The sequence below is a fragment of the Desmodus rotundus genome, chromosome 8 (assembly GCF_022682495.2).
Source record: "Desmodus rotundus isolate HL8 chromosome 8, HLdesRot8A.1, whole genome shotgun sequence".
Classification (NCBI taxonomy): Eukaryota; Metazoa; Chordata; class Mammalia; order Chiroptera; family Phyllostomidae; genus Desmodus; species Desmodus rotundus.
The window spans coordinates 68,949,783-69,086,568 of NC_071394.1; the positions used below are offsets into that span (position 1 = coordinate 68,949,783).

Below are 136,786 nucleotides of genomic sequence, written 5' to 3' on the forward strand. Positions count from 1 at the left end.
TGGGTTATCATTTCCCTTGCTGTGTTTGAGTGCAGCGATGTACAGAATCACTTTCTCGGCATCAACGGACTCAATGAAAGCACAGGCCTATGACAGCTAGGAAATGCACTATCTTCTATGACACACTTTCCTCTACCTGCGACCCTCATCTAGCTTTAGCCCTAGCATAAACCTACCTGTAACATGAACCGAAAACCTAACCCTATCCCTACCCCTACCCCTACCCCTACCCCTACCCCTAACCCTATCCCTAACCCTAACCCTAACCCTAACCCTATCCCTAACCCTAACCCTAACCCTAACCCTAACCCTATCCCTAAGCCAAACCCTAACCCTAACCCTATCCCTATCTCTGACGCTAACCCTAACCCTAACTCTAATAATAAAGCTAATGCCTACCATAATCCTAATGCTAGCCCTAACCCTATCTTTAAACAGAAGCCGTCTGATATATCAGATTTGTGGATTGTGTCCTCACCAAAATGCTACTGCAATCATTTTCATCAGTAGCGAATGAACAGGAGCATAGCAGTATCTGAACTTTGCAGGACAATGAGCTGCAAGTGTGGGCTTTTCGCCACTCTATTGTTTCCAGCAAAATCGCAGAGTCCGAAGATCTCCTGCAGCTACTGACTACTAAGTCTTGTGGACAAAACTGTTTCTCGAAGGTACATATGCACATGAAGCTCACAGGCCACTGACTCTATTCCATCGAATTTCCTTCTGACAGAACAGCAAGGAATTCATGGAAAGCTTCCAAACAACGGGGGAATCAGTTTGTTTCATACAAGTGCCTTCTTAGGAAATTTCATCTCCAGCAGGTTACACTATGTCAATGGACTCGTTTCAGAAGAGTGCGAAATGTATGGGGTGCCGAATAAACCCACCGATTTAGAACGTCATTTCGATGGGTTTTCTGTATGATCACCTTGGCGGTAACTTTGCTAGCCAAAGAGTTCCGGAATCACGTTCCCCAAAACAAACGAGTGAACGGAAGCACAGGACTATGCCAACTCTGAAGTAGAGTAAGCTTGGCTAGCACTGTTTTCGCCAAATTATGCGTTCTGCGAGGAAAGCGTATCCGGACGTTGGAAGGCCGCTAGGCCAAGCTACGTGACTTGGACTCCAAGTCTCTGAAGATCTAAGGGCATATGAATCTCAGAGTAGCCTGTGGGGCTCCCAGTGGAAGGTAATACATTCGTGAAGATTTGTTTGCTCCTCAACCTCACTCGGGAATCAACCTATTTCGTAGGAAGCGGGTTTTTACCCAAAGCCGTCTCAGTGTTCCACGTCTTCTCCATGTTCTCGTTCCGTAGTAGATGTGATGGGAGAAGAAGTCTGGAGCCTAAGAAACCATGGAGACTATACTACGTCCCTCGGACTTCACCCGTTCGTGAAGCATTAAAAGAGGAGGAAGCTAAAGGCACCTCATGGGCCTACCAGGGCATTCATTCCACACTGAGAATACAGCAGTGAAGAGTGTGCGCTCCCCTGCATCTTTCAGGAATTATATCAGGTCGTGCGAAAAGTGTTCTCAACCAAAGCCATCCGCACTGTTTGACGTGTGATCAATGTTCTCATTTCAGTAGGAGATGAAAGCACTGGTGTCTCACATAGTACGTAGTCTTGTCAGCATCCTGTCCAAGTACCTTCCTGCAGTAGAGCATAACGGGCTCATGTCATAGCCCAAGAGCTACTGAAATGATTTCCCGTCAGCAAAGGAGGGAATGCTAGCATAGCACTTTGTGATCCTTGAAGGGGAATGAGCTTCCACAGTAGAGTTTTCTCCTAGGTACTTTTTCCATCAGAAAGGCGTAGCCGCTGGGAACAAAGGAGGCAACAGCCTATTAACTCCCTTTGACCATACAGTGTTTTCAACGTAGAAATGCATGTGCAGCTAGCAGTCCCCTTACTCTATTCGAGTGACTTTCTCTCACACAGCACAGGAGTGAACGGTCTGAAAGCTGCCAAGTTACTCGGGAATGAACATGTTCCTGACAAGTGGCTTCAAGCATGAACGCAGCACTGCATCAAAGTGCTCGTAGCAGTTGAATTGCAAAGGAGCGCCTTGTACCATACCACATACTCTCTTCAGAACTTATGATCAGCTATTTGGCTGGGTTATCATTTCCCTTGCTGTGTTTGAGTGCAGCGATGTACAGAATCACTTTCTCGGCATCAACGGTCTCAATGAAAGCACAGGCCTATGACAGCTAGGAAATGCACTATCTTCTATGACACACTTTCCTCTACCTGCGGCCCTCATCTAGCTTTAGCCCTAGCATAAACCTACCTGTAACACGAACCGAAAACCTAACCCTATCCCTACCCCTACCCCTACCCCTACCCCTACCCCTAACCCTATCCCTAACCTTAACCCTAACCCTATCCCTAACCCTAACCCTAACCCTAACCCTAACCCTAACCCTAACCCTAACCCTATCCCTAAGCCAAACCCTAACCCTAACCCTATCCCTATCTCTGACGCTAACCCTAACCCTCACTCTAATAATAAAGCTAATGCTTACCATAATCCTAATGCTAGCCCTAACCCTATCTTTAAACAGAAGCCGTCTGATATATCAGATTTGTGGATTGTGTCCTAACCAAAATGCTACTGCAATCATTTTCATCAGTAGCGAATGAACAGGAGCATAGCAGTATCTGAACTTTGCAGGACAATGAGCTGCAAGTGTGGGCTTTTCGCCACTCTATTGTTTCCAGCAAAATCGCAGAGTCCGAAGATCTCCTGCAGCTACTGACTACTAAGTCTTGTGGACAAAACTGTTTCTCGAAGGTACATATGCACATGAAGCTCACAGGTCACTGACTCTATTCCATCGAATTTCCTTCTGACAGAACAGCAAGGAATTCATGGAAAGCTTCCAAACAACGGGGGAATCAGTTTGTTTCATACAAGTGCCTTCTTAGGAAATTTCATCTCCAGCAGGTTACACTATGTCAATGGACTCGTTTCAGAAGAGTGCGAAATGTGTGGGGTGCCGAATAAACCCACCGATTTAGAACGTCATTTCGATGGGTTTTCTGTATGATCACCTTGGCGGTAACTTTGCTAGCCAAAGAGTTCCGGAATCACGTTCCCCAAAACAAACGAGTGAACGGAAGCACAGGACTATGCCAACTCTGAAGTAGAGTAAGCTTGGCTAGCACTGTTTTCGCCAAATTATGCGTTCTGCGAGGAAAGCGTATCCGGACGTTGGAAGGCCGCTAGGCCAAGCTACGTGACTTGGACTCCAAGTCTCTGAAGATCTAAGGGCATATGAATCTCAGAGTAGCCTGTGGGGCTCCCTGTGGAAGGTAATACATTCGTGAAGATTTGTTTGCTCCTCAACCTCACTCGGGAATCAACCTATTTCGTAGGAAGCGGGTTTTTACCCAAAGCCGTCTCAGTGTTCCACGTCTTCTCCATGTTCTCGTTTCCGTAGTAGATGTGATGGGAGAAGAAGTCTGGAGCCTAAGAAACCATGGAGACTATACTACGTCCCTCGGACTTCACCCGTTCGTGAAGCATTAAAAGAGGAGGAAGCTAAAGGCACCTCATGGGCCTACCAGGGCATTCATTCCACACTGAGAATACAGCAGTGAAGAGTGTGCGCTCCCCTGCATCTTTCAGGAATTATATCAGGTCGTGCGAAAAGTGTTCTCAACCAAAGCCATCCGCACTGTTTGACGTGTGATCAATGTTCTCATTTCAGTAGGAGATGAAAGCACTGGTGTCTCACATAGTACGTAGTCTTGTCAGCATCCTGTCCAAGTACCTTCCTGCAGTAGAGCATAACAGGCTCGTGTCATAGCCCAAGAGCTACTGAAATGATTTCCCGTCAGCAAAGGAGGGAATGCTAGCATAGCACTTTGTGATCCTTGAAGGGGAATGAGCTTCCACAGTAGAGTTTTCTCCTAGGTACTTTTTCCATCAGAAAGGCGTAGCCGCTGGGAACAAAGGAGGCAACAGCCTATTAACTCCCTTTGACCATACAGTGTTTTCAACGTAGAAATGCATGTGCAGCTAGCAGTCCCCTTACTCTATTCGAGTGACTTTCTCTCACACAGCACAGGAGTGAACGGTCTGAAAGCTGCCAAGTTACTCGGGAATGAACATGTTCCTGACAAGTGGCTTCAAGCATGAACGCAGCACTGCATCAAAGTGCTCGTAGCAGTTGAATTGCAAAGGAGCGCCTTGTACCATACCACATACTCTCTTCAGAACTTATGATCAGCTATTAGGCTGGGTTATCATTTCCCTTGCTGTGTTTGAGTGCAGCGATGTACAGAAACACTTTCTCGTCATCAATGGACTCAATGAAAGCACAGGCCTATGACAGCTATGAAATGCACTATCTTCTATGACACACTTTCCTCTACCTGCGGACCTCATCTAGCTTTAGCCCTAGCATAAACCTACCTGTAACATGAACCGAAAACCTAACCCTATCCCTACCCCTACCCCTACCCCTACCCCTACCCCTAACCCTATCCCTAACCCTAACCCTAACCCTAACCCTATCCCTAACCCTAACCCTAACCCTAACCCTAACCCTATCCCTAAGCCAAACCCTAACCCTAACCCTATCCCTATCTCTGACGCTAACCCTAACCCTAACTCTAATAATAAAGCTAATGCTTACCATAATCCTAATGCTAGCCCTAACCCTATCTTTAAACAGAAGCCATCTGATATATCAGATTTGTGGATTGTGTCCTAACCAAAATGCTACTGCAATCATTTTCATCAGTAGCGAATGAACAGGAGCATAGCAGTATCTGAACTTTGCAGGACAATGAGCTGCAAGTGTGGGCTTTTCGCCACTCTATTGTTTCCAGCAAAATCGCAGAGTCCGAAGATCTCCTGCAGCTACTGACTACTAAGTCTTGTGGACAAAACTGTTTCTCGAAGGTACATATGCACATGAAGCTCACAGGCCACTGACTCTATTCCATCGAATTTCCTTCTGACAGAACAGCAAGGAATTCATGGAAAGCTTCCAAACAACGGGGGAATCAGTTTGTTTCATACAAGTGCCTTCTTAGGATATTTCATCTCCAGCAGGTTACACTATGTCAATGGACTCGTTTCAGAAGAGTGCGAAATGTATGGGGTGCCGAATAAACCCACCGATTTAGAACGTCATTTCGATGGGTTTTCTGTATGATCACCTTGGCGGTAACTTTGCTAGCCAAAGAGTTCCGGAATCACGTTCCCCAAAACAAACGAGTGAACGGAAGCACAGGACTATGCCAACTCTGAAGTAGAGTAAGCTTGGCTAGCACTGTTTTCGCCAAATTATGCGTTCTGCGAGGAAAGCGTATCCGGACGTTGGAAGGCCGCTAGGCCAAGCTACGTGACTTGGACTCCAAGTCTCTGAAGATCTAAGGGCATATGAATCTCAGAGTAGCCTGTGGGGCTCCCTGTGGAAGGTAATACATTCGTGAAGATTTGTTTGCTCCTCAACCTCACTCGGGAATCAACCTATTTCGTAGGAAGCGGGTTTTTACCCAAAGCCATCTCAGTGTTCCACGTCTTCTCCATGTTCTCGTTTCCGTAGTAGATGTGATGGGAGAAGTCTGGAGCCTAAGAAACCATGGAGACTATACTACGTCCCTCGGACTTCACCCGTTCGTGAAGCATTAAAAGAGGAGGAAGCTAAAGGCACCTCATGGGCCTACCAGGGCATTCATTCCACACTGAGAATACAGCAGTGAAGAGTGTGCGCTCCCCTGCATCTTTCAGGAATTATATCAGGTCGTGCGAAAAGTGTTCTCAACCAAAGCCATCCGCACTGTTTGACGTGTGATCAATGTTCTCATTTCAGTAGGAGATGAAAGCACTGGTGTCTCACATAGTACGTAGTCTTGTCAGCATCCTGTCCAAGTACCTTCCTGCAGTAGAGCATAACGGGCTCGTGTCATAGCCCAAGAGCTACTGAAATGATTTCCCGTCAGCAAAGGAGGGAATGCTAGCATAGCACTTTGTGATCCTTGAAGGGGAATGAGCTTCCACAGTAGAGTTTTCTCCTAGGTACTTTTTCCATCAGAAAGGCGTAGCCGCTGGGAACAAAGGAGGCAACAGCCTATTAACTCCCTTTGACCATACAGTGTTTTCAACGTAGAAATGCATGTGCAGCTAGCAGTCCCCTTACTCTATTCGAGTGACTTTCTCTCACACAGCACAGGAGTGAACGGTCTGAAAGCTGCCAAGTTACTCGGGAATGAACATGTTCCTGACAAGTGGCTTCAAGCATGAACGCAGCACTGCATCAAAGTGCTCGTAGCAGTTGAATTGCAAAGGAGCGCCTTGTACCATACCACATACTCTCTTCAGAACTTATGATCAGCTATTAGGCTGGGTTATCATTTCCCTTGCTGTGTTTGAGTGCAGCGATGTACAGAAACACTTTCTCGTCATCAATGGACTCAATGAAAGCACAGGCCTATGACAGCTATGAAATGCACTATCTTCTATGACACACTTTCCTCTACCTGCGGCCCTCATCTAGCTTTAGCCCTAGCATAAACCTACCTGTAACATGAACCGAAAACCTAACCCTATCCCTACCCCTACCCCTACCCCTACCCCTACCCCTAACCCTATCCCTAACCCTAACCCTAACCCTAACCCTATCCCTAACCCTAACCCTAACCCTAACCCTAACCCTATCCCTAAGCCAAACCCTAACCCTAACCCTATCCCTATCTCTGACGCTAACCCTAACCCTAACTCTAATAATAAAGCTAATGCCTACCATAATCCTAATGCTAGCCCTAACCCTATCTTTAAACAGAAGCCGTCTGATATATCAGATTTGTGGATTGTGTCCTCACCAAAATGCTACTGCAATCATTTTCATCAGTAGCGAATGAACAGGAGCATAGCAGTATCTGAACTTTGCAGGACAATGAGCTGCAAGTGTGGGCTTTTCGCCACTCTATTGTTTCCAGCAAAATCGCAGAGTCCGAAGATCTCCTGCAGCTACTGACTACTAAGTCTTGTGGACAAAACTGTTTCTCGAAGGTACATATGCACATGAAGCTCACAGGCCACTGACTCTATTCCATCGAATTTCCTTCTGACAGAACAGCAAGGAATTCATGGAAAGCTTCCAAACAACGGGGGAATCAGTTTGTTTCATACAAGTGCCTTCTTAGGAAATTTCATCTCCAGCAGGTTACACTATGTCAATGGACTCGTTTCAGAAGAGTGCGAAATGTATGGGGTGCCGAATAAACCCACCGATTTAGAACGTCATTTCGATGGCTTTTCTGTATGATCACCTTGGCGGTAACTTTGCTAGCCAAAGAGTTCCGGAATCACGTTCCCCAAAACAAACGAGTGAACGGAAGCACAGGACTATGCCAACTCTGAAGTAGAGTAAGCTTGGCTACCACTGTTTTCGCCAAATAATGCGTTCTGCGAGGAAAGCGTATCCGGACGTTGGAAGGCCGCTAGGCCAAGCTACGTGACTTGGACTCCAAGTCTCTGAAGATCTAAGGGCATATGAATCTCAGAGTAGCCTGTGGGGCTCCCTGTGGAAGGTAATACATTCGTGAAGATTTGTTTGCTCCTCAACCTCACTCGGGAATCAACCTATTTCGTAGGAAGCGGGTTTTTACCCAAAGCCGTCTCAGTGTTCCACGTCTTCTCCATGTTCTCGTTTCCGTAGTAGATGTGATGGGAGAAGAAGTCTGGAGCCTAAGAAACCATGGAGACTATACTACGTCCCTCGGACTTCACCCGTTCGTGAAGCATTAAAAGAGGAGGAAGCTAAAGGCACCTCATGGGCCTACCAGGGCATTCATTCCACACTGAGAATACAGCAGTGAAGAGTGTGCGCTCCCCTGCATCTTTCAGGAATTATATCAGGTCGTGCGAAAAGTGTTCTCAACCAAAGCCATCCTCACTGTTTGACGTGTGATCAATGTTCTCATTTCAGTAGGAGATGAAAGCACTGGTGTCTCACATAGTACGTAGTCTTGTCAGCATCCTGTCCAAGTACCTTCCTGCAGTAGAGCATAACGGGCTCGTGTCATAGCCCAAGAGCTACTGAAATGATTTCCCGTCAGCAAAGGAGGGAATGCTAGCATAGCACTTTGTGATCCTTGAAGGGGAATGAGCTTCCACAGTAGAGTTTTCTCCTAGGTACTTTTTCCATCAGAAAGGCGTAGCCGCCGGGAACAAAGGAGGCAACAGCCTATTAACTCCCTTTGACCATACAGTGTTTTCAACGTAGAAATGCATGTGCAGCTAGCAGTCCCCTTACTCTATTCGAGTGACTTTCTCTCACACAGCACAGGAGTGAACGGTCTGAAAGCTGCCAAGTTACTCGGGAATGAACATGTTCCTGACAAGTGGCTTCAAGCATGAATGCAGCACTGCATCAAAGTGCTCGTAGCAGTTGAATTGCAAAGGAGCGCCATGTACCATACCACATACTCTCTTCAGAACTTATGATCAGCTATTTGGCTGGGTTATCATTTCCCTTGCTGTGTTTGAGTGCAGCCATGTACAGAATCACTTTCTCGTCATCAACGGACTCAATGAAAGCACAGGCCTATGACAGCTATGAAATGCACTATCTTCTATGACACACTTTCCTCTACCTGCGGCCCTCATCTAGCTTTAGCCCTAGCATAAACCTACCTGTAACATGAACCGAAAACCTAACCCTATCCCTACCCCTACCCCTACCCCTACCCCTAACCCTAACCCTATCCCTAACCCTAACCCTAACCCTAAGCCTATCCCTAACCCTAACCCTAACCCTAACCCTATCCCTAAGCCAAACCCTCACCCTAACCCTATCCCTATCTCTGACGCTAACCCTAACCCTAACTCTAATAATAAAGCTAATGCTTACCATAATCCTAATGCTAGCCCTAACCCTATCTTTAAACAGAAGCCGTCTGATATATCAGAGTTGTGGATTGTGTCCTAACCAAAATGCTACTGCAATCATTTTCATCAGTAGCGAATGAACAGGAGCATAGCAGTATCTGAACTTTGCAGGACAATGAGCTGCAAGTGTGGGCTTTTCGCCACTCTATTGTTTCCAGCAAAATCGCAGAGTCCGAAGATCTCCTGCAGCTACTGACTACTAAGTCTTGTGGACAAAACTGTTTCTCGAAGGTACATATGCACATGAAGCTCACAGGCCACTGACTCTATTCCATCGAATTTCCTTCTGACAGAACAGCAAGGAATTCATGGAAAGCTTCCAAACAACGGGGGAATCAGTTTGTTTCATACAAGTGCCTTCTTAGGAAATTTCATCTCCAGCAGGTTACACTATGTCAATGGACTCGTTTCAGAAGAGTGCGAAATGTATGGGGTGCCGAATAAACCCACCGATTTAGAACGTCATTTCGATGGCTTTTCTGTATGATCACCTTGGCGGTAACTTTGCTAGCCAAAGAGTTCCGGAATCACGTTCCCCAAAACAAACGAGTGAACGGAAGCACAGGACTATGCCAACTCTGAAGTAGAGTAAGCTTGGCTACCACAGTTTTCGCCAAATTATGCGTTCTGCGAGGAAAGCGTATCCGGACGTTGGAAGGCCGCTAGGCCAAGCTACGTGACTTGGACTCCAAGTCTCTGAAGATCTAAGGGCATATGAATCTCAGAGTAGCCTGTGGGGCTCCCTGTGGAAGGTAATACATTCGTGAAGATTTGTTTGCTCCTCAACCTCACTCGGGAATCAACCTATTTCGTAGGAAGCGGGTTTTTACCCAAAGCCGTCTCAGTGTTCCACGTCTTCTCCATGTTCTCGTTTCCGTAGTAGATGTGATGGGAGAAGAAGTCTGGAGCCTAAGAAACCATGGAGACTATACTACGTCCCTCGGACTTCACCCGTTCGTGAAGCATTAAAAGAGGAGGAAGCTAAAGGCACCTCATGGGCCTACCAGGGCATTCATTCCACACTGAGAATATAGCAGTGAAGAGTGTGCGCTCCCGTGCATCATTCAGGAATTATATCAGGTCGTGCGAAAAGTGTTCTCAACCAAAGCCATCCGCACTGTTTGACGTGTGATCAATGTTCTCATTTCAGTAGGAGATGAAAGCACTGGTGTCTCACATAGTACGTACTCTTGTCAGCATCCTGTCCAAGTACCTTCCTGCAATAGAGCATAACGGGCTCGTGTCATAGCCCAAGAGCTACTGAAATGATTTCCCGTCAGCAAAGGAGGGAATGCTAGCATAGCACTTTGTGATCCTTGAAGGGGAATGAGCTTCCACAGTAGAGTTTTCTCCTAGGTACTTTTTCCATCAGAAAGGCGTAGCCGCCGGGAACAAAGGAGGCAACAGCCTTAGTACCTCCCTTTGACCATACAGTGTTTTCAACGTAGAAATGCATGTGCAGCTAGCAGTCCCCTTACTCTATTCGAGTGACTTTCTCTCACACAGCACAGGAGTGAACGGTCTGAAAGCTGCCAAGTTACTCGGGAATGAACATGTTCCTGAGAAGTGGCTTTAAGCATGAACGCAGCACTGCATCAAAGTGCTCGTAGCAGTTGAATTGCAAAGGAGCGCCTTGTACCATACCACATACTCTCTTCAGAACTTATGATCAGCTATTAGGCTGGGTTATCATTTCCCTTGCTGTGTTTGAGTGCAGCGATGTACATAATCACTTTCTCGTCATCAACGGTCTCAGTGAAAGCACAGGACTATGACATGTGTGAAATGCACTATCTTCTTTGACACACTTGGCACTATCTGCGGCCGTCATCTAGCTTTAGCCCTAGCCCTAAACCTACCTGTATCATTACCCCAAGCCCTAATCCTAACCCTATTCTTATCTCAAACCCTAACCATACCCCTGGCCTTATACCTAACCCTAACCCTATCCTTAACCCTAATTCTAACCCTAACCCTAACCCTAGCCCTATCCCTATTCCTAACCCTAAACTAATCCCTAACCCTAAATCTAACCCTAACCCTACCTCTAAACTTAACCCCAACCTTAACCCTATGCCTATATCTAAACCTAACCCTAACCCATTCCCTAACTCTAGCCCTAACCCTATCCCTAACTCTAACCCCAACCCTAATCCTAACCCTAGCCATAAACCTAACCCTTTCCCTAGCCCTAACCCTAAACCTTACCCAATTCCTAACCCTATTGCTAACCCTATCCCTATCCCTAAATCTAACTCTAACCCTAATCCTAATCCTAGCCCTAACCCTAATCCTAACCCTAACCCTAAATCTAACACTACACCTAACCCTAACTTAACCCAATCCCTAACCTTAATGCTCAGCCTAGCCATAACCCTAACCCTAACCATAATAGTAAACCGAACTCTAACCCAAACCCTATCATTACCCCTAACCCTAAACCTAGCACTCACCGTGATTCTAACCCTAGCCCTAACCATAATCCTATCTGTAACCGCAACCCTAACGCTTACCCTAGACCTTTCCTAACCCTAACTATAACGTTAACTGTATTCCTAACCCTAACCCTAGTCCTAACCCTGCGCCTATCCCTGACCCTAACCCTTATACTAGCGCTAAACCTATGCCAAACCTGTACCTATCCCTAGCCTTAACCCTAACCCTATCACTAACCCTAACCCTAACTCTAAATCTACCCCTAAATCTAGTCCTAACCCTAGCCCTATCCCTAACCCTATCCCTAACCATAACCCTAACATTAACTGTAACCCTAACACTAACCCTAGCCCCTACCCTAAGTCTAACCCTATCCCTAACCCTAACCGTAACCCTAGTCCTAACCTTATCTCTATTCCTAACCCGAAACATATCCTTATGCCTAACCCTAACCTGAACCCGAACCCGAACCCTATCCTTAACCCTACCCTAACCCTAACGGTAACCCTAACCATAATAGTAAACCTAACCCTAGCCTTAACCCTATGTCTAACCCTAACCCTAATGCTATCCCTAACCCTAACTCTATCCCTAAACATAAATCATCTCAAATATCAGAGCTTTGGGTTGTGTCCTAATCAAAAGGCTAGTGAAATCATTTTCCATCAATAGTGAATCATCAGCAGCAATCCCGTATCTGAACTTTGCAGGAGAATGAGCTGCAACTCTCGGGTTTTTGCCGCTCTATTTTTTCCAGCAAGAAAGCGTAGTCTGAGGAAGATGCGCAAATACTGACTACTACCTCTTGTGGACAAAACTGTTTTTCGAATGTAGATATGCACATGAAGCTCACAGTCCACTGACTCTATTCGACTGATTTTACAATTCAGTTTATTCATTCAGTTTATTAATTCAAGGTTTATTTTATACAACCCAAGTTTCAGAGATGAAAACAGAGTCACATACAGGTGGGGATACTCCCATGACACCAACTAGATGTTGGCAGAGTCACCTTGAGCCAAGGGGATGACCTATTGCCCATGTTCTTGAAAAGCAGTACCAGAAATTGTTCTTTAGTGTTATGCCATATCAGTGAGCCATTATGTAGTCATGTCAAGGATGGCTGTAGATAGGAAGGGTGGTATCATACAACACTTTGTTTTAATAAATTTACTCAGAAATGGGGCTGTGGATAGAAAGGCAGGCAGGTGAAATATTTATATATATTATAGCTATAGCCTGATTCCAAACTGAACAGGCTGTAGCTGTCACATTGTCATTGTCTCTGTCTGATTTTAGCTGCCGCCTGACTGTGAATTTGTCATTCTTTTAAATGGAAACCACCCTTGGGTTCTAGTTCTCAAATATGTTTTTCCATTGTTCATTGATGAAAAGTTGCTTTAATGATACTTTGAAGCACCTGTCAACTGGTTTACCAGCAAATCAGATTTCTTCCATCCTGAGTTATCATATAGATTCTTCGTTGGAATGTATTATTATTTGTCTTCCTGAAATCATTAAGTATTTGCCACTTTTAGAAATTTGGACTCTCCATAATAGGAGAATCAAAATTCAATTTTAAGTAAATTGAAAAGCAATCAGTATCTTCATTTGAGATCAAGAAGGTTCTCACTGTGTGTGTTGTTCCTGCACACTGTCTCCGGATTGGGAAGGAACGGCATTCTGCAGACGTTTCCCTCCTTTTCATGATTGATGAAAATTCAGAACTTAAACCAAATGTGGCTCATCCAGACTTTAGGGGGTTTGTAATTCTGGCCTTTAAGCCTTTGAGGGACAATTTGAAATCTTGAGGCCTTCCTTTTCCATGTTCAATAATCTCTAAGCAATTAGAATATTATTGTTATACTCTTTATTCATTTATTTTTAATATTATTTTATTCATTTCTTTATTGTTGTTCAAATACAGTTGTCTCCTATTCTTATTTCTATAATCAAGTTGTCAGCTTCAGACTCACTGAGCCAATGCACTTAATACAGACTACCCATAAAGGGGTACTAGTTGTTCCTCAGCTAGCAAAATGCCTTGAGAACAATGAATAATTTTCCTCATATTAAACTCAAATTATACATTTATAGCTTAGAGTTTTTTCATCTTGTGCACACCTGTGCTGGCAAAAACATGTATGAAGTGCTGAATGTTCCTTGGTGAACTCCAGAAGTTTATTCTTCTGTTTGTAAATGTAATGTGGCTGACATTATCTCCCTTTTTATCATTTATTGTGAGCATGACATCAATTTGTCTCAGGATGAGGCTTGCACATTGAATAATCTCCAAAAGGCACAGTGCTTGAAGTACCCATAGTATCCATACTACTAAACTTCACATGTAGGACCTTTGTTTATCTACACTTTTTCCTTTCTGATATTCAACGGCACCCAATATCCTGGACCAGTTTTTCACTAGGTGAGCAATGGACAACTCCATGTCACATGGTGACTCCGCCCATTTCTAGATTGTGTCTTGGGGCTAACCCCTCATCTCTCTGAGTCTCAGTTTGCTTCTGTGAAATATGTTAAAATATATATTTTATATAAATTTGTATGGATATATTGGATCAGCTATAGCTAGTGTTTACCTGGAACTTGGTTTTACAGAATAGATTGCTGGACTTGTTGTGCTTGTTGATCTTTATAAATTTCCACTCACTCATAAAAGGCCTCTGCCTCCATCTTCACTTACCTGTGGTCTTCCGAAGTTAGAAACAAACACTTGAAAGGCAAACTGCCAAGGAGTTTCAGATGCTCTTTATCTAGTCCAGATTTTTGGTTTTGGTGTGGCTTGTTCAGGAATTTATGGGGGCAGCAGAAGATCCCCAGTTCCACTCAGATATTTGGTATCATTTTGGATGCAGTTCACTCATTCGACTCTGTATCTTATCCAAAGGTAAGATATCCAAAGGTATACTCATCCAAACAGGTCCACCATGAAACACTTATCATAACCCAGTAAAAAACAAACAAATAAACAGCGCACAACAACAGACACAACAATTGATCTTCAGTTTTATTCAGAGGATCAGGCCGTCAAAAGACACATCACTTGATGTCTCCTCCACATACGTCATATGTGATTTTTTTTTTTGCATTCTTTGTATGTGTAGGCATTTTCCAAATGTGGACTTGAGTGAAAGATTGTGGGGAACCATTCCAAGCATGGGAAATGTGGCTCAGCCCCCACTTGGAAAAGCCAGTGGGGAGCGAGGTTGGCAGGCAGGACCCATGTCCACGGATAAGTTCTCCAGTGCGAAATCAGGCCTGCATTGTACTTAGACTGCTATGAGACTTGCTAAAAAAAAATCTCCCTCACCCTGAGGCAAGCAAATGTTTACTGGGTATTTTTATCTTTACAGAATCTGGGCTAGACCCTCCAGGTATGGGACATAGCCTTTTCGACCATTTCTCCTTTTACATTGCAAATGTCCTCTTTTGATGTATTCAGTGACATCCTCTCTGTTGTCAGCAAAAGATGACCACCCAAGACAAACCTTTGTATAGTAAAAGAGGACCTTCTTTGATGTTAAGGGCCTGAAAAACCTATAAAGGCTGGTCAAGGCAAGGCTCTGGGCACTCCCCTCTTGAGGAAGTGGCTGAGGTGATCAAAGGCACTCTCCTCTTGAGAGAGTGGCGGCGCCGTCCCTTTTTCCCCACAGGACCTCTGTAGTCCGTGTGTATGTGTATTGGAATACTGAAACCTCAACAGCAGATCTTGCAGGCCGAGATCTGCGTCAAAAGATCACAAGAAATAGACATAGGTTAGTGGTTTTTGATCCAGAGAAAGTGCCTCCCATTTTTATAGCATGTCCTGGAGAGGAGAGAATGTCATTATGGGTGAGAAGGGCCTAGAAGTACCCTGGCTTTGGTCCAACCCCTTTCTAAACTTGTTACCACTTTGTTATTATTTACACTTCAACTGCTGGCCTTGTTCTAATGCCTTTGCATGACCAACCATATCATCTTCATCCTGTGCGATAGAGACAACCTGTGGCTAGACTCTGTGAATTTCAGACCCACAGAGTCAGTTGTAAAAATACTGCTAACAGCCCCTTGCTAGAACCACCTAATTCTCTTTTCCATCCATCTTGCTAATCTATTTAAACTTCCTTACTATATTATTACTAGATATGGATGACTGGGGAAACAGACAGTTCCTGGATGAAAAATTTGAAATGCTATTAATGGGGTTGTGAATTTAAATTAGCTAAAAGGCCTTTTACTTTCCTCATCTGTAATGTTGAGGTAAAAAAGCATTTATTTCAGGGGTCCCTTTTGAGAATTAAATGTCATATGAGATGATCAAAGAAGAATAATCTTATTTGAAAACACTGTTTTAAACAATTAAAAACATAAAATGAGGCTAACTGTATAACAGGTTTCCTTGAGAGGTATTTATAGACCATTGCATTTAAAACTGCAGGGTGCACATTTTTTCTCTATTTCACATGGAAAACTTTCCACGACAGATCTTGTACTAGGATAAAAAACAAGCCTCAATAAATTTAAATTTTTAAAGTTATATTAATTATATTTTCCTTTCCTTTTTTTTAAAAAAGAAAGATTGTATTCATTTATTTTTAGAGAGAGTGCAAAGAAAGGAGAAAGTGAGGGAGAGAAACATTAGTGTGTGGTTGCCTTTCATGTGCCCATAACTGGGGACCAGGCCTGCAACCCAGGCATGTGCCCTGACAGGGTATCCAACTGGTGACCCTTTCATTCACAGGCTGGTGCACAATCCACTGAGCCACACCAGCCATGGCTATGTTAACTATATTGTCTGACCACAATGGTAAGAAACTGGAAATCAAATATAGGAAAGAAAACCAAAAAAAGGAAAACATTTGGAAATTAATCAACATACTACAAAACACTAAATAAATCAAAAATTAAAACAGAGGCCCTGGCTGGTGTGCCTCAGTGGATTTACTTCTAGCCTAAAGTGTCGGTGATTCGATTCCCAATCAGGGCACATTCTTGTGTTGCAGGGCAGGTCCCCAGTAGAGGGTATATGAGGCAACCACCCATTGATGTTTCTCTCCCTCCCTTTCTCCCTAACTTCCCCAGTCTAAAATAATAAATAATAAAGTATTTTCAAAAACCAGAAAAACCACCACTACACTGAGAGAAGTATAAATTCAAATATGGTCTTAGAAAATCTGCATTTATGTAAAGCTCTTATAAGACGAGACTATAATTATACAGTTCTCACTAAAGAGCAGAAAAATTTCAATATAATCATTTGAATTTCTAAATACATTAAAAAAGAATTAACAAAAAAGTAAGTTGAGTTAAAAAAAACCCAAAGAATCAAGATGGCGGCGTAGGTAGACACATTGCGCCTCCTCGCACAACCATAACTGACAGAAAATCAAATGGCAAGGAAGTCCGACAACAAGGAAATAAAAAATAAACATTCATCCAGACTGGTAGGAGGGGCGGACATGGACAGCCAGGGCAGAGAGGACTCGCGTTGCCGTGGCGGGACCGAGACTGCCAGAGTGTGGGACAAATGGGGCAGGAAGTCTGACCACTAGCAGACCCTGCGGCCCCACATTCGTGCACAGATAAACCTAGAGGGCCAGACTCAGAGTGGCGGAGAACGGGTCAGGCAGAACGGTGGGTAGCACCCTGCGGTCCCACATTCGTGAACAGATAAACCGGACAAATGGTGGGGAGCAAAGCAGACCTCGCAAACCAGGGCTTGAGCGGGGGAAATAAAGCCTCAAACCTCTGATTGAAAACGCCCGTGGGGGTTGGGGCAGCAGCAGGAGAGACTCCCAGCCTCACAGGAGAGGTCATTGGAGAGACCCACAGGGGCCTAGAGCATGCACAAGCCCACCCACTCGGGAACCAGCACCAGAGGGGCCCAGTTTGATTGTGGGTAGCAGAGTGAAAGATTGAGGTGCTGTGGAGAGTGGAGCGGGCGCCATTGCTCCCTCTCGGGCCCTCCCCCACATACAGCGTCACAGCTCAGCGACCAGCAATACTCCGCCCTGCCCCGGGGAACACCTAAGGCTCTGCCCCTTTAAGTAACAGACCTGCCAAGACAAAAGAAAAAAAAAAAAGGCCCAAATGACAGAACACTTCAAAGCTCCAGAAAAAATACAACTAAGCGAGGAAGAGATAGCCAACCTATCGGGTGCACAGTTCAAACACTGGTTATCAAGATGCTCACAGAATTGGTTGAATCTGTTCGAAAAGTAGATGAAAAAATGAAGCCTATGCTAAGAGAAACAAAGGAAAATGTACAGGGAACCAATAGTGATGCGAAGGAAACTGGGACTCAAATCAACAGTGTGGACCAGAAGGAAGAAAGAAACATCCAACCACAAAAGAATGAAGAAACAAGAATTCGGGAAAATGAGGAGAGGCTTAGGAACCTCCAGGACATCTTGAAACGTTCCAACATGCTAATTATAGGGGTGCCAGAAGGAGAACAGGAAGAACAAAAAATTGAAAACTTATTTGAACAAATAATGAAGGAGAACTTCCACAGTCTGGCAAAGGAAATAGACTTGCAGGAAGTCCAGGAAGCTGAGAGAGTCCCAAAGAAGCTGGACCCAAGGAGGAACACACCAAGGCACATCATAATTACATTACCTAAGATTAAACGGGAGAGAATCTTAGAAGCAGCAAGAGAAAAGAACTCAGTTACCTGCAAAGGACTTCCATAAGACTGTCAGCTGATTTCTCCAAAGAGACCTTACAGGCAAGAAGGGACTGGCAAGAAGTATTCCAAGTCATGAAAGGCAAGGACCTACATCCAAGATTACTGTATCCAGCAAAGCTATCATTTAGAATGGAAGGGAAGATAAAGTGCTTCTCAGATAAGGTCAAGTTAAAGAAGTTCATCATCGCCAAGCCCTTATTATATCAAATGTTAAAGGGAGTTACCTAAGAAAAAGAAGATAAAAAACAGGAACAGTAAAAATGACAGCAAACTCACAGTTATTAACGACCAGACCTAAAACAAAAACAAGAGCAAACTAGGCAAACAACTAGAACAGGAACAGAACCATAGAGATGGAGATCACTTGGAGGGTTGCCAATAGGGGATTGGGAGGGGGAGAGGGGAGGAAAGGTACAGAGAATAAGTAACATAGATGATAGGTGGAAAATAGACAGGGGGAGGGTAAGAATAGTGTCGGAAATGTAGAAGCCAAAGAACTTATAAGTATGACCCATGGGCATGAACTATAGGGGGGGAATGTGGGAGGGAGGTGGTGGGCAGGATGGAGTGGAGTGAGGGGGGCGGCAAATGGGACAACTGTAATAGCATAATCAATAATATATTTTAAAAATTCCTTAAAAAAATAAAACAAAGATCAGTGTCATAATAAAAATATAGAAAAATGTAAAGATAAATAAAACTAATGCCTCCTTCCTTGAAATGATAAATAAATTTTTGTTTTTATTTTCTTGAAATTAAATTTTTTATTCTTTAAAAAAAAATTTATTGTTATTCAATTACAGTTGTGTGCCTTTTCTCCCTATAACTCCACCCCACCCCAGCTGAACCCACCTCCCTTCCCCATCTCCACCCTCCCCCTTTAATTTGTCCATGTGTCCTTTATAATAGTTCCTGTAATCCCCTCTCCTCACAGTCCCCTCCCCACTCCCCCCTTGCTCATTGTTAGATTGTTCTTCACTTCAATGTCTCTGGTTATATATATATATATATTTTTTTTCTTCTGTTGATTATGTTCCAGTTAAAGGTGAGATCATATGGTATTTGTCCCTCACAGTCTGGTTTATTTCACTTAGCATAATGCTCTCCAGTTCCATCCATGGTATTGCAAAGGGTATAAGCTCCTTCTTTCTCTATGCTGCGTAGAATTCCATTGTGTAAATATACCATAGTTTTTGGATCCACTTGTTTGCAGATGGGCACTTAGGTTGCTTTACTTGGCTATTGTAAATTGTGCTGCTATGAACATTGGGGTGCACAGGCTCTTTTGGATTGGTGTTTCAGGGTTCTTAGGGTATAATCCCAGCAGTGGAATTGCTGGGTCAAAGGGCAGTTCCATATTTAGCTTTCTAAGGAAATTCCATACTGTTTTCCACAGTGGCCTCACCAGTCTGCATTCCCACAAACAGTGCACTAGGGTTCCCTTTTCTCCACATCCTCTCCAATATTTGTTTGTGGATTTCTTTATGTTGGCCACTCTGACTGGTGTGAGATGGTACCTCCTTGTGGTTTTAATTTGCATCTCTCTGATGGCTAGTGATGCTGAGCATCTTTCCATATGTCTCTGGGCCCTCTGTATGTCTTCCTTGGAGAAGTGTCTGTTGAAGTCCTTTGCCCACTTTTTAATTGGATGTTTGTGTTCCTGGAATGGAGTCGTGTGAGTTCTTTATATATTTTGGAGATCAGGCCCTTGTCTGAGGTATCATTAGCAAATATGTTTACCCATACTGTTGGCTCTCTTTGTAATTTGTTGCTGTTTTCTTTAGCCATGCAGAAGCTTTTTATTTTGATGAGGTCCCATTTGTTTATTCTTTCCTTTATGTCCCTTGCTTTAGTGGATGTGTCTGTGAGGATGTTGCTGCGTGGAATGTCTGAGATTTTCCCGCCAATGTTTTCCTAGAGGACTTTTATGGTGTTACAACTTATATTTAAGTCTTTTATCCATCTTGAGTTTATTTTCGTGTATGGCATAAGTTGGTTACCGAGTTTCATTTTTTTGCACGTAGCTGTCCAGATCTCCCAACACCATTTGTTGAAGAGGCTGTTTTCGCTCCATTTTATGCTCCTGCCTCCTTTGTCAAATATTAATTGACTGTAAAGACTTGAGTTTATTTCTGGGCTCTCTGTTCTGTTCCATTGGTCTATGTGCCTGTTTTTATGCGAGTACCAGGCTGTTTTGATTACAGTGGCCTTGTAATACAGTTTGATATCGGGTATTGTGATCCCTTCTGCTTTGTTCTTCTTTCTCAAAAGTGCTGCAGCTATTCGGGGTCATTTATAGTTCCATATAAATTTCTGAAATGTTTGGTCTATATCTGTGAAATATATCATTGGTACTCTAATAGGGATTGCAATGAATCTATGAATGGCTTTGGGTAGTATGGCCATTTTGATGAAGTTAATTCTTCCAATCCATGAGCATGGTACATGCTTCCATTTGTTTGCATCTTCCTTCATTTCTTTTTTCAGTGTTGTGTAGTTTTCTGAGTACAGGTCTTTTTCCTCCTCGGTTAGGTTTATTCCTAGGTACATTATTTTTCTTGTTGCTATATCAAATGGGATATTTTTCCTGATTTCTGTTTCTGCAGTTTTGTGGTTGGTATACAGGAATGCCTTTGATTTCTGAGTATTGACTTTGTATCCAGCTGTTTTGCCAAATTCATTTATTAGGTCGAGTATTTTTTTGGTGGAGTCTATAGGATTCTCCATGTACACTATCATGTCATCTGCAACCAGTGACAGTTTCATTTCCTCCTTTCCAATTTGGATGCCTTTTATTGCTTTTTCTTGTCTGATTGCTGTGGCTAGGACTTCCAATACTATGTTGAATAGGAGTGGTGAGAGAGGGCATCCTTGTCTTGTTCCTGATCTTAGTGGGAAAGCTCTACGTTTTTGTCCATTGAGTATGATGTTGGCTGTAGGTCTGTCATATATGGCCTTTATCATGTTCAGGAATGCTCCCTCTATTCCCCCTTTGCTGAGTGTTTTACTCATAAATGGGTGCTGTATCTTATCAAATGCTTTTTCCGCATCTATTGATCACATATGATCATGTGATTTTTGTCTTTGCATTTATTGATGTGATGTATTATGTTTATTGATTTGCGAATATTGTACCATCCTTGCATCCCTGGGATGAATCCCACTTGGTCATGGTGTATGATCTGTTTAATGTATTGCTCTATGCGGTTTGCCAATATTTTGTTGAGAATTTTAGCATCTATGTTCACCAGCGATATTGGCCTGAAGTTTTCTTTCTTCGTTATGTCTTTATCTCGTTTTGGGATTAGGATGGTGCTGGCTTCAGAAAAAGAGTTTGGGAGTCTTCCATCAGTTTGGATTTTTGAATATAGAATTCAAAATAATGGTTATAAAGATACTCAAGAAACTCACAGACAACTACAAGGAACTGAGTGAGAACGACATCAGCATGAACAAGGAAATAGAAACAACAAATAAAAACCAGGAAGAAATGAAAAATAAAATCTCAGAAATAAAAAACACAGTAGAAGGAATTACAAGCAGGCTGGATGAAGCAGAGGAGCAAATCAGTGAGCGGGTTGACAAGGTAGAAAAAAAACACCAACACAGAGCAAGAAAAGGAAAAGAGACTAACAAAGAACAAACAGGTGGTAAGGGAACTCCAAGACAACATGAAACATAATAATATCCGCATAATAGGGATACCAGAAGGTGAAGAAGAGGAACAAGGGATAGAAAACCTGTTTGAAAAAGTAATGATGGAAAACTTCCCTAATTTAATGAAAGAAAAAGTACACAAATCCAGGAAACACAGAGAGTCCCAAGCAAGAAGAACCCAAAGAGGCCCACTTCAAGACACATTATAATTAAAATGGCAAAATTCCAAGACAAAGAGAGAATCTTGAAGGCAGCAAGAGAGAAACAGGAAGTAACATACAAAGGAGCCCAATAAAGGGTAGCAGCTGAAATTTCAATGGAAGCACTCCAAGCCAGAAAAGAATGGCGATAAATATTCCAAGTAATGAGAGCCAGAGGCCCACAACCCAGATTACCCTACCCAGCAAGGCTCTCAATTAAAAGGGAAGGCCAAATAAGGAGCTTCCCAGACAAAAGAAGTCTAAGAGAATACACCTCTTCCAAACCAGATCTGCAAGAGAGGCTAAAGGGTCTGCTTTAAGAAAAGGAAGGAAAAGAGTGAAGACAGAGGAACACAAGTATGAAAAAATGGAGAGGAGAGGGAGCTCCTAAGTTACAATCACTGATCTGGCTCTCCAGTGCTCCTGTGGCATCCATTGTCTCTGGCGCAAGGTTTGGATACCTTTCCCTTGGCCTACAAAATCTCCTTACCATCCATTTTTTTATTTTATTTATTTATTTATTTATTTATTTTTATTCAGTTACAATTGTCTGCATTTTCTCCCCATCCCTCCACCCAACCCCAGCCAGTGCCACCACCCTCCCCCACCTCTACCCTTCCCCTTGAATTTGTCCTTGTGTCCTTTATAGTAGCTCCAATAGACCCCTCTCCCCACTACCCCCCTCCCCACTCCCTTCTGGCTATTGTTACAATGTTCTTAATTTCAATGTCTCTGGTTATATTTTGTATGCTTTTTTCTTTTGTTGATTATATTCCAGCTAAAGGTGAGATCATATGGTATTTGTCCCTCACCGTCTGGCTTATTTCACTTAGCATAATGCTTTCCACTTCCATCCATGCCATTGCAAAGGGTATAAGCTCCTTCTTTCTCTCTGCTGCATAGAATTCCATTGTGTAAAAGTACCATAGTTTTTTCATCCACTCATTTGCTGATGGGCACTTAGGTTGCTTCCAGTACTTGGCTATTGTAAATTGTGCTGCTCTGAACATTGGGGTGCATAGGTTCTTTTGGATTGGTGTTTCAGGGTTCTTAGGGTAAAATCCCAGCAGTGGAATTGCTGGGTCAAAGGGCAGTTCCATTTTTAGTTTTCTGAGGAAATTCCATACTGTTTTCCACAGTGGCCTCACCAGTCTGCATTCCCCCAAACAATGTACTAGGGCTCCCTTTTCTCCACATCCTCTCCAACATTTGTTTATTGATTTGTTTCTGTTGGCCACTCTGACTAGTGTGAGATGGTACCTCATTGTGGCTTTAATTTGCATCTCTCTGATGGCTCGTGATGCTGAGCATCTTTTCATATGTCTCTGGGCCCTCTGTATGTCTTCCTTGGAGAAGTGTCTGTTCAAGTGCTTTGTCCATTTTTTAATTGGGTTGTTTGTCTTCCTGGAGTGGAGTCGTGTGAGTTCTTTATATATTTTGGAGATCAGGCCCTTGTCTGAGGTATTCTTGGCAAATATGTTTTCCCATACTGTTGGTTCTCTTTGTATTTTAATTCTGTTTTCTTTCTTGAAGTCCCCCAAGATTTTCTTTATATATTTGGGTGGTCCTATGTTGGGAGCATATATATTTACAATGTTTATGTCTTCTTGGTGGATTCTTTCTTTGATTATTATGAAGTGACCATCTGGGTCTCTCTTTATGGCCCTTTTTTTGAAGTCTATTTTGTCTGATATGAGTATTGCTCCCCCTGCTTTTTTTTCCTGTCCATTTGCTTGGAATATTTTTTTCTGGCCCTTCACTTTCAGTCTGTGTAGGTCTTCTGTCCTGAGGTGGGTCTCTTGTAGGCAGCATATGTGTGGGTCATGCTTTCTTATCCATGCAGCTACTCTATGTCTTTCAATTGGAGCATTTACTCCATTTACATTTAAGGTTGTTATTGATAGGTATTTATTCATTGCCGATTCTTTGCACCTGTGTTCTTCCCTCTTTCTCTCTTTCCCTTCCTTTCCTTACAGCAGCCCCTTTTGCATCTCTTGCAGAGCTGGTCTGGTGGAGGTATATTCTTTTAGGCTTCTTTTGTCTGGGAAACTCCTTATTTGGCCTTCTATCTTCATTGAGAGCCTTGGTGGGTAAAGTAGCCTTGGTTGCAGGCCTCTGGTTCTCATTACTTGGAATATTTTTTCCATTCTCTTCTGGCTTGGAGCGTTTCCATTGAGAAGTCAGTTGCTAACCTTATTGGGGCTCCCTTGTATGTTACTTCCTTTTTCTCCCTTGCTGCCTTTAACATTCTTTCTTTGTCTTGGAATCTTGCCATTTTAAGTATGATGTATCTTGCAGTGGGCCTCTTTGGGTTCCCCTTGATTAGGACTCTCTGTGAGTCCTGGATTTGTGTGACTTTTTCTCTCATCAAATTAGGGAAATTTCCCATCATTACTTTTTCAAACAGGTTTTCTACCCCTTGCTCTTCCTCTTCTGCTTCTGGTATCCCTATTATATGGATACTATTGCATTTCATGTTGTCTTGCATTTCCCTTAACCCCTCTTCATTCTCTCTGAGCCTCTTTTCCTTTTCTTGCTCTTTCTGGGTGTTTTTTTCTACCTTGTCTTCCAGTTCGCTGATCCGCTCCTCTGCTTCATCAAGTCTGCTTTGATTCCTTCTACTGTGTTCTTCAGTTCAGAAATTGTATTCTTCATTTCCTCTTGGCCCTTGTTGATAGTGTATATTTCCTTTTTCACGTTGATATAGTTTGCAGTGAGTTCATTGTAGTTTCCCTGTAGTTTTTGGTAATTCTGTGTGAGTTCATTAAGCTTCCTCATAACCAATTCTTTGAACTCAGTATCTGATAGTTGACTTGCCTCTTTTTCATTTAGCATTGTTTCTGAGACTTCCCACTTTCCTTTCACTTGGAGATTGTTTCTTTGTCTTCCCATTGTTTGTGAGACTTCCTTTTAGCCTCTGCTTCTTATGTTGCTCTGGTCTGACCCCCTGGGTTTTTGGTGTAAACTTCTGTGGTAGAATACCTGTGAGATGTAGTGGCACAGTCTCCTTAATCTCTTGATCTTACTGATCTTGGGATGCGGTTTATGTTGGCTCTGTATATGTCTTTGGTTTTTGGTTCTTGTTGGGTCTTTCTTTGGTGGGTCTTTCCCACAGGCTGGTTTTCTGAGGGTCAGTCTGTCCCCCACCTCTTGTCTTCTGTTTTGCAGGTGTGGGCAGGTTGTGTTGGAGCTAGTTCTTCCATGTGTACAAGGTTTTGAGGCTTTTCTCTTGCTCTTGTTCAGTTGTTTGTTCTTAGTAATGTCTTCACTATTTATTTGAATTTTCAGATAGGTCTTGGGTTTACTTCGTGTGGTTTCCCCTCCCTCCTTCACCTTCTTCTCTTCTCATCTGTTGGTGTTTCCTTTGTTGGTGGGTTTCCTCTTCCAGGAGGAATCCTGGTGTTCCCAGCTTCTACCCATTCTTTTTTTATGGTAGGCCTTCTCTGGACTATGGGTGTGGTGCAGAGCCTTCCTTGATTCGCACTCTCCCTGGTGCCTGTGGTCTCAGTTCCCTCCGAGATGAGGTGCAGACACTTCCCGGTCAATGGGCACACTTCCGGTCGCTGAGCACCCTCCCCCGGGTGGTGCCTACAGTCTCAGCTTCCTCCGAGTTGAGGTGCAGGCACTTCCCGGTATATGGGCACACTCCCCTGTAGCTGGGCACATTCCTGGTCACTGGGCACCCTCCCCCGGGTGGTGTCTGTAATCTCAGCTCCCTCTGAGATGAGGTGCGCACAGTCCCCTGACAGGTGGCCGGGTGGAGTGGAGACTGGAGCTGTTGCTGCAGGGGAATTCCCTAAAGTGCCCCAGAGGGTCTTTTTCTTTTTGGGAAAAATCCTCCTGCTCACTCCTGTGGCTAGGACCTGTCCTCTCACACAGCCCACCTCTCCAGCTAGTCCGAGGGTTGTCCAGGTCAGGATCGCACAGGGCCCAACTTCCAACTCTCCTCAGCCAGCGCCCGTGGTCTCCCTGGGTTTGCCACTTGTCCTTATTCCCCTCCCTGCGACTTCAGGCAACCAGGTCTCTCACAGTGTTGCTCAGGCCTTGTTTGGCAAGGGAGGGGGCTGTTAACCTGGCTCTCTCCCAGGAGTCCTGCAGCAGGCCCGGCTTGGGCAGGCCTGGGGCTGCAGCCGCCCTGGTCCCTGCACTGGTCCCAGGGACCTTTTTGTTCTGAAGCAATCCCTTGCCTTTTGTTTTCTCAGTGTCCTCTGTACTTTTTGGTCTCCTATCTTCATAAATGCTGGGCTGCTTTTGGCTGTTCACTTTGTTTCTCAGTAGAATGGGTAGGTGTTTCACCCAGGTGCAGGGGGAAGTTAACTCCTCTCCCACCTATCTCGCCGCCATCTTCTCTCTCACAATGAATTTAAATCCTCCTTACCATCCATTTTTAACCATCCTCTGAACCTTTGACTTCCAAACTTCATATGCTCACATTGCATTTTAATTTTCCTTCTTTCACCTTATATTCCAAATGGCTCACTACTCTTGGTCTTTTTTTTTTAATTCTTTTTATTCAGGTTATATATATTTTTATCATATTATTGTTAGTCCAGATCCTATACTGCACCTTTCCCTGGTCTTAATCCACTCTGCCATCTTCCTGAGCTTTATTACTGTTGTTGTAACCTCTATTTTCTATCACACTATGCTGTATTTCTATCCCTTACTCACTATTTCTTCTCCACCTGACCTAGGATAAGTGTTCTTCTTTCTTTTATTCTTTCCCAAAACATATTTATTGAATAGTGACCAAGCTAAGTTCTTTTTTTTTATTGTTGTTCAAGTATAGTTTTCTACATTTCTCCCCCACCACTCCCCACCACCACAGCCTTCCCCACCTCCATCCCATTTCTGCCTCCCACCCCTTGTCATTGTTCATGTGTCCTTTATAATTAATTGTTCCTGTAAACCCTTCACCCCTTTTCCCCATTATTCCCTCCCCTTCCCCTCTAGTCACTGTCACCCTGTACTCAATTACAATGTCTTTGGTTATATTTTGTTGCTTGTTTATTTTGTTGATTAGGTTCCAGATAAAGGTGAGATCATATGGTATTTGTCTCTCACTGCCTGGCTTATTTCACTTAGCAAAATGCTTTCCAGTTCCATCTATGCTGTCTGTCCCAAAGGGTAGGAGCTCCTTTTTTTCTGCTGTGTAGATTTCCATTGTGGACATGTACCATAATTTACCCATGTACCACAAGGGTTTGATCTCCAAAACATATGAAGAACTCACACGACTCCACACAGGTAAGACAAACAACCCAATTAAAAAATGGCCAAAGGACCTGAACAGACACTTCTCCAGGAGGACATACAGAGGGTCCAGAGACATATGAAAGGATGCTCAGCATCACTAGCCATCAGAGAGATGAAAATCAAAACCACAATGAGTTACCACTTCACACCAGTCAGCATGGCCATCATTAATAAATCAAGTGCTGAAGAGTTCAGAATGGCCATCATTAATATAACAACAAGTGCTGATAAGGCTGTGGAGAAAAGGGAACCCTGGTATACTGTTGGGTGGGATGAGGGCAAATGAAGACAACTGTACTTAACAATAAAGAAAACTTAAATAAAATGCAATGTGAAAGGGAGAAGAAAAAAAAACAAAGAAACAAAAAAACTAAACAACTAGTGAAATTTAAAAACACATGCACATTCTGATGAAGAGCAATGTGATATTTGTCTCAGCTGTTGGTGTTCACCTTCTGACTGTTTTCAGCTCCAGGTCTTACTGCCATACTCTTGAAAAAAATAAAAAGCCACCTGCTGATTGTTAATCCTGCCCAGCTGGTTTTGCAGATCTTCCCCATTCCTGCAGGCAGTGGGGGACTGGGCTCCATTTTTCCTTTCCCATGGTTCATCAAGGGTGTAGGCTCAATCTGGGCTATAGTAATCACAGTTGTCCAGTTTCCAACTCACGACCTCCACTCTGGGTAGCTCACTCTCTCCACTCTGCACTATTTGCGTCAGGCTAGTGCTGACAAGCCACTTGCTTTTCACCCCTTTGATCCATCTGTGAGGTGCACTGAGTTGGAGCAAATCACGCCCATGCTCCTCCCTCTTTGGACTGGCAGCTGCACATGAGGTTCCTGCACAGTGTTCCACAGTTCCTCTTTTGAAAATGTCTGTTTGGGCGCCACTGCTGCTCTGAGCCACTGCCCAACTTTCCACACAGTCCAACTCTGTCAAGTCCAGAGTGTATCTGTGTCTTGGCCCACCTCTTCTCCCAGATCCAGGTGAGCCAAGATTCATCCCACTCTCTGGCAGCATCCCCGCCAGTGACTGCTATCCTGGCTTCATTGTGCCACCAGCTGTGCGTGTGCTTGTGTGCCTTCTCCTTTCCCACCAAGGCAACTTTTTGTGTTCAAATCTCTCCTGGAGCGGGCCTGCTATTTGCCTTCCCTGGGAGGGGATGGAGCCACTAGACTGCTATCACTGACCCAGTTCTCCTCAGATGTTCTCCCTGTGGCAACCACGGTTTCTGGTGCCACACCCGTGGACTTTCGCCATTTGCCAATAAAACCTCCTTACCACCTGTTTTGCAGCACCCTCTACACAGCACACTTTGGCTTCTACACTTCATATCAGCTAAGATCTGTTGACTTTGTCTTTTAGAAGATCAGCTAAGTGTCCCAGCTGGGTTCATGAGCAAGTGGGCTCAGCTCCCACCTACTTTGCCATTATCATCTCTCCTCACAAGGCTATGATTTAAAACTAAAGGAGAAATAAAGAGCTTCCCAAACAAGAAAAAGGTAAAGGAATTTTTTACTACCACACCAGTATTACAACAAATGTTAAAGGCTTTGCTTTAAGAGGAAGAAAAAGAAGGCAGAAGAGGAGAAGGAGGAGTGTGGGGGGGGGGGGGAGGAAGAAGAAAAAAGAGCAGGAGGAGGAACGAGGAGCATAGTTAAAAAAATAAAATGGCAATAAATACATATCTATCAATAATTACTTTAAATGTTAATGGCATAAATTCTCCAATCAGTGGATGCTATGACTGGTGTGGCTCAGAGGATTGAGTGCCAGCCTGTGAACCAAAATGTTGTGGTTAGTCTCCCAATCAGGGCACATGCCTGGGTTATGGACCATGTCCCTGGAGGGGGCATGCGAGAGGCAACAGAATGATGTATCTTTCACACATTGATGTTTCTCTCCATTTCTTTCTCCTTTCCTTATAAAATTAAATATTTTTTTAAAAATAAAGAAAAGAAAGACATAGGGTAGTTGAATGAATAAGAAAAAGAGACCTATATATACACTGTCTTCAAGAGACCCACCTCAGAATGAAAGACAGACTAAGAGCAAAGGCATGAAAAAAGATATTTCATGTAAATGAAATGGGGAAAAAAGCCAGTGTAACAATACTTATATTTGACAAAATACACTTTAAAACCAAGACTATATTAAGAGATAAAGAAGAACACTACATGAGGGTAAATGAAAAAATCCATTAAGATGATATAACCTAGTAATCATTCATGTATCCAACACAGCCACACCTAAATATGTAAAGCAAATCTTGATGGACATAATGAGAGATACAAAAATACAGCCATAGCAGGGGATTTTAGCACCCCATTGACAACAATGGATAGATTTTCCAGACAAAAAATTCTGGCCTTAAATGATACACTAGATCAAATGGATTTAATTGACATCTTCAGAGCATTTCACCCCAAAACAGCAGAATATACATACTTTTCAAGTGTACACGGAACATTTTCTAGGGTAGGTCACATGGAGGTCACAAACCAAGTCTCAATAAATTTAAGAAGACTGAAATCATACCGAGCATCTTCTCAGACCATAATGCTATGAAACTAGAAATCAATAACAAGAAAACTGAAAAGCACATGAAGACATAGAAGCTAAATAACATGTTACTAAACAATGAATGGGTTAACAGTAAGATCAAGGTACCAATCAGAAGATACCTTAAAACAAATTAAAATGAGAACACAACAATCTAAAACCTGTTGAGCAAAGGAAAAGGAGTCCTAAGAAGGAAATAGCACTACAAGCCTATTTCAAGAAACAAGAAAAAGCTCAGATAAACAATTTAACTTCACAGTTAAATGAACACGAAAAAGAACTACAAAGTCCAAAGTGAGTAGAAGGAAGGAAATAGTAAATATAAGAGTAGAAATAAACAACATGTCTAAAAGAACAATACAAAAAATCAATGAATCCAACAGCTGGTTCCTTGAATAGATAAACAAGATTGACAAACCTTTAACCAGACTCATAATAAAAGAGAGAGGATTCAAATAAACCAGAAATGAAAGAGAAACAACTGACATCAAAGAAATATAAAACACTGTAAGAAAATATTAGGAACAACTACATGCCAACAAATTGGACAATCTGCATGAAATGCATACATTCTTTGAAATATACAACCTTCCAAAACTAAATCAGGAAGAATAAGAGAATCTTCATAGACAGATTACAATGAGTGAAACTGAAGCAGTAAGTTAAAAAAACTCCAAGAACAAAAAAAAGCCCTTGACCAGAGGGCTTCAGAGGTGAATTTTACCAAAAATTCAGAGAAAAACTAACACTTCTCCCTCTCAAAGTATTCCAATAACTTCAAGAGGAGGGAAGACATATGAGAAGATACTCAATATCACTAATCATCAGAGAAATACCAATTAAAACCACCATGCGATATCATCTCACACCTGTCAAAATGGTTATCGTTAATAAATCAACAAACAAGTGCTGGCAAGGTTGTGGAGAAAGGGGAATCCTTGTGCATTGTTGGTGGGAATGCAGATTGTTGCAGCTGCTGTGGAAAGCAGTATGGAGTTACCTCAAAAAACTAAAAACTGCCTTATGACCCACCAATTCCACTTCTGGGAATTCATGTGAAAAAACCCCAAACATTAATTTAAAAGAATACAGGCACCCCTATGTTCATTGCATTATTTACAATAGCAAAAATTTGGAAGCAGCTCAAGTGTCCATCAGTAGATGAGTGGATAAAACACATATGGTATATTTACAAAATGGAATACTACTTAGCCACGAAAAAGAAAATTTAAACCTTTGCCACAGCACAGATGGACCCAGAGAACATTATGCTAAGTGAAATAAGCCAGTCAGAGAAAGACAAGTACCCTATGATTTTACTCATATGTAGAATATAATGAAAAACTGAACTAGCAAGCAAAATAGAGACAGCCTTGTAGATAGAGACCAGGCTGAGAACTCTGTGGGGGAGGGTGTTGAGGACATGGAGGGATTGAGCAAAAAGAGAGAAATAATTCATGGAAAGGGACAACAGTGTGTTGATTTCAAGAGGGAGAAGTGGGTGGAGGTGGAATAGGACATAAGGGATAATGGAAATAAATACAGTAAATATGACTTTTGGGGGAAGGTTAGGGGGTAGAGGGCTTGCACAAAAAGGAAAAAGGACTCATGGACATGGACAACGGTGTGGTCATTGCTGGGGAGAAGGGAGTATTACGGGACTAAATGATAATGGAAAAATACAACAAAAAATTTAAAATACTACAATAAATAAATAAGAAATTAAGGAAGAAAAGAAAGGAAGATAATTTCTATGCTGGGTGTGGAGTGAGTGCCAGGATGTATTAAGGGATAAAAACAATGTGCACAACAGTATATTTGGTGTGTTACCTTTGGGTGGAACAGGGAGATAAGACTATACATTTTAAATTGCTTATATTTGCATGAGGAAACACTAGGAAAAAAGCACAAAACTAATAAAAATGTTTACCTATGGAGAACTGGAGAGAAAGGGTGAAAACAAAGGTGGGAGTGAGAGTTTTATGTCATCTTGATGTTTTAACTATTCAAAAAGACCTTTTCACTTACTCATGAATAAAAAAGACATTCATTGTGCAATGCCCCAGACTCCTATGAATACCTATGTGGGGATGAGGGTCGAGGGATAAGTGGAAAATATGATGGCATGGTCATAAATACGTTTATTTTTGCATATTGAAAAATGAGGGGGCTGGCTGAGAGGACTCACTGCACAGCAGCAGACTACACAGGCAAGGCGGGGCTGGCTGAACGGGAAACTTAAGACTCAAAGCTAGTGGTAAACTACTGTGGAGGTTGCCATGGCAGGAGAAACTCCCAGTCTCACACAAGAGAGTTCACTAGAAAGTGGGGCTAGAGCCAAGAAAGTGAGCAGCATTGTTCCCTCTCTGACCCCTCCCTCACAGACAGTGCCACAACACAGCAAGGAGGATTTCCTCACCCGGGAGAATACCTAAGGCCCTGCCCTCTTAAAACATAACAGGTACACCAAGACAGAGAAATATGGCCCAGATGAAAGAATAAATCAAAACTCCAGAAAAAGAGCTTGGCAATGAGGAGATAGCCAACCTATCTCATGCAGAGTTCAAAACACTAGTAATCAGGATGCTCACAGAACTGATTGAGCTCACTCACAAAATGAAGGAACAAATGAAGGCTACCCAAAGTGAAATAAAGCAAAATATACAGGAAACCAACGGTGAAGGGAAGGAAACTAGGGCTCAAATCAATGGTTAGGAACAAAAGGAAGAAATAAACATCCAACTGGAACAGAATGAAGAAACAAGAATTCAAAAAAATGAGGAGAGGCTGAGGAAAGTCTGGGACAACTCTAAATGCTCTGACATCAGAAACAGGGGTGCCAGAAAGAAGAAGAACAAGAGCAAGCAGTTGAAAACTTATTTGAACAAATAATGAAGGAAAACTTCCCCAATCTGGTGAAAGAAATAGACTTCCAGGAAGTCCAGGAAGCCCAGAGAGTCTGAAAGAAATTGGACCCAAAGAGGAACACACCAAGGCACATCATCATTGTTACGCAAGATTAATCACCAAGAGAGAATCTTCAAAGCAGCAAGAAGAATGAGTTACCTACAAAGGAGTGCCTGTAAGACTATCAGCTGACTTCTTAAAAGAAACCTTTCAGGTAAGAAGGGGCTGGGGGTATGGAGCCCTGGCTGGTGTAGCTCAGTGGATTAAGCACAGGCTGAGAACCAAAAGGTAAGAAGGGGCTGGAAAGAAGTATTTGAAGTCATGAAAGGCAAAGACCTACATAGTATACATACATACATACTATCCAGAAAAGCTATCATTGAGAATGGAAGGGCAGATAAAGTGCTTCCCAGGTAAGGTCAAGTTAAAGGAGTTCATCATCACCAAGCCCTTATTATACGAAATGTTAAAGGGACTTATCTAAGAAACAGAAGATCAAAAACTATGAAAAGTAAAATGACAACAAACTTAAAACTATCAACAACTGAACCTAAAAAAGACAAAAACTAAAATTAAGCAAACAACTACAACAGGAACAGAATCAGAGAAATGAACATCGCATGGAAGGTTTTCAGTGGAGATGGGGAGGGGAAGAATTGGGGAGGAGATACAGGGAATAAGAAGCATAATTGGTAGGAGAGGTTAAGAATGGTATAGGAAACAGAGAAGTCAAAGAACTTACAACCCATGGACATGAACTAAGGGGGGAAATAAAGGGGGGAAAATGGGAAAACTGTAATAGCATAATCAATAAAATATACTCTTAAAAAAGAAATATTAAAAGGAAATGGTGATTCACCTCAAAAAGAAAAAAGAAAAATGAATCTGAATATCTGCTTTGGGGCAAGTGGAAAACAAGTTACATTTATTAAGAAGCCAAATCTCATGATTAATTGGAAGAACATGAGTATGAGAAAGAGAGCTCAAAATATTAGAGGGACCCCATTCATTCTGCAAGCACATTCTGTGAGACTGACAGTTGTTTCTTTCAGTGGAGTAGGATCCCTCTGTGGGGCACAACAGCAACACTCAACACAAAGCATCAGTTCAGAGATATGCTATTTAAAATGGAACTAACTTCCCCCAATACCCAACCCCCTCCCCTCTTTCACTTAAGTCCATAGCACTTACCACCACAATATATACAAGGGTATATCTACTTATCTTAACTGCTGTATCCTCAGGGCCAGCCTAATAAGTAGTCTCTGAATAAAATACATGTGGATGGACAAATGAGCAGATTACTGCCTCGACTGATGCATCTTTCCAAAATGTTTGATAACAGCATGCTCACTGTATCATCTCAAAAATCAGGATGCATCTCTCAGTCACCATCAGACAGTGGTGGTGGTAGTAGAATCCACTATGACAGCACGTGCAAAGTGGTCACTGCTGCTCACACTGTGGTCACTCCAACTGGTTTATCAACATTGCTGGTGCAAAATACATGTTGAAATTAATCACCACTGAAAATGTCTTCAAAAGGTTTGCTTACACTATGATTCTGAATTGAGAAAAATAGTTATCATATCCCTTCCAAAAAGTTGTGTCCTGGAAGTCATGGAAACACAGAAAGGAGTTACTCTAACATTAGCGAAGCAAGTATCCATCATTGTGGGAATGACTGAATTTCCGTATTTTCCTGCTAAGCAACAACCAAGAGTTTTCCAGAGTCTAATAAAGACAGTCTTCCCTCAGCATCTGAAGGTAATTGGTTCCAGGATTCCTGCAGATACCAGAATCTGCAGATACTCAAGTCCTGTTACAGAACCACCTCCCCAAATTCAGGTTCATGTGCCTGATGTGCTAGTTAGCCGAAACCTGAAGACACTAGTGCTTGGAGAGAAAGGTTTATTGGATTTGGCCAAAATGAGAGAGCAGGATCTCTGAAATCTGTCTTCCCCCAAGAAACAGAAGATGGAGTTTTTATGCAGCTAGGAGTAGGGGAGGGGGGGTTTCAAGGAACCAAAGGCAAATCAGTTTTAGTCAAAGATAACATTTTCTAAGGCCAGACTTCTGAGCGTCAGCAGCTAGCTTTCAACTTTCTTTGAAATATTTATTCCTCCTGAGCCCTGACCAGTGTGGCTTGGTTAGTTGGGTATCCTCCCTCAAAAAATGAAAGGTTGCTCGTTCAATCCAGTCAAGGCACATGCTTCGGTTGCAGGTTTGGTCCTTAGCCAGAGCATGTGCAACATGCAACCAGTCAATGTTTCCCTCCCTCTCTTTCTCTCTTTCCCTTCTCCAGAATTAATAAAATCTTTTTTTTTAAAAGGCATTTATTCCTTCTGCAAAACCACCACTGACCTTCCACTTTTGAAAAGTCCCAAGGCAAGTTGTTTTTCTTTAGCTCAAATATCTGTAAAACAGAGACATTAATCTCATAGGGTTGATGGGAAGCTTAAATGCAGTAATGTGTGACATGTGCCAAGTAAAATGTGGAGTATAAAGTAGGTACTCAATTAGTGCTTGCTAGTCCTGGTATCTATAAGCATTGAAAGCTTGACTCTGATTCCAGTAGAACTGGCTTCCCCAGGGACAATACACATTTCCCCCTCCATGTTCAGATCCTGGGCTAGATCCAGCTTCATACCCGTTAATTACTTCAAATGCTCCCAATAATCCTACCAGGTAGATACTGTTACTTTTCCCACTTTATAAATGAGGAAATTAAGGCTCAAAGAGAGCCTCAGCTGATAGTGAAACTATGACTCAATCTATTATCATTGCAACTCCCATGTCTCTCCACTCTTCCCATTCCAGCAGGCAACCTCCCAGTCCTGCTCATCTCTCAAGGTCAAGTTAAACCCCACCACATCTGAGGAGCCTTCCCAGACTCTCACAACTGCACTAAAGGGTCTGTCTTATGAATGTCCTCAAGTTGCAGGCTTTGCTAGTTAAAAATTTGCATTGCATATTGTTCCCCAAAGGTGACTGAATTCTTCAAAGGTCAGACATCAACTCCTTTTTTAAAATTGTTATTCAATTACAGTTGTCCCCATTTTCTCATTACCCTCCCACATTCAATCCTCCCCCCACCATTGTCTTTGTCCATGGGCCCTTTTTGTAAGTTCCTTGACAACCCTGCCCCTTCTTCCCCCACCCTGCGATCCCCCTCCCCCCTTTAGTTACTGTCAGTTTGTTCCATATTTCCATGTCTCTGGTTATATTTTGCTAGCTGGTTGGTTTTGTTGATTAGGTTCCACTTATAGGTGAGATCATACGGTATTTGTTTCACCACCTGGCTTATTTCACTTAGTATAATGCTCCCCATTTCCATCCATTCCTTTAGTCCCCCAAATACGTAACAGCTCACACAAGTTGCCACACCTAACAAGAGACAAATACATTTTTTTTACATCTGAATGTGTACTTCTTTCATTTGTTGGAATAAGTGAAATTTGAAAACCATAAATGAATTACATAGAATCCAAAGTGAACAAACACCTGGAATTCTTTCTGTGCTGTTCATTTTTAGGGGGAGTTATATATATTGAAATTTTACCTCCAACCTCCTGTATCTATACTATACTTCTAATATTCAATACAAAAGCATCATGACTGTAAGGTGCTGCAAATTCTGTTGCATTCTGAATCACCAAATAGTAAGATATATTTAGGAGTTTGTGTTACTCATATCCAGAACCCAACATAACTGACATATTTGGCAAGCTGCTGGTTTCTCCCTGTCATACCTCAATCTATGGACTTCTCCCTTACATTGCCAAAAGTATGGGAAAGGCATTTTGACAAACCCACATTAGGAAATGGACCACATTTTCTAACAGAAACATTATAAATGCTTAACCACTAATGCCTAACTACTAAATCACTTTTTAAGGACTAAATAGCATCATATGTAATAGCCTGAGAGCTACATTTCTAACAATTCATAACAAACTATATTCGGAATTCCAACTAAGTAACTTATTTTTATGTGCCCAGTTAACAAATATTCAAAGACCAGAAAATCTAATGTTAACTAAAAAAACCCGAAAACTGTTGTTCTAAAACTGTTAGAACACAAGGAAACATTCTAGACAGCCAAGTAGCCAGACTGCATATCTTACTCCTAGTCAGTGGAATAATCAATCTTCCTATCACCAGCTCATAATTCTGTATTAGCTATACCACTTAGTAAGTAAAGTGAGGATAAGTGAGACTAAGTAAGTTGAAACTCAAAAACTATTTCATAACAATTAAGAAACATGCTAATTAGTTAGTACCCTGATCTTTCTTGAATTCAGAGCTACAGATGTTACACTATATTCTATAATCACCCACTGTGCAATATGTATCAAGAAATGAGAGTCCAGAATTGAAAACAAAACCTATTCTCTCCACTTAGGGCAATTCTACACTTCTTACACCATGTAGTTGTCTGAGACTTCTAAAATGATTCTAAACAAATGCTGTAGATCTATGCATACTACAGCCAAATTATGAGAAATTTTGACATAAATATAAATTTTGTTGGATATTAGTACACTCAACTCAGAAGCACCCTCTTTGCAAAAACAGTCACCACTTAAGAAATAGAGCTATGATAAAGTAATGAATGCATTAATTTTTCCTCCCTATAAATCAGGAAATGCTTGTGGATCCTGAACTATGAGGTGAGTGGGACCGGGGAAGCAGGGGAGGAGCTTGTGAACTACTACAGGAAATAAGTCCACACATAAAGGTTATCTTCTAATTTATATTTTATTGCATTATGAAAATAATACATTTGGCAAAGTAGTCTAGACTCCAACTTGAAATAAAATTATGAAAGTGTACTGTTTTCATGTAAAACGTTGTATGTATTCTGACCAATACATCCTAGCATTCCTATTATTCCAATAATCCAATAAACCTAATTATAATTACATATGAAAGTACAAAGTGTTTTGCACTTATCCATTTTATGATCAGCACAACTCTCAAGAGATAACTGGGTGTCATTTGATCAAAATCCATGTATTTAAGAAAGTTCTGTTAAGACGACAATTTGAAACACTACCCCAATTTTTATTTCCTTTGCTTCTACAAGTTGTGTTTTCATCCTTACCACAAGTTACACTTCCCATAATCAAACACTGCAGCAGCTTTAGATTCTGCCCAAGTACCTTTACAAGTAAACCAGTATATTACACATTATCTTAAAAAATTGCTGATTTTACAAATCTAAAAATGCGTAAATACATGCCTATCTACACCCGCAAAGTATTCTAAGCTTCAATGTTTTAACAGAGCCACACTGTCCAGATCAGGACTGCATGGATGCCTCTCCAAGCCAAAGAGTCATAGCTCCCTCACAGGCAATTCCACTACTCAGTCCACACCTTTGACAGGTGTAGTTACAATCAATCCCAACCAGATTAAATTTATCTAATATCATTTAAAATATGACGTTTTCCACTAATTTCTGTTCTGCTACATTTTCAAAACTGAAAAGCTACATTTTTTAAAATGTAGTAATTTAATGTTTTTACTTTTTAAATAGGAAAAGTACTAAAGATGTATTATGCATATATTTTCACTTTTTTGACCAGCAAGAATTTCAAATTCTTTTTACATGTTGGGTTCAGAGTCTAGAGTCTTACAGGTAAACAATCTGCTCCACAGGACAAAAAAGAAAATTTTAATCACTGAGCTTAAAATTAATCATTAACATTCTTTAGATCCTTTAATATGACTTTGCTTGCGGTGTGTTAAAAGAAAATGTGCCAATAATTAATCTTTTAAATATTCACATCTGAATCAGTTACTATTAGAACATTTTCATGAAGTCTGTGTAAGTGCACCTATACATACTTGTGGAAATTTACTTCCAAATGGGCATCAATATCTTAAACCAGCTGAACAAGGTTTCCCAACTTAAGTACAGAAGTATTCCGTCTATCCTAAACGTATTCTGTGAGCATCCTACAATTATCGATATAAAAAGCAAGAAGTCTCATCTATGATCAACATATGAATATCTAATAAATATTAAAATTATTAAACTATAAGTCAAAATGCAGATCTCTCATAGAGTTAAGTGACAGCATTTTAGTACATTCATCATTACTGTACTTTATTTAATAAAGATATACATTTGCCCTTGCAAAAATAAGAACTGCAAGTTTATAAACAAAACCACAGACCTGAAAGTCATGATGCTAATACTTCAATTTATAAGCAACAAGCGTAATCTATTTGTTTACAAACGGTCCATGGCACAATTAAAATAAAAATATCAAAAGGTCACAGGATCTTGAAGAACATGTTTATTGACATTAATTTCATAAATATTCTAAAGAAAATTTCAAGATTTCTTAACTTAAAATGTTTACAATCTGTTCTCATTGGCAAAATATCCCTCAACAAATAAGGTTAACAGGTCACTAAAAATGAATGTCACATTTAAAATTTGCTTCATTTTAACATTTCTGTAAAAACTTTAAAAAAAAATTTGCGAGAGCTATTTCTCCCTTTGATTACAGTAAATCAAGTTTTTATAGTAACTATTAGACATATTCATAAATACATCACCTAGCTGCTGTGAACATGACAGTCAAGTCAGTCAGTAGTATATTACTCTATAAACATAAACGGAGCCAAATCATTTTGGTATTTTTAAGTCATAGCAATTTAAGTAGTCAAAATGCAAAATTGTGGTTGCCACCCAAATCACCCAAAAGCGTTATGATACAGTATTAGAAATTGTTTGTATCAGCTTTATAAGTTCATCTGTGCATTTCAGGTATCTGAAACTAAAAAAGGGATTATTTCATATTTTGATAAAAATGTACTCAAATATTTCATAGCATTAGTATTTATTGCTTTATATGAATACTGTATTGAAAGCCCAAGCATTCAGTTTACACACAGAAATTATACAGTTAAACTTCGCGTCACAAAGGCAGTGAACACATTACATTCTACAAAATCTACTTTACAGAAATTTAAAAACTCTAAATATCAAAAGGTACAGCTAAAGAAACAGGTATAAATTTGGCAGCCAGTAATTGTGCCAGAGAAATTGCAGCTTGCATGACACTATATATGTGGATTTGAAAATATTGAGTTTAAAGTAATCATTGTGCTTTGTGTCTGTCTGAAAACTATAACACTGGCTGTTGAAGAAGCATGTTTAAAAATACTTAATTCACTTCAAAATGTCATACAAATTGTGGTGGTTTCTATGCACCCCTAAAGCTTTAGTCATTTAGCTCCAGTACATTACTAAAGTAATATATTAGTTCTTCCAGTACAGTGGTGTTTCATATCACTGACATTTGCATACTCTAGAATAATTTAAAAGAATGTGTAATATTCACAATGTTCAAAAAAAACAAGCCAAAGTTTAAGGAACCTACTGTTTCTTCTGAGATGTTTTCCTATCAGCTTTGTAAGTATTAATTCTACAAAATAGTAAGCTAATGTTTGAACACAATTTCCAAGATAAAGCACATGTTTTCATAAATAATGAAGTCTTTCTCCCAGGCACCTCAGAAGTATACAAAACATTTTTAGTTTGAACAGATCTCTTGGAATGTGTTTACTTGGAAATTTCAACAGACTTAAAGATTTCCAGGGTTTCTCAAGGGCCAGATTATACTTGAATTACACATAAGAGAAAGAAACTATCCTCTGAAAGAGTGAACTCAATTATTACCAATAGAAAAAGTATCCACTGTATTTATTCATCCCTTATAGAAACAAAAATATAACATTTTCCCCCATTTGAGTGTGTGTGTGTATATGTGTGTGTGTGTATGTATATATGACAAAGTTCCATTGTACACAAACAATAAAATCTGGAAATAAGCATGAAACCCTACAATTCACATTAAAATGTTACAACTATGACCAAAATATGAAAACTGCTGGAGCTGTCTGAAACAAGACAAAAAACTTTCTTGTATATGTATAAACTAATGATCTCCAAAAGGTTTTCAAAATTATAATTACTTTCCAGTTTAAAAACTTTAATTCTAAATTTAAAAAAAAATCTATACACAAACCACTGATTTGACCAAACCAAAAAAGTCAGCGGTAAGCAGGACCCAAGGAGCTGATAGTCACCTTTCTTGTATGTACAACTCTTTCAGGATTTATCCCACAAAATACTTTATTTTACAACCTGCTTCTCTTGTAAAACTAAAGGTCCACTTTATTACATAAAAGTTTTATACAGTGTAAAACCAGAACTGTATGTAAAATACTGTATCTAAATGTTTCTAAACAGTTAATCTTGTTCCATTGGTTCTTCTATGACTTCTACGGCTTTATCATCGTTTTCCATGGATGATTCTGAGAGAATTTCTTCAGTTTTACTGGAACTGGATCCTACTAATTCTTCTGTTTCATGGCAATAAGAACCACTACTTTCAGGGCCTGTATTTTCACTATCTTCAGAATGTAAATCTTTCTCAGCTTGAGTCAGATCGGATTCCTCCATTTGATTATTTTCCTCAGAAGTCTCTTCATTCACAGTTAAGGCATCATCAGATTCTTTTTCTTGGTTTTTTCTTTCTGGGATCATTTCTCTTGATGTCATAAAAGACTCTAAAAATAAGCAAATGTTGTTGTAGTTAAATTTTATTTTCAAAATACTTCCATAAGCTAAGTATCATAAATTGTGATATTCTACAGTTCAAATCATATCCCCTGAAACTCAGCAGCAACTAAATAAATGTGGGAGAAAAGCCCAACATCAGCATTATAAGGAATTCCATTATGTTACATTCTTTCACGCAAAAATGAAGTACAAGAATTTGAGGATCTCCTTACTCCACCCTTTTACACATGGTCTCTAAATACCTTCTTCTTCCTCTTCATCCTCTTCTTCTTCTTCTTCTATACAGTGTTGCCTGGTATAACTACTTTCTTTGTCTTTATCCTGAGATGAAGATGATGCTTCTGCTGCTTCTACCATAAGTGAAGAAATTTCACTGGAAGATGTCTGACTGGCTGTCTGTTTGACTTCACTTTCTTTGTCAAATCGAAGTCTTTTTACCTCATGCCCTTCAGTTTCCACAGCATATTCATCTGGATGTTTGTTTTTTATAGGGCTCACTGAGGAACCTTCTGATCCAGATGTCAGAGAGTCACTGTAAATGTTTTTTTTAAAGTGTCATTAGTAAGACATAAAAAACAAACAGAAAAATTTCAAAGGAACCTAAACTGTTTAATGAGTATTTCCTACTAGGAACTAGTCAACAAGGTATTATGACCTTTCTGTTCAATTTGCCAGTAAGTTACATGTCCTCCTATAATAAAATTACAAGTCTTGCCCTGGCTGGTGGGGCTCAGGATTGAGCGCCGGCCTGTGAACCAAAGGGTCACTGGTTCAATTCCCAGTCATGGCACATGCCTGGGTTGTGGGCCAGGTCCCCCTTAGGGGGCATGCGAGAGGCAACCACACACAGATGTTTCTCTCCCTTTCCCCCTCCCTTCCTGTCTCTTTAAAAATAAATTAAATCTTTAAAACAAAAAGCAAAACTACAAGTCTTCCATATGGAAATACTCTACACTCTCTCACTCATTTAGTCTTCTTTCCCTTAATGTGATGCAGAATATTTGAGATGGGATATAAATGTTGCCTTTCATGATCTACGATAAGAAATTATTCACAAAATTTCAACTCATTTACAAATATCTTTTCCAGTTACTTTCAAAAACGAGATGTACAATGCATTATGACCACTTCATTTTCTTAAGACTGTATTTTAAAGAGGACCTCCCCAGATTAGCAGTTTTACTCCTTTTCTATGCCCATCTTCAGCATGTGCTAAGAGCTCCTCTAACCACATTAAAACCTGTATTATACCACAAACAAGAGTGAATTGTAAGTAGTAAACTATGAGTGCTGAAAACCAGCAATAAATGCTAACAGTTTATTTTTTTAAATATTAATCACAAACAAACCTGTGATTTTTGTCCTCATTTTGCTGTAAGTTTGACTCTTTGCCATCTGTGCCCTCGGGCAAGCCATTTGCTGTCATGGGAACTGACAAAGAAACCTTTGGTCGGTTAAGTGGCCTGGGTGTTCCCGGCCCATTTATATTGGACCTGTGGTAAGATAAATGAACATCATTTTTTAAAAATTTATTTATTTTTATGCAGTTACAATTGTCTGCATTTTCTCCCCATCCCTCCACCCCACCCCAGCCAGTCCCACCTCTCTCCCCCACATCTACCCTCCCCCTTGATTTTGTCCTTGTGTCCTTTATAGCACTCCTATAGACCCCTCTCCCCACTATCCCCTCCCCACTCCTCTCTGGCTATTGTTACAATGTTCTTAATTTCAATGAACATCATTTTCCTATTTTGCGAAAAGTCACACCTTTCAAAGTAACTCTGACTTTCATATCCATAGGTTACCAATTAACTAATTGTTTAGTATATTCTATATCCTCCATAAAATGTCCAATTTTTTAAAAACTATATTGAGCCTGCTACTCAATATTAGGAAAATGTAAACTCTTTGAATATTAAAAATTAAGGGTATTACCTTTCAGTATAACTTGATGAATTTCCAGGAAACATAACACCATTCATTCGATTTAAACTATTGGAATTGTTTTTTCTATGAGAAAAAAAAATACTGTTATGTATGGTTTAATGTCTTAGTTTTGACAAGAATCAAGAGTCTACATTTTGTAAGATCACTGTCACAGAACCAAACAATAATCCTCTGCAAGAAATAACAATTATGGGATTCTCTTAATTAACAACATAGGTATATTCTTAAAAAAATTCTAAAAAGAAATTCTGTCTCTGTCTATGAAATCAAGAGATATTTTTAATCTTAAACCTGAACTGTTTAATGGGTATTTCCCATTAGGAACTAGCCAGCAAGTTATATAACCTTTCGGCTCAATTCTCCAGTAAATTCAATGTCCTGTAAGTAAAACTACAGGTCTTCCAGATGGAAATACTGTTTAGATCCTCTCACTCATTTAGTCCTGTTTCTCAATAGGAGGCAACATCCTTCTCATAATAACCCTACCACCACCCTGCATCCCAAGAGACATGTGGCATAGTCTAAAAATATTTGGGGAAGGGGCAGGGAGGAAAGGGGACACTACTGACAGCTAGGGGGCAGAGGCCTGGGACACTGCTAAACCTCCTATAATTTTCAGAATAGCCACTCATGAACAAAATGTTAATTTTTCCAAGGACTGTGCCCTTAACTGACATCTTAATGTGTCATATAAATCTCGAGAACTGAAAATATATAGTTTTCCATAATGAGGAGGAATGTCATCAAGCAGCTATCAGCTATTCCTAAAGATGCCCTAGGGAAAGGTATCTAGAATAGGATCCCAGGGCCAACTGACATGACAATAACATAAATCCAACAATGTGAAGATTATATTAAATCACAAATCCCTTTAATTCAAATGCCTTTATTGGAAAAACATACAGGTAATGTTATTAGTAATATTCTTCTTTGGAAACTGGGTGGTAAATTCAGAGTATTTATAAATATTATCATGCTTAATTAGACATAAAATAAATGCAACCTATTTTCAGACAAATATATTAGAAATATTGTAATTATTACAATACTATATACTAGAAATAGAAAAATCTCTATACTTACTCTGAAGAAGGATACACACAGCTAACAACCATCACATTCTACAAACAAAAATTGGTGATTTTAATATAAGTAATAGTACTACAACAAAGTTTAATCATTTGTTTTTAATTTCTCAAATTCATCCTGGTACATTGTTTCCATTTATTCTGATTTTACTAATAAAAGAAAATAAATGTTTAGAATTAAAAACTTATAATCAAACAAAAGTTAAAACAATAAAAGACCAAAATCTAATATCCTACTAATGCATTTATATTTTTGCCAGTCTTATTTCTTTTTACTTTACTTTAGTTACTTTGGAGCCATAACATCACATATTGAATGCAATAGAGTGGAATCATGCTCTACTTATTTCAGAATCACCCCAACATACTTAGATATTAAAGCTTTTAGGCCAAGTATAACCCATTTCCTTATAAAGCAGTACCAATCAAAGCCTGACGTGCAGTATCATAAAAGGGAAAGGATCAAAAAAACCCCTGGAATTTATTTACAATGTTGTATATTTATTGTTACATATTTAAACTTCAGTCACCTTCAAAGTACTCTCCACTTGATGCAATACACCTATGTAGACTTTTTCACTGCTCAAAACAGTTTTTGAACTTGTCAATTCTGATGCCTTTTAGTGCTTCTAGTGTTTTTTGTTGTTGTTGTTGTTGTACCTCTTCCACATCGGCAAAACGTTTCCCTTTGAGGACTTTTTTCACCAGGGACACACGCACAAAAAAGTCACTTGGGATGAGACTGGATGAATAGGAAGGGTGGGACACATGGGTAGAGGGGAGGTCATACTGGTTTTGGTCAAAACCTGCTGAACACTCAGCGTGTGGTGTGGCCAGGTGCACACTCATAAATCACCCATTGTGAAATGGGCAAACACGCTGAAAGCGCCTCCCCCCAAAGAAGTTCACTGAAGCGCAGTGCAGCCTCTCACACCACCACCAGCTGGCGCACTGATACAGATGGCTTCCTAGAACACTCACCTACCAAGAAAAGCCTGTACTTCAAAGGACCTGCCCTCCAGAGGATAATTACAGGTTTTTTTGAGTCCCACCATGAAGACCCCAAGAAATCAGACTCAAAATATTAACCTAGTAAGGCCCTACGATCTATTGTAAATCACTAAATAATGGTTTTGGATTCTTGCTCCCAGGGTATAAAATAAGTTGAGTTTGAATTATAATCTTAAAATGAACACTGGACTATGTTTTAGAATTAATCACTAAAGTGAGGGAATTAGCCACCCACTGGTTCAATTTCGGTTCCCAGGGCTACTTCACTGTCTTCCTTCTACACATCAACTTCCTTTAACACCTTGATGACATCTTTGTTCATCACGCTGTTTTGTCTGTCCAAAATGCGCTTCCCTTTTTATTAGCATCCCCTCAACTCACAGAAAACCTACTTCTTCATTCTTAAACCTGACATTTATCTTTCTCAGTATCTAATTTAAATACTTTATTTCAGTGATTTCCCAGAGTTGTATACTCTGAATTCTAGAACTGAAATAAATAAATTCCATGGAATAACAGGTTTGCAAAAATACTCTATTAAAGTTAAAATATCAATTATAGAACTTTGAAGAACATTTTGTATGTTGAGGTATACTATAAAAATCTGAGAGACAATAATAATAAGCTGCTTCCCTAAATTTAATTGATCACATGCCATCCTCTGCCCCTCTATTAAATCTCTCTGAAACTTTGACCACAATTCAGAAAACAATTTGGGAAAACACTTCAGGTAGGCTGACAAACTTATTTCAATAAAAGGTACCTATAACAGTTCTTACTCAACGTGTTCTTCTGAAATATATTATGCTACAGTTTAATATAATTCCAATAACAAAATAAATACCTTCTCTACTCCTCTGAGAAATTTGTCTGTTCCTGTATAATTTCTCCTTGGATCTGTTAGCAATTCACATAGTCGCTGAATGGTAAAAGGGATACTGCAAAAAATATAATTTTATAGTTTGAGCTCATTAATTACTAGGAACATTATTATTCTCACTATGTAAAGCTTTATCTAGTCAAGCATGTTAACTTACAAAAGAAAATGCTACAATAGGGAAATGAATGAATGAGTCACTTAAAAATCGGCAAGACAATAGGCAAACCTGTCTTTTTATTTAAAAAGAAACAATTTTCCCTTCTTTGCCTTAAAAAGCAATGCAGAACACCCAAAATTAACTTAAAGGTTAAAAACTGACTTGAGAAAAAATTTGAACATTATGAATTCTGATAATTCAATTTGAAGTTTACAAGATACAAATAAAATCAAGTTAGAGATTATTTTAATACAGAAATTTTCCCTCAAGCATTCTTTGCACACAAATGTTTCTTTAGTTTTCAAATAAAACCACAAAGATTTTGTTATAACACAGTAAGACAAGTGATTCCAATGAAAAAGTACTATAAATATAGTTCTGCTTTATAATAGTGTATATTTCATCAAATTTAAAGTAGATACAAAAATAATCAGTATTTTGATAAATGACTTATTGTTAACTTTACTAAAAAAACCTTGACTATATAGAATTTTCACTTGATGAAAACAAATGCAAAACTGACATAAGTTGGAACTAAAATCATTTTATAAAGTTTTGATCTCACATATTATTAGCATTCCTGAGAATTATAATCTGAACAGCAAATAGAAGCATCAGATAAGATAAATGCAGCTAAGAAATAGAAAATAAACTTCAGACTTTCATATCAAATCTATTTATTCTTCTAATAAGGAAAATTACAAAGCCTCACGTTAATGGTTAACATTAAAATAGCTGTTTACTATTTGTAGGCAATTTGACACAATTATCTCCCTCCACCCCAAGGTAAAGCAGCTAGTGAGCAATTTTTCCAGGATTCAAACCCACTTTCTACTACTTCAAATCCCACGTCCTACTTTCCTCTATACTACACATACAGCACTTAAAATCATAAGTTTATTTTCTGATTGCACAAACTAAATTTAATTCTCATATTCTTAGTATCAATACTATTCCTTATATTCTTACAAAGTTGGTATAAGACTTACAACAAATTTTGAAAATGTACAAAGTAAATGTTGTTCTTATGAAAACATAAAACATTTTAGTTATTTGAGAAGGCAACAATCTAATAAACAAAATAAACTGACAAACAAAATGGTGATGGCCAGACAGAAAGTCGGGGCAGGGGCTGGGGGTAGCTAGGGGAGGAAGGGGGATATTTGTAATAAATATCAACAATAAGAATAAAATTTTTTTAAAAAATTAAAAGAATCAATCTTTTCTCAAGTAGCATCAAACGTAACATCAGAAAACTATCATTCTGCCAAAAGACTGGACACTAACTATATGATGAAATGTTCCTGATATCATAAATATTCAGAAGCAGCCAGAAATACGTAACATCCTTGATGTTCATCGTGACTGCTACAAGAAATTCCTTAAGCACAGGGGTGTCCAACCCGTGGCCCAGGATGACTATAAACTGCAGCCCAACACAAAACTATAAATTTACTTAAAACCTTTTTTTTTTACTCATCAGTTTTCATTAGTGTTTGTGTGGCCCAAGACAACTCTTCTTCCAGTGTGGCCCTGAGATACCAAAGGGTTGGACACCCCTGTTGGCTCAGGGTTTCTGAAAGATAGAGTATTCTTTTCCTTGATTTTGAAGATCTATTCAGCATAAAGTACACTGTCAAACTAAGAATCTTTAAAATGGAAAAAAGCACAAAATACACCAACATCATTACTAATAATAAAACAGTAAGCTTACACATGTTTTTTGCTCAATTTTATAAAGACAACACGTAATTGGAAACCTATAGCTAATACACAAAACTATAACTCCATTTTAAAAACAAGCATTTTCCCGACCTACAGTGTGTATGTGTACAGTAATACACATCAGTTTCAGAACTGTCTGTCTTATCTCATAATTGAAAGCTTCTAAAGGGTAGGATGTCTTCGGATATATTATGGTCAATATGTAATTTAGTTAAATACATATATAACTTAAATGCATTACATGACTTCAGAGTATAGTGGTATGCCTGAACCTTAGCCCCTCTTCTATATCACTACTCTCCAAACCTTATACACACATTACCTGTTGTTTCCTAATTAAATATCTCATATTGATAAGGTAATCACAACGGTGTCTATATTATTCAAAACTAAATAAAATAGCACTCGGTATTAAGAATTTTTAAATACTTAACTGACAAATACTTAGACAATGACTAGTTATGTCTTTTCCTCAACTAAGTATCTTTCACACACCAAAAGCTAATAATTTCTCTTAAATTAATACTAGCTTTTAAAAAATGAAAAACCTAAAATTTCCTGTTTAACAATGTTTACACTAAATGTTTGGCTAATTTTCCTTAAATAGGTAAGTAAAATCACAGTCAATTATGTTTTCATGAATACTATTACTTTCGGGGGAATATGTATATTATGTTTACACAGCAAAATCAACAATAACAGCCTATGATAAAATAGGTTTACATTCTTAGATGCTTTCAAAGTTTTTAAAGTCTATTTAACAAGTGCCCAAGAGATGGCACTAAAATGTCATGTAACACTTTCCCTTCCTCACTTGAACAGACTAAAACATTTACTTATAAATAACAGTATTCACTGGAAATTTCAACACAATTTTGACAGCTGCATTAACAGATCTCTTTACATAATTTTTACTTTCAGATAACTATAAGGACTTATAATAAACTAGAAAAACTTACTATCTGAGCAGATAGACATGTATATAATTATAATAATGGTAATAATAGTATGTACCAACTGCTAAGAGGATAGATAGGTTTGGTTTCTGTTACTCTTCCATTAGACATAGCACACAAAATAGTTTATTCTATCTCCTGAAAATATAAAGGCTTTTCCCAATAAAATTCACTAGCTGAATTAAGAAACATGTCATAAAAAGAAAACAAGAACAAAAAAGGGCACTACTCACTCTCAGTGAAAACTATGAACCACAAGTACTAAATTTGGGGTAATGGGAGGATGACTGTTTATTGTAATAGGTGTACTGTAAAATAAGTAACTTAGTAGAAAAATATTTTGGGTTATTTTAAATAAAATGCATTCCATTTATTCAGCAATATTTAACCTTTTTGCCTACACTGTATAAGATGAAAAACTAAGAGTATTAAATGAACTGAAAAAAAAAAAAAAAACATTTTAAAAGGACATAACTAGCCAGCATTTAAAATTTAAAAAAAAAAAAAAAAAAAGATTGCCTACGAAATCCAATACACACACAGTAAAGGGTTCAAAAATGAAGAGTCCTTTCAAATGACATTGCTCATAAATGCTGCAGAAAACTGCCAACCAGTCCTCTTTTAATATATAAATTATAAGGAAATTATTATTTCATGTCTCATAGATTAAAAAATAATACTGGATAGCTGACTGGGAGACCTTGCCCAAACTGAATTTACCTATCTTAAATCATCATGTCCTTGTATCAGGAACATAGGGATTCTGAAATCACACTTCTCACATGAAGATCATGACAATTAAATATGACATAATATTCATAAATCACTTAATAGTACCCAAACTATTTTTTAAGTGTTCAATAAATCTTAGATCTTGTCATCCTCCTGATCTCATCTACAATTTAATGGAGATTGCAGGAAGGCACAAATGCTCCACAACACAGAGAACCAAAAACATATCTGTTTTAAAAAATATTCCTTTTAATTCCAAGGAAAGTAATCACTCCTGATTACATAGGATTATACATTTCACATTAGTTATATATCTTAATTTGACTGCAATCTGTCCCTGTGTAGACTTAAAAAAAAATTATGTCTTATATACCTTTAGGCTATGAGGATTCAAATACCAAGAAATGCTACTGAACATCAGAGAAAGGCATGTAAGCATAATTGACTACCTTACCTCTATGTTGTCTTTATTTCTATTATTAATTGGCACATTCATACAGTGCTTTACTTAATAGAATTACTTAAGTCAAACGTGAACATTTAGGTGGAAACTAACTTATTATTTCACAGTTATGAAAGGTTGAATGGATTGTTTTGTTTCCTCTTAAGTCCTACAAAAGTCAGGAATACCATTGGAACCCTGTAATATTATCTTTATTTGAAGCAATATCCTTCCTATACTCAGCCTTTATTTAACATGTGGGTAAATATACACACACATAAATCTTCATAAACATACATTTTGTATCTCAAATCAAATACCAGAAATTGTGACATTTATTGATAATTTCAATGTGAAATGACTAGTATAAAAAATTAAGTAAATAATCAGCATCTTAAATAATGGTTAAGTAACCCTTAACTACTACCTGTATCATTCCCCATCCCAAAATAAAAGTATAGCAATTGTCAATACTTTTAAGTCAAGTTTATCTTCAAGATTTGGGTTTATTTCTGGGCTCTCTGTTCTGCCCCATTGGTCTATTTGCCTGTTTTTATGCCAGTACCAGGCTGTTTTGATTACAGTGGCCTTGTTATACAGTTTGAGATCACGTATGGTGATCCCTCCTGCTTTGTTCTTCTTTCTCAAAATTGCTGCAGCTATTTGGGGTCACTTATATGGTTCCATATGAACTTCTGAAATGTTTGTTCTCTATCTGTGAAATACGTCATGGGTACTCTAATAGGGATTGCATTGAATCTATAAATTGCTTTGGGTAGTATGGCCATTTTGATGATGTTAATTCTTCCAATCCATGAGCATGGTACATGCTTCCATTTGTTTGTGTCTTCCTTCATTTCTTTCTTCAGTGTTGTGTAGTTTTCTGAGTACAGGTCTTTTACTTCTTGCTTAGGTTTATTCCTAGGTACTTTATGTTTCCTGTTGCTATATCAAATGGGATTTTTTTCCTGATTTCTGTTTCTGCTGTTTCATTGTTGGTATACAGGAATGCCTTTGATTTCTGAGTACTGACTTTGTATCCAGCTGTTTTGCCAAATTCATTTATTAGGTTGAGTAGTTTTTGGGTGGAGTCTATAGGATTTTCTGTGTACACTATCATGTCATCTGCAAACAATGACAGTTTCACTTCCTCCTTTCCAAACTGGATGCCTTTTATTTCTTTTTCTTGTCTGAATGCTGTGGCTAGGACTTCCAATACTATGTTGAATAGGAGTGGTGAGAGAGGGAATCTTTGTCTTGTTCCTGATCTTAGTGAGAAAGCTCTAAGTTTTTGTCCATTGAGTATGATGTTGGCTGTAGGTCTCTAATATATGGCATATATTATGTTGAGGAATGCTCCCTCTATTCCCACTTTGCTGTTTTTTTGTTTTGTTTTGTTTTGTTTTCAGGGGAGGGACATTCAATCTCAAGGCTTTATTTTGAAAATTTGGTTCCAGATATGTCTCCATAACATACATCACACCTTCCCTCACACTTGAAGACAAAAATCCTCAAGAGTTCACCACATTTGGGTGTTGTCATTTTTAGAGTAAGCTTTTGTTCTTCTATAAGAAGTATCTCTCTGGATTCAAACCACAGAAATGTAGATGAATGTTATTATCATCGTGTAATCGTTTAAAAGTCAAATCCAAATTGAAAGCTGACATCATGCACTGAAAGTTTATGATCATTTTCCACCAGTCCTATGTTCTTGTAGTTGATTTCAATTGCTGGTACAGGTGATTTTAAGATGAATTATTCTGTGACAACACCATTCATGTTGAGATCACAAAACTATGTTTTTGATAGTCTTTAAAATTTTTTCTTAACTTTTGTCTTCAATAGGTACTTCCTCTTTGCTGTTCTGACCAGTGACCTTTTTCCATCTATCCTTAGCTTTTTCTAAAAAGTATTTTGGAGTTGTACTAATGCTTTCTCTTTGCAAAGGCTTCTTAATCATCTTTTTCTTTTGTTTGCTGAGTAGTTTCTGGAACCCCTTTAAGTACTCTGGAACAGGACATCCTGCCTGCTGTATGACATTGGCAATGCTTCTTAATAATGGTTTATCATCTTCAGAGAAAAATGTAACAGCTTTTCCTTCATGTCCTGCTCTTCCAGTTCGACCTATCCTGTGGATATATTCCACGGAGCTCGTTGGAAAGTCATAGTTGATCACCAAGTTCACGCCTTTGAAATCAATCCCTCTGGCTAGCAAAGCTGTACAAATAAGGACCCAGATTTTTCCTGCTCTGAAGCTGTGGACTGTGTTATTTCTCTGTTCCTGTGTTCTGTCCGTATGAATAATATCCACATTAACACCTTCATATACGAGCTCATGGAAAAGTTCTTTAGCCCTTTCAATGGACTGAACAAAAACAAGAACAGGTGGATCGAACCCTTTTTAATAAGTTGTCTCATGGCTCGAAGTTTTCCAGTCTCAGACCCAACAAAGAGAAGCTCTTGTTCTAGTCTCTACTGTAGAATTCCTTGCTCCAATGGACACGCTGTCCAGGTTGAGTTTGCACCACTGCTCAACGTCATATGCGAAAGCTGCACTGAACATAGCTCTTCTGACCTTGTGGGATGTGCAGGCCAGGAAAATAGAATCCAGCTGGTCTCTGAACCCAGTTTTGCCATCTTCAAACAGTTTATCTGACTCGTCTACTATCAGCCATTCAACACTTGTTAAGTCTATTCCTGGAGGATCTTGTTTTAATAAATAGATAAGTTGATTTGGAGTAGTCACAAGAATATCAAATTTCTTAGATGATTTTGGTCCAAATTTCTTGGCTGCAACTGCTGCTTTGTGGATCATGTGTATCCTGAATCCTGTTCCCTCGGATATTTTTACTAGCTCTCGGTGAATCTGGCAGGCAAGTTCTTGCATTGGCGATATAATCAGGGCCCTGAAGCCTTTACTTGCAGGTTGTTTCAGGTGCATTAAAATGGGAATGCTAAAAGCCAAAGTCTTTCCAGATCCAGTTGGAGCAGAAGCCAGAAGTTCTGGACCACGCAGCATAACTGGAATGGCTTGCATTTGGATTGGCGTAGGTATCTGGAAGCCTGCATCTAGAATGTTCTGAAGCAGTTGAGAATTGATTTTATATTCCTGTTCAAGTTGCTGAAATGTAGCAATTGGGTCAGGAAGATCAGTTCCTTAGATGTGAATTTTGTGTTTATTCTGCAAGAAGTTTATCTTTTCTGATGTGCTCCAGCTTCCCTGAAGTTAGTATATTTTCTCTTTTAACTTTTTTATCTTCAATTTTCACTTCCACTGATGATATCCACCGTATAGAATCTTCTTCTTCTGAAGTAATTTCTGAAATCATCTTCTTCCTCTTTTTTTTGTTCTGCTCCCTCTTCCTCTCAGTTAGGTTCTCTTCTTTTCTCTCTGCATCTTGGAGCTCCTGATGAGTTCTTGATTCTCCACACTCACCTGGGACAGACTTGTTTCCAAAAAAGTACAGTCTCTGTAGCATCTCTGAAGAATCAAAGTCATATTTCCTTTTTTCTATCTGGAACTGCGCTGTGTCCACAGAGAAGCGTCTCACATTGAATTTGGCTCCAGTGCCAAGCCGGTGAAAGAGATCATGCATATCCATCTTTACCCAGAAAGCTCATGCTGAATGTTTTTATCTTAAATGGGTGCTGTACCTTATCAAATGCTTTTTCCGCATGTATTGATATGATCATGTGATCTTTGCCTTTCGTTTTATTTATGTGGTGTATTATGCTTATTGATTTGCGAATATTGTACCGTCCTTCCATCCTTGGGATCAATCCCACGTGGTCATGGTGTATGATCTTTTTAATGTATTGTTGGACGCTGTTTGCCAATATTTTGTTGAGGATTTTAGCATCTATGTTCATCAGTGATATTGGCCTACAGTTTTCTTTCTGTTATGTTGCTATCTGGTTTTGGGATTAGGATGATGCTGGCTTCATAAAAAGAGTTTGGGAGTCTTCCATCTTCTTGAATGTTTTGAAATAATCTGTGGAGGATGAGGGTTAGTTCTCCCTTAAAAGCTCTGTAGAATTCTCCTGTGAAACCGTCTGGTCCAGGGCTTTTGTATGTCGAAAGCTTTTTGATTACTGTTTCAATTCATCAGGTGTTATTGGTCTGTTCAGGCTTTCTGCTTCTTCTTGAGTTTTGGAAGGTTATATTTTCTAGAAATTTGTCCATTTCATCTAGGTTTTCACATTTCTTGGTGTATAGTTCTGCATAATAATTTCTCAGAATCCTTTGTATTTCGGTGGTATCAGTTCTATCTTCTCTTTCAGTTCTGATTGTGTTTATGTAAGGAGATACAAGCATAAAATGGAGCAAAAATAGCCTCTTCAACAAATGGTTTTGGGAGATCTAGACAGCCACGTGCAAAAAAATGAAATTCGATCACCAACTTACACCAGACACAAAAATAAATTCAAAGTGGATAAAAGACTTAAATAGAAGTCGTAACACCATCAAAGTCCCAGAGGAAAACATTGGCAGGAAAATCTCAGACATTCCACGCAGCAACATCCTCACAGACACATCCACTAAAGCAAGGGACACAAAGGAAAGAATAAACAAATGGGACCTCATCAAAATAAAAAGCTTTTGCATGGCTCAAGAAACAGCATTAAAATGAAAAGAGAACCAACAGTATGGGAAAACATATTTGCCAAGGATACCTCAGACAAGGGCCTGATTTCCAAAATACATAAAGAACTCACACGACTCCACTCCAGGAAGACAAACAACCCAATTAAAAAATGGGCAAAGGACTTGAACAGACACTTCTCCAAGGAAGACATACAGAGGGCCCAGAGACCTATGAAAAGATGCTCAGCATCACTAGCCATCAGACAGATGCAAATTAAAACCACAAGGAGGTACCATCTCGCACCAGTCAGAGTGGCCAACAGAAACAAATCAACAAACAAATGTTGGAGAAGATGAGGAGAAAAGGGAACCCTAGTGCACTGTTGGTGGGAATGCAGACTGTGAGGCCACTGTGGAAAACAGTATGGAATTTCCTCAGAAAACTAAAAATGGAACTGCCCTTTGACCCTGCCATTCCGTTGCCGGGATTATACCCTAAGATCCCTGAAACACCAATCCAAAAGAACCTGTGAACCCCATGTTCATAGCAGCACAATTTACAGTAGCCAAGTACTGGAAGCAACCTAAGTGCCCATCAGCAAATGAGTGGATCAAAAAACTACGGTACTTTTACACAATGGAATTCTACGCAGCAGAGAGAAAGAAGGAGCTTATTCCCTTTGCAACAGCATGGATGGAACTGGATAGCATTATGCTAAGTGAAATAAGCCAGGCGGTGAGGGACAAATACCATATGATCTCACCTTTAACTGGAACATAATCAAGAAAACAAATAAGCAAGCGAAATATAACCAGAGACATTGAAATTAAGAACAATCTAACAATAGCCAGAGGGGAATGGGGAGGGGACAGTGGGGAGAGGGATTTAGAGGAACTACTATAAATGACACATGGACAAAATCAAGGGGGAGGGGGGTGGGTTCAGCTGGGGCGGGGTGGAGGTATGTGGAGAAAAGGCAGACAACTGTAATTGAACAAGAATAAAAAATTTTTTTTAAGTCTTTAAAAAAGTAAATCAAGTCTATCATCTTTTTTAGAGGCTACTGTAGTTATTTTACTTTCATCAAATAAGCATGTCAAAAAATTCTTTATATTTCTGCGAGTTCCAACCTTCAAATTTAAAAAAATTTATTATAGAGCGCATCACCTCAAACCGTATTACCACAAGATAAAACAAGATGGGGAGTACGGTAAAGAGGGAAGGCTACTACATTGTTTTGATTCTCAACTAGTTATGCTAATAGAGTGAAGAGAAAGTAAATGAACAGATTTTTAACTAATAGAGTATATATGCTCAACAAACAATGACACAGATAATTTTTTAAAATGCAAAAACACTCTCTCTAGACAAACCAAGCAGCAGAAAAGCTGGCATGCACTAAAATAGGTCAGGGCAGTAAGAGAACAAAGCAGCGAAAAAAGGCTAGAACCCATTCTCTCATCCCTAAACAGTCTTAAACTGTAAAGCAAACAATACAAGATAAAAAATGGGAGTATGTGTTTTGTATCTACAAGCCAGATTTAAGAGTATGAAAATCTCACATGGGACCTTTAAAAAAAAATAAGAAGAGGCACACTTTGAAGTGCTGAAACTTACAAGAGATGTCTGTGTCTAGGCCCATATATAACACAATCATGTGTAAGATTTCAGGACAAAGCAAAATCTGGTTAGTCAGGTATATGAAAATACTTTAAAGAAAATAATTCAACAGTAAGAAAACACTATTATGACAAAAGAGGATAAGCAGCTGTGACTATGCCTGCTTAGAGATGATGTTAAAGATTGTTGGGTATCATGTGGTTGAGCACTTACTTCAGACCTCTCTTGCAAAGCCACATAATATTTTAGTCAATTACCCAAAATAAAACTTCCTGTTGATTTCAGGGAGGTCTAACATCATTGTCAATGGAGGGACAAGACTTACGTGGTTAATTTACTTTTACATTCATTGATTCTTTCAGTCTCAATAATTTAGAGGACCTAATTTTTAAAAAACTTCTAGGAATGAAACACATTTTCTCTACTCCTCAAAACCTCTCTTTGTATACCATTACAGGAATGAACTAAAAGCGACTGGCAGTTTCTAAATTATGTTCCTGGTGTCCATAACAGAAAGATTTTAAAAAGTGGCCCTGGTGTGATTAAATAAGCGTATATACTCTTCTTGTTCATTATAATCCCAGACAGAGGGCTTAAAAGGGCAATGAATATGTTTTAACTGACCATTCCATTAAGTTACTAATTGTGTTAATTTAATTTTTGGTGTTTCCTCACCTAGAAGAAAATGTAACTTTAGTTCTAGAGAGTAGCTACAATTCATCTTCTATAAAATTTTAAATTCCAAAAGTAATCTTAAAAGGACAAGAAAATATAACTAATTAAAAGAATAATAAAGGACTTACGCATTTAACAAGGCAATTCTATCTACCATGCCCCATTAAACCAAATGTAAATATAGAAATGTTTTTTTTTTAAGATTTATTTATTTTTAGAGAGAGGGGGAGGGAGGGAGAAAGAGAGGGAGAGAAATATCATTGTAGGGTTGCCTCTCACATGGCCCCCACTGGGGACCTGGTCCACAACCTAGGCATGTGCCCTGATTGGGAATCGAACCAGCAACCCTTTAGTTCGCAGCCTGCACTCAGTCACTGAGCTACACCAGCCAGGGCAAGAAATGTGTTTTTATTCCTTCTGTTCCTTCAATTCAATACTTATTTGAGAACCTACTATACTCAGGCATTCACTGTTCTAGGCCTTGTTTGGAAAAGACATTAGCCCTACTTTCCAGAACTTTACAGTTCAGGAAATCAAGCCAACATGTAAATAGAAAATTTCCACTTCAAAGAGGAAAAATTTAGAAGATGACTATACACAGAAATAATTTTAGAAAATGGACGATCTATTTCATGTCTAAATACCACGTACCATTTAATACAGTTTTTACTAATTAAACACAATAAGCTAGTCAAGAGACAGACAAATACCATATGATCTCACTTATATGTGGAATCTAATGAACAAAATAAACTGACAAAACAGAAAGAGGCGTGGACCTATGGAAGAGACTGAATGCTGTCAAGAGAGGAGGGGAGAGAGGAGGTACTAGATGAAATGAAAGGAGCGGGCTGGAGGTGGAAGAGGTTGTTATGATAAATGGTAATAGGAAAGAATACAAAAAAATACAAACTGGGAAAAAGAAAACATTGTCAAATGCTAACAAAATTGCATGCAAACTCCCCAAATATATTTCAGTTTTTCAAACACAGGCTGCTTTTTTTCTTAAAGTGGAACCTCAAGTAAAATTAGGAACAAACAAACAAACAAAAAAAGGCGAAGGGATTAGCTAAAGAAACATGTATTGTGACACACAGACACAGACAACCATGTGGTCATGGCCAGAGGGAAGAGGGGTGGCGACTGCGTAGAGGTAGGCAAAGGAGAGGAAATGAGGATATCTGTAATAGTGCCAACAATAAAGTTAAAAAATAAAAAATACTTAAAAAAGCAAAACAAAAAAGGATCTAAAACTTCAATTCATGAAAGAGTCAATAAGGACATAAAAAGATGTTTAATTTCTCTTGCAATCTAAGAAACAAGCCCACACACATACACGCAAAAATGAAGAATCATACCATGTGCATGAATGACCATATCTGTATGTATGAACACATTTGTGATGTCAATTTGGCAGTATCAATGACCTAGCAATTCCATTCTACAAATTAAAAGCAACAATAAATTTATACATATAATAAGTACATTAACATTCATCAACACAAGAAGACAAGAAGGTATGTACAAGGATGCTCACTATAAACACTACTTGTAAGAGCCAAAAATAAATAGCCACCACCAATGGAGACAGGGAAAATGAATTATAACCTGTTCATATAATAGAAAATAATGCAACCATTTTAAATAATAAGTAAACAAAAGACAGAGCTGTAAATGTACTAATACAGAGATTGCGAAGCTCTTCTAAAGAGAAATTTTTTTACAAACATATAAAATAATCTTTTTTTTTCTTTATGTACTCCTATGACATCTGGGGACCTTTTTAAAACTGTGACATATATCATTTTGTAATTTAAAATATAATCCACTATAAATAGCAGGAGTTATACACTAAAAAGGACAAACCCTCAAACTGGCTGAAAAAGAAATGAAATGCTACTTCTACCCACCACTCTCAGCAAAAAATTTTAAAGCAACTATTTCATATTCACAACATGAAGATAAAATTGAACAGGATTATAGACAGGTCTCAATGTACCAATATATTATGCTACAATACAGACAAAAAAGGATAAATTAAAAAATAAAACTATTAACATATTATTGATAAAGATGGATTATGCCTGATTAGAAAAGTGACTCATAAACTACCATTCTGAAAATTAAAATTAAAAAACGTAAGTTCAAAATACTCATGATTCAAAGAAGAAACATGTTTTAAAAGCAACTTGGTATGTTTAAGTATTTTAGACATTTAATAACTATTGAAGTTATTTTTGGAAGTAGGTCAATTACCTGATAAACAGACTAACAAACTACATTTAGATTTATTTAATAGGCTACATACATCTGTGTCCAGTCCAACTTAATTTGAAAGAATTGAAAATGGTATTACTAAGATAACTTTCAACAGTACAATAGAGTACATACGGAAAATAAGCCTCCTTCCAATCCTAAATCCCTGGGGTGACCATCGTTGATGAAACTCAGAGATAAACCTGTAATTTCTGTCCCTCCCCCACTAAAATATTTCAGTAACCAACTGAAATCAAAGTGTAAGAATTTGCTATTTTAAGCAAAACTCCTAAACTTAAAAACAAGGGAACATGGAATATAACAAAGAATTATCTGAATTACACTATCTGTTGGAAATCCCATGTGATTAAATAGTTGAGACTGTTATGCAACCTAAAAATACACGAAAACCCTTCAAATAAAATCTGTCCCTAAATATGAATTTATGGTTAAAATATCCATAATTCATTCAATTTGGTATCGTCTCCCCACATTCGAAATTGTTAATGCCAAACTGAATACTGAACAAGTCAACTTCACAAATACTACTTTCCTTCAAAAAGAAAACTCTAAAAATATAAAGTCCTGAAAAGAAAGTATTTTAAATGACAGAGACACAGCAACCTTTTTTTTTTTTAAACATCAGTTTTATTTTACTGCAGCGTATCTTTTCAAGTGCAATGTTTTACAAAGGACTTAAAATGGTTATTTGCTGGGGAGGAGAGGGGGGACTCCAAAAATTTTAAAATAAAAAGTCACTAAGAATACTTACATAAATTCTTAATTTCCATTTTAAAAGAAATGTAACATCTCAATGATATACAGGTTCTATACAAACTATAAAGATTTGTAACACCAAATATAAAATGTAAAGAAAAAACATTGAAATATTTGCTGATAAATGAATGTTTCCATTGTCATACCCATTTAAAGTCTGAATGTTAAGGAAGGCAGTTCAAATTTTAAAAAAAAGAAAAAAAGCTATGGGAGCATTTTAGATCTCTGTCCTGAGCATAGGTCATTAGTTTGGACCAAATAAATTCTTATAAAAAATTCTCTACAGGTTTGGATGTTTAGGTCAACATTTACTTGGCGTAGTTGGTAGGATCTGAAGGAGGACCACCCTGCATACCCAGACCCTGTGCTGGGTACAAGCAAGGACACACTGTGCCACACCAGCTCCCTGCTTCACACCGGGTGAACTTGGGTGAGTCTTCTCTTGGAATTCTGGGCCTCCTTGCTTTAAGGAGCAGGCCTTGACTTAATTTGAGCTGTTCTTAGAAAATCTTCGAAGTGGATTATGGTTGAGATAACTGAGGGAAAGGAAAAAAAATGGGTTGCTGCTTTTCATTGGATTGCTTACTGAGAGTATAAAAAAAAATCTTTGCTGGTTAAATGAGAAACAACTCTCTTTAGCTCTGAAAAAGAAAGGACACTTGCTTCCCCAAACCTGAATAGCCGACTAGTAACAATAGTTGTTCAGATTCCCAAATCCAGAGTGGCAGAGATAGATTCCAGGAGACATCTGGTGCAGTAGTGAAGCCAATCCCAAAGAAGCCAGCGGGAGCCCCAAGGAAAAGGGCAGGGTGCACTGAAAGGGTTTCACCCTGAGTGAGGGGCTTGCACCTTGGAAAGCATCCTGGTTCTGGCAGCGTCTGGTAAGCTCTTGATGGCCCTTGCTTGGATAATCTGAAGTGACTAAGAAGAGTCTTTGTGGGGTTGCTAGAGGAATAATTTCCTACACACTACAGAGCAGTCCTACAGGGATATACACAGTATTTGAAACTTTGGAGATGTGCACAAAAGGTCTGATTTTCCCTAGAAGTTTGTTCAAACTCTACAGATCTCAAAATTAATAGGTAATCATGCCTCCCAGGCCAACAAGGCCCATAACTGTCAGACTCCCATTAATACTAAGATGTGGGTCCTTTGATACTAATTTTTTGCACACACAGTTAGAAAAAAGCCAGCTATAAAACTAGGCAGAAAGAATGGAAATCATATTTAATTGATCTCTAGAAGCTTCAAAAAGGATTTAGATAAATGGATTGACCTATGTCTTTTAGGTGCAAATCCAGTTCTTTGAGGTATTTAAAATCCAGGTCATTTGGAACTTGACTTGTCAAGAAGATATAAATTGCAAATGCCTCCAGAACAAAATTTTAATCCAACAATCTTCAGTTTGTGGTTATCTTGTATGCCTACATATATATGTTTGATAATGTGAAATTTCTACATCTGGATGGTATTGTTAATATTAATTGAAAGGCAAGTGCTCATAAGGATTGGGTATTCTAAAAATTTTGAAATATAGGAACTAATTCAAATGTTTCCATGTTAACATGACTTAAGATTGATTCTACTAAAACCAAGTCTGTAGGTTTAAGTAAATCAGATACGTCTTTATTTTATTTGGGTTTTACAAAAAATAGTCTACGTTAATAATTCACTTTGATATGCAATGTCTTAAATATAACCGCCGGTGAAAGAGCCTATGCTTCTAGACGTTATAAAATGTATTCTGGTATCTGCCAAGCTAAAGAATTTAACATTCTTAGTTTTCATTAGAAATTGAGGTTTTAAGGGTAAAAATCTCAATATATGTAGAAGTAACTTTGCAGTGTTCCAGAAGGACACCTGGAACACCTCAAAGGATTTGCCTTTTATGTTAAAATTACATAGGAAAATAAATGATTAACTTCCGGGCAAGATGGAGGTGTAGGTAGATACATTTTACCTCCTCACACACCAAAAATAAGGACAACAACTTTAAAAACACAAAATAACCGGAACTGCCAGAAAATTGTCCTGTATGAAGTCCAACAACCAAGAAGTTAAACATGAAACACATCCTGTCTAGTAGGAGGGGCGGAGATAGGCAGCTGGGGCACAGAGGACATCCGGAAAGGCAGCAGCTGGAGGACTGGTAGAATGAGGCAGCAGTTGGAGGACCGTGATGGCCGGTGGACCTGGTCATCTCACCTTTGTGTGTGGGTAAACCAGGAGGAACAACTGGGGAGAGAGACAGACCATGTAACACAGGGTTCCATCACGGAAAACTTCCAGACTCACAAGAGAATTCGTTGGAGAGGGCCACAGGTTCCCGGAACATACACAAGCCCTCCCATCCAGGAACCAGGACCAGAAGGGCCCAGTTTGCTTGTGGGTAGTGGGGGAAGTGACTGAAAGTGGGGCAAGGGCCGATCAAGAGGCACTGTTCCCTCTCTGACCCCTCCCCCACATACAGCACCACAATGCAGTGAAGTGGGTAGTCCTGCACTGGAGAATACCTAAGGCTGGGCCCCTTACAATGTAACAGGTGCGTCGAGACAAAGAAATATGGCCCAAATGAAAGAAAAGATCAAAACTCCAAAAACAAAACTAAGCGATGAAGAGATAGCCAATCCATCAGAGGCAGAGTTCAAAACCCTGGTAATCAGGAAGCTCACGTAAGTGGTTGAGTATGGTCGCAAAAGAGAGGAAAAAGTGAAGGCTACGCAAAGTGAAATAAAGCAAGATATACAGGGAACCGACAGTGAAGAGAAGGAAACCAGGACACAAATCAATGATTTGGAGCAGAAGGAGAAAGGAACCTTCAACCAGAACAAAGAAACAAGAATTCAAAAAAAAATGAGGAGAGGCTTAGGAACCTCTGGGACAACTTTAAACATTCCAAAATCCGAATCACAGGGGTGTCAGAAGGAGAAGAGCAAGAACAAGAAATTGAAAACTTATTTGAAAACATAATGAAGGAGGACTTCCCCAGTCTGGCAAAGGAAACAGACTTCCAGGAAGTACAGGAAGCTCAGAGAGTCCCAAAGAATTTGGACCCTAGGAAGCACACACCAAGGCATGTCATAATTACAGTACCCAAGATTAAGGATAAGGAGACAATCTTACAAGCAGCAAGACAAAAGGACACAGTTATCTGCCAAGGAGTTCCCATAAGACTATCAGCTGATTTCTCAAAAGAAACCTTACAGGCAGGAAGGGGCTGGAAAGAAGCATTCAAAGTCATGAAAGGCAAGGACCTACACCCAAGATTACGCTATCCAGCAAAGCTGTCACTTAAAGCTGTCAATAAAATGAAAGGGCAGATAAAGTACGTCCCAGATAAGGTCAAGTTAAAGGACTTCAACATCACCAAGCCCTTATTATATGAAATGTTAAAGGGACTTATCTAAGAAAAAGATGATGATCAAAAGTATGAACAGCTTATTTCACTTAGCATAATGCTCTCCAGTTCCATCCATGCCATTGCAAAGGGTATAAGCTGCTCCTTTCTCTCTGCTGCATAGAATTCCACTGTGTAAATGTGCCATAGTTTTTGGATCCACTCATTTGCTGAAGGGCACTTAGGTTGCTTCCAGTACTTGGCTATTGTCAATTGTGCTGCTCTGAACATTGGGGTGCATAGCCAGAGGGGAGTGGGGAGGGGATAGTGGGGAGAGGGGTCTATAGGAGCTACTATAAAGGACACAAGGACAAAATCAAGGGGGAGGGTAGAGGTGGGGGAGGGAGGTGGGACTGGCTGGGGTGGGGTGGAGGGATGGGGAGAAAATGCAGACAATTGTTAACTGAATTAAAAAAAATTTAAAAAAAAAGTATGAGCAGTAAAATGACAGCAAACTCACAAGTACCAACAACTGAACCTAAAAAAACAAAAACAAACTAAGCAAACAAGTAGAACAGGAACAGAATCACAGAAATGGAGATCACATGGAGGGTTATCAGTGGGGATGGGGTGGGGGGAGAGAGGCGAAAAAGGTACAGGGAATAAGCAGCATAAACGGTAGGTACAAAATAGACAGGGGGAGGTTATGAACAGTATAGGAAATGGAGAAGCCAAAGAGCTTATGTTACGACCCATGGACATGAACCAAGGGGGTGAAATGCTGGTGGCAGGGGGCTGCAGGGTGTAGGGGAATAAGGGGGAGGAAGAAAAAGGGACAACTGGAATAGCACAATCAATAAAATATATTTTTTAAATGATTAGGTAGAATTATGGGAAACCCAAGATAGCCACTTGGTCCTTCCCTCCTCCCTGGCTCCCCATTTTACACTTTGTACGTGTTCATGCATCGCAATGCATTTTGGCCGAACTTACATGAAGGAAATTATGAGCTGACATTATTGAAAGGAGACATCTTACACTATTGCCAAGGTCTGATAGAGTTTCTTCAAGAAAACTCCAAGTTGGTAGCTTCCATTCACACTGATGTCCCAGGACACAGACTTTTCAGGGGTGTCCAACCTTTTGGCATCTCCGGGCCATACATTAAATACACTGCAACACGTAATCACAAAAAAATCCTCATGTTTTGAGTAACTTTATGATTTTGTATTGGGCCGCATTCAAAGCCATCCTGGGCCACAGGCTGGACACCCCTGTTTAAGATTTTATTTTTGGAAAGAACACCAAATGAAAGACACCTCTGTCACTTAAATCACATTGCCAAGAACACAGCACAGGGGAGTGCCACAGTTGTGGACGGTCAGCAATGCAGACAGAGAAACAAAGTCATAAAGCTTGGCCACCTCCCTTTAAACTCCCAAAGATGGCCTTCCTCTGCCCTTGGTGTCAGGTTGCAGAGCATGTTAACTGTGAGCCCAAGAGCTAGTATGGCATAATCAAATTTCTCTCTGAGCAAGGATACGTTCTATGACCTTCTCAGGGTTGGGACACAGCGGGACCCAAGACACTCTCCAACTTGTTAGGAGGGAACCTATCAGGCACCTACCCAAGAATGGACATTTACCTCTGTCTCTGACACTCTCCTCCTCCCAGAATGGACATCAAAGTCTCCTCAAGGATGAGAAGCTGCTGACATCAGAGGTAGACACCTATCCCTTGACACTGACAAGGCCTGTATGTCTATGGATTGATGTTGAACTCAGAATCCATTTTGTTTGATTGTCTTTACCTGTTTGCTAATATTAGTCATAACAACAGTTATTCTCGTTATTTGTGTTTTCCCAAATAGTCCACCTGTTTATGATTATTGAATCTGTATAAAACAATTATTAATACTTTTTGTGGCTGATATAAATATTATAATAGATGCCAAATATAGAAAAGTAAGACAGAATCATGATAGTTATAGAAATGATCCAGATTGGTTTTTTCCCCCACAATGAAGTTAACCTTAAGACTACCTTCCATTGACCTACTCTTCCCTTTTGGGGAAAATTCAGCCTCAAATTACTACCCATGGTTACAGCCCCATCCCCAGCTGTCAAGAGGACAACAACGTCCATACTGAGACTTCCTAAGAATAAGCCTTCCTACAGTTGTGAGACCACACTACCAGACAAAATGGTTGGTCATCAATGCATCCTTCAGACTGATTTATGACCTTTTAAAAAGGGGAACTATAGATGTAAAAGGGGTCTATAGGAAGAAATCTCACAGGGTGATCTGATCATAAATTCCTAAGTAGGCAAATCATGGTGGGTAGTCAAGCCCCAGGCATACAACTTCTTTATTAAATGGCATAACTTTGCCTTAAAAAAGCCCTGTCTGTTCTTTGCATGTGGGATAATACCTTTTCAATGACTCTTTTCAGACCCCTCCTTCTAAAAAGGCAACTGCCTTCCAGAAATCAAATAATCTTAATAATGCTGGAATCCAAATTTTACCTTGTTTTATCCCACTTTCTATAATCTTCCTTACTCCCCTCCTTAATTTCAATGCATGAAAGAAACCGTGAAACTGTGACGCTCAAATGCAGAGCATTTGGGATCTTGCTTTCCAGCATGTCATCAGTTTGGCTCAAATAAACTCTTATAAAAAATTTCTTTCAAGTTGTAAACATTTTAAGTATTTGTACACTGAAAATCAATAACCACTATATGCCATTAGAAAAAAGAACAATATCCTAAGGGATACTCAAGTTATCAAACAACCAGACACATGAAAATGTAAAGAAAAATCAAAACAGCAAACCTTTAAAATAGTATTAAGTGCATACCCATTAAATCCAGTGACAATTTTCAGTATTCTTTCCTTCATTTCATCAAAGGGAATATATTCGACATTAGGGTTAGGTGGACCTCTTGGTTCAGGAGCTGAAGTTCTGAAATCATCCATCACTTTCTCCAGTTTGAAAGTAAAATAGCCTTTAAATTGGGACCACTGAATCCTATAAGCAAAAATTAAAAAATATAGTACCATGTTGCTTTACAATTCTTGAACACAAAGTACAAATACAGAATTTACCATCACGAATGGTAACAAAATGAAGATCTAAGTATGTAGTAGTAGTTAGAACGTCTTTGTTCAGCAGCATGTACCATGACTGATCAACCTTACAAATTCCAACCTGGTTCTATCCATTTCTCTCAACTCCTGACCCAAATGAAATAAAAAACTTTTAAAATAAACTACCTCTGGCTGAAAGTCTATAATGTGCTACATCCTATTCTTAGCATTTTAAAAACAGCATTTTGTTTTGATTCTAAGCCATAGAACAAATATAACCAGGGAGGTGTTATTGCCATTTAAAATAGATTATTAGATATTGACCCAAGTCCACATTCATAATTTTAAGTGTATGAGTCAGAATAACGCCATGCCCTAAGCTATAATGCTTATATAGCAGGATATGTAAAGGATTTTTTGTACTTGTTGCATAGTAAATAAACTTCAATTTCTCCTTTTATTTTCACTATCTTTTGTCATTGGAAAGGTGTATCATAGGTTTTATCCAATATGTACTGCAAAACAGATATATAATTTCTTTATGCACTTTTCACTATCCACTTATTAAATTAATATAGACATCTTTTCATCCCTGCCCCTGCATATTTTGCCATTAATATGAGGAAATTTTTGTTTTGATACCTGCCTAAAGAACCTAAACCCAGAGATGGAACAGTCAGGAAGCCCAATCATCTCCCCAAACAGTGCATCCATTCATTAGTGGCAGCAGATAGATATCTTACACAGGTGGCTACTTACACAAAATAAAGGGAGTGCTAATCTGCAATCATTCTTCCATCACATACAGCAACCCTGTAAGTTAGGGTAGCTGTTGTGAAAGTATGGTCCAAGAGGTCAAAGCTATTTTCATAATAATAGTTGAATTTTTCATTGTGTTGACATTTGCATTGTTGGTGCAAAAGCAATGGTGGGTAAAACTGATGACCCTTTACCACTAATCAAGGCAGCAGTACCAAACTGTACTATTAGTAGTCATCATCTTTTTCTCTACCACAATCTCACAGTAAAACAAAAAAATTTACTAATTTTATTAAATATCAACTTTTGAATATACACATTTTTAATATCCTATGTAACAAAATGAGAAGTACGCACGAAGGACTGTTACTGCATGTCAAAATACTATGGACACCTCAAGAAAAAACAGTTGACTACTGTGGCCAACTGAACTAGCTGTTATTTTTCATAACAAGCCATTTTTACTTGAAAGGACTGTCAACGCTTATTGAAACCAGGAGATATTTGGTACACCCTTTCTCAAAAATAAATGAAGTGAATTCAAGAAAAATTGACTTCAAGTGAAGTCAATTCAAGAAAAACAACTCAAATACTTGTAGCCAATTATAAAATTGAAGCAAAAAAATTTAAAAAAGGTTTATTCATCACTACGAGTTTGGAAGATTCCTGATACATTCCCAAGCCATCAATCAGTGTTGCTATAAAAGATACTGTCTCTGTCTCTCTCTCTCTCTCTCTCTCTCTCACACACACACACACACACACACACACACACTACAGACAACAAAAGATATAAATTATATTACATCAAAAGAAAAAATTTACGTATGTCAAAGGGTACTATCACCGAGTGTAAAATGCAACCCACAGAATGGGAGAAAATATTCACAAATCATATATTTAATATGGTGTTAATATCCAGGATATATAAATAAGTACAACTCAACAACAAATAACCCAATTAAAAAATGTGCAAAGTACCTGAATAAACGTTTCTTCAAAGATGTACTAGTGGCCAATAAACACAACGAAAGATACTCAATATCACTAATCATTAGGGAAATTTATGGAAAACCATGAAATGGAATTCCACGTGCACTAGGTTGACAGTTATCCAAAAACAAACAACAGAAAGTAACAGTACTGGCCGGCAAGGATGTAAAGAAATTGGAACACTGTGTATTGCTGGTAGGACTGTAAAATGATGTACTGCAAAATGGTGCAGCTTCTGTGGAAAACAGTATAGTAGTTCCTAAAAAAAACCCCAAAACTTATTATTATATGATCCAATTCTATTTCTATGTAGATACCCAAAAGACCTGAAAGCAAGTACTCAATCACATATGTGTTACACCAATGTTCACAGCAGTATCATTCACAAATGCCAAAAGGTGTAAGCTACCCCAATGTCCACCAACAGATAAATGGTTAACAAAATGTAGTATATACATGTACAGAGGGATATTATTCAGCCTTAAAAAATATTGACACATGAAGCAACCTGGGTTAATCTTGAAGAGAGATATATACCAAGTGAAATAAGCCAGACACAAACAAACAAGGATTTTATTCTTCCATTATATGAGTTACCTAGAAGAGTCAAGTTCAAAGAGACAAGAGAGCAGAAAGGAATTGCCAGGGGCTGGGAGAAGGAAAGGGTGAAGCATTACTGTTTAATTGGTACCTAATTTCAATTTGGGAAGAAGAAAAAGGTCTGGAGTTGGGTGGTGGTGGATGCACTGGCACAAGACTGTGAATGTACTTAATGACACTGAATCGCACACTTACAATGATAAAGGGGCAATTATTTTACCCCGACTAAAAATAGGCAAAAGATTCAAATAAGCGTTTATCTAACGATGATGCTTAACAAATGAAAATGAAAATGAAAACCACAATGAGATATCATTTCACACACACTAGCATGACTATAATACAAAAGATGGACTATAATACAAAAGATGAACAGTAACTAGTGTTGGGGAGGATTCAGGAAAATTGCTGTGGAGAAGATTAAAAGATGTGGCCATTTTGGAAAACAGTTTGGTAGTTCATCAAAAATAAAATATGAAGGCAATATAAGTATGACCTGACCATTTCATTCATTAATAAGTGAATTATATAGCATGTAAATGTTATTACTGTTATAAAAAAAAAACTGGGTGAAGATTACTATTAAAAGCTATTTGCATGATTACTTCTTCTCTCCTCTCCCTAAAAAAGGGAATTTGAGGATTAACAAGCAGAGGCAGCACACAATTTTTAAGATGCCTAATACTAATTTCTGATTAAAATTGTCAGTGTAACCTAAAATTTATGCTTAAATTTCACTAGACTCCCCACAGGCATTTAACTAAAACACATCACAGAAGGCTAACATCGAAATAAAACTTTTATGCTTTCCATTTCTCAAAAATTCTTTAGTTCTAATAATCACTCATTAAATCATAATCTCTCTTATGAATTAAGATTTCCACATAACACGGGGTTCTTTGTTACCCCATCTTTCCATTAACTACTTGCCAATCAATCTGTGACATTCCATCCTCCCCAAAAACCCATGTGCCAGCGCACAGACACACTCATGCATGTACACTAATGGAAACAGCCAGACAAAAAGTGATGGAGAGCAAGTAAAGCAAACTATAGGGAGCTTCAAAAACTCTATGACGTTAGGCCTGGCTGGTGTGGCTTAGTGGGTTGAATGCCAGTATGTGAACTGAAAGATCACCAGTTTAATTTCAGGTCAGGCAACATGCCTGGATCACAGGCCAGGTCCCCCGTTTGGGGGCATGTGAGAGGCAATCAATCGATGTTTCTCTCCCTCTCTATCTCCCTTCACCTCTCTCTTAAAAATAAATAAAATATTTAAAAAATATTTTTAAAAACTGTATGACATTAAATTATCAGACAGGAATTAAGTAGCATAAATTGAAATGAATTATGAACATACTGTATTTTAAGTTTCAAATATATCTAGTACAGTTATTCTAAATTAGGTTCAAGAGATGCAATTCAAGAGTTACTACAGCATGTATACATGGAAAAACACTTTTATAAAATGTGAAAGATACAGCTTTTTGTGGTAACACAACTATTTAATAAAAACAAAAACAGAAAATGCTTCCCTGAAAATTATATGATTTGAGCACAAAAAGTCATGAGCAAATTTGTTGAAAATTTGACAACAAAAATAACTTTCTTAGGAATGTACTTACTAGATGAGTAGGAACTAGTACAGAATAATAATAATAATAAATATATATCCCTTATTTGCAACATGAAAATAAAATTATTCTGAACAAGTACATTCTCATGAAACATTTTCAATGTTAGAACCAATTCCTCCGCATAAAAAACTCCACTGAAAATACATACTCAGAATTTAAATCTACTTTGCTGGAATTAATTCAAGACTTTACTGAAATTCATTACCCATTACATTTTTTAAGTAACTCCACCACCCTTTGTTTTCTTTTCTATTTCCCATTCATTTTTTCCTTTATGTCACGGGTGTGAAACTCACTTTCACCGGGGGCCACATCAGCCTCGCGTTTGCCTTCAAAGGGCCGAACGTAATTTTAGGACTGTATGAGTGTAACTACTCCTCAACAGTAAAGTGGAAAGCTTGGCGCTCCCACAGGTAGAAACAAGGTGGAGGGCCAGATTCGGCCTGCAGGCCTTGTGTTTGCCACCTGTGCTTCATGTAGTTTTCCTTTTGGAAGGCAAAACAACTCCTACCACTAATGTATACACCCTATTACAGAATACCACAAAGACCTTTCTTCAAACATCTGAAGGTGGGCCAGTGGTAGTGCACAGGGGAGGAGATAAGAGAGAAAAGCTTGAGATGGGGGTCTCAGAAACAGCCTGCAGCATGGAGCTTGGATCTCACTGCAAGTCTCAGGAAAGGAGATAATCAGTTTGCCACTGGCACTCCATTCAGCTGGAAAGAGCAGAGAGATACAGTATGTTCCAGTGGGAGTGGTGGGTTGGCATTGCACTGGACCCAGTGACATAGGCAGAGACAGAGAACAGACATGCAAAGGTGCAGTTGTCTGGCAAGTACCAATCTCCAGACAGAAAAATAAAGACACAGAGCCTGACTGCCTCCCTTCACCCGCCCAGATCTAGCAGCACCCCTGATGCAGCTGTAGCAGTGAGTGTTGGATTGCAGAGCACAGTATCTGCAAACCTAAGAACTAAGCCACAGAAATTCTTTTTCCCTGAGTCACAGGTGAGTCACCTGCAGATAATCTCAGGGTGGACATATAAAAGTGAGGATCTACCAGCCACGATTACTGCAAGAACAAAAACCACAAAGGCAACAGCCAAGCTCTCCCAACACATTTCCACCCATTGCAGCTGCACTGGTGGCAGCCTCTGGTTGCAGGGGACAACACTGTATGTCATAAACTTGGAAATGCATTGTCCACCACATTCCCCTCAGGGGAGGTACCCTGAAACTAAGGCAACCTCACAGAGGACATGCCAACCTCCCCTTACAATAAGGGCATTTTCCTCTACTCTACCCCTACCTAATCCTCGCCCACAAAAATTCGAGACCCCAGGACTTCCAGTCAAGATGGAGGCATAAGTAGATACACTTTGCCTTCTTGTACAACCAAAGATGGACAACAACAAATTTAAAAACAAAAACAACCAGAACTGCCAGAAAATCAAACTGCATCGAAGTCCAACCACCAAGGAGTTAAAGAAGGAACATTTAGCCAGATAGGTAGGAGGGGCAGAGAGAGGCAGCTAGGGCACAGAGGACATGCGGAAGGCGGTGCTATGCAGACCCAGCAGTCCCACATTTGTGTGAGGATAAAGCACATGGAAAAACTGGGCAGGGAGACAGACAATGCAACCCAGGGTTCCAGCACAGGAAAGGAAAGCCTCAAAACCTCTGGCTGTAAAAACCTACGGGGGTTGCAACAGCCAGGGAAACTTCCAGACTCACAAGAGAATTCGTTGGAGAGGGCCACAGGTTCCCGGAACATACACAAGCCCTCCCATCCAGGAACCAGGACCAGAAGGGCCCAGTTTGCTTGTGGGTAGTGGGGGAAGTGACTGAAAGTGGGGCAAGGGCCGATCAAGAGGCACTGTTCCCTCTCTGACCCCTCCCCCACATACAGCACCACAATGCAGTGAAGTGGGTAGTCCTGCACTGGAGAATACCTAAGGCTGGGCCCCTTACAATGTAACAGGTGCGTCGAGACAAAGAAATATGGCCCAAATGAAAGAAAAGATCAAAACTCCAAAAACAAAACTAAGCGATGAAGAGATAGCCAATCCATCAGAGGCAGAGTTCAAAACCCTGGTAATCAGGAAGCTCACGTAAGTGGTTGAGTATGGTCGCAAAAGAGAGGAAAAAGTGAAGGCTACGCAAAGTGAAATAAAGCAAGATATACAGGGAACCGACAGTGAAGAGAAGGAAACCAGGACACAAATCAATGATTTGGAGCAGAAGGAGAAAGGAACCTTCAACCAGAACAAAGAAACAAGAATTCAAAAAAAAATGAGGAGAGGCTTAGGAACCTCTGGGACAACTTTAAACATTCCAAAATCCGAATCACAGGGGTGTCAGAAGGAGAAGAGCAAGAACAAGAAATTGAAAACTTATTTGAAAACATAATGAAGGAGGACTTCCCCAGTCTGGCAAAGGAAACAGACTTCCAGGAAGTACAGGAAGCTCAGAGAGTCCCAAAGAATTTGGACCCTAGGAAGCACACACCAAGGCATGTCATAATTACAGTACCCAAGATTAAGGATAAGGAGACAATCTTACAAGCAGCAAGACAAAAGGACACAGTTATCTGCCAAGGAGTTCCCATAAGACTATCAGCTGATTTCTCAAAAGAAACCTTACAGGCAGGAAGGGGCTGGAAAGAAGCATTCAAAGTCATGAAAGGCAAGGACCTACACCCAAGATTACGCTATCCAGCAAAGCTGTCACTTAAAGCTGTCAATAAAATGAAAGGGCAGATAAAGTACGTCCCAGATAAGGTCAAGTTAAAGGACTTCAACATCACCAAGCCCTTATTATATGAAATGTTAAAGGGACTTATCTAAGAAAAAGATGATGATCAAAAGTATGAACAGCTTATTTCACTTAGCATAATGCTCTCCAGTTCCATCCATGCCATTGCAAAGGGTATAAGCTGCTCCTTTCTCTCTGCTGCATAGAATTCCACTGTGTAAATGTGCCATAGTTTTTGGATCCACTCATTTGCTGAAGGGCACTTAGGTTGCTTCCAGTACTTGGCTATTGTCAATTGTGCTGCTCTGAACATTGGGGTGCATAGCCAGAGGGGAGTGGGGAGGGGATAGTGGGGAGAGGGGTCTATAGGAGCTACTATAAAGGACACAAGGACAAAATCAAGGGGGAGGGTAGAGGTGGGGGAGGGAGGTGGGACTGGCTGGGGTGGGGTGGAGGGATGGGGAGAAAATGCAGACAATTGTTAACTGAATTAAAAAAAATTTAAAAAAAAAGTATGAGCAGTAAAATGACAGCAAACTCACAAGTACCAACAACTGAACCTAAAAAAACAAAAACAAACTAAGCAAACAAGTAGAACAGGAACAGAATCACAGAAATGGAGATCACATGGAGGGTTATCAGTGGGGATGGGGTGGGGGGAGAGAGGCGAAAAAGGTACAGGGAATAAGCAGCATAAACGGTAGGTACAAAATAGACAGGGGGAGGTTATGAACAGTATAGGAAATGGAGAAGCCAAAGAGCTTATGTTACGACCCATGGACATGAACCAAGGGGGTGAAATGCTGGTGGCAGGGGGCTGCAGGGTGTAGGGGAATAAGGGGGAGGAAGAAAAAGGGACAACTGGAATAGCACAATCAATAAAATATATTTTTTAAATGATTAGGTAGAATTATGGGAAACCCAAGATAGCCACTTGGTCCTTCCCTCCTCCCTGGCTCCCCATTTTACACTTTGTACGTGTTCATGCATCGCAATGCATTTTGGCCGAACTTACATGAAGGAAATTATGAGCTGACATTATTGAAAGGAGACATCTTACACTATTGCCAAGGTCTGATAGAGTTTCTTCAAGAAAACTCCAAGTTGGTAGCTTCCATTCACACTGATGTCCCAGGACACAGACTTTTCAGGGGTGTCCAACCTTTTGGCATCTCCGGGCCATACATTAAATACACTGCAACACGTAATCACAAAAAAATCCTCATGTTTTGAGTAACTTTATGATTTTGTATTGGGCCGCATTCAAAGCCATCCTGGGCCACAGGCTGGACACCCCTGTTTAAGATTTTATTTTTGGAAAGAACACCAAATGAAAGACACCTCTGTCACTTAAATCACATTGCCAAGAACACAGCACAGGGGAGTGCCACAGTTGTGGACGGTCAGCAATGCAGACAGAGAAACAAAGTCATAAAGCTTGGCCACCTCCCTTTAAACTCCCAAAGATGGCCTTCCTCTGCCCTTGGTGTCAGGTTGCAGAGCATGTTAACTGTGAGCCCAAGAGCTAGTATGGCATAATCAAATTTCTCTCTGAGCAAGGATACGTTCTATGACCTTCTCAGGGTCGAGACACAGGGGGACCCCAGCAGAGGACCAAGGTCACCATTATTAGCAGGGCAAACAACAAAGTTGGCAGGTTCCTCCAGCCCACCCCTACCTGGATACAATCAGGCCACAGTGACTGCAGAGGCTGCAGGGAGATAGCTGGATTTCACAGATCTTAAAAAAAAAAAAATTGTGATTTAGTGCCACCCACTGAAAAAGAATAGGAAGACTTCATGTTAATCTGCTTGAGAAGTGACACACACAGAGAGATGCCTAGACAGATGGAATCCATCAAATCCCATGAATAACCAAGGTTGTGAGGCAGCTCAGTAAAAGAAAATGAAAAAATCTCCAGAAAACAAACTTAAAGACATGAAAACAGGTGACATAAATCACAGATAATTCAAGACTGCAGTGCTAAAAATTCTCAGCGAGATGCGGGAAAATACAGACAGGCAATTTATTGAGCTCAGAAAATAACAAACAAAATGAGTACTCCACCATAGGGATTGAAACTTTAAAAAAGAATAAAATAGAAGTCCTGGAGATGAAGAAGTCAATAAAAGAGATGAAGAATAAAGTAGTGAGCATAGGAAACAGAGCAAACCAAATGGAGGAAAGGATCAGTGATATCGAAGATAGAAATCTAGAAATGATTCAGAAGGAAGAGAGACATGAGCATTAAAAACAATGAAATTCAAGTTACCTCAATCTAAAGAGGCCTTCTCCAAAGTATGCTATATTACAAATGTCAAAAATTAATGACAAAGAATAGATTCTCAGGTAGCTATGGGGGGAAAAAAGTAACCTATAAATGAAATCCTATTAGGTTATCATCAGACTTCCCAGAAGAAACTCTACAAGCCAGAAGAGAACGGAACTAAGTATTCAAACGATTGAGAGAAATTATCAGCCAAGAATAATAAATCAAGCAAGGCTGTCCTTTAAATATTAAGGAGAAATAAAGATTTTTCCAGACATACATAACCTGAAGGAATTCATCACCAGAAGACCTACCTGTATTGCAGAAAATACTCATGGTTATTCTACCTGAAACAAAGAACAGAGGACCGCAAATCTACGAGTAAGACCACCAACAAACTCACAGCATAAACAGTGATAATTTGTGACAATAAAAACATAAGGGGGAGTGGGGGATGGGGGGAGCTCCAAACTGGCAAAGGAGGATAGGCACCAGATGCATTCAAAAGAAAAAGGACTGGATTCACCTCTCGGAGAGGGAAGACCTCAGAGGAGTGAATGGAAGTCACACTGACCTCCTACCAGGATCAATCTGGAATTACAACTCACTTGTGGAGAAACCACTCCGAACAAAAAACTGAATAGCCAGAGAGAAGCATGTAAATTTGGACATACAGAACCAGCTTCAGCACAACCTGTCTGGTAAGGAGTGCAGTGGAGACTTGAGAGGGCTGGCTGGGCACCCACAGGCGGCAGTGCTGGTGGGATAATTAAGCAGCCGTTTGGATCCCCCAGAGAAGATTGGGGTCTAAACCCTAAGCTAGGATTCCCAGCCTAGAACACCATAGCCCAAAAAGTACACAGATAACAACCAGTGGAAAAAGCAGCAGGGTTGCTCTCTGCCAGAGACAGAGGGGTGGAGACACAAGGGCCCTTTAAAGGGCCAACACACAATTTTCATTTGCAGCCACTTACCTGGGGCTCAGGCAAAGGCAGGGGCAGAGCCACTAGAAATACTTGAGGAGAGATCAGGTACAGAGGCTTTGGGAAGAGAACTGAGAGAGGAGCCACGGGGATCATGGTGCTGAGTCATCCCCCAGTCAGCAGCAGCCTTCGTGCTCAGGCAGACCACTCCCCTCCCAGCAGCAGTAGCGTGAGGGGAAAAACAGCAGCCCCAAACCCAGGAGTGTCTCTGCCCTGGCCCTTTGGTACTTAAGCAGGACTGTCAGTCCCAGTGACCAGATAAACAACCGAAGTAGGCAGCCAGAGACAGCAGACCACTGGCAAAGGCGGGAAGAGTGGACTAGAGAGACTTGAAGAGAGACTGGGGACAGAGGCTTTGGGGAGTAAACTGAGAAAGTAGCCACGGGGATCCGGAACTGAGCCAACCCCTACAAGCAGTTATCATCCGGTTCAAGCAGACCATTCCTCTCTAACAAGGAACAGCCTAAGGGGAAACAGCCACCACCACAAGAGGTATTCAGCCCCGCCCTTCACTGCTTAAACCTGACTGCTGAGTGCAGAGGAAACAGATTAACAATTGAAGGAGACAGCCAGTGTACATCACTGGAATTACTGAACAGGCTGCCAAAGGTCAGACAGAGTCAACACCTGACATCACCAGAGGCAGATCCAGAAAGATAAAAAAACAGTGGTAAATGTAAGAGGCTACCCAGACAAAAGCCACTGTAGTCTTCTTCATGATTTGCAGTATTTTCTTTCCTACATAGCTTTATAATATTCATTTCTGGTCCAGCAAGTTTATATATAATAATTCACTGGGTTTTATACTATAGTGCATTTCAATACACATATTTTGCTCCCCCTCTTCTCTTAGCCCAACTTACCTTCCTCCTTGCTTGCAATATTCTCATTTCAAACTTGGTTTTCTACCTACCTACAACTTTTATCCATTCCACACTCTATTCCTCCCCTATCCAGACACTAAAAACAAATTCTCTTGTCAAAGGTCATTTCACATACTGTTGCCCAATTATTAAAATACCCGTGCTCTCTCTACACCTGTAACAAACTTTGCTAGTTGGTTGTGGGTAGGTAGTTGTTGCTGCATTGCTTTTTCAAGGCTATCTCTAGAGCTTTACTAATTCTGCATTTCAAATAACAAATTTTACTGGTCCCCTCTCCTACTCTTTTTTTTAACTCAAATTATAATTTTGCCATCTTAGCCTGTTTTTTTTCCTTTTCTTTTTTGTCTTTCTTCTATTTCTCTTTCATCCTGCCCTTTTATTTTTCTTTATTTTCCTTTGTTTTCCTTTACATCCCAAATTTTAATTTTTCCCTCATTTAGTCTGGTTTTGGTCCCTCACTCTTAGTATTCCCTCTCCCTCTATCATTATAAAATCACTTTCCATTTCTCTAAACATCTTAAGACTTTTGTTTCTTTCTTTCCTCTTATTCCAATACCACCTATGTTAATTTAGATCGTTTGTTGTTGATAGTACTCCAGTGTATCTTTTTCTCCAATATGGCTCCTCTATTTTCATTATTTAAAATTTTCCCTCCTTTTTCTTTCTCTTGCTTTATTTTCTTTTATACTATATTAACTTCTGTTTAAACCTAATATTATACACTTCCCTGCTCATACTGCATTCCCTACTCTTCATTCCCTTTCTTTATTCATGAGGTAAACGTTATCTTCTCTCCTTCCATTGCTCCAACTCCCAAGTCTTATTAGTGATCCTCCCTCTACCCTCTCAAAATCGTTTCTCTTTCAGTAGGTCATCTCATATCCACCCTCTTTCTTATAATAGTCTTAATCTGGTTATACCCTTATTAATATGGGTTCATTTGCTATTGATAGTGCAATTTTGGAGAAAGTTATATTTGCAGGTGTGGGATTGTTTCTTGGGCTCTGTGGCCTTGTTAAGGCAGCGCCTGCACAACAGCACACAAAATGTGGTGGATGAAGTGACCTTCAATCAACCAGCGGCAGGGAAGGACCCAGGAAAGAACGACCCAACAACAATCAGAACTGATTTACATCCAGAAAACCAGCATAAAAGGCATAAAGGATATACCAAGATCATCAAGTTCAGGTGAACTCACAGGCCTCCGACTATAAAAGTTCATACCACAAAGTCAGAAAGACAAAACAGACCAATTTGAGAAACAGAAGCAAACAAGAAGACTAAGAAAACACCCCTTATCTAAAAGAAAGGAGGAATCCTCAGAAAGAATGCTAAATGAAATAGATGCAACACAACTATCAGATACTCAAAAACAATGGTTATGAGGAAGCTAAATGAACTCAGTGTGAACTATCAAAACTTACAGGGAAATTACAAGGAACTTACTGCAAACTACACATCATAAAAAAGGACACAGACACAATCAACAAGGGCCAAGACAAAATGAAGAACACAATTGCTGAATTAAAGAACACAGTAGAAGGAATCAAAAGCAGACTCGATGAAGCAGAAGACCCAATCAGTGAGCTGGAGGACAAAGTAGAAAAGCCTCTCAAAAACACCAAGAAAAAGAAAAAAGACTGAAAAAGAATGAAGAGGTGTTAAGGGAAATGCAGGACAACATGAAACAGAATAATATCCGTATCATAGGGAGACCAGAAGGAGAAGAGGAGCAGAGGATAGAGTACCTGTTTGAAAAAGTAATGATGGAAAACTTCCCTAATTTGATGAGATAAGAAGCCACACTATTCCAGGAAGTAAACCAGGTCCCAAAAAGAGGAACCCAAAGAGGCCAGCTGCAAGACACATCATAATGAAAATAGTAAAATTTCAAGACAAAGAGAGAATCTTAAAGGACACAAGGGAGAAACATGAAGTAACATACAAGAGAGCACCAATAAGGCTACAGATGACTTCTCAAGAGAAATATTAGAAGCCAGAAGAGAATGTCAAGAAATATTCCAAAAAATGAAAAACAAAGGCTTGCAACCAAGACTACTCAATCCAGCAAGGCTCTCAATTAAAATGGAAGGCTAAATAAGGAGCTTTCCAGACAAAAGAAGGCTAAAACAATAAACATCCACCAAAGCAGCACTGCAAGATATGCTGAACGGATGGCTTTAAGAGGAGGAAGAAAAACAGTCAGAGAAAAAGGAACACAGTTACAAGGGAGTAAAATGGCAATGAACAAGTACGTATCAAAAATAAGCTTAAACGTAAAAGGATTAAATGCTCCAATCAAAAGACAGAATAGCTGAATGGATAAGAAACCATGACCCACACATACACTGCCTACAAGAGACCCAACTCAGCACAAAAGACCTACACAGACTGAAAGTTAAAGGCTGGAAACAAATTTTCCAAACAAACGGACAGGAAAAAAAAGACAGGGTTAAAATATTCCTATCAGACAAAATAGACTTCAAAACAAGGGCCATAAAGAGAGACCCAGAAGGTCATTTCATAATACTCAAGGGAAGACTCCACCAAGAAGACATTAACATTGTAAATATATATGCACTTAACAGGAGCAACTAAATACATAAAGAAAACCTTTAAGAACTTCAAGAAAGATATTGACAACACCACAATTATAGTAGGGGACTTTAACACCCCACCGTCAAAAATGGACAGGTCTTCCAAACAAAATATCAACAAAGATATTGTGGCATTAAACAATGCCCTAGATGAAATGGACTTAAATGATATATATATAGAGCCTTTCATCCCAAAGAAGCAAAATACACATTCATTTCAAATGCACATGGAACCTTTTCAAAGATAGACCACATGAGAGGACAGAAAACAAACCTCAACAAATTCAAGAAAACTGAAATCGTATCAAGCATTTTCTCCGACTACAAAGGCCTGAAACTAGAACCAACCCCAAGGAAAAAAAAACCCAAAACACTCAAAATCATGGAGACTGAATACCATGATACTAAACAATGAATGGGTGAAGAATGAGATTAGGGAAGAAATCAAAGAAGTTTCTGGAAACAAATGAAAATGAACTCACAACAACCCCAAACTTATGGGACACAGCAAAGGCAGTCCTGAGAGGGAAGTTCAGAGCAATACAGACCTACATAAAAAGAATAGAAACATCGCAAATAAACGACCTAACCCTACACCTACAAGAACTCGAGGAAAAACAACAAAGACACCCCAGAGCAAGTAGAAGGAAGGAAATAACCAAGATCAGAGCAAAATTAAATGAAAAAGAGACTAAAAGCACAATTCTAAGGATCAATGAATACAGGAACTGGTTCTTAGAATAGATAAACAAAATTGACAAACCCTCAAGCTGGGTTATCAAGAAAAAAAGACAGGAGATCCAAATAAACACAATCAGAAATGAAAGAGGAGAGATTACAACTGATACCACAGAAATACAAAGGACTGTAAGAAATTACTACAAAGAACTGTATGCCAAGAAATTTGAAAACCTAGGTGGAATGGACACATTTCTAGAAAAATATAATCTTCCAAAAATGAATGAAGAAGAAGCAGAAAACCTGAACACACCAATAACAGCACACGAAATTGAAGCAGTCATCAAAAAACTCCCAACACACAGAAACCTTGGCCCAGATGGTTTCACAGGAGAATTCTACAAAGCATTTAAGGAAGAGCTAACCCCTATCCTTCACAGATTATTTAAAAAAATCCAAGAAGAGGGAAGACACCCGAACTCTTTTTTGAACCAGCATCATAGTATTCCCAAAATCAGATAAAGACATAACAAAAAAAGAAAACTTCAGGCCAATATCACTGATGAACATAGATGCTAAAATCCTCAACAAAATATTGGCAAACCGCATCCAGCAATACATTAAACAGATCATACACCATGACCAAGTGGGATGCATCCCAAGGTTGAAAGGATGGTACAATATTCGCAAATCAATAAACATAATACACCACATAAATAAAACGGAAGACAGGATCACATGATCATATCAATACATGCAGAAAAAGCATTTGATAAGATATAGCACCCATTTCTGATAAAAACACTCAGCAAAATGGGAATAGAGGGAGCATTCCTCAACATAATAAGCACCATATATGATATCTACAGCCAACATTATACTGAATGGACAAAAACTTAGAGCTTTCCCACTAAGATCAGGAAGAAGACAAGGATGCCCTCTCTCACCACTCCTATTCAATATAGTATTGGAAATCCTAGCCACAGCAATCAGACAAGAAAAAGAAATATTAGGCATCCAATTTGGAAAGGAGGAAATAAACTGTCACTGTTTGCAGATGACATGATAGTGTATATGGAAAATCCTATAGACTCCACCAAAAAACTACTCAACCTAATAAGTAAATTTGGCAAAACAGCTGGATACAAAGTCAGTACTCAGAAATCAAAGGCATTCCCGTATACCAACAACAAAACTGCAGAAACAGAAATTAGGAAAAAAATCCCATTTGATATAGCAACAAGAAAAATAAAGTACCTAGGAATAAACCTAACCAAGGAGGTAAAAGTCCTGTACTCAGAAAACAACACAACACTGAGGAAAGAAATTAAGGAAGACACAAACAAATGGAAGCATGTAGTGTGCTCATGGATTGGAAGAATTAACATCATCAAAATGGCCATACTACCCAAAGCAATCTATAGATTCAATGCAATCCCTATTAAAGTACCTATGACATATTTCACAGATATAGAACAAACATTTCAGAAATTTATATGGAACCATGAATGACCCCGAATAGCTGCAGCAATTTTGAGAAAGAAGAACAAAGCAGGAGGGATCACAATACCTGATATCAAACTGTATTACAAGGCCACTGTAATCAAAACAGCCTGGTACTGGCATAAAAGCAAGCACATAGACCAATGGAACAGAACAGAGAGCCCAGAAATAAACCCAAGTCTTTACGGTCAATTAATATTTGACAAAGGGGGAAGCATACAATGGAGTAAAAACAGCCTCTTCAACAGATGGTGTTGGGAGATCTGGACAGCTATGTGCAAAAAAATGAAACTCGGTCACCAACTTACACCACACACACAAATAAATTCAAGGTGGATAAAAGACTTAAACATAAGTCATAACACCATAAAAGTCCTAGAGGAAAACACTGGCAGGAAAATCTCAGACATTCCACGCAGCAACATCCTCAAAGACATGTCCTCTGAAGCAAGGGACATGAAAGAATAAACAAATGGAACCTCATCAAAATAAAAAGCTTCTGCATTGCTAAAGAAAACAGCATTAAAATAAAAAGAGAACCAACAGTATGGGAAAACATATTTGCCAATGATACCTCAGACAAGGGTTTGATCTCCAAAATATATAAAGAACTCAAAGGACTCCACTCCAGGAAGACTAATGACCCAATTATAAAGTGGGCAAAGGACTTGAACAGACACTTCTCCAAGGAGGACATACAGAGAGCCCAGACACCTATGAAAAGATGCTCAGCATCACTAGCCATCAGAGAGATGCAAATTTAAGTCACAAGGAGGTACCATCTCACACAAGTCAGAGTGGCCCACATAAACAAATCCACCAACAAATGTTGGAGAGGATGCGGAGAAAAGGGAACCCTAGTGCACTGTTGGTGGGAATGCAGACTGGTGAGGCCACTGTGGAAAACAGTATGGAATTTCCTCAGAAAACTAAAAATGGAACTGCCTTTTGACTCAGCCTTTCCACTGCTGGGATTATATCCTAATAGCCCTGTAACACCAATCCAAAAGAACCTATGCACTCCTATGTTCATAGCAGCACAATGTACAATAGCCAAGTGGTGGAAGCAACCTAAGTGCCCATTGGCAAATGAGTGGATCAAACAAGTATGGTACATTCACACAATGGAATTCTATGCAGCAGTGAGAAAAAAAGGAGCTTATACCCTTTGTGACAGCATGGATGGAACTGGAGTGCATTATGCTAAGTGAAATAAGCCAGGCGGTGAGGGACAAATACCATATGATCTCACCTTTAAGTGCAACATAATCAACAGAAGACAAAAAGCAAACAAAATATAACGAGAGTCACTGAAGTTAAGAACAATCTAACAATAGCTAGGGGGTAGGGGGGAGGGGGGAGGGGACAGTGGTCAGAAGGTTTCACATCACTATCATAAGAACACATGGAGAAAACCAAGGTGGAGGGTGGAAGCAAGGGAGGGAGGTGGGTTTGGCTGGAATGTGGGGGAGTGTTGGGGGGAAAATGCAGCAACTGTAATTGAACAACAATAAAATAATTTTTTAAAAATCCGCCTACCTTATTGATTCTTCCAGTAAATATCTCCTAATACAGCTTTTCTTAAATTATAAACCACCACACTCAACCAACCTGTACTTGCCTTTATCCCTTTGTCCCCCCAAAATTCTATGGTATTAGTGCTTAGGTCATATTACGGTGTGCCACAAGAAGGGCTGAACAGGTACAAGAGGTCTGTCTAGGCAATATGACTGTCTCAGAAATTACAGAAATAACAGTGACAAGAGATTACTACTAAAACATAGGTTCAAATTCTAATTGTGGTTTTGAAAGGATTTGAAGTCAGAATACCTGAGTTTAAATCCCAATTCTGTCACTCATTAGCTGTTAGTCAAATTATTTAAATTGTACAATCCTTAGTATCCTCACTTTTAAAAAGAAGATACACCTACTTCAGAGAGTAGTTGTAAAGATTAAATTAGGGTAGGCTGTGAAATATCTGATAGTACCTGACACAAAGTAAAAGTCTATTAAGTGTCTGCCTTTTAGGAAGAAAAAGGAATGATAATCCAAAACAGAAGTTCCTGTGGAAAATTTAGTCCCTTAGAAGTAAATCACAATTTCAGAAGCAGTACATAGAAGAAATAACATTAAGAAAATTTTAAAAGCATTAAAAATACTCAAGAGGTCCAAGTCCCTATAGGGTACCTTGAGAAATCCTAGGGAGACAAGATGGAAAGAGAAAGTACAAGGTATTGCATTTTTGAGAATGTCTAAGTTAGATCTGGTTATAGCAAAGAAAAAAAATAAAATAGATGAAGCAAAGTTTTGGCAAGCAAAATAAATGGCTAGCTCATTCTTAAATATTAAAAAGCTTGATGAGACTTAGAAAGTTTTAAACAGAGACCACTGTAAGTAATCAACCTATATTCATCATTAGAATTTCATTTCATTAACTACAAAACTTTTAAGTATCAAAAAAGTGTTAGATGCTGTTTTTACTAATAATTTTTATTTTTCATATCAATGTGTAAACAAAGTAAGGAATATAAGATTTGTGGAATACCTATTTCACAAAAACTGTGAGATAAATATTAAGTGATAAATGTTATCCACATTATCAGCTGAAGAGCTGAGAAAAAGAAGGCTTAGGCAGTAACTAACTAGTTCCATTATAATCATTCAAATAGATTATAATAAAGCTAGAATTTTAACCAAGACTGTATTCTAAGCTACTATCAATAAGATTGTAAGTCAAGAGAAATATCCTGACATATACAGCTCCAAGTGTGTCTTTTCTCTACCACAGAGCCTCTCAATAAAGCTTTTTTTCTCCCACACAAAGTCAACCTGATAAACCACCCAATTTGTACTACCACATAAATGGCACATTTTAAAAAAGCACCGAGAGCACTATTACTATTATTTTATATGATTACAAATTTGAAACAAATTAGCTAGTATTTACTTTACATTCAGTGGTGTTCTCAATTATATTCAATATATATGGTAGCAACAGCATTTGCAGGTGGATAGTGCTTTTTTTATAAGGTAAATTCCATATAAGCAGTGTCAAACCAGGCAGAGTGCTGTAGGTGAAACCAGAGTGAGCAAAGACAAGCAACTGAACATATCTGAGGGCCTAGAAAAAAGGAAGATCTAAAATACATTTCTCACATTCATTAGGTATTTTTAAAGTATGCTTTCACAGGCATATTATTAAGTGCAGTAACAGCCAACATTCTCCTCTTCAATTGTCTATACTCTGTTTTAGTTGTTGTAAAGTGTTTTTGCTGTTGTTAACACTGAAACCTGATTTAGGTAAACAAACACACACATACACACACTTACTTATCCCAATAATAAACTCCCATATGAAAAAGGAAAATGATCTTCATTCTACAACAGAGGAAAACTATAATAAATTCTGGACCATAAATTCCTTATCTTATTACTACTGACATATTTTGATGCAACATGAAGATTTTGACAGTCTTCCAGTAATAGTCTACGAGCATTATGAACTCACACATTCATCACAGGCACAAAGAGGACCTCTGGATGAAGATAAAAACCACACATGTAGCTTCCAGTCAACGTGGAGGTGTAGGTAAATACTTTTCACCTCACTGCATAATTGTAAGAAGGAACTTAAAAATGAAAAACACCCAGAAGTGTCAGAAAATCACCTAGAAAAACACCCACAACTGTATGGAAGTCTGACAACCAAGGATTTAAAGAAGCTATATCCATCCAGATGGGTAGCAGGGGAGAAGAAGGGGAATCTGGTTAAGAGGGCGTGGTGTGGCAGTTGCGAGCCAGAGGCAGTGAAGTGGTGGTGGCAGTGGGCAGAGTAGGTGGTGCCACATAAACGTGTGGTGGATAAAATTCAGGGGAGCACCCTGTGAGTGAGCCATCCCAGTCCTGCTGCGAGACCCTGCAGCCCAGGGTTCCAGTTTAGGGGAAAATAAAGCCTCATAACTTCTGGCTGTAAACCCAGTGGGGGTTGGGGTGGTGAAGAAACTGCCAGTTTCACAGGACAGCCGGGAATATAACCAAACCTACCCACTCTGGGAACCACAACCAGGACAGCTGCTGGAGGGGCGCCAGTTCCATATCTCAGAAGCCCGCCAAGAGCAACACTACACCTCCTCTTCCACCCTGCCTCCTCACTCATGGAGCCACAAAGCCTCCAATCAGGTTGTCCCACCCTGGCAAATAGCCAAGGATCTGCCCCATACAACTTAACAGGTGCACTAAGACAGGAAATCAAAGCAGCTCTACCTAGTACACAGACACAGGGAGGCTGCAAAAATGAGAAGACAAAGAAATACAGCCCAAATGAAGGAAGAGAACAGAACAAAACCCCTGAAAAAGAACTAAGAGATGCAGCAATAGCCAACCCATCAGACACAGAGTTCAAAACACTGGTGGTCAGAATGCTCAAAGACCTCACCGAATATGGCAAAGCATAAGGGAAGAAATGAAAACTATACTAAGGGGAATAAAGAAAAATCCACAGGAAACCAATAGTGAAGGCAAGGAAGCTGGGATTCAAACAAACAATATGGGACATAAGGAAGAAATAAACATTTAACCAGAACAAAATGAACATACAAGAATTCAATAACACTAGGAGAGTTTACAAAGACTCTGAGACATCTCCAAAAGGGTCAACATCTGAATCACAGGTATGCTAGAAGGTGAAGAGGAAGAGCAAGAAATTGAAAACTTACTTGAAAAAAAATGAAAGAAAACTTTCCTAATTTGGCAAAGGAACTAGACATACAAGTCCAGGAAGCACAGAGAGTCCCAAACAAGTTGGACCCAAAGAGGTCCCCACCAAGACACATCATCATTAAGTTACCCAAGATTAAAGACAAAGAGAGAATCTTAAAAACAGCAAGAGAAAGGCAGAGAGTTACCTACAAAGCCCGTAAGACTATCAGCTGATATGGCAAAAGAAACCTGGCAGGCAAGGGATTGGCAATAAGTACACAAAAGGATGAAAAGCAAGGACCTAGAACCAAGATTACTCTATCCAGAAAAGGTATCATTTAGAATTGAAAGACAGATAAACTGCTTTCCAGACAAGGTAAAACTAAAGGAGTTCATCATCACCGAGCCTTTATTACATGAAATGTTAAAGGGTCTTATTTAAGAAAAAGAAGATCAAAAAACTATGAACATTAAAATGACAACTTACAACTATCAACAACTGAATCTAAGAAACAAAAGCAAAACCAAAAACTAAGCAAAGACTAGAATAGGAACAGAATCATAGATACGGAGATCATTTGGAGTGTTATCAGCTGGGAGGGGGAAGGGGGAGAAGGGGAAAAGGTATAAGGATTTAGAAGCATAATTGGCTAGGTACAGAATAGAGAGGGGGAGGTTAAGAACAGTATGGGAAATGGAGAAGCCAAAAATCTTATATGCATGACCCATGGACATGAACTAAGGGGGGAATCACTGGAGGGAAGGGGGTACCAGGCAGGGGGGAGGGAAAAACTGGGGCAACTGTAATAGCATAATCAACAAAATATACTTTTAAAAAATAAAAAGATGTAAATTAAAAAAAAAAACCCTCAACTACACATCTACACAGAGGTGGACAGGCATTCTAGGAACCTCTTGTGACATCTACTGAGTTTCAGTCGTAGCACTGACCTGGCTTTCTCATCCAAGTATAGATAACTGATTATTTCTTCACTGCCTCCCAAACCATTCACCAGGTGACACACTCTCAACAGTTAACACCTTTCATTTTAATTAATATCAATCACTATTACTACGCCCCATTCTCCACGCACCCTTAATCACTACTGCTGTAATACCACCCCCCAGTTAACCAATGCTACAACATAGACTCACTCCTATGAGCATTTCAAGCTGAAAAGAACGTTGACACTCACCTATTGCAAGTGCCTCATTTAGTATTTGAGGAAACTGGCCCATAGCAATTTAAGTGATTTAAGTAAGAAACTAAAATAATTAGATATACAAAGTAGCTTCTATTGGAGGGGGTATCCACTCACTGTTAGGCACTTTACATGTATTAACCCATCAAATCACAACATTCCTTGACATAGATCTACTTTATTGCCCATATTCTTACACATGAGGAAAATTAAGGCACAGAAAAGTCAACTATAGTCACAAGGTAACTAAGTGGTAGAGCTGGGTGTTCAAACCCAGGTCTACCTTACACTATCATGACTCTCAAATCAGTACTCTTTCTACAAGATTAAGTACCTCAGACTTGCTTCTGAGGCCAAATTCATGCCCAATATATAGACAGTCCTAATTTTTATTCCCTCCCAAGTTTTAATTTAATATCCACAGCTATATACATTCATTTATTAAAGTCTTCACAATAGCTGAGGCACCTATATGGTATAATCCCTATTTTTCAAGTGAGAAAACAAACTCACAAATAATTTCACACAGAGTAATTAACACAGAGAGGTTGCCATGCTAAATTCACAAATCCTTCCAAGAATGACATTACCACATTGAAATCTTATTAAACTGGGGAACTACCTAACTACTAGTAAAAATCTGGACTGACACAGAAAATATAAACCCACTTGGTCACCAAAGAGATTGAGATTTGAAGTTAACTCTAGTCAGAAAACAATGTTGACATTTTTTCTAGCTTCCAGTGCATCATTCAGTAGATTCTGTGCCGTATACACATCAGGTCTATGGCATGAAGTGAAAAAGAAAGGAAAATAACTAGTTTTCTTCATGTTCATGTGTTAATCACTGAAGTTACTAGAATATTTAGACCCCAAAGGGCATCATTTTATTAATTGTATTGAAAATCTGTGCTTCCTCTGTGTACCATTTTGATGATACACGTGAGGACTTTAGGTGGCACATGGGTAATTCATACTAATTACTTTAGTATTAAAAATGTTCTAAGTGATTTAAAAAGATGACTAGTGCAACAAACCAATAGTTTCAGACCTTACTTTTCACAAGATTAAGGGGAAAATTTTAAGTTACTATACCTGAGAGGCGTAAAATGATGGGTTGAATTCTATCCATAATCTTTTTCCATTTTAAAAATACTGAAAAAAATGTAAGCCAACCTAAAGAAGACTATTATGTGAATATTTATACAATTATACAGATGTTACAAGATGTTATGTGAGACTAAACGATGTTCAAATGTTTAATAAATACTATGTTATACAAAACACAATTCCTTCCCTTAAGATATCCACAGAACTATCTAACAGCTTCATGGGCTTAAGGAAATTTTCTCTATAATAATGTAGGTCTTAGTGTTGATAACTACTTTTAAGAAACCTAACTTTTATTTTCTTACTTGTCAAAATTGGTGAACAAGGAACTTTAAAGTGCAGGGAGAATAAAAGCAGACTCACTATAAGCATTATCTAAAAGCAGACTCACTATACGCATTATCAACACAAAAACAGCTACTATTTATTGAGTAGTTATTGTTTACCAAAAATTTGCTAAGTTTTTCGTGTATTTACATATTCATACTATGAGGTACTTTTTATAGATGAGGAAACGAACTTAACAGCATCTAACTTAAAAAATTTTCCTAAATAGTGTAATTCTTAGAATATGGCATAAAGAGAAAGAGTGTAGCCAAAACCCAATTAACCAAAAACATTTACAACAAAACTAGCTGACAAGGTAGTTTCACAAACCACCCCCCAAAAAATAGGTAAGGAACAAATGACAGTTACATGACCTTTACATCAAGACCTGTGAAAGAGAAAGCAGAGGAAAGTCATGGTGCACCTGAAGGGCCTAGGAATAAATAGGAAGACCACAATAAACCAATAGGTATATTCACTAGATACTATGCAAGACAATTTGGGAATAGCAACTGAAAGAGAGATTGGTTCTGCCTACACCAGTAGTGACCAAATAGAAGGGACCTGCAGGGAGAGGTGAAAGGGAGAAGCCATCTTGCTCCCATGAGGTTGAAAGTCACCCACCAGACTCCCATCCAGAGGTGACCCCACAATGAGAAAGGGAGCAATAAAGATGAAGAAAAGACAAGGTGCAAATGAAAGTAGAAGTAGAGAGAAAGCCTGGAAATTTCAGAAAGCAAACTGCCATGTTCTTAAACACTTCACAAAACAATGGAAGAGCTCTGTTAATTTAGTAAAATCAGAATGGAATTAAATTAAAATTTTCACTTTGAAAAACACTGTTGAGAATGAAAAGACAAGCCACACCGTGGTACCAAATTGTATGTCAGATAAAAGACTTGTATCCATAATAAACAAAGGACTCTAAAACCCAATCAGAGAATAACCCAGTTTTAAAATGGGCAAAGACTTAGAACAACTTACCAACAAAGATATACAAATAGCAAATAAAACACAGGAAAAAATGCTCAACATCATTAGTCATTAGGGGACTACAAAATAAAACCACTATGCAACATGCACCTGCTAGAATGGCTAAAATGAATTAAGACTGACCATACTAAGTGCTGGAAAGGATGTGGCAAAACTGAACTCGACTCCCATAATGCCAGTGGAAATGCAAACTGGTATAATCACTCTGGAAAAGTTTGGCAGTTTTGTAAAGAAATAAACATACAAATACCATATAATTCAGCCATTCCACTTCCGGGTTTTTATCTAAAAGTAAAGAATGCCTGTGTCCATACCAAGATTTGTACACAAATGTTCACAGCAGCAATTTCTTATAATACAAAAAACGGGAAACCCAAATATGCATCAACAAGCAAGTGTATAAAAAATTGTAGTATTTTCATAAAACAAATACTCAGAAATAAAAAAGGAGTGAACTGTTGATATCTGTAACAACACTGGATCAATCTCAGGATAATTATGTTGAGTAAAAGAATCATTTTCCTGAAATTAAAAAAAAGTCTGAAAAACTTGAAAATATATACGTACATATATACAAACACATATTGAAGAAGCATGCCACATCCTGAATATACTCAAAATCCCGATCACTAAGACATAGTTTAGAAAAATTACTCTACTTCAAAGAAAAAGAAAAAATCCTTTGGGAATCTAGGCAAAAAGAATAGGTAGTTTATAAAATAAGGAGAATCAGATTTTGACAGGAACCTTTTAAGTTGGGAAAAACAATGGAAGTAACATATTTAAGCTACTCAATGGCAAAAACTGTGAAGCGATTTTATTTTCAAATTGACCTTCAAGGACAAACGTATCAAAATGTTAACAATGCACAAGAACTCCACAAATATTGTTCCCACGAGCCCTGCCTAATGAATCTACTAGAGAATGAGCTTCAAACAACCAGACTAGAAACAGTGACATAAGGACTAGTGGTGAGCATTGCATGACTGCTGTAAAACTAAGTATAAATGATGATTAAGAGAGAGAGCTACATACTCAGATATGTAGATACAACTAATTTTTTTTACAAATGGCTAGAAATTGGGGGGATACATGTAAGAAAAATTTTAACAATCTTAGTAGTTATAATGGTGGTGTGTAATGTTAGATATAGTCAGTAATTATGGGATATCCTAACTCTACTATGTCCTTGAGAACCAGGATTTTTGATGTGGAAGTTAAAAAAAAAAAAGCACCAAAAATCTGTAGCTGTGATTTTTGAATTGGAAGTATCAGAATGAATCAGGAAGTATTTTATCTAGTTCTGTCCACTAAAGAGGCTAGAAACAATGACCAACTCAATAATAAGCATCTCCAGCACCCAGATTGTAGGCTTTAAACTCCATTTCCCACTAACAGAAGACAGGGCTTCTTCAGAAATGGCTGGTTACAGGTCTGAGGGAGGAAATGAATTTAGAACATATTCTCATACCAGAGATAAGGATGCTACTAAAGACTACTAGGCCTTAAAGTCAAAAGACTCTAGAATCAATTGGAAAAGGCTGCCACAGGCCAAAGTTGACATAATTTGACCCTCAAAAAGAAAAATTGCAACTAAAACCCATCGAATTATTTAAATCCATGATTTAAACCCACCTCATCTTTCTGTTTATTCAGCACATAATATTAAGTTAGAAACTGTGACCTTTGGAAAAGTTGCTCAAGAAAGCGTACCATTTTCAGGAGAAGTAGCCCTTTCAACATAAAAACAATTTTTCTGAGGTGGCCAAAAACAATTTGGGGGTTGCTCCGGACAGATTAAAAAAAATCTCCCTCTTTGTTTTGATACCCCATGTTTTGACATCTTCCCCAAATTCCTACAGTAGATGTTTATAGGTAGTTCTTTAATAGACTGGGAAGGAAAATTGTTCCAAAGCCTTTTCATTTTCCAACACCCCCCTCCTCAGTGAGAACCCATTCTTATAATTCTAAAATCTCTCTACAGCTAAAAATACAAAGGTCAAACCAATTTTTTTTAATGAAAAATAAACAGCCTAGCTATCCCTGATTTTCACTCATAAAAAAGCTTCTAATATTGCTGCTGTTAAAAATTCATCTTATCAATGAAAATAAAAACTACTATGGAATTTTTATCTTAAGCAACTCATCCACCCTAAAACATCTGTTCTTGCTGTTCTTTAGATTTTCACTCTCTTATTATATCCTCAAAAGTTAAAGCTCAGTTTAGCTAGAAACCGCAAATTTCAGTATCAAAGTTAAGGCATGCCCATGTTGATTATAAAAAACAAAAACCCTACAACAAAAGCTAAATGTGTAATAAAACTAAATGTATAAACATCAGCTGCTTGAATGATAAACTACTTTAACATATTTTCCAAACTCAAAAGACAACCTAACACCATCAATGATTTTAATACAGAATATGTAAATGTACGTCAGGGCTGACACTTTAAGACCTCTAGAACAAAATAATTGTTCAGAAACATCGGGTTAAATTTCCCTAGCCACTAGGTGATCCAGTCAGGGTATTAACAAGCTTTCTTTTGGAAACTTTCCCCTATACATTTATAGCCAATGTATTTTATCAAAAAGTGAAGGCAGTTTGTACAGACCTAATAAGTGGAATAATGGAAGAGGTTTTTATATTTATCTCCAAATAGTTTGATATAATCTTTTGTTGAATCTGCAACTAAAATGCTTTTCCTCCTATTATTGTAGAAAGGGATTAAGTTTGGATCAACCAGCAATTTGAAAGAAATAGTGGCAATCTAAGCATTTATGATTCAGAGATTACAAGAAAGTCACTGAAACTGTACTGCTCTCTAGGGAATTAACTTTGCCAGAGTGTGAAAGAACTCCTGCTACCCAAATTATTTACACAACACTGCAAAGAAATTCATACTATGAGTTTCAGGTTTAAAACGTTTGGAAAGAAGCCTAATGAAATGTTGAGCAGATGTACCAAGTCAGCTATCCTAGAAAGTTTACAGGACAGTCAAAAATGCAGCATCTGAAATTGGTCAGAAAAATCACCCTGAGTTCTCAAGAAAACATATAGAAGTAACACCTTAAACACCCACATATGTAAATACCACAACAAAAGGTTGGATATAGGACATTATGAGAAACTACTACCAACAAAAGAATCTGAAATAGAATGAAAACCACAAAATCCTGGAAATAAGCCTGTTATGGCCAAAAAAGGGTTATAAACTGAATAGGTATTCTTCCTTTCTCTGGCTCTTTCAGACTGGTAAATTCTAAATGCCACCAAAGCATATATGTATGTATATGTACATATATATGTATGTATGTGTACATATATATATATTTTAAAAGCTTAACAAATTTTTAAAACTCATTTCAGACCATGCACAAAGTGTATGTACTTAACTGCTTTAAATGACTGAAGCTTTACACATATTATTCAGTTCTTCTGAAATACACTTCTTCCCTTTCCCAAGCAATTCTGAATGTTATATGGGTCTATAGGTAGAAATACATGTTTTCAACTTACATTGTTTCTCCAGTCTTGGCTACATGACAAAGAAACTGATCCAGGACAGGACAAACTTCCTTTTTCCCCCTCTTCTCAAAATCTAAATAAGGAAACAAATAAAAGTTAGCAGTATTTCTCATAAGTCCACCAACCATTTCCAATGCCCTCTAAAAGCAAACTTCCAGTTCTTCATTATATTAAGATCAGGCAGAGAAAAAAAAAAAAAGCCTCTCAATCTCAACTCTCCAAGTTATACTTCCACGTTATTCTCTTCAGAGTAGTTAACAAGAATCCTCCTAAAGAGAGCACTCACTTCACAAACCATCCTTAATTCAAGGTTACTCAAAGTGTGGTCCGGGAAACGCCAGTGTCAGCTTCATCTGAACATCCGAGGCCCCACTAGATTTAAGTAAAGTTCATAAATCTGCGTTTTAAGAAACACCAGCCGTTTCGTGTAGCCGTCACGAAATGATTCTGGATGTCAAAGCATAATTCTCACAAGGCTGAAATCACGCTATTCTGTTTGAAAAGCACTCAAGCCTGCTGCTTGGAAAGCGACCACTTCAGGATTAGGGTGGAATGACGACTCCATAAGCTCTGGAAGAGGATTCCGGAGACACAAATTTAAAGTTGCTCTGCCGCCCCTCCCCCTCCCCAAACCTTTCACTTCTTCCTATAGCCCAACGTCTGGCGTGCAGGGGCCAGACGGAAAACCGAGCAGGCCTGGGAGGGGGCTGTGAGCCCAAGGAAGGCCAGTCCCCAAGCGGACGGACAGGGGCTGGGGCCCCAGCTAGAGCTTTCCGGCTCCCCTCCCCCATCCGAGACGCCGGCCACGGACACAAAGCCCCGAGCAGGAGGGAGGGAGCTACTCCAAGGGCTCCCACGCCTACGAAGGCGGGAGGGGGATGGGAGCCGGGGAAGCGCACCTGCCCCGCGCCCAGTCTTGGCCATCGGAGACACCCGCACGGGAGAGGAGAGAGGGTCGCAGAGGGTGACGAGGAAGGGAGAGCGGGCAGCTACCCCCACCTTTCAGCGCCTCCTGCAGCCTCTCGACATCCATGGCTTCCCGGAGTCCCTCGCAGCCTCCGCCTCCCTCCGCGGGTCTCCGGGGATCAGAACGCCTTCTCTCACCGCCTAACACCCTCCCCCTCCCTCGCACACACTCCGGCAAACCAGCGACCGGGGGGAGGGGGAAACCGAAGGGAGCTGGGGAAAGCGAGCGAGCGAGCGAGCCCCAGAGAATGACCACCTCCCCGAGCCGCTACCACCAGCCCTCCAACATGGCGCCTGGCACGTCACCGCGCGCACGCTCCCCACCGCCGTCCTAGCGCCCGCCTAGCGTTCTGACCCGGAGCCGGAAGGCGCGCGGACTCAGGCGTGCCAGTGGGGCGGTCCGGGAGCCACTGCTGGCGGGGGTCGCCAGCTGGTGACTCGTTCGTTCCTGAGCAATGGTCAGAAAGTGGAATGGTCAGGACGGGGGTTTGGAGGCAGACCACTTGGTTTTCAGTCACGGCCTTTTACTACCTGTGTGACTTTATCAATTTACTGAGCCTCACTTTCCCTTATTTACAATAAAGGCACTAGTATCTACCACCCTATACAGCTACTGTGAGAATTAAAGGAGAGCGTGTACATAAGGTTGGAGTATACTATAAAAACACACTCAGTGTTACCAATACTAACAAAAATCTCTCCCTGTCTGAAGCTAACGTTTTGGTACCGACCCACCCTGAAGGGAAGGAATGTATAAGGCAAAGTTAAAGTTTACGGGTTGGAACCAGGTGGAATCAAAGCCCAATTCAACTTAATCTCAGGGAGCAGAGGCACCATTTCCCCACCTGAAAATGAAGATTTGTAAAGCAGCAGTGAGGTTTAAGTCAAATGACGAGCATGAGGCATTTAGCACAGTTCCTATAACTTGTAAGCTCTAGTTAGCTGTTGTTTTTCATCATTGTGATTTTGATTACATTACCTGCTCGATCAGGAAGTTTAGAGAGGGTGGGGACCTCAGAAGTCCTCTAGACCTGACATTTTACAAAGGCCATTGCTGAGGTGTAGCTAACTCCTCTGGAAAAACAGCACCAGAACCCAGGACATTTGGCTCCCAGCCAGGATGTAGACATTTTTACTATATACTCTTGTCTGTGGGCTTCCTAAAGAAAAGATACTGAAAATTATTTCTTTTTCTTCTGTCAACCAATGGTCATTGGGGCCAATTCAATGCCAATAGGAATCACCAATTTGGAGTACAGTAAAGACAAACTTTATTCAGCGATACAGCAGGGCTGCAAGGTGCCTGTCTGGCTACACACCCCTGATCAGCTCTGGTCCAGAGGGAAACACAGTCTTCACTCTTGGGTGGAAAGAGCCTCTGACTCCCAAAGTCAGAGGGGAACTAACTTGTATAAAGAGCAACCCCTGGCTCATCCTCCTGCAAATGAGGACTCCAAATCCTCACAGTTTTATTGGTCCAAAAAGCACTATCATGATTGGTCAGAAAGGAGCTGCTTGCAGTTTGTCGGGCAAAGAAGCTAGTGAGGATATAGCTGCTGCACAACTCTGATTGGACAAGGAAATTCCCAGTCCTATTCACTGAAATATAATTTCAGGAGCTCTTTTATAAAGATTGGTTCAGCCTGTAGGCAGACAATTCAGTACATGATTTCCTCTGTTTGCATGAGAGGTCCCTGTTCAGAAACAGTTGCTAGGCTCTGCTTTTAATTTGAGCCCAGTTTGCCACAGGAGCTCTTCTTGGTATCTTCTTTCTCCTGGTCAACACTTCTCTCAGGGTCAACACTTCTCAAAGCCTAGCACAAAGCCATGAAAACAAGGAAGGGAAAGAAGGGAGGGACGGAGGAAAGAAGGTTATCTCTTGACTTGTCTTAAAAGGTGCAAATTTGGAGAAAACCATTACAACTGTTGACTGTCTTAAAAGATAGTGGTTCTGACCCTGACCCTAGGAGGCAAATGTGGCAAAAGCTTCCCTCACCTCACCTCCCCCTGCCAAAAAAGAAGCTTCTCTCTATATTGCCATCAGACAGACAGTCCTTGTACCTTTAGAACCTTTCACTGTTCACAGCATCCAGTTCAATTACAAATTGCAAGGGCTCATAATAGTACTTACCAAGCACTTACCATGCACTGGATTTAGTTTGTCATGGTCCCTTCAGATCTTAAGGGGACTACCCTCCATGCAGTAAAGCTTAGCCTCCATTTCTCTCCACTGCCCTGTCCTCTACTCAGGCAGGTCTCTTCCTATAAGAGATGTGTAGGACAATACAGTTGCCACTAGTTGCGTGTGGGTATTTAAATTTTAATTAATAAAATTAAATAAAATTGGAAATTCAGTTCATGAATTTTTCAATAGAATTCAGTTCTTCATACTAGCCACATTTCAAGTTTTCAATAACCACATGTGACCAATGGCTTCTGCATTGTACAGCATGAATAAAGATAATCACATTATCACAAAAAACTAATTTTGGAACTTCAATTAGAGAACGCCCATGCTAATTTCTTCCACCTTGCTTTATCCCTTTTCATTAAATTATATTTTTATTGATTATTGTATTACAGTTGTCCTGATTTTCCTCCTATGCCCCACTTCACCAAACATCCCCTTTTCCCTCAGGCAATCCCCCAGGATTGTTCATGTCTATGGGTCATGTTATAAGTTCTTTGTCTACTCCGTGACCTACACTGTACTTTATATCCCCATGGCTATTCAGTACATACCTATTTGTAATTCTTTTTTCTTTTAAATATTTATTGTTATTCAATTACAGTTCTGTGCCTTTTCTCCGCATCCCTCCACCAAACCCCAGGCAAACCCACCTCCCTCCCTCAACTCCACCCTCCCACTTGATTTTCTCCATGTGTCCTTTATAGTAGTTCCTGTAATCCCCTCTCCTAACTGTCCCCTCCCCACTCCCCCCCCTTGCTATTGTTAGATTGTTCTTAACTTCAATGTCTCTAGTTATATTTTGTTTGCTTTTTTCCTCTGTTGATTATGTTCCAGTTAAAGGTGAGATCATATGGTATTTGTCCCTCACCGCCTGGCTTATTTCACTTAGCATAATGCTCTCCAGTTCCATCCATGCTGTTGCAAAGGGTAGAAGCTCCTTCTTTCTCTCTGCTGCGTAGAATTCCATTGTGTAAAAGTACCATAGATTTTAGATCCACTCATTTGCTGATGGGCACTTAGGTTGCTTCCACCACTTGGCTATTGTACATTGTGCTGCTATGAACATTGGGGTGCATAGGTTCTTTTGGATTGGTGTTTCAGGGTTCTTAGGGTATAATCCCAGCAGCGGAATTGCTGGGTCAAAGGGCAGTTCCATTTTTAGTTTTCTGAGGAAATTCCATACTGTTTTTCACAGTGGCCTCACCAGTCTGCATTCCCACCAACAGTGCACTAGGGTTCCCTTTTCTCCCCATCCTCTTCAACATTTGTTTGTGGATTTGTTTCTGTTGGCCACTCTGACTGGTGTGAGATAGTACCTCATTGTGGTTTTAATTTGCATCTCTCTGATGCCTAGTGATGCTGAGCATCTTTTCATAGGTCTCTGGGCCCTCTGTATGTCTTCCTTGGAGAAGTGTCTGTTCAAGTCCTTTGCCCAGTTTTTAATTGGGTTGTTTGTCTTCCTGGAGTGGAGTTGTGTGAGTTCTTTATATATTTTGGAGATCAAACCCTTGTCTGAGGTATCATTGGCAAACCTGTTTTCCCATACTGTTGGTTCTCTTTTTATTTTAATGCTGTTTTCTTTAGCCATGCAGAAGCTTTTTATTTTGATGAGGTCCCATTTGTTTATTCTTTCCTTTATGTCCCTTGCTTTAGGGGATGTGTCTGTGAGGATGTTGCTGTGTGGAATGTCTGAGATTTTCCTGCCAATGTTTTCCTCTAGAACTTTTGTTGTGTTACAACTTATATTTGAGTCTTTTATCCACCTTGAATTTATTTTTGTGTATTGCGTAAGTTGCTGACCGAGTTTCATTTTTTTGCACGTAGCTGTCCAGATCTCCCAACACCATCTGTTGAAGAGGCTATTTTGCTCCATTTTATGCTCCTGCCTCCTTTGTCAAATATTAATTGACCATAACTACTTGGGTTTATTTCTGAGCTCTCTGTACTGTTCCATTGGTCTATGTGCCTGTTTTTATGCTAGTATCAGGCTGTTTTGATTACAGTGGCCTTGTCATACAGTTTGATATCAGGTATTGTGAACCCTCCTGCTTTGTTCTTCTTTCTCAAAATTGCTACAGCTTTTCGGGGTCATTTATGGTTCCATATGAATTTCTGAAATGTTTGTTCTATATCTGTGAAATATGTCATGGGTACTTTAATAGGGATTGCATTGAATCTATAAATCGCTTTGGGTAGTATGGCCATTTTGATAATGTTAATTCTTCCAATCCATGAGCATGGTACATGCTTCCATTTGTTTGTGTCTTCCTTAATTTCTTTCTTCACTGTAGTGTAGTTTCTGAATACAGGTCTTTTACCTCCTTGGTTAGGTTTATTCCTAGGTACTTTATTTTTCTTGTTGCTATATCAAATGGGATTTTTTTCCTGATTTCTGTTTCTGCAGTTTCGTTGTTGGTATACAGGAATGCCTTTGATTTCTGGGTATTGACTTTGTATCCAGCTGTTTTGCCAAATTCATTTATTAGGTTGAGTAGTTCTTTCGTGGAGTCGATAGGATTTTCCGTGTACACTATCATGTCATCTTCAAACAATGATAGTTTCATTTCCTCCTTTCCTATTTGGATGCCTTTTATTGCTTTTTCTTGTCTGATTGCTGTGGCTAGGACTTCCAATACTATGTTGAATAGGAGTGGTGAGAGAGGGCATCCTTGTCTTGTTCCTGATCTTAGTGGGAAAGCTCTAAGTTTTTGTCCATTGAGTATGATGTTGGCTGTAGGTCTCTCATATATGGCCTTTATCATGTTGAGGAATGCTCCCTTTATTCCCACTTTGCTGAGTATTTTTATCAGAAATGGGTGCTGTATCTGATCAAATGCTTTTTCTGCATCTATTGATATGATCATGTGATTTTTGTCTTTGCTGTTGTTTATGTGATGTATTATGTTTATTGATTTGCGAATATTGTACCATCCTTGCATCCCTGGGATGAATCCCACTTGGTCATGGTGTATGATCTTTCCAATGTATTGCTGGATGCGGTTTGCCAATATTTTGTTGAGGATTTTAGCGTCTATGTTCATCAGCAATATTGGCCTGAAGTTTTCTTTCTTCATTGTGTCTTTATCTGGTTTTGGTATTAGGATGATGCTGCCTTCATAAAAAGAGTTTAGGAGTCTTCCATCATATTGAATTTTTTCGAATAGTCTGTGAAGGATAGGGGTTAGCTCTTCCTTAAATGCTTTGTAGAATTCTGTGAAACCATCTGGTCCAGGGCTTTTGTGTGCTCGGAGTTTTTTTTTGCTGTTTCTATTTCATCTGCTGTTATTGGTCTGTTCAGGCTTTCTACTTCTTCATTCAGTTTTGGAAGATTACATTTTGCTAGAAATATGTCCATTTCATGTAGGTTTTCAAATTTCTTGGCATACAGTTCTTCGTAGTAGTTTCTTACAATCCTTTGTATTTCTGTGGTATCAGTTGTAATCTCTCCTCTTTCATTTCTAATTGTGTTTCTTGGGATCCTGTCTCTTTTTTCTTGATGAGGCTACTTAAAGGCTTGTCGATTTTGTTTATCTTTTCAAAGAACCAGCTCCTGGATTCATTGATCCTTAGAATTGTGCTTTTAGTCTCTATGTCATTTAACTCTGCTCTGATCTTGGTTATTTCCTTCCTTCTACTTGCTCTGGAGTGTCTTTGTTGTTGTTCCTCCAGTTCTTGTAGGCGTAGGGTTAGGTTGTTTGTTTGAAATGTTTCTATCTTTTTAAGATAGGCCTGTACTGCTATGAACTTCCCTCTCAGGACTGCCTTTGCTGTGTGCCATAGGTTTTGGGTTGTTGTGAGTTTGTTTTCATTTGTTCGCAGAAAGTTTTTGATTTCTTCCCTAATCTCGTTCTTGACCCATTCATTGTTTAATAGCATGCTATTCAGTCTCCATCATTTTGAGTGTTTTGAATTTTTTCCTTTGGGGTTGGTTTCTAGTTGCAGTCCTTTGTGGTCAGAGAAAATGCCTGATATGATTTCAATTTTCTTGAATTTGTTGAGGCTTGCTTTGTGTCCTATCACGTGGTCTATCTTTGAAAATGTTCCATGTACACTTGAAAAGAATGTGTAATTTGCTTCTTTGGGATGAAAAGCTCTATATATATCAGTTAAGTCCATTTCCTCTAGGGTATTGTTCAGTGACACAATATCCTTGTTGATATTTTCTTTGGAAGACCTGTCCATTTTTGACAGTGGGGTGTTAAAGTCCCCTACTATAATTGTGTTGCTGTGAATATCTTTCTTGAAATCCTCCAAGATTTTCTTGATGTATTTGGGTGCTCCTGTGTTGGGTGCATATGTATTTACAATATTTATGTCTTCTTGGTGGATTCTTCCTTTGAGTACTATGAGACCTTCTGGGTCTCTCTTTATGGCCCTTCTATTCATGTCTATTTTGTCTGATATGAGTAATGCTCCCCCTGCTTTTTTTTTTCCTGTCTGTTTGCTTGGAAAATTTGTTTCCACCCCTTCACTTTCAGGCTCAGTAGGTCTTTTGTGCTGAGGTGGGTCTCTTGTAGGCAGCATATCTGTGGGTCATGTTTTCTTATCCATTCAGCTATTCTATGTCTTTTGATTGGAGCATTTAATCCATTTACTTTTAAAGTTATTATCGATAAGTAGTTATTCATTGTCATTTTTTCCTACCTGTGTTCCTCTCTTTTTCTCTTTTCCTTCCTTTCCTTAAATCAGTGACTTAAGCATCTCTTGCAGAGTTGGTTTGGTGGAGGTGTTCTTTTAGACTTCTTTTGTCTGGGAAACTCTTTATTTGGACTTCTATCTTGATTGAGAGCATTGCTGGCTAAAGTAGCCTTGGTTGCAGGTCTCTGGTTCTCATTACTTGGAATATATTTTGCCATCCCCTTCTGGCTTGGAGCATTTCCATTGACAAGTCAGCTGCTAACATTATTGGGGCTTCCTTGTATGTTACTTCCTGTTTCTCCCTTGCTGCCTTTGAGTTCCTCTCGTTGTCTTGGAATTTTTCCATTTTATTTATGATGTGTCTTGCAGTGGCCCTCTTTGGGTTCCTCTTGTTTGGGACTCTCTGTGTTTCCTGGATTTGTGTGACTTTTTTGTCTCAGCAGATTAGGGAAATTTTCCATCATTACTTCTTCAAACAGGTTGTCTATCCCTTGCTCTTCTTCTCCTTCTTCTACCCCTATTATATGGATATTATTACGTTTCATGTTTCCTGCATTTCCCTTAATCCCTCTTCATCCTTTCTGAGCCTCTTTTCCTTTTCTTGCTCTCTCTGGGTGTTTTTTTCTACTTTGTCTTTTAGCTTGCTGATCCGATCCTCTCATTTATCAAGTCTGCTTTTGATTCCTTCTCCTGTGTTCTTCAGTTGCGAAATTGTCTTCGTCATTTCCTCTTGGCCCTTGTTGATAGTTTCTATTCCCTTTTTCATGAGTTCATTGTAGTTTCCCTGTAGTTTCCGGTAGTTCTCTGTGAGCTCAGTGAGCTTCCTGATAACCATTGCTTTGAACTCAGTATCTGATAGTTGACTTGCCTCTATTTCAGTTAGCATTCTTTCTTAGGCTTCCTCCTTTCCTTTCATTTGGGGATTGGTTCTTTGTCTTCCCATTGTTTGTGAGACTCTTCTTGTTAGCCTCTGCTTCTTAAACTGATCTGTTCTGACTCCCTGGGTTTATGGTATGAACTTCTATGGTAGAATGCCAATGGGATTCAGTGGTGCCGTCTCCCTAATCTCCTGAGCTCACTGGTCTTGAGCTGACGTTTATGGGTCTATCGGGGTCTAACTCTGGTCTTTTCAGAGCTCCAGATTTTATTGTCTCACTGTATGACTTGGTGCCAGATGTTTTACCCATCACCAGCTGGCGCATCTTGCACAGGGGACTGTAGAGCGCACCCGCCACCCTCGGCCGGGAAGCTGTCCACTTGGTCTGCAGCGCTCCGGGCGCCCCCTATTTGTAATTCTTAATCCCCTCACGTCTTCACCCATTCTCGCTACCCCCGCCCCCCCCACCCCCCAGTAACTAACTTCTTTTCTCTTGCTTTTAACAGTGTCCTTCTCTTTATTTTTAACCTTTGGCCTCTTACTAATGATGTGTCTCAGAGTGGGCCTCTTCGCATCCATCATAATTGGGACTCTTTGCACTTCCTGGACTTACATGTCTATTTTCCTCATCAAATTAGGAAAGTTCTCTTTTACTTCTTTCAGATAGATTTCCAATTTCTTGCTCTTTCTCTTCTCCTTCTGGCACCCCTATGATGCGAATGTTGGACCTCTTGAAGTTGCCCCAGAGGCTGCATATACTATCCTCATTTTTTCGATTCTTTTTTCTTCTTGTTGTTCTCATTGGTTGTTTTTTGCTTCCATATGTTCCAAATCATTGATTTGATTCTTTGCTTCATCTACTCTGCTGTTGTTTCCTTGTAAATTGTTCTTTGTTTCAATTAGTATATCCTTCGTTTCTGACTGGGTCTTTTTTATGCTGCTGAGGTACTCACTAAGTTTCTTGAGCATCCTTTAAAAAAGTGTTTTGAACTCTGCATCTGATAGATTGCTTATCTCCATTTCATTTAGCTCTTTTCTGGAATTCTGATCTATTCTTTCATTTGGGCCATGTTTCTCTGTCTCCTCATTTTGGCAGCCTCCCTGTGCTTGTTTCTATGTATTAGGTAGAGCTACTTTGACTCCATGTCTTGGTAGTGTGGCCTATTGTAGTAGGTGTCCTGTAGGGCCCAGAGACACAGCCTCCCCTATCACCAAAGCTAGTAGTTTAGGTGCGCCCTTTGTGTGGGCTGAGTACACCCTCTTATAGTTGAGCCTGGATTGCTGTTGGTAGATCAATTGGAGGGATTTACCCAGGCCAGTCAGCTGCAAGGACTGGCTGTGATCACTGACCACCAACTTCTGCACTCCTTGGTATATCACCTGTGCAGAGGCAAGGGTGGTAGTGCTCCAACATGGTCTATAGCTGTCCACTGGTAGCTGTCCTCTGGGTCCATTGGCCCTGGTGTTTCCCAGGTGGTACAAGCCAAGGTCAGCTCCCAACTGTGTTTCACCTGGGGCACCCTGCCTGAGCTGTAAAGCAACCTTAGATGGCTGCTACTTGTGCTGGGCTTGGAGATTCCCAGGTGAAGCCAAACTGTGATTCTAATCTGGCTGCCACTAGGGCTCCCTGAAGCCAGCTGTTGCTTGTTTGATAGGATATAGGAACCAAGACTGGCCATTCTTATGGAAAAGCAGCAACGATGGATCCATAAGGTGGGTGGGGCAGAGTCTCTGTGGATCTCCAAGGTGGGTCACACAGTGTTAACCAAGTTGATGGAGTTTCACATATGGCACCAGCCTACTGACTCTGTAAGAGGAAGGCTCTACAGAGGAACGATGGCCTCTGCTTGTCCCAATGCCAGACACTTCAGTTTCTTCCTGTATACCACTGGTGCCCTTCAAGCTGCCACCCCAGTGCTCAAAGAGAGTGAGTGTGAGTAGGTGAGTCCATGTGAGGGTTACATAAGAGGAACTGCTTAGGCTCCAGCATCCTCCTCCACTGACTCAATCCCCGCTGGTTTTTACATCCAGAAGTTGTGGGGGCTTATCTTCCTGGCACTGGAATCCTGGGCTGGGGGACTTGGTGTGTGTCTGGGACTCCTCACTCCTGAAATATCTGTCCCAAATTTTTATCCATGTGGATGTGGGCCAGCCCATTCTGTGTCCGTGCCCCTCCTACCATGGATGTGGTTATTTCAATTCCATAGGTGTCAGACTTCTATTCAACTTGATTTCTGATGTTCCTGAGTGATAGTTTTATATATATATATGTGTGTATATATATATGTATACATATATATATGTATATAAATATACATGTATATGTATATATACATATATATATATAATTTTTTAGTTTTCTATATTTTGGTTGTAATTTTGATGTGGTTGTGCAAAGAGGCGAGCCATGTCTGCCTACATTGCCATCTTGACAGGAAGCCTCACTTCATCCATTTTTATCAGCTGGCTCCCTCACTTGTGGATCCCTGGATTTCCAAACACTGGATAAGACCCTTGACAGGGGACAAAATACACACAGCAGTGATAGCCTAAGGGAATCAGGGAAAGTTTACCAGAGGTAGTGGTGTTTAAGCTAGGTCCTGAATTATGAGAGGAAGGTAGCCAAGTGAAGTGGAGAGGAGGAGCTTTCAAACAACAACAACAAAACAACAACAACCATAGGTACACAGGACTTAAAATGAGGAAGAAGAACCAGGTGAGTTCTGAAGAGCTATAAGAAATTTCATCTGACTTAAGCTGAGAGTGCAAGGAGAGAAGAGGAAAGAGATGAGGCTGTAGAATTATTTCCTTTGGTTTATTTCCTCCTTTTTCCTTAGAGTTCTCTAGCCAGCATGCATCCCAGTGTCTGCAATTGCTAAAGCCTCCTATTGGTACTATTTCCCCTGGAGGAAAAGTGAATATAAATGTCACAGACAGCCTCCAGAATGGCCCCCAATCATACTTTTTTCCTGGGATTCCTGCCATAGTGTAGTCTTCTCCCACTCTGAATCAGAGCTGGTCTGTGTAAACAATAAGAATATGGCAGAAGGCCCTGACCCATATGGCTCAGTTGATTGGAGCACTTTCCTGTAAACCAAAGGGTCACAGGTTCAATTCCCAGTCAGTGTACAAACCTAGTTTGCAGGTTCAGTCCCCGGTCAGGCTGCCTTTGAGAGGCAACCGATTGGTGCTACTGTCTCACATGGATGTTTCTCTCCCTCTTTTCCCCACTCTGTAAAATCAGTAAGCATGTCCTTGGGTGAGGATTTTATACACACACACACACACACACACACATGACAGAAGGGATGGTGTTTCATTTCTGAGGCTAGGTTATAAAAGGTACTGTGGCTTCTGCCTTAGGCTCTTGTTGCTAATGCTAGAGAAAGCCAGATGCCATGTCATGAGAACATTAGAGCAACCTCATGCAAAGGCCCAAATGGAGAAGAACTGAGGCCTCCACTGTGGATCCTCCAAGTCCAGGAAGTCCTTAGGCTGACTGCAGCTGACATCCAAAGCCTCTCTCCAATTCCTTATCCACAGGAACTATGAAAAATGACAAATGTTTATAGTTGTTCTAAGCTTCAATTCTAAAACAATTTGTTACATATAATAGATAACTAATGCAACAAATGAGAGTATTAATAGCATACTACTAAGCACTTTATAAAAATATATAATTTAATCCTTGCAAAAATGTTATGAGATAGGTGATATTATTATCCTCACTTAACAGAAGAGAAAACAGAGATATAAAGAGGTGCCCTAGCTGGAGTGGCTCAGTGGATTGAGTGCCAGCCTATAAACCAAAGGGTAACCAGTTCGATTCCCAGTCTAGGGCACATGCCTGGGTTGGGGGACAGGTCCCCAGTTGGGGGCATGTGGAAGGCAACCACACATTGATGTTTCTCTCCCTCTCTTTCTCCCTTCCCCTCTCCTAAAATAAATAAATAAAATCTTTTTTAAAAAAGAAGTTAAGTAACTTGCCCTAGGTTACACAACTACACAGGCAAGTGACTGACCTATGATTCAAACCTACAATGAATTCAAAGCTCCCAAACACTTTCCTGTCTCCAAGAAGTTTGCAAACTACCAAGAGAGATAAGATGTGAGTATCAACTCTAATAAAAAGTAGAAGACAAGTGTGCAGAGCAGGTAGTCAGAGGCCTGTGCAATCTCTTTCAGGCAGGAATAGAAGTTGCTTTTTAGAGAGGCTTCACTAAAAGACTGGTAAAGATTTGCATCTACAGAGAAGAGACTCCCAGGTAGAGGAAATGGTGTTAACCAGGCAAATGGTCCATGAGCGCCTTTTAGGTGCTGGGGAGATGTACATAGAACCTCTTCCTCTCTATGGAGCTCATGGTCTGATGGAAAAGATGAACCTTGAACAAACATAAACATGCAGAAAGACTGGCTCACTGCTCTGGGTATATGCAATAGGGGAAAAGCCTAAACCTGAAAAGACTGAGAGTGGGAGGTTGAAGATAGAAACAGAAGGAGAAGTGGGAGAGAAAAACCAGCTGGACTATGTCACAGAAAATATACATAACTCCAGGGAGAATTACCGGCTGTCCCTCACACATAAGTCTGTGGGAAGGGATTGAGAAAAAGTATAGAAAAACCCACATTCTGCCTGGAAGGGCTGGAGGACAGGGAATAGGCTGGACTAAAATACCACTATAGAAAAGCCTTGGAGCCTCTCCATTTTATGGCCTTTTTCATCCCTTTTAATCCTTATTTGTATATCATCCTGGGTACCAAAATGAAACAGAGGAAGGTAAATGGACAAATTAAGATGAATACCATTTTCTAAATGAGAGGGTAGCTTCATGTATCATCAGGTTTAACATTTTTCAGGGGACTTTTGAAACTAACACTTTCTTTTTTTACTAGAAATAAGGGTAACAAAGGTTATGTGCAAAAGCCTGTGGGTTGTTTTCTGTGGTGCCACAATGTGCATGATTGCTGCCAGCAACCATGTCGGATTGAAGAGCAGTAGGCTGACAAAGAATAATTAAGTACTGCCTAGGTGGATGATAATTTTGACTGCAATAATGGGAGTTCACTTCAAATTCTGTGAAAGAAAATGGGAATTTACCAGGAAAGTAGTATATCCAGGGCTCTCATTGAACCCAATAGCCATTCTCTTCTTCAGCTGGGCTCATTTCTTTGAATCAGTGTTTACTGCTCACAAATAGATATCTTCATTTCCAATGATTTGCTAAGACAATTGACTACCATCTATCAGTCACAACCACAGTATCTAACCCAACTATAATCACAATACTATCAAGATCCGGAAATACTACTAATATATTATCTCCTTCTGATCCTTGGGCTTTACTTAAGTTGTATCAACTGACTTAATAATGTCCTTTATAGGAGAAAGAAATATCCAGTCCAAGATAAGATGTTGCATTCATTTGTTATGTCTCTTTTCTCCCCTTCAGGTCAAGAGAGTTCCCCAGTCTATCCTTGAATTTCATTACCCTGATCCTATTGAAGATTATAATAGTAGACTATCTGTCATTTTGGGTTTGTGTGACATTTCCTCATGATTAGATTCAGATGATGTATCTCTGGCAACAATATCATAGAAGGGATGCTACGTTCTTCTCATTCCATCCTAGTAGATGGCCCAAATTTCAGTTTGTCTTATTACTTATGGTGTTCACTTTGATCACATAATTAAGGTAGTGCCTGCTGGATTTCTTCTCTGTATAAGATTTCTCCCCCTTGTAATTGTATTATTTTTCTGTGCTTGCTGTAACAAGTTACGACAAACTGGATGGCTTAAAATAACAGAAATGCATTATCTTGTATTCTCTCACAGTTCTGGAGACCAAAAGTCTGAGTGCAAGGTATCAGGAGAGCCATACTCCCTCTACAGGCTCTAGGGGAGAATCCATTCTTTGGTTCTTCCAGCTTCTGCTGACTTTGTTGGCATTCTCTGTCTTATGGCTGTATCACTCCAATTTCCGCTTCAGTGGTCTCATTGCTTCTTCCTCTATTTGTCAAATTTCCCTTGACTTTACTCTTTAAAAGGCACTAGTTATTGAATTTAGGGCCCACCTAGATAACTCAGATGATTTCCTCAGTTCAAGATTTTTTAACTTAAGTGATACCTACAATATCCCTTTTCCCCCAATAAGGTAACAATCACAGTTTCCAGTGATTAGGACATGGACATATCATTCTGGGGGCTACCATTCATCCCACTGTAGTTTTCTAATGCAATTATTACTTTTACATTGATTAATTGGCATGCTAACCTAAGGAAAGCATCATCTTCTCTTATTTACTCATTTTCTTAAGTATATGTTAGTTGGACTCTTGGATTTCTATTTTACTCAACTGGTTATGATTCAGATACCTAAGTTTTTCTAGATTTGGTCAGTAGGACCTTCTTCAGGCTGGTTTGTGGATCTTTTTTGATGTGTTCTCATTGTTGGAGCACTTTTTAACATTCTGGTACAAAAAGGCTTTCTAGCCTCATCTTACACCTTCCCTGCTTCAGCCCTGCAATTAGCCATTTCTTCAAGAATTTCTTTTCTTTCTTTTTTCTTTTTCTTTTTTTTAGTAGAGAATGCTCTTTAGGAACCCAGGTGAGTCTGTTAGGGTATTTCTTGCCATTGGGATATCATTGCCCCCAGGCCCTGTTGGCAGCTAAAGCCAGGGAATATGTACATGTACACACACATACTGCATATATATATGGCAACGAGCTCACAGCTTCCAATTCCAATCCAACACTGGAGGGTTCATTCTAGTTTTCTACCTTTTCATATGTACAAACCTTCAACAACAGTAAGGAAACTGACCAACCTCATCCTCTGTATATTTACTTATTAGATCAATCTCCCTGGTATACTAATGACCTGTTACTACTGCCAATCTATTTAACAGTTGCCATTCTTACCTCTCTTAGGCTCTGATACCCTGTACCAGACAACCCTTCCATCACCTACTTGCAGATTCCTACTTTTCTTAGCTATATCTGACTGGTTTTAGACCAAATTATTCTGGAGATAAAGAGAAAAACTTATTAGTATTTGTAATAATAATGTTTTTTCCTCAAATAACTCATACATAATTCTTTTAAAAAACTAAAAAATATATAGGGCAAGCAAAAGTCCCTTATGACCCTCATCCCACCCAACACCCACCACTCTATGGAGTGTTATGTCTGCTGTGAGTCTTTATGGATATTTATTTGGTGTCTACATTTCTCACCTGTATCATTACAGCTTCAACAGCTCTTGTGCATTCCATACGGACTTTTCTATAATTCATTTTCAAAACAGCAATGAATCCTTTTAATAAGAAGATCAAATCTTATAATGCATCTGCTCGAAACTCTGCAGTTGCTCCTCATTTTATGCAGAGTTAAAGTCACAGCCCTTACAGTGGGCCACACTTCAGCCATGTAGGCATAATTTGCCACTCCTCTGCCCTTCTAACCTTACCTCCTACCACAGCCTCCAGTCCTTCTTCAAGATGCTCCAGCCTCAATATTCATGATGTACTCTTAACCTGTTAGGATGGCACCCTGGCTCTTCCTTCTGCCTGGATCACTCTTCCCTTTGACTTCTACATGACTCCCTCATGTCTTCCAGTACCATTTTCTCAATGACGCCTACCCTGACCACACTGACATGATGTCCTTCACCCTCTCCTGCACACCTGACCCCCATAACCTGCTTTATTTGTTTCTTTTGCTCACACCCCTATTTTATCTCCTAACATATTATACGATTTTCTTTTAAAATTATGTTTATTGTATGTCTATGCATGACTAGAACATACTCACCAGGAAATTACGTTTTGTTCACTGGTTTTTCCCAAGTGCCTTGAAGCCTTATACAATATCTACACACCATAGTACACAATAAATAAGTATTAGTTGCATAAATATATAAAAGACAAGGGAAAAGTAGGTTTACAGTTGTGAATATGTGAAACACAGATTTCATTCTGGTATTTTTATTACTGCATTACTTTCCATATGATCAACTGTAAGCCTACTTTTGCCACACCCTGTATTGAAGCAATTACTCTTGGCTTAATTTCTCTCTCTCTCTGACTTTTAATAGTAACATATTTTTTTTTGCAATTTTATTTTCTTAATATGTCTTTCCATTTTATTTTAGAGATACTAATTTAAATATTATTTTGCTTAGTCACTTTGGAGTATAGATGAAATTTTTTATTTAACCAATCCTTTATGAATGATATATAAGACTATCACATTTTTCTCTTTTATAAACAAGATCTTGGATAATTCAAGTCCTAGTGTCCCATTTTAAAAAATAGAGACAGTATTCTCCTCAATAAACACTGAGGTTTAGAAAGGATCCAAGATAATGATGGAGTATGTGGAAGCTACACTAACCTTTTCCCAGGATGAAATTGGAATGACAACTAAGTTATAAAAAAATTTTCAGAAATAATCAATGGAAGTCTAGATGGATAGAAGTCTTATAACCAAAGACTTACAGGAGAAACCACATGATCACATCAAAACCGGTAGGAAGTGCAGAGGTGTGAGGGGACAGGCTGGGCTCCCATGGGTGTCTGCTGTAGTTCCAGAGGGATATTTCAGTGGCTGGGGAGGTCCCCCCTGACAGGTGTGGGGTCTAAACCCTAAACTGGCTCCCAAGCCTAGAGCTTCAGAACCAGGAAAACTGCCCACCTAACATCTAGCTGTGAAAAGCAGCAAGATTTCTCTCTGCCAGGGAGAGATGGCTAGAGATGCAGCCATCCTATTAAAGGGCCAATGCACAAAATTTCATTTGCAGCCACTTACTTTGAGTGTAACAGTGGAAAATTGTAAAGGTGAGAAATTGTAACCCACTCTATCACTCTTTGACATGGTTTCCGTAAATGCTGACTCTGACTAATATGTAGCTTATCAATAAAGGACATGTTTATAAGAATCCTAGGGACTAACTTCAAAAATATAGACTCCAACCTTAAGCCCCACAAGATTTGCTAACTTTCAACCATGGATCAAGGATGATGTGAAGCCAGGATGATATAAAGCCAGAATGACCAGACCAGGATGACACACACAAGACCATCGCTTGCTTTATTGGAATAGACCGCTTATCTGCATGTAGAGAACTTTTCAACCCCCTTCCTTGGTCTCTGTTCTGTTTCCCTCTCCCTCCTTATAAAACCCTCTGCCTCCACTGAGATATGGAAATGGGCTTTGAGGCAAAAGTCCCCCATCTTCCTGGGAAGATGGGCTTTGTGACATGAATCCCTTATCTTCCAGATGACTGGGATTTGAATAAACAACTTTCCTTAACATCAGCACCTGCCTCTCCAGTATTGGCTTTTGAAGCCACAGTAAGCCAGAAATATGTTCAGTTATAGTTTTTGGCAACACAGATGGGACACTGTTGACCCCAGTAAGGCCCAGAGGGCCCAAGCTGGGGGTCCCAGCTGCTTGTGGCAGACTGACCCCATGACAGGAATTGCAGGAATTTCCCAGCAGCTGCCAAGAGTTCTTTATCTCCAGGACTCTCCCTCCTTACCTTCTCAAGGCATTAGCTGCCTTTAAAAGCTTTGCTGGTGAAAGGAAATGGGAATCTATGGAGTCAACAAACTCCCATCTGGGCAGTTAAGGACTCCAAAGTGGGTAACACCCTAGTGTGAATGACCAGGAGTCCCTGCCCTGCCACTTGGGTTCTTTGAGCCATTTGGGATTTGTACAAACCAGTGGACAACAATCAGTGATAGGCACAGTTCAGTGATAAGAAAAATCTGTTTCCTAGTGTGGGAGTGATTGGAGTGCTCTTTTGGTTTTAGTATATAGATTTTTGGATATTGTTTGCTCTTCTTGTTGCATACTGCCTAGTAAAGAGGCAAATAGTTTTGTTTCTCCGTACCTTCACAGGAAGAATTCAGTTTTTGTTTGAGAGCTCTCACCTGTTTCTCTCATATGACTGTTTTATTTAAAGTTGCATTGCTCACCTTCTTATTTTTAGGGGACTTGGTTTGATCTTGGCTATTCTGTACACACTGGGAATACTCTATCTCTGTCATTTGATACAGGGAACAATCCAAAAGGAAGATATAACCTTAGTAAACACTTATGCACCCAACATAGGAGCATCTAAATATGTAAAGTGAATATTGATGGACATAAAAGGAGAGACTGACAAAAATACAGTCATGTCAGGGGATTTAACATCCCATTGACTTCAATGGACAGATCTTCCAGACAAAATTCAACAAGGAAATGATAGCCTGAAATAACACACTAGATCAAATGGATTTAATTGATATCTACAGAGCATTTCATGCCAAAACAGCACAAAATATGTTCTTTTAAAGTGTACGTGGAATATTTTCTAGCATAGACCACATGTTTGGACACAAAACTAGTTCTTAATAAATTTTTTTATTGTTGTTCAGTTATAGTTGTTCCAATATTTCCTTCAACATTGTCCCTCTGATGTACCCACTCTTACCTCCCACATTCAATCCTCCACACCCATTGTCTTTGTCCATGGGTCCTTTATACATGTTGTTTGACCATACTTTTGCTCTGTCTTCTGTTATCACCCTCCCTTCTCCTCTCATTACTGTCAGTTTGTTTTTTTAAATCTATGTCCCTGATTATATTTTGATTTCTTCTTTGTCTTGTTGATTATGTTCCACTTATAGATGAGATCATGATGCAGACCCCGGCCCACAGGGTCCATGTGTTGTGGCTGCGATGGACAAATTCACATGGACTACAGAAGTCCTGTGGAGAAAAAGCAATGGCATGGCCATTCTCTGAGTGAGAGAGGGCCCCGACTTCTGCCTGGACAGGCTTTTATTGCTTTTCTGGGTACATTACATTGAGGATGGTCTTCATTTACTATGCACAGGTTCACTGTAGATGATTACCTCTTACAGATAACAAAGGAAAGAATGTTGCTAATTACTTCATAGAGAAGGATGTTACAGATCAAGGGGAAAAATGGTTGAACTAGTTACACTCCATAACTGGGTGGTTTAGCTCAGACTTTAGGAAGTTAAAGATACCCAGCAAACATTTGCTGCCTCAATCCAAGGTGAGGGAGTTTTAGCAAAAGGAAGTCTCATAGCAGCGTAAGTACAATGCAGGCCTGATCCCCCATGGGAGAACCTATCCATGGGCATGTGTCCTGTGTGCTGGACCTCGCTCCCCACTGGCCTTTCTGAGTGGGGGCTGGGCTATATTCCCCATACCACACAGAATGGTTCCCTATAAGATCATATGGTATTTGTCTTTCACCACCTGGCTTATTTCACTTAGCAAAATGCTCTCCAGTTCTATCCATGCTGTCCCAAAGGGTAGGAGTTCCTTCTTTCTTTCTGATGTATAGTATTCCATTGTGGAAATGTACCACAGTTTTTAGATCCACTCATTTACTGATGGGCACTTAGGTTGCTTCCACCACTTGGCTATTGTAAATAATGCTACTATGATCATTCGGGTGCATAAATTGTTTTGAATTAGTGTTTCAGAATTCTTAGGGCATAATCTCAGCAGTGGAATTGCTGGGTCAAAAGGCAGTTCCGTTTTTAGTTTCTTGAGGAAGTTCCATACTGTTTTTCACAGTGTCTGGACCAGTCTGCATTCCCACCAACAGTGTACTAAGGTTCCTTTTTCTCCACATCCTCACCAGCACTTGTTGTTTGTTGATTTGTTTATGATAGCCACTCTGACTGGTGTGAAGTAGTATCTCATTGTGGTTTTAATTTGCATCTCTCTGATGGCTAGTGATCTGAGCATCATTTCATATGTCTCTGGGCCCTCCTTGGAGCAGTGTCTGTTCAGGCCCTTTGCCCATTTTTTAATTGGATTGTTTCTCTTCCTGATGAGGAATCGTGTGAGTTCTTTATATATTTTGGAGATCAAATCCTCATCTGATTTGGCAAACATATTTTCCCATACAGGTTCCCTTTTCATTTTGCTGATGTTTTCTTTAGCCATGCCAAATATTTTTATCTTGATGAAGTCCTATTTGTCTATTATTTCCTTTATATCTATTCCTTGTCCTAGGGGACATATTGGTGAAAATATTGCTGCGTAGAATATCTGAAATTTTCTTGCCTATGTTCTCCTCTAGGACTTTTATAGTGTCATGGCTTATATTTAGGTCTTTTATCCATCTTGAGTTTATTTTTGTGTATGGTGTAAGTTGGCATTCAAATTTTATTTATTTGCACATAGCTGTCCAGAACTCCCAACATCATTTGTTGAAGAGGTTATTTTCACTCCATTTTGTGCTCCTGCTCCCTTTGTCAAATACTAATTGACCATAGGGACATGGGTTTATTTCTGGGCCTCTATTCTGTTGTTTCTGTTCTTATGCCAGTACCAGACTGTGCCCTAGTAGCATAGTTTGATACCAGGTATTGTGATCCCTCCTACTTTCTTTTTCTTTCTCAGAATTGCTGTGGCTATTCAGTGTCATTTATGGTTCCATATAAATTTTTGAAATATGTGTTCTATATCTGTGGAATATGTCTTTGGTATTTTGATAGGGATTTCTTTGAATCTATAAATTGCTTTGGGTCATATGGACATTTTGATTATGTTAATTCTTCCAATCCATGAGCATGGTATGTGCTTCCATTTGTTTGTGTCTTCCTTAATTTCTTTCTTCAGTGTTATATAGTTTTCTGAGTAGAGGTCTTTTACCTCCTTGGTTATATTTATTCCTAGCTACTTTATTTTTCTTGTTGCAATAGCAACAAGACCTCCTCTCCTTTTTGGGCCTGGCTTGACACTTTAAAAACTGGATTCCAAGCTTCGGCATTCTGGCTAAGCCATTATATGAAGCAATAGAAGGATTCCTACAGGAACTGCTACCATCTGGGAAGCCCATTGAATGACCCTGTCAGGAGCTAAAGGAGGCTCTCACCAAAGCCCCTGCTCTGGCCCTCTGTAACCTCAATAAACCCTTTTTCCTATACACAGATGAAAAACAGGGCATTGCTCCAGGTCTCTTAGTACAGAAGTCAGGCCCAGACCTAAAAATTACAGCCTATTTATCCAAACATTTATTTATTTTATTTTATTTTAATTTTAGTCTATTTACTTTTTAAAAAAAATTTATTGTTATTCAATTACAGCTGTATGCCTTTTCTCCCCATCCCTCCACCCCACCCCAGCTGAACCCACCTCCCTCCCCCACCTCCACCCTCCCCCTTGATTTTGTCCATGTGTCCTTTATAGTTGCTCCTGTAATTCCCTCTCCTCACTGTCCCTTCCCCACTCCCCCCCCTTGCTATTGTTAGATTGTTCTTAACTTCAATGTCTCTAGTTGTATTTTGTTTGCTTTTTTCTTCTGTTGACTATGTTCCAGTTAAAGGTGAGATCATATGGTATTTGTCCCTCACCGCCTGGCTTATTTCACTTAGCATAATGCTCTCCAGTTCCATCCATTCTGTTGCAAATGGTAGAAGCTCCTTCTTTCTCGCTGCTGCATAGATTTCCATTGTGTAAATGTACCGTAGTTTTTTGATCCACTCATTTGCTGATTATTTAGATCCCTCCACAGTCACAGGTTCATCTACTAAACCCCTAAAATCCCAATAGTTGGTTGCACTCAGAGTAGCTGGAGCCCACTTGCAGCTTTGTGCTCAAGTATATTTTACAAATAAACTTGTTTATTTCACTTAGCATAATGCTCTCTAGTTCCATCCATGCTGTTGTGAAGGGTAGTAGCTCCTTCTTTCTTTCTGCTGAGTAGTATTCCATGGTGTAAATGTACCATAGTTTTTTTATCCACTTATTTACTGGTGGGCATTTAGGTTGCTACCAGCACTTGGCTATTGTAAATTGTGCTGTTATGAGCAGTGAAAGACAAATACCATAAGATCTCACCTATAAGTGGGACATAATCAACAAAACAAGCAAGCGAAATATAAACAAATATCTTGAATTAAAGAACAAACTGACAGTAAGCAGAGGGAAAGAGGGAGTGTGATAATGGGGGAAAATAAGGGAAGGTCCATCAAGGAACGTGTGTAAAGGACACATGGACAAAACTAAAGGGGGTAAGTTTGAGGGTGGGAGGTGGGGATGGATGGGCCCAGGGGCTGAGGTGGGGTGAAAATGGAGATAACTGTACTTGAACAACAATGGAAAAAAGTAAAAATAATAGACTCCTCCAGTGACCACAGCTCCTCTGGCTGGTGTCTCTGCTTCCTCTTTTGCCATGACTTCTACAGCTATTGCCAGTCGTAGGCCTCCTTGTCCTTCCGGGGCATGGGCGGTGGCATGGTGCGCCTCGGAGGGGGAGTCGCCTACGGTGTGCCCAGCATCCACGGAGGCTTGGACGGCCATGGCGCATGGGTGCTGTCTGCCTGCTTCGTATCCTTGTCTTCCTCTGGGGTCTACGGCAGCAGCTATATGGGCACCGTGGTCGGGTTCGATGGGCTTCTGGTGGGCAACGAGAAGTTGACCATGCAGAACCTTAACGACTGCCTGGCCTCCTACCTGGACAAGGTGCGCGCTCTGGAGGCGGCCAACGGCTACCTGGAGGTGAAGATCCATGACTGGTACCAGAAGCAAGGGCCGAGGCCTGCCCGCAACTATAGCCACTACTACCAAACTATCGGGGAGCTGCGGGACAAGATTCTTGGTGCCACCACTGAGAACTCCAAGATTGTTGCAGATCGACAATGCGTGACTGGCTGCGGATGACTTCCGAACCAAGTTTGAGACTAAGGAGGCCCTGCGCATGAGTGTGGAGGCTGATACCAATGGCCTGCGAAGGGTGCTGGATGAGCTGACCCTGGTCAGAGCCCGACCTGGAGATGCAGATTGAAGGCCTGAAGGAAGAGCTAGCCTACCTGAAGAAGAACCACAAGGAGAAAATCAGTGTCCTGAGGAGCCAAGTGGGTGGCCAAGTGAGTGTGGAGGTGGATTCCCATCCTGGCATTGACCTAGCCAAGATCCTGAGTGACATGAGAAGCCAGTATGAGGTCATGGCGGAGAAGATACTGAAGCCCAGTTCATCATCCAGACTGAGGAGCTGAACCGGGAGGTCACTGGCCACACGGAGCAACTGCAGACTAGCAAGATGGAGGTCACTGACCTGTGCAGCACCCTCCAGGGACTGGAGATCAATCGAGCTGCAGTCTCAACTCAGCATGAAAGCCGCCCTGGAGGGCAAGCTGGCGGAAACAGAGTACCGCTTTGGAGCCCAGCTAGCACAGATCCAGATGGTGATCAGCAGTATCGAAGCCCAGCTGAGTGATGTGTGTGCCGACATCGAGCTGCAGAACATGGAGTACCAGCAGCTCATGGACACCAAGATGTGGCTGGAGCAGGAGATAGCCACCTACCGCAGCCTGCTGGAGGGCCAGGATGCCTATTACAACAACCTGCCCACTACCCAGACCGCCTGAGTTCAGCAGTCTTCCTGGCTTCCTGCTTCCAGCAGAGGGATGGATGCTCCTAGGTAGGCGAATGGGAGGGGCGGGACCTTTGCCTCTGGCTCCTCCTCTGACCTGTCAATAAAATTTTATAGCCCAAGGGGGGGGAAATATAATAATAAAAACTTGCTATCTCATTTCTACTATATGTGTTGTCTCTCACCTGAATTCTTCTCTTGCAAGCAAGGCAAGAACTGAGGAGGGGGAGCCCCCTAACTCGGGTCTCCCCAGTGACAATATGAAGGAGTAGAAGAAGAGGCTTCCACAAAGAAATGTCATTTAAATTGAGACCTGATAGTAGAAACTTGACAGGTGATTTTGTGGGGTGGAGGATTCCAAGCACTTGCATAGCCCCTGTGCTGGAAAAGAGCTTGTCTTCTTAAAGGAACAGAAAACAAACCAACACATATGAAAATTACTGAAATGGGAAAGAATAACTCAAGATGTAGTTGGGAAGTTAGCTAGGAGGTAGATCACAGTGACTTTTTGAGACCTTTGGAAAGGAGCTGGGACTTTATTCTAAGAGTAAAGGGAATCTCTGAAGGGCTTTATACAGGGTAGGGGTGGGTTATGGTTTTGAGGGGCCAAAGTGAATGCAGAGAGATAAGAGAGGCATTACAATAACAACCCAGAGATGACAGGGACCCAGAGTGTAATGATTTGAGTGGAGACAACAGTGAAGATAAATAGGAAGCTGACTTGGTTAATAATCAGGAGGTAGAAGCAATATACAGTCATACCTCAGTACTTGTCAGCTTCAGAACTTGTCAAACTCTGTACTTGCTGCATTTTGACAAGAAAAAAAAAATGTTACAGGACTTGGGGCTTGCTTGGGACCTGTTGCACTCGCTAGAACTTATATGAGTCACTACACCATGCCACAAGAGAAAATCATTGTTTTTGGTACTCATTGGTTTCGGTACTTATCACGAGTTCTGGGACAAATTAACAATGAGTACCAAAGTACCACTATACTGACTTATTTTCTATAACAATTTGAGTTGTGTTTGCTGTCAATTGTAATTCAAAGTGTTTTTCTTTAATTTTTCTTGTTATTCAATTACAGTTGCATGCCTTTTCTCCCCATCCCTCCACCCCACACCAGCTGAACCCACCTCCCTCCCCCACCTCCACCATCCCCCTTGATTTTCTCCATGTGTCCTTTATAGTAGTTCCTGAAAACCCCTCTCCCCACTGTCCCCCCTGCCCTGGGTATTGTTAGATTGTTCTTAACTTCAATGTCTCTGGTTATATTTTGTTTGCTTTTTTCTTCTATTGATTATGTTCCAGTTAAACGTGAGATCATATGGTATTTGTCCCTCACCGCCTGGCTTATTTCACTTAGCATAATGCTCTCCAGTTCCATCCATGTTGTTGCAAAGGGTATAAGCTCCTTCTTTCTCTCTGCTGCGTAGAATTCCATTGTGTAAATATACCATAGTTTTTGGATCCACTCGTTTGCTGATGGGCATTTAGGTTGCTTCCAGTACTTGGCTATTGTAAATTGTGCTGCTATGAACATTGGGGTGCACAGGTTCTTTTGGATTGGTGTTTCAGGGTTCTTAGGGTATAATCCCAGCAGCGGAATTGCTGGGTCAAAGGGCAGTTCCATTTTTTGTTTTCTGAGGAAATTCCATATTGTTTTCCACAGTGGCCTCAGCAGTCTGCATTCCCACCAACACTGCACTAGGGTTCCCTTTTCTCCGCATCCTCTCCAACATTTGTTTGTGGATTTGTTTCTGTAGGCCACTCTGACTGGTGTGAGATAGTACCTCATTGTGGTTTCAATTTGCATCTCTCTGAGGGCTAGTGATGCTGAGCATCTTTTCTTTTTTTTTTATTATTTATTTATTTATTTATTTATATATTTTTTATTGTTATTCAATTACAGTTGTATGCCTTTTCTCCCCATCCCTCCACCCCACCCCAGGTGAACCCACCTCCCTCCCCCACCTCCACCCTCCCCCTTGGTTTTGTCCATGTGTCCTTTATAGTACTTCCTGTAATCCCCTCTACCCACTGTGCCCGCCCATACCCCCCACCCCCGCCCTGGCTATTGTTAGATTGTTCTTATCTTCAATGTCTCTGGTTATATTTTGTTTGCTTTTTTCTTCTATTGCTTATGTACCAGTTAAAGGTGAGATCATATGGTATTTGTCCCTCACCACCTGGCTTATTTCACTTAGCATAATGCTGAGCATCTTTTCATAGGTCTCTGGGCCCTCTGTATGTCTTCCTTGGAGAAGTGTCTGTTCAAGTCCTTTGCCCATTTTTTAATTGGGTTGTTTGTCTTCCTGGAGTGCAGTCGTGTGAGTTCTTTATATATTTTGGAGATCAGGCCCTTGTCTGAGGTATCATTAGCAAATAAGTTTTCCCATACTGTTGGTTCTCTTTGGAATTTGGTGCTGTTTTCTTTAGCCATGCAGAAGCTTTTTATTTTGATGAGGTCCCATTTGTTTATTCTTTCCTTTATGTCCCTTGCTTTAGGGGATGTGTCTGTGAGGATGTTGCTGCGTGGAATGTCTGAGATTTTCCTGCCAATGTTTCCTCAAGGACTTTTATGGTGTTACAACTTATATTTAAGTCTTTTATCCATCTTGAGTTTATTTTCGTGTATGGCGTAAGTTGGTGACCGAGTTTCATTTTTTTGCACGTAGCTGTCCAGATCTCCCAACACCATCTGTTGAAGAGGCTGTTTTTGCTCCATTTTATGCTTCTGCCTCCTTTGTCAAATATTAATTGACTGTATAGACTTGAGTTTATTTCTGGGCTCTCTGTTCTGTTCCATTGGTATGTGCCTGTTTTAATGCCAGTACCAGGCTGTTTTGATTACAGTGGCTTTGGAATACAGTTTGATATCAGGTATTGTGAACCCTCCTGCTTTGTTCTTCTTTCTAAAAATTGCTGCAGCTATTCGGGGTCATTCATGGTTCCATATGAATTTCTGAAATGTTCGTTCTGTATTTGTGAAATATGTCATGGGTACTCTAATAGGGATTGCATTGAATCTATAAATTGCTTTGGGTAGTATGGCCATTTTCATGATGTTAATTCTTCCAATCCATGAGCATGGTACATGCTTCCATTTGTTTGTCTCTTCCTTAATTTCTTTTTCAGTGTTGTGTAGTTTTCTGAGTACAGGTCTTTTACCTCCTTGGTTAGGTTTATTCCTAGGTACTTTATTTTTCTTGTTGCGATATCAAATGGGATTTTTTTCCTGATTTCTGTTTCTGCAGTTTCGTTGCTGGTGTACCAGAATGCCTTTGATTTCTGAGTATTGACTTTGTATCCAGCTGTTTTGCCAAATACATTTATTAGGTCGAGTAGTTTTTTGGTGGAGTCTATAGGATTTTCCATGTATACTATCATGTCATCTGCAACCAGTGACAGTTTCATTTCCTCCTTTCCAATTTAGATGTCTTTTATTGCTTTTTGTTGTCTGATTGCTTTGGCTAGGATTTCCACTACTATGTTGAATAGGAGTGGTGAGAGAGGGCATCCTTGTCTTGTTCCTGATCTTAGTGGGAAAGCTCTAAGTTTTTGTCCATTGAGTGTGATGTTGGCTGTGGGTCTCTCATATATGGCCTTTATTATGTTGAGGAATGCTCCCTCTATTCCCACTTTGCTGAGTGTTTTTATCAGAAATGGGTGCTGTATCTTATCAAATGCTTTTTCCGCATCTATTGATCACATATGATCATGTGATTTTTGTCTTTGCAGTTCTTGATGTGATGTATTATGTTTATTGATTTGCGAATATTGTACCATCCTTGCATCCCTGGGATGAATCCCACTTGGTCATTGTGTATGATCTTTTTAATGTATTGCTGGATGCGGTTTGCTAATATTTTGTTGAGAATTTTACCATCTATGTTCATCAGTGATATTGGCCTGAAGTTTTCTTTCTTCGTTGTGTCTTTATCTGGTTTTGGGATTAGGATGATGCTGGCTTCATAAAAAGAGTTTGGTAGTCTTCCATCAGTTTGGATTTTTTCGAATAGTCTGTGAAGAATAGGGGTTAGCTCTTCCTCAAATGCTTTGTAGAATTCTCCTGTGAAACCATCTGGTCCATTGCTTTTGTGTGTTGGGAGTTTTTTGATTCCTGCTTCAATTTCATCTGCTATTATTGGTGTGTTTACGTTTTCTGCTTCTTCTTCATTCAGTTTTGGAAGATTATATTTTTCTAGAACTGTGTCCATTTCATCAAGGTTTTCAAATTTCTTAGCATACAGTTCTTCGTAGTAATTTCTTACAATCCTTTGTATTTCTGTGGTATCAGTTGTAATCTCTCCACTTTCATTTCTAATTCTGTTTATTTGGATCCTCTCTCTTTTCTTCTTGATGAGCCTACTTAAAGGCTTGTTGATTTTGTTTATCTTTTCAAAGAACCAGCTCCTGGATTCATTGATCCTTAGAATTGTGCTTTTAGTCTCTATGTCATTTAACTCTGCTCTGATCTTGGTTATTTCCTTCTTTCTGCTTCCTCTGGGGTGTCTTTGTTGTTGTTCCTCCAGTTCTTGTAGGTGTAGGGTTAGGTTGTTTGTTTGAAATGTTTCTATCTTTTTAAGGTAGGCCTGTATTGCTATGAACTTCCCTCTCAGGACTGCCTTTGCTGTGTCCCATAGGTTTTGGGTTGTTGTGAGTTCGTTTTCATTTGTTTCCAGAAAGGTTTTGATTTCTTCCCTAATCTCGTTCTTGACCCATTCATTGTTTAATAGCATGCTATTCAGTCTCCATGATTTTGAGTGTTTGGGGTTTTTTCCTTTGGGGTTGGTTTCTAGTTTCAGTCCCTTGTGGTCAGAGAAAATGCTTTATATGATTTCAATTTCTTGAATTTGTTGAGGCTTGCTTTGTGTCCTATCATGCGGTCTATCTTTGAAAATGTTCCATGTACACTTGAAAAAAATGTGTATTTTGCTTCTTTGGGATGAAAAGCTCTCTATATATCAGTTAAGTCCATTTCCTCTAGGGTATTGTTAAGTGACACAATATCCTTGTTGATATTTTGTTTGGAAGACCTGTCCATTTTTGACAGTGGGGTGTTAAAGTCCCCTATTATAATTGTGTTGCTGTGAATATCTTTCTTGAAATCCTCCAAGATTTTCTTGATGTATTTGGGTGCTCCTATGTTGGGAGCATATATATTTACAATGTTTATGTCTTCTTAGTGGATGCTTCCTTTGAGTATTATGAAGTGACCTTCTGGGTCTCTCTTTAGGGCCCTTCTTTGGAAGTCTATTTTGTCTGATATGAGTATTGCTACCCCTGCTTTTTTTTTTTTCCTGTCTGTTTGCTTGGAAAATTTGTTTCCAGCCCTTCACTTTCAGTCTGTGTAAGTCTTTTGTCCTGAGATGGGTATCTTGTAGGCAGCATATGTGTGGGTCATGTTTTCTTATCCACTCAGCTATTCTATGTCTTTAGATTGGAACATTTAATCCATTTACATTTAAGGTTATTATCGATAGGTAGTTATTCATTGCCATTTTTTCCTACCTGTGTTCCTCTCTTTTTCTCTTTTCCTTCCTTCCCTTACAGCAGCCCCTTTTGCATCTCTTGCAGAGCTGATTTGGTGGAGGTGTATTCTTTTAGACTTCTTTTGTCTGAGAAACTCTTTATTTGGCGTTCTATCTTCATTGAGAGCCTTGCTGGGTAAAGTAGTCTTGGTTGCAGGCCTCTGGTTCTCATTACTTGGAATATTTTTTGCCATTCTCTTTTGGCTTGGAGCGTTTCCATTGAGAAGTCAGTTGCTAACCTTATTGGGGCTCCCTTGTATGGTTCTTCCTTTTTCTCCCTTGCTGCCTTTAAGATCCTCTCTTTGTCTTGGAAATTTGCCATTTTAATTATGATGTGTCTTGCAGTTGGCCTCTTTGGGTTCCTCTTGCTTGGGATTTTCTGTGTTTCCTGGATTTGGGTGTCTTTTTCTCTCCTCACATTAGGGAAATTTTCCATCATTACTTTTTCAAACAGGTTTTCTATCCCTTGCTCTTTTCTTCTCCTTCTGGTATTCCTATTATACGGATATTGTTACATTTCATGTTGTCCTGCATTTCCCTTATTGCCTCTTCATTCTTTCTGAGCCTGTTTTCCTTTTCTTGCTCTTTCTGGGTGTTTTTTTCTACTTTGTCCTCCTGTTCGCTTATCCGATCCTCTGCTTCATCAAGTCTGCTTTTCATTCCTTCTAGTGTGTTCTTCAATTCAGAAATTGTATTCTTCATTTCCTGTTGGCCCTTGTTGATAGTTTCTATTTCCTTTTTCATGTTGATATAGTTTGCTGTGATTTCACTGTAGTTTCCCTGTAGTTTCTGGTAGTTCTCTTTGAGCTCAGAGAGCTCAATGAGCTTCCTGATGACCATTGCTTTGAACTCAGTATCTGATAGTTGACTTGCCTCTTTTTCAGTTAGCATTCTTTCTGAGGTTTCCTCCTTTCCTTTCATTTGGGAATTGTGTTTTTGTCTTCCCATTGTTTGTAATACTCTTCTTGTTAGCCTCTGCTTCTTAAATTGATCTATTCTGACTCCCTGGGTTTATGGTATGAACCTCTATGGTAGAATGCCAGTGGGATTTAGTGGTGCTGCCTCCTTAATCTCCTGCACTCACTGGTCTTGAGGTGACGTTTATGGGTCTAACAGGGTCTAACTCTGGTCTTTTCAGCACTCCAGGTTTTGTTGTCTCACCTGTGGGAAAAAGAGGAATGGGAGAAAAAAAAACAAAAACAAAAAAAAAAACAAAAAAAACCTGAAGGAGGGAAAAAGGGAATAGAAAAGGAAAGGAAGGAAGGGCGCAGGAATATAGAAAAATCGGAGGCAAGATAAGAAGGAATTTTTTCACAAAAATTAAAACAACAGAATAAATAAAAGAAGGCAGGAAGAAGGAATAAAAAAGGTAAAGGATGGAAGGTAGAAGGAATAAAAAAAGAAAGGACAGAAAGGAAGAAGGAATTCAGGGGGAAAGAAGGAAAGAAAAAAGAAAAAAGGAAAAAAAAAAAAAGGTCTTCTGCTGGCTTTAAACTGGTCAGGTTAGTTCTGCTGGTCGTCCTCTCTCTGGAATGGGAGGGGGTGGTTGGAAGGATTGGTTTCACTTTTCTCCCTTCCTGAGCCACACTCTTCCCTGTTGTTCAGCCTTCAGTCCAGTTCCTCAGGATCGTTGTGCTCCCCACTAGGCCTTTAGTTCACCAGCTGTGCTGTCCTTGAGTTGCACCAATTAGGGGCAACTCACATTCCACCTTCTTGCTCTTTGCTGTCTTAGACGCTAGGGGCGGCGCTGCTATGGGGTAGTTCAGCCCCCTACTGGGTCCAGTCTTTCCAGGGAATGCCGTCTCTCCTAGCCCTTCAGCTCCCCTCTGCTGGGCGTTCTGCCTTCCTCCTAGAGAGCCAGTAGGCCCTGCAGAGTTCTGTGCACAGGGGCTACGTAGGAGTTTTTCAGAACCAGTGCTTTTGGCTGTGGTCGCCTGCAGGCAGCCAGGCCATTGATCGGGTTGTGTGGCCAATCTCTGCTTTGGACTTCAGTTGGTTGCTGATCCCCTGCTTTGGGTCTGTGCGCGGGGGCAGCCAGCCACTGATCCAGTTGCGTGCTCATCCAGGAGCTTTTGTCTGTGCTCCCAGGCGGCCGGGTGCTTATCAGGGCGCCTGCCCACCCGTGGTTTCAGGTGTGGGCCCCAGGCCACTGATTGGGGTACTCACCCACTGGGGCACTTTGGGTCTGGCGCCCAAGCAGCTGGGCCGCTTATCAGGGCTCACGCTCACCCGGGGTTTCAGGTGTGGGCCCCTAGTCCGCTAATCTGGGTCAGTGCCAGCGGGGCTTCAGGTGAGTGCTGGGGCTGCTTTTCTGCGTTCACAGTCCAGGGGCTGAAGGGGGAGGGGTGTCAAAGGCCTTGGCTGCTGCGGAGAGTTCTCTAACTAGCTACTACGTGCCTCTATTTTCTTTTCCTTTTTGAGAAATTCTTCCTATTCAAGCCCTCCTGGTCCAAACAAGCACCTGGCTGCTCACACAGCCCAGCCTGGCTCTCTCCCAAGAATCCTGCAGCAGACCTTGCACCCTCGTCCCCGCTCCGTCCTGGGGATCTTATTGTCCTTAAGCATTCTTCTTACCGTCTGATCTTTCGATGCCCTCTATCCTTGGTCTCCGATCTTCATATATGCTGGAATGCTGTTGGCTGTTCGCTCTGCTCCTCAGATCAGCTAGGTATTTCACTGGCCTTAGGGGAATGGGACTCCGCTCCCACCTATCTCGCCGCCATCTTCTCTAAATCTCAAAGGGTTTTAAATACTTCAAAATGTGGTACCAGGGGTAGAGAAGTAACAATAATGAGGGTAGTGTAAAGTTCATGGAAAAGGAGGAGACACGAGTAATGGCCTTCTGGGATAAAACAAGGGGTAGAGGTTGGTGACATTTACTGACTTAGGGATATATTAGGAAATCATGTTGAAGGAGAGCTTACTTTTTTTTTCAACCACAGATTACATTCAATACTATTCTTCACCAGTTTCAGATGTATAGCAAAGTGGCAGGAAAACTAGGCACTCCCCAGAGGGGTCTCTCACTGCCCCGGGTATCCACCTGGCCCATACCTCATTATCTCAATATTATGGACTATATTCTCCATGCTGCAATCCACATCTCTGTGGCTGTTCTGCAAACACCAATTTGTGCTGCCTAACCTCTTCACCTTTATCACCCAGACCCCAACCTCCCTTCCTTCTGACAACTGTCAGCCTGCTCTCTATTTATGAGTTTGTTTCTATTTTGTTTGTTTTATTCATTACCTTCCACATATAAGTGAAGTAATATGATATTTTTCTGACTGGCTTATTTCATTTAGCATAATACTACCTGGGTCCATCCATGCTGTCGCAAAATATAAGATTTTTTTTTTTTATTTCTGGGTAATATTCCATTGTGTAAACGTACCACTGCTTTTGAGATGCATATGGGCTAAAGGTCCTGATAAGGAAGCAAACAAACAAGATTTCAGTGGGAATGGCATAACTACTGAAGGCAGAGATTCTCAAACTTTCCACTTATGATCCTTTAAAAAGACAGGGAAGACAGAACTTCAGGAAGCAGATCCTCTGGTAAGTAAACATCTGATACCATGGCAGAATAAGTTGCCATTCCTTCAATCTTACATTCTTTAAAAATAAATTTTTCATTTATTTAGAGATGGTAGGGGGCCATAAACAGGGAATTTTTAGCAATTTGAAATTTCATATTTTCAGGTATTTTCCTCACAACAATCTGTGAGAAGAGTCATTGTTAATCCTATTCTAGTAGGTTGAGAAGTCTGAAGCAGAAAGCAGGTTCATAAGTTTGTATCAGTCACACAAAGTCATAAAATTGCAGAAGTAGGATTAAACTCAATTTTATCTAAATACAGTGCCCGAATCTTCACTGTATCTCATATAATAATTTGATGTGGGTTCCCAGTTACTCCACAAAACCATATTCAGATATCTTAGCATTTTAAAATGTTTTAAAATGTAAGGAGAAAACTCAATAGATGAATTGAGTGCCTTGTGCTGATTTTAAAAAGACTAGGTGGCCATGGTTGGTTTGCTCAGTTGGTTGGAGCATCATCTTGGTCATGGGTTTGATTCCTGGTCAGAGCACATACCCAGGTTTCAGATCAATGTTTCTCACATCGATGTTTTTCTCTGTCTCTCCTTCTCTACCTTCCTCTCTCTCGAAAATCAGTATACATATCCTTGGGTGAGGATTTAAAAATTGTTTTTATCAGTCTTTTTTTTAATTGTTGTTCAATTATAGTTGTCCCCATTTCCCTGCCATCACTCTCCTCCACCCAGTCCATATAATTTGTTTAAAGATTTTATTTATTTATTTACTGTATTTCTCAGATATAAGATGCACCTTTTCCGAACCCAAATTTGGGAGGAAAATGGGAGTGTGTCTTATAGTCCGAATGTAGCTTACGTTTACATTGGTGAAATGTTATGTTATTTATGTTATTAAATATGTTACTACATTTTTTGCTTCAATATTTTTTTTCCTGTTTTCCTTCTCTAAAACCTAGGTGCATCTATCTTATGGTCTGAAAAATATGGTACTCTTAGACAGAGGGGAAGGAAGAGAGAAAGAGAGGGAGAGAAACTTCAATGTGTGGTTGCCTCTCACGTGCCCCCTCCTGGCATGTGCCCTGACTGGGAATCTAACCTGATACCCTTTGTTTCACAGTCCAGCACTCAATTCACTGAGCCACACCAGCCAGGGCTTATTGTGGTTTTGATATTTATTTTCCTAATAGCTTGTGAAGTTAAATATCTTTTCATATATCTGTTGTCCATTTGTACATCTTCTGGGGAAAAGGGTCTACTCAGGTCCTCTGCCCATTTATAAATTGGGTTTTATTTTTGTTTTTAAGTTGTGTAAGTTGTTTATATATTTTGGATATTAACCCTTTTCCAGAGCTATTGTTTACAAATCTCCCATTCAGTTGGTTGCCTTTTGTTTTGTTGAAGGGTTCTTCTGCTGTGCAGAAGTTTTTTATTTTGATACAGTCCCATTAATATACTTTTGCCTTTACTTCCCTTGCCTTCGGAGTCAAATTCACAAAATCCTCTCTAAGACTAGGTTCATAGGATACCTATGTTTTCTTTTATGTAATTCATTGTTTTACGTATTATATTTAGGTCTTCAATCCATTTTGAGTTAATGTTTATATATATGGACAAAGAGAAATCTAGTTTAATTCCTTTGCATGTGGCCTCCCAATTTTCCCAGCACCATTTACCTTTTCTCCATTGTATATTTTTGGCTCCTTTGTCAAAAATTACTTTCCCATATACATGTGGGTTTATTTCTGGACTCCTAATTCTGATTCATTGATGTGTTGTCTGTTTTTTTCTCTTTGCTAATATCATTGTATTTTGATTAGTGTAACCGTTTAGTATAATTTGAAATCAAGAGTGTGATGCTTCTGTCTTTGGTCTTTTTTCTTAGGATTTCTTTGGCTATTCAGGGTCTTTTGTGGTTCTATTTGATGATGTTTTGTCTATTTCTTTAAAAAATGACATTAGACTTTTGATGAAGAATGCATTAAATCTATATATTGCTTTGGGTAATGTGACAATTTTAATTATGTTGATTCTTCCAATGCATGAATATGGAATATCTTTCCATTTCTGTCTTCAATTTCTTTCAATAATGTCTTGTTTTTTTCAGTGTATATAGATCCTTTACATTCTTTGTTAAGTTTATTTCCAGGTTTTTATTCTTTTTGTTGCAATTGCAAATGGAATTGTTTATTTTTCTAATTTTAGTGTTAGCATGCAGAAATGCAATGGATTTTTGTACATTATTTTTGTAACCAGACACTCTTACTGTATTTGTCTATTGTTTCTAATAGTTTTGAGTGGACTCCTTAGGGTTTTCTATTTAAGGAACCATGTCATCTGCAAAAAGTGACAATTTTACTTCTCTATTCGCACTTGGGATGCCTTTAATTTATTTTTCTTGCTGATTGCTGTGGCTAGGATTCCAGTACTATGTTGAATAACAGTGGTGAGAGTGGACATCCTTGTCTTGTTCCTGACCTTAGAGAAAAAGCTTTCAGTTTTTCACCATTAAGTATAATATTGGCTGAGGGATTGTCATATGTGGCCTTTATTATGTTGAGGTACTCTCCTTCTATACCTCTTTTATTGAGTGTTTCAGTCATAAAAGGATGATGAATATTTTCAAATGCTTTTCCTCCACCTATTTATATAATTGTATGATTCTTATCCTTTATTTTGTTAATGTTGCATATCATATTGATCATTTGCATATGTTGAACCATCCTTGTGCCTTTGGTGATGCAGGTACCAGCCTGTAGTGTCTGCAGCATTATGGCTGAGAATAAGTCTACCAAGACATGATCTGCTTGGGGAGGAAAGGTGGCAGATCTCTGAAAGGAGAAGGGCCAGGAACCTGTTCCTCAATGGACTTTTACTGGGTTTATTTGCATAGGAATACAGGGCATATATGTAAAACTCATCAATCATTTTCAGGCAGTAATGATCAAACAACAGATAACATTCAAAGAACTATGAGGGCTTATTTAGAGTCAGATAGGGTCAGATAGCTAAAGGGCCATAAAACTTTGGGGAAACAAACTCATTTCATGGTTGGACCCTTATCATTTAAATCGAGGGTATTAGCAAAGCAGGTTTCACAGGAATTTATGCATTCTTTCTCAGGCCTGATCGCCTTGGGGAAACCGCTCTTTCCAGTACAGGGCTGCACCCACTTCCAGCATCGTTTCAGGCTTAGGTCAAGCAGGGGAAGCCAGGCAGCCAAGAGATTAGGTGACTTCTTGCAGACAGAATGAGGACTCAGACCATGTTAAAGCTGAGGGGTGAGGGTCCATCACCCCCTTTCTCCATAGCCCTCCAAGTCCTTTCCTGAGGGCCCCCTTGTGACCATGCCTGTCTTAGGTCACCCCTCCCTTGAGGAATCTTACCCATCATTGGCTAACTGGTCATGTACTGGGGGCCAGGCAGGGTGAAGTAAAGTGGGCAGAGGCAGTGCTCCTGCCAGGGAGATAAGCTTTGTCTCCTTAGTGGCTTATGGTCCCAAGGTCTCTCACTCAGCCTTAGCCATGGGGGGTTACAGCTTCTGAAACCAGGCAGGGCAGTTCCCAATACCTTGGAATGAACCCCACTTGATCATGAGGTATTATCTTTTAAATATATTGTTATTTTCAATTTGCTAGTATTTTAAGATTTTTACATCCATATTCATCAGAGATATTGGTCAGTAGTTTTCATTTTTTAAAGTATTTTTTATTGATTATGTTATTACAGTTTTCCCAATTTCCCCCCCTTCATCCCCCCTCTGCACTGCCCCCCCAACCGTCCAGCATTCCTGACCCCTTAGTTCATGTCCATGGGTTGTACATATAAATTCTTTGAGTCTTCTGTTTCCTATACCATTTTTTTACCTCTCCCTGTCAATTTTATGCCTACTAATTATGCTTCTTCCCTGTACCTTTCCCCACCATTCCTCCCTTCCCCTTCCCCATTGAAATCCCTCTGTATGATGTCCATTTCTCTAATTCTGTTCCTCTTCTGGTTGTAGGCTTAGTTTTTGTTTTCATTGTTTTTCTTTTCTTTTAGGTTCATTTGTTGATAATTGTGAGTTTGTTGTCATTCTTACTGTTCATAGTTTTTATCTTCTTTTTCTTAGATAAGTCCCTTTAACATTTCATATAATAAGGGCTTGGTGATGATGAACTCCTTTAACTTGACCTTATCTGAGAAGCACTTTATCTGCCCTTCCATTCTAAATGAAAGCTTTGCTGTATAGAGTAATCTTGGATGTAGGTCCTTGCCTTTTGTAACTTTGAATACTTCTTCCCAGCCCCTTCTTGCCTGCAAGGTTTCTTTTGAAAAATCAGCTGATAGCCTTATGAGCACTCCTTTGTAGGTAACTCTCTCCTTTCCTCTTCTTTTAGAATTCTCTGTCTTTAATCTTGGGTAAGTTAATGATGATGTGCCTTGGTGTGTTCCTCTTTGGGTCCAACTTCTTTGGGATTCTCCGGGCTTCCTGGACTTCCTGGTAATCTATTTCCTTCACCAGATTGGGGAAGTTTTCCTTCATTATTTGTTCATATAAGTTCCCAATTTCTTGCTCTTGTTCTTCTCTTTCTGACACCCCTATAATTCAGATATTGAAATATTTCAGGTTGTACCAGAGGTTTTAAAGCCACTCTTCATTTTTTTTGAATTCTTGTTTCTTCATTCTGTTCCGTTTGGGCATTTATTTCTTCCTTTTGTTCCAAATTGTTGCTTTGAGTCCTGGTTTCCTTCCTGTCACTGTTGGTTCCCTGAATATTTTGCTGTATTTCACTTTGGGTGTCCTTCTTTTTTTTTTTTTTTTTTTTTTTTTTTTCATTTTTCAAACCAGCTCGATCAGTTCTATGAGCATTTTGATTACCAGGGCTTTAAATTCTCCATCAGATAGGTTGGCTATCTCCTCATCGCTTAGTTCTCTTTCTGAGGTTTTGCTTTGTTCTTTCATTTGGGACATATTTCTTCATTTAGGCATACCTGATAAGTTGTAAGGGGGCAGGGCCTTAGGTATTCACCCAGGCAGGGCAACCCTCTTTGTTGCTCTGCATTGCTGCCTATGGGGGAGGGGCCGGAGAGGAAACAGTGCAGCCCACCTGCTCATCTCCAGCACACTTTCCAACAGACTTTCACGTGAGACTGGGAGTTTCTCCCACCACGGCAACCACTGTAGTCCAAAGCAAACTTTGAGTCTCAGTTTTGCCTTCAGTCAGCCCTGCCCGCCTGGTCCGCTGCCTCATCATGGTTTTTCTGAGTTGGTCTGTGCTGCCTTATTGGTCTGGTTATTCTGGTTGATTTTTTCTTTAATTCCTTGGTTGTTGGAGTTCCATGCAGTTTGATTTTCTGGCACTTTTGGTTGTGCGAGGAAGGGAAGGGTTTCTACCTATGCCTCAATCTTGGCTGGAACCTGTTTTTTTCATTTTTGAGTGTGTTGTCCTTCTCAGGTTTTGGTATCAGAGTAATGCTGGCCTCATAAAATATGTTAGAAAGAATTGCCTCTTCTTCAGCTTCTTGTCAAGGATAGGTATTAAATCTTTTTAAAGGTCTTGGTCCTGGACTTTTACTTTTCGAGAGGTTTTTAAGTTTTTTTGATTTCCTTACTGTTGATTGGTCTATCTGAATTTTCTAGTTCTTTGTGATTTAGTGTAGGAAGGTAATATATTTCTAAGAACTCATCCATTTCTTCTAGATTATCTAATTTGGTGGTTTATAGCATTTCATAGTATTCTTATATAGTCTTTTTTATTTCTGTGGTGACTGTTATAACTTCTTTTTTTATTTCTGATTTTGTTTATTTGAGTGTTTTCTCTTTTTATTGAGCCTAGTCAGAGGTTTTTAAATTTTGTTATTTTTTTGAAATAACCAGCTGTTCTTTGCATTACTTCTTTTGTAGTTCTATATTCTCAAATTTTTATAATTTTTCTTCTACTGATTTTGGGCTTTATTTGTTCCTTTTTTTAGTTTTTTACTTTATTTTATTTTTTTACAGTGGAATGTTAGGGATTTATTTGATTTTTTCTTGTTTCTTGAAATAGGCCTGTAATGATATAAACTTCTCTGTTTTTTAAAAGATTTTATTTATTTATTTTTAGAGAGAAGGGAAGGTGGGGAGAAAGAGAGGGAGAGAAACATCAGTGTGTGGTTGCCTCTCATGCACCCCCTACAGGGGACCTGGCCTGCAACACAGGCATGTGCCCTGACTGGGAATCGAACCAGCAACCCTTTGGTTTGCAGGCTGGTGCTCAATCCACTGAGTCATGCCAGCCAAGGCTAAACTTCCTTCTTTTTTATTGTTAAATTAATTTTTGTTAATTTACTACAATTAAAAAATCATGATTTTCTCATAGCTCCTGTTTTTTTAAATAAGTTTTTTTTTTATTTTCACATAAATTTATGCATATAAATGAGATAAACTAAGATGATCATGGGAAACATTCTGAAATTGTAGGTTATTCTTCTTACTGGAGACATTTTTCAGAGCAAACTGAGAAATGTTACTAGAAGTGATTTAATATTGTCAATACCATGACCATGTACATAGATACTGAGGGCATCACATGGAAGTATAGGCCAACAATATGAAAAAAAAACAAAAGAACATGGCTTAGATTAAGTCACATTCCTACAAATCAAATGTATTTATCTCACAAAGTCAATATCCTTTAAATTTTCCTCTTAATACCACTTTTGCTGCATTTCCCAAATATTGGTATGTCATATTATCATTCTCATTAGTCTCTAGTTATCTTTTGATCACTTCTTTTACTTCTTCTTTGACCCAATCATTATTTAGTAGCATGCTGTTTAATCTCCACAATTTTATGTTTCTTCCAGGATTCTTTTGCAGTTGATTTCCAATTTTAAAACATTGTGGTTGGAGAATAGGTTTGGTATGATTTCAATCTTCTGAGGCTAGTTTTGTGTTCTATGTATACTAGAAGAGAATGTATATTCTGGTGTTTTGGCAAGAAAAGTTCTATAAATATCAGTTATGTCCCTTTGTTCTAATATATCATTTAATATCAATATTTCCTTTTTGACCTTTTGTTTGGATGATCCAGTCATTGTTGTAAATGGAGTATTTAGGTGCCCTATTATAATTGTAACTTTGTCAGTTTCTCCTTTTATTTCTGATAGTAGTTACTTTATATATTTTTGTGCTCCCAGATTGGGTGTTATGCCATCTTGATGCATTGTGCCCTTTACTATTATAAAATGTCCATCTCTGTTCTTGTTACCTTTTTTATCTTAAAACTATTTTGTCAGCTATAACCATGCATACACCCACTTTTCTCTGGGTGCCATTAGCTTGCAGTATCATTTTCCACCCCTTCACTTTGAATCTATGTTTCTCATTGCAGCTGTGGTGTTTCTAATTTTGGGTTTTGTTTTTTCATCGAACCTACTACTCTGTGCCTTTTAATTGCCGAGTTCAGACTATTTATGTTTAGAGAGATTATTGATACATGAGGATTTTTATAGCAATTAATAAAGTACATTTAATGATTTTTAAAATTAGCTAAGCTACTGCTAAACCAATTTTTGTAACTAGTTAGAAGAACTTCTTACATATTGTTATTTAATATTATAAATTTTAACACATTAAATCTTTTTTCCTTTTTTAAATTGTTGTTCAAGTACACTTGTCTCCATTTTCCACCCAACACTCCCCACCACATCAACAATCCCTACCTCCACCCACCAACCTACTGCCCTTTGGCTTTGTCCATGGGTCCTTTATACATGTTCCTTGATGACCCTTCTCCTTTTCCCCCCCATTACCCACTCCACACCTCTACTCTGATAACTGTCAGTTTGCTCTTTATTTCAATGTCTATGGTAATATTTTGCTTGTTTGTTTGTTTGTTGATTAGGTTCCACTTATAGGTGAGATCATATGGTATTTGCCTTTCACTACCTGGCTTGTTTCACATAGCATAATGCTCTCCAGATCCAACCATGCTGTCCAGATGGGTAGGAGCTCCTCCTTTCTTTCTGCTGCATAGAATTCCACTGTGTAAATGTACCATGGTGTTTTGATCCACTCATTTACTGATAGAAACTGAGGTTCCTTCCAGCACTTGGCTATTGTAAATTGTGCTGCTATAAACATTGGGGTGCATAGGTTCTTTTGGATTGGTGTTTCAGGATTCTTAGGGTATAATCCAAGCAGTAGAATTGCTGGGTCAAAAGGCAGTTCCAGTTTTAGTTTTTTGAGGAAATTCCATACTGTTTTCCATAGTGGTTGCACCAGTCTGCATTCCCACTAACAGTGTAGTAGGGTTCCCTTTTCTTTACAACCTCACTAGCAATTGTTTGTTGATTTGGTTATGATGGCCATTCTGACCCATGTGAAGTGGTATCTCATTGTGGTTTTAATTTGCATCTCTCTGATGGCTAGTGATGCTGAGCATCTTTTCATATGTCTCTGGGCCCTCTGTATGTCTTCCTTGGAGAAGTGTCTGTTCAAGTCCTTTGTTCATTTTTTAATTGGGTCTTTTTGCCTTCCTGGAGTGGAATTGTGTGAGTTCTTTATATATTTTGGAGATCAGGCCCTTGTCTGAGGTATCATTGGCAAATATATTTTCCCATATAGTTGGTTCCCTTTTCATTTTGCTGATGTTTTCTTCAGCCATGCTGAAGATTTTTATTTTGATGAAGTCCCATTTGTATATTCTTTCTTTTATGCCTCTTTCTCTAGGGGACATATCAGTGAAAATGTTGCTGTGTGGAATATCTGAGATATTCCTACCTCTTCTCTCCTCTAGGACTTTTAAGATGTCCAGACTTACATTTAAGGCTTTTATCAACCTCAAGTTTATATTTGTATATGGTGCAAGTTGGTGATCGTGTTCCATTTTTTTTGCATGTAGGTGTCCAGTTCTCCTAGCAACATTTGTTGAAGAGGCCATTTTTACTCCATTTTATGCTTCTGCCTGCTTTGTCAAATAATAATTGACCATAGAGACATAGGTTTATTTCTGGACTCTCTATTTTGTTCCATTGATCTATGTGTCTGTTCTTCTGCCAGTACCAGACTGTATTGATTACAGTGGCCTTGTAATATAGTTTGATGTCAGGTATGGTGATCCCACCCTACTTTGTTTTATTTCTCAAAATTGCTGTAGCTCTTCAGGGTTGTTTATGGCTCCATATATTTTTGAAATGTTTGTTCTATATTTGTGAACTATGTCATTGGCACTTTAATAGGGATTGTATTGAATCTAAATTTTGGGGGGTAGTATGGACATTTTGATCATGTGAATTCTTCCAATCTATGAGCATGGTACATGCTTCCATTTGTTTGTGTCTTCCTTAATTTCTTTCTTCAGTGTTGTGTAGTTTTCTGAGTACAGGTCTTTTACCTCCTTGGTTAGGTTTATTCCTAGGTACTTTATTTTTGTTGTTGCTATATCAAAGGGAATTATTTTCCCTGATTTCTGTTTCTGACATTTCATTGCTGTTGTAAAAAATACCTTCTATTTCTAAATATTGACTTTGTATTCCATTTTTTTCCAAAGCACTTATCAGGTTGAGTAGGTTTTTTGTGGGGTCTATAGGATTTTCTACATACACTATCATGTCATCTGCAAACAATGACAGCTTTGCCTTCTTT

General features: G+C 39.6%; 2 protein-coding genes and 1 pseudogene across 6 annotated transcripts; 1 reads left to right on the forward strand and 2 right to left on the reverse strand.

Moving 5' to 3' along the window:
- Positions 1-38,712: 38,712 nt before the first annotated feature.
- Positions 38,713-95,292, reverse strand: PPP4R2 (protein phosphatase 4 regulatory subunit 2). Of its 5 annotated transcripts, none has more exons than XM_024556689.3 (9): positions 95,007-95,291; positions 93,999-94,080; positions 66,266-66,436; positions 46,110-46,203; positions 44,250-44,287; positions 43,155-43,229; positions 42,569-42,712; positions 41,462-41,751; positions 38,713-41,206 (listed from the first exon to the last, which is right to left on the reverse strand). In XM_024556689.3, the coding sequence occupies exons 1-9, from the start codon at positions 95,038-95,040 to the stop codon at positions 40,887-40,889; spliced, it is 1,248 nt and encodes a 415-aa protein (XP_024412457.2). In that variant the 5' UTR covers positions 95,041-95,291; the 3' UTR covers positions 38,713-40,886. The 5 variants fall into 5 exon arrangements, with proteins under 5 accessions (XP_024412457.2, XP_024412458.2, XP_053785549.1 ...); XM_024556690.3 differs by having other exon boundaries at positions 94,907-95,043; XM_053929574.1 differs by lacking the exon at positions 95,007-95,291 and adding an exon at positions 74,916-74,977.
- On the reverse strand, positions 49,500-54,844 carry LOC112301243 (probable ATP-dependent RNA helicase DDX52). The gene is given in 4 exon segments (XM_053929573.2): positions 49,500-52,560; positions 52,563-52,624; positions 52,626-53,360; positions 53,362-54,844. Coding segments are annotated over 4 exon segments (1,773 nt in total). The 5' UTR covers positions 53,760-54,844; the 3' UTR covers positions 49,500-51,982.
- A 21,491-nt stretch (positions 95,293-116,783) lies between the features above and the next one.
- On the forward strand, positions 116,784-118,081 carry LOC112301104 (keratin, type I cytoskeletal 19 pseudogene; annotated as a pseudogene).
- Positions 118,082-136,786: the final 18,705 nt, after the last annotated feature.

Bases quoted from the DNA above. Each gene is read 5' to 3' on its own strand.
- PPP4R2 (XM_024556688.3), bottom strand. From the start codon at position 94,135: ATGGTTGGTGGACTTATGAGAAATACTGCTAACTTTTATTTGTTTCCT. The intron at 42,713-43,154 runs GTAATACCCTTA...ATCTTACCACAG, and splicing joins TCATCAAGTTATACTGAAAG to GTCCAATATAAATGGGCCGG. The intron at 41,207-41,461 runs GTATTTAGAGAC...GCTTATTTTTAG, and splicing joins GGATGAAGAGGAAGAAGAAG to AGTCTTTTATGACATCAAGA.